The sequence below is a fragment of the Paramisgurnus dabryanus genome, chromosome 13 (genome assembly GCF_030506205.2).
Source record: "Paramisgurnus dabryanus chromosome 13, PD_genome_1.1, whole genome shotgun sequence".
Taxonomy (NCBI): Eukaryota; Metazoa; Chordata; class Actinopteri; order Cypriniformes; family Cobitidae; genus Paramisgurnus; species Paramisgurnus dabryanus.
This window is the reverse complement of record NC_133349.1, coordinates 28,977,745-29,120,519: the sequence shown is the minus strand read 5'-3', so window position 1 is coordinate 29,120,519 and position 142,775 is coordinate 28,977,745. Positions and strand designations below refer to the sequence as shown.

General features: G+C 37.5%; 2 protein-coding genes across 2 annotated transcripts; both read left to right on the top strand.

Moving 5' to 3' along the window:
* The first annotated feature begins 64,176 nt into the window (after window positions 1-64,176).
* On the top strand, window positions 64,177-116,820 carry LOC135728186 (lysophosphatidylcholine acyltransferase 1). Its single transcript, XM_065246326.2, has 14 exons — window positions 64,177-64,495; window positions 84,649-84,788; window positions 87,974-88,188; window positions 97,254-97,366; window positions 97,676-97,736; window positions 102,386-102,444; window positions 102,677-102,711; window positions 103,096-103,150; window positions 104,711-104,793; window positions 104,993-105,118; window positions 105,482-105,635; window positions 107,554-107,652; window positions 107,871-108,012; window positions 110,590-116,820. Exons 1-14 carry the CDS (start codon window positions 64,382-64,384, stop codon window positions 110,763-110,765), a joined length of 1,572 nt encoding a protein of 523 aa, XP_065102398.2. The 5' UTR covers window positions 64,177-64,381; the 3' UTR covers window positions 110,766-116,820.
* A 6,328-nt stretch (window positions 116,821-123,148) lies between these two features.
* Window positions 123,149-142,128, top strand: slc6a3 (solute carrier family 6 member 3). Its single transcript, XM_065246501.2, has 15 exons — window positions 123,149-123,354; window positions 124,346-124,695; window positions 124,996-125,127; window positions 131,666-131,879; window positions 133,030-133,168; window positions 133,353-133,487; window positions 134,387-134,490; window positions 134,711-134,835; window positions 135,257-135,369; window positions 136,026-136,154; window positions 136,369-136,468; window positions 139,579-139,679; window positions 139,772-139,939; window positions 140,182-140,253; window positions 140,559-142,128. Exons 2-15 carry the CDS (start codon window positions 124,407-124,409, stop codon window positions 140,580-140,582), a joined length of 1,845 nt encoding a protein of 614 aa, XP_065102573.2. The 5' UTR covers window positions 123,149-123,354; window positions 124,346-124,406; the 3' UTR covers window positions 140,583-142,128.
* The last annotated feature ends 647 nt before the right edge of the window (window positions 142,129-142,775 follow it).

The following is a 142,775-nucleotide window of genomic DNA, read 5'->3' as shown; positions in this document are numbered from 1 at the left end:
TCTTAATTGCATATTTTTTGCATTGTGGTTATTAATAACGTCACTCTTGAACAAACAACCAACAAGCCTTTTTTAAATTATATTAACAAAAGATATATTCAGGGATTACCTGCATCAAACGCAAGACACATGAGATAACGCATACAACACACGCAGGCCTACTCAAAGAACAAAATACACCATGTTGAACATCAGATTTCACAGCTCTTAACAGAGCAGACGCTTGTTTATCAGACACGTTTGTCCACATTTCCCTAAGGACACAGACAGCAGATCTTTAAATAAGAGTGACACACACACAAACCCAGCAGAGCAAAGGGCATGGAAAATATATTTGCACATCATTAGTAGCTCTCTAACACTGTGCTGGGCCTGTGTGTTTTCTGCATTATCAGTGACGGGGTCTTAATTAATCTGGCAGAAAGCTAATTAATAAAAAGCAATTACTGTAGTTTTACCAGAGGTCTGGAGAGTAAAATGCTGACACAGACTGTAGCCTGACAAGCACCAAACACACACACACAGATCTTAACAGCATTGAATTGGGGTTTGTACAAGCTGAACAAAGCAAAGCACTGCAGATCCAGCTACAAATGTTGCGATGAAAGTTTGAACCAACCATACAAAACATTATGTAGTAGCATATACGGTGTGTATTTGTATGTTGGCACAATAGGTCAAGTGGTAAATACGTGTAGCCGTCGTATCAAGCAGGCATTTCATACAAATGCAAATAATGTGCCTATTCATTTCCCATTTTTAACTTTAGTATTAAACTACATGTGTTTAATATTGCATTCAGCTGACACAACCGTTCCATCAGTCAATATTAATCACATATAAAACAGCAGATGCAAAAACCATTTGTTTTTCCCGCAGCTCTAAAATTGCATTTAAATGTCATTAAAGTTCACTAGATCAGCTGGTGTAATAGGCATCGATGCGGTCACAGGGAGCTTATCGGCGGTTCTCTTCAGTAAGTTACTGAGGGTGAGAGAAGGGGTCTGGATTTGGGGTGGTCTGTGCGTGGGGGGTTTGATAGGCCTGTCGCCACTCACAGGTGTCACATACTTCCCATGAGGCATCGCAGACTGGATCACATTACTAAAGTTACTGCATGGGTCACATGATTCCAATTGTCATATTTCCTAGCTATTTAAAGAGACTGAGTGTTGGTCTGTAGATGTTCAATATGTTTATTCAGTATATTGATGGCTTGTATGATTGCCAAACTTCAGTTTAAAGATTAGATTATGTAAGGGAAAATACAATAAAACCATCACAAGACCATATTTATCTTATCTACTACTGAGGATGCAATTGCTATAATCACGCCCAGCGTGACCCAACAAGAGCACTTCAAACACATCTTTAGATTTGTCAGAGTAACTTTGTAATATTTCTTTACATCGTGCAGCATCAGTGTTCTTATTCCCAGACATACCCGACCTCTTGTTTTTATCGTTCCCTTACAAAAACACACAAGCCTCTCTCATTTGTATGTACTGCTTGTCTTTTGCAACACAATTGGATATGGAGGCAAAGGTCAAGCTTAACTCTCTTATGCCTTTCATTGTGGAATGAAAACAGCATATACTATTGATCCATCCTAAAATGATGTACACAAATCTGGGGGCTTTACACAGTGCCGTCTGACCTTTGTGCAATTACCAAGGTGACAAAAAAGGCCAGAGTGATGTTAACAGAAGTTTTACATGAGGCGTTTATATATTTTTTATCAGTTTGAACGCCTGACTGCCGACAGATCAGACACACAAAGCATTAAACTGGTTCATTCAAAGTTTGAAGAAGTCAATTGTTATTATTGATCTGAAATGAATATTCTCTATCAACATGGAAAGAAAGTTTTAATCAAATAAGACATCCGCAAGCCATATTAGAGACACTATTGAATTCTGGTGAACTAGCAGAAGTCAAAAAACACTTGTATGATTAGTGTAATACTGTACAGTCATTGTCATTTGTTGCGTAATGTTTATTATACCACGGGTCTGTTGAATGCTTTATTCTGATTGGTTGGGATATGTTCCATGGGTGTTGATTATTCTTCTATAAACAGCACACCTAACTTGTCAAATGCCAAAAACATGCACCAGAGCCAAGTTTGTGATAACCGTGGTGTAAGCGGAACATTTTTAAATTAAATTATTCGAAAATAATGCACACCTGTGGTGTATAACCACCTTGGGTAACCATTATTTTTTTATAATTTAACATCCGTCTTCAATTATTCCTTACCTTTTCTAGGATGGTGGATTTATTGCACTGTATAAATCCTACTAAATTGTGCATCTTATTTAAAGTGTACTTTTAACAAGACTGTATGGTACTTACTAAATATATCTATATCTGTACTATTAGAAGACAATTCAGTCACACTATGTGACTTTATCTATGTATGTGTTTACTATTATATGTCTTAAAAGGGACATTCCACTTTTTTTGAAAATATTTTAATTTTCCTGCTCCAGAGAGTTAAATATTTGATTTTTAACATTTTGAAATTCATTCAGTTGATCTTCAGGTCTGGTGCTAGCACTTTTAGCATAGCTTAGCACAATCCATTGAATCTGATTAGACCATTAGCATCGTGCTAAAAATTAACCAAATAGTTTGGATATTTTTCCTATTCAAAACTTAACTCATCTGTAGTTACATCATGTACTAAGACCGAAGGAAAATTAAAAGTTGTGATTTTTTTAGGCAGATATGGCTAGGAACTATACTCTCATTCAAGCGTAATAATCAAGGACTTTGATGCTGTGACATGGCTGCAGCAGGCGTAGTGATATTACGCAGTGCCCGAAAATAGTCCCCTGCTATTGAAAGTAACCAAGGGGACTATTTTCATGCAGTGTGTAATGGATTCTGGCAGTGCTGAATGGATTCCAAAACGGTAAGAATCAAATGTTTGACTTTAGGGGAGGTGGAAAATGAGCATATTTTCAAAAAAAAAAAAAAAAACATAACTACTACAGTATGTACAAAATAACACATGTACAAAATTTAACAAAGGTGTACATACCTTTAGTTACATTTACTTTACCTGCATGTAAGGTTAGAGACTCTTGTCTATCAAGACCGGAGTCTGTTTTTACGTGTATGCGAACATACACGCAAGTTTATTTGATTTGTTTAACGCATGCACATTACGACAGCATGCAATGCATCTCATGGGCTACATACTACATTATCATGTAAGCGCATGTGTGACCTTCTCGTACAATGGGCTTCAAAAATCTGGTGTAAGTAAGTGCGCACTCTTCTGATAAGGAAAATTGCATCATGCACACTGTACGCGGACCTTAACAATGGGCCATACTTCGACCTTAACCCTAAACCCAGCCTTAACCATAAACCAACCCTGAGCAACATGTATACAATATGTATAATGTATCAAATGTTTTTTTTTCTGACATCTAGTGCTTCTTGATGTTATTTGTATTGTAAGTAGATAGTAGTTAAAGACACCTATTGGGACTAACATAATGTAATAATGTAAGGTAGGGAACATTAAATATTGATTTAAAATATTTTATTTGCTCATTTTTAACGAATGCAGACCTTCCGCGAGAAAACCGAGTTTAAGATAAGACAAGACATTCAAATGTTACGAACATACTATTTGGTTTATTTATTTGTAAATATAATGTCAAATATGTTATTAAAAGACATATTTATATTTAAATTTTGTGTAATATTAAACTTTACCTGTCAAAATGATTTGCAGCCGTGTTATTAGTTTTGAGCGGTAGTTTTTTTTTGAAGTTTAGGCAAAACTTATATTTTAAGCAAAATAATGCTTTAGTAAATACCACATTTGGCCCTTCCCCTTAGAAAAATGCCCGTTTCTTGGTCAGACTAGATCATGTTGCCGTGACCGTCGGTTTTAACTAGGCTGGTTCTGTTTCACACTGCATGAACTCAGAAGCAGATGCATGTAGCACACACATACATACTTCAGCTGAACCATCCATGCGAGCGGACCCTGCTTTACATGCCTGGCCTGGTAGATTCGGTGAGGAGAGGAAAGGGGCAAAGAGAGATCGGCCCTGTTTAAGGATGTGGTAAAAGAATGGGGAATTGGTGAAGTCTGGTCCAGGCTGCTTTTTATGCATGAGTCCGGACAGCAGGGGCAACCGGCTGGCTGCCCAGCCTTCATTAAACCGCCCGCGCCTGGGCACTCAAGCCTCCTTTATGATGTCAAGTCCACTGATTTGTGTTATGGCTATCAGAGTGAGTTAACATTCACAATGGGTGGCATGTCAGAGGTCTGAGGTGCCTGGGCCTGACACACAACAGACTCCCAAAAATGATCCAACAGAGACACTATTTCTCATATCGCACAACAAAAAGACTCATGAATTTCAAACACACACACACACATTCACACAATTCCCCTCCTTCACCAACACTCATCTTTAAACAAGCAATCAGCACTTATGCGAAAGGTCACATTTGCAATGCAGGGGACTTTTAAGCAGGTAATTGGAGGCGTGGGCCTGTGATACCTTTGGCGGATTGTGGCGAGATAATGTGATGGATAGGGAACGTTTTGGCGGGCAATTAAATGTTTTGGAGGTCCTGGATGTCTGATTTGGAGGGAGGGGGATGGGAAGTTGACATTGTGCCACCATATAAGCCGATTTCCCAGAAAAAACTGAGTCAAAGTGCTTTTAATCAAAGTCAAGTTTTTTGTGAGTTGTCTGAATAGAGAAAGAATAGAGTGGTGAAATGAAGGGCTAATTAAAGTAGGTCAGAATTGAGCTACATGCATAAGAAAACACTTTAAACCCCTTTCATTATTTACACATTCATTGCCTCTATACTGTAACCCATCTGCTTTAAAGAAGAACCAGTAGGACTCCACCACAAACAGAGATCTGATACCTTTTAGGATATCTCTAAGTAAAGTATTTTGAATTAATCCAAATGTATCTCCTTGTTTCTCTTTTCTTTATACAAAGTTCTGCATTACAAAGTGAAAAAAAACTAGCATTTAGTGCAAAGCAGCCATTATAGAGGAAACTAACAAATACAATCTTCAGATTAATGTGATCCCCATTAAAGGAATACTCCACTTTCATAAAAAATCCCGCTAATTTACTCACCCCATGTCATTCAGGATTTTTATGTCTTTCTCTGTTCAGTCGAGAAAAAATTAAGTTTTTTGAGGAAAACAATCAGGGATTTTTCTCCATATAGCAGTGTTGTTTTCGTCAACGATGACGATAACGAAAATATTTCGTTGACACACCTTTTTTTATGACGATAACGTGACGATGACTAGCTAAAAATGGCTCTAAGGTGACGAAAACATGACGAGATACTTTCGAGTTTTCGTTGAAGAGGTGAGACGGAACAAAGTCTGACGTTCACAATGCATGTAATTTACTATTTTGTGTGAAATCTGTCTGTTTTTAGCTAAAAAGTATCAGCAATGCTACCGCTTCCTATCTTTGTTTTGGGTACTCACACTACCCGGCTGTCGCCATGCCGCGCACCAGATTTCAAACAACAACAACAACACACCTGCAGCTGTGGCGAGTTCGAAGGACCGTGGCGGTGATGCCAATAAACGGAAACGACAAGATGATTTATGGACATACTTTCAGCATAATCCATCAGACAGAAAAACGGAATGCATATTGGGAGACGACGGTAAATGTGGCCACAAACTAGGTGGGAAGAATACCACCAACCTTAAGCGGCAGCTGGAGTTTCATCACGCTAATATTTTTTTAAAGGTAACTAACAAGTCACGCTGTTAACATATCATATAGATTCAATTTTACCCTACAATCGGCTTGTGACACATTTCATGGTAAGCTTAAGGTTTTACATGTATCTACTGGTCAAACCTAAGCCCATTTCCAATACTTTTTAACCTAAATTAATTTGTTAAAGACTACTTTTTTACTAAAATTGACTTAAACTTGACTAAAACCTTTGCGTTTTCATCAACTAAAACTTGACTAAAATCTTTTTGTATTTTCGTCGACTAAAACTTTACTAGTATAAGTATTAGTATAAGTGACTAAAATGTGACTAAAACTAAAAATCATTTTCGTCCAAAAGACTAAGACTAAAAGGGCTGCCAAAAACAACACTGCCATATAGTCGACTTTTGTGGACCTCATTGGTTTGAAGTTTTAATGCAGCTTCAAATTGCTCTAAAGGATCCCAACCAAGGCATAAGGGTCTTATCTAGCAAAATGATCGTCATTTTCGCCAAAAAAAACAAATATTTCTTCACACTTGTAAACACCGGAGCAGTAGTTTCGCATAAGTCATTTTAGGAAGAAAAAAGCTATGATCAAATTTGCCCACATAGGTGCAGAGAGTCAGACAACTTTGGCTTAACTTAGCACTTTACTGTATACGTTACATTATTACTACGCTCGCTTGTACGGTTTATCCTTAGCCGCTATATTCTACTTCTTAAATTATCTATTGATTTTCTGTGTTTTCTACTCATGTAAAGCTGCTTTGAAACAATTAACAATTGTGAAAAGCGCTATATAAATAAAATTGAATTGAATTGAACATTGACATCAGGTTGCCCAGATCATTGTCAAGTTGTTGCTAGGTGTTTTACTGCCTACTAGCCAAAGAAAATAAAAAAATGCATATAGATATTTGGCTCTTGTAACAGTATATGGCTCAGGTAGCTTCTTCCATGTACTGTAAATTGAAAGGTCAATTCTCCCATTTTATTGACCACTATCTAAGGGTGCACTCACATTATATGCTTAATCCGGTTTTGCCCAGTGAGAGTTTTTCTTAGGGTAACATATTGGGGCGTTTTCCCGGACAGAATAAACTTGTCCCAGACTTAAATAAATGTATGATGTACGAGCTGTCCAAACTGAAAACAACTTGCACTGACATATCTTAAAATATATAAGTGCCCTTTGTTTTGCCTTAAAAATGCACACAAGTAATGCTTTTAGTAAGGCATGTTTGTTAAATCTGGTTATATTTCCTAATTAAACTAAGGCCTAGTCCTGGTTTAAGATAATCTGTGTCTGGAAAACCACTCCATTGTGTTTACACGAGAACCAAATTTTTGTAAATAAAGCCTTAACCCAGCCCAAACCCGAACCCTATGGGGCGGTTTCCCGGACCAGGATTAGCTTAATCCAGGACTAGGCCTTAGTTTAATTAGGAAATATAACTAGTTTTAACAAACATGCCTTACTAAAAACATTACCTGTGTGCATTTTGAGGTAAAACAAAGGGCACTGATGTATTTTAAGATATGTCAGTGCAAGTTATTTTCAGTTTGGAGAGCTCTTAAAAGTGTTTAAGTCTAGGACTAGTCTAATCCCTGTCCGGGAAACCGCCCTTATGAATAACTGAACCTTAAAATCAGAGGGACATGAAAACAATGGCCTAGAACAGCTAATCCTGATTGTTAGCTTAAACTTGAAACAAAATGTAAACCTATTTCTGAAATCTGATTGGTTCATTGAAATGTTGTCCCATGCATGGTCAACATAATGTTGCCCTGAAAACATCAACCACTTGGCACAATCAGGAGAGCCCATATTATACCTAACCCAACCAAACTGTGCCCGAGAGTGACTGTTCCTCCACCCTACTCCCCCAGAAGCATGAACTCACACTGTACTTTGACCAATCTGAGCCCGAGCATGATTTCATCATTAGGATGCGATTGTTTTGAATAAAACAGGAAGTGCTCTCTTAACACTGGAGCCCATCGTGATGTTAAGTCTGTGTTTTTTTATTCTGAGTCGTTTGGGACTCAATAGTCCCTTTCACACATACAGTCTTAACTGGTAATTTACTGGTAAATTGCAGTGAACCTGTCATGTGTGAACAGAACCTTTCCGGTAAATCAGTGCTCCCAATTTACCAGTAAGACAGGTTGTAAGATTACCAGTAATTTACCGGTAAGCGCTATGTGTGAACGAAAAATATAGAATTACCGGCATTTAGAACAGACGACGTCAGACCGCGCTGACAGATCAGGCCAATCAGAAGCTTTTTATTCAGGTGACAAGTTAACCCCCGCACTGTTTCGGACGTTTCCACACACATGCTGCTTAAAAGTCTAGCACACCTGAAGTTAACATCCACATTCCTTCAAAGTTGTTTAAAACAGCTTACCATCTATTTGCCAAATTGCCGACATCCTTAGCACACCCTCTGTGAAGCCTAATGTGCAAACACAGGTTCCGTTTTGTATTTACTGGTAAATTCATTTAGGTAAATTCATGGTAATTTACCAGAATTACTGTGTGAAAGAGGCTAATGACACACATCCCTCCACATGCCATCATATTGCTTTGTTTGATCTGTGTGGAGCTCAGACATTCACGTAACCCTGCTGCACGCATTAGAAGGTTTTTACGAAGGTGAGTGGTCGAGCAATTGACGTCTCTCCTTTTAAACCATGCTCTGGCGCGATTTACGATCACACTATGCATTCCGCGCCTGAGCCCAAGTGAACTGCGCCTGAATTCACCTATGCAAGCCAGTATGGATCATTTAGACTAGTCAAACGAACCAGGGGGTCAAACACGCTTGCGCCAAAGCTATCTCACGAGAATTCATACATATTTTACGAGTTGGCTAATTCGTATTAATTCATACGACCACATTCGTAAGTTTTTGCCTCGACCCCTGTGACATTGGGGTTGGGTGTCGGGTTAGGGTTTGGTATCGTTGTTGTTTTTTCATGAGAATTGTATGTTTTTGCACGATCAACTTCGTATGAACTCATATTGGAATTAGCCAACTCGTAAAATATGGCTGCTCGGCTGCAGTTTGTTTTGGGTAATGTGAGTGCGCACTAAGTTAAAAACAGCTCACCTGAATGTAGACTGTAACAACAGTAACTTCACTCAACTGCAAATAATTTAAGTGCAAAGTGATTTATTCAGCGCATGGGTTCTGTATGTGTTGTTGTTGTTTATGTTGTGTACAGTATGTGTAACATTTGTACTGTGTTGTATGGGTTACTCATCTTGTTTGTGTAGTACTGTGGTACATAGTCCCTCTGGGAGGCAATGAATTGTGTACAAACCAAATTAATGAGCTTAACTAGTGTACAGTCATTTATGGTGTGCAGGAACATTTTCCACCTATGCTCATAAAACTCATGAAGAGTCATTGGAGATGAATAAACCTGCATTTAAACTCATGCATAACTCAGGGTTCCCACTCTAAGCCAAATATCAAATTCCTTGGGCCTCATTTATCAAGTGTTCGTACGCACAGAAGTGTGCGTAAAGTGTGCGTAGGAACAGTTTTACGCAAAGTGTGGAATTTATCAAATTGCACTTATACGTAGAAATGTGTGTAAATATACGCACACCTCGGAGTATGCGTACGCAGAGCATCTAGTTGTAGAATAGCGATACTTCACTGGACCGTCCATCCCCAGTGTTAAAAGAAAACTTTGTCTATTTATTATCCACCCCCATGTGTTAAAAATGATTACTGTTAATAAAGTAACTGGAAATCAGTGTTGAAGTTAATTAATGAAATTAGTGTAACCCTATGTAAGAAAGCTCCGTCAAATGCTTCACACAGTGCAATGGTTTATCTTGCATTATTGAAAGACTTGGCAAATAATCCATTCCGCTGGGAGCGCGTTTTCAAAGATCGCGCCGATGATGATGGTTATGCGGCTGTCCAAATTCTGTCGTTGTCTGTCCTCCTACAGTTGCACTGATTTCACGTCGGTGTGCTGTGACACGGTTTTTTTTTGGCTGATAATTTAATGTCAAACCACTTTTTTATTTCTAGAAGTGTTCTCATAACCAATGGAATTAAACTCACTGGTAACATGTTCCCATGCAGATTTGTTTTCTTTTGTTAGTCATTCCTCCCGTACTAAGTGAACCAAACAGATGTGTTATTAACCTCATCCACCAGTAACTCAATGTCTGTGTCTGTAAAGTTCCTCTTTTACACTCTCTTTGCCATTTTTGCGATGAGGGGAAAAAGCACAACCACGTGACTTATAACGGGAAGTGTTGTCACCATATATGGTTCATCGGAGGCGTTTCGGAATGCAAATGACCATGAACGTGCACGAGCATGGTGCTTAAGAACACATGGGATTTATCATCAAGGATTACTTACTGATGTGCGTACGAACCACGTGCGCACGTTTGATAAATCCCGATTTTTTTGTACTTAGGCACATTCTAAATTTCATTCGTAGGTACAAATATAGAACATTTTCTATGCAATGTTGATAAATGAGGCCCCTTGACTTTTTCATTTCCACTTTCACTGACTTAAAAGCAGATTTTTTTCTGACCTATGTCTGAGATCCTATGAGCCTGATAATGTAGTGTACACCGTGAGTTAATACTTTTTTTTGCTTAAATGCATGAAAGAAATAAAAAATGCCAATAAGTGGCAGTTTAGATTGTAGTCTTACTTGAAATCAGTGGAGGCTTGTAGCCGAAAAAAACATTTCTTACTTTAAAACTTAAAGGGGCGGTGAATTTGTCGATTTTATTGTTTTATACTGTTGTCTGATGTCTACTTATGATGTTCGCGTGGTTTTTACATTCAAAAACATCAAAAGCAATAAGTAATAGGCTATTTTGTAACATGGATTTGTGGCTCTCTGGCGAAATGGTTTGTTTGAAGGGATGGGGCCGCATTGACAACCTGGATGTAAACGCCCACTGCTATGATTGGACAGCTTCATTCCCCGTCATTAAATGTGGGGAAATGTTTTAAAAACATTAATGTGTAAAAAATAGCAGCCAAACACATAATGTTTGAGACACAAAAGATTCGGGGTGCTGAAGATGATACACATAAATGACAATACGTAAAGTAAAGTAGAAACAAAACTTTAAACTCGACGTGACTAAATTACCGTATACAACACAGTAAGCGTGCATCAGAATCTAAACTGCGGCTGATAAATCCTTATCAATAACTTTGCATATTTCTATTGTGCTTGTGAGGTTGCTCTTACATACACGTAAAGTTACATACCACAGATATATGATAAAAAAGCTTTGTTGAGTGTTTGACCTTTCAAACGCAACTTGCCCAAATTACCGTATACAACATAGTAAGCGGGCATCTGAATTTAAGTTGCGGCTGATAAGTCCTTCCTTATCAATAACTTTGTATATTTCTACCATTAAATTACAGTCGTATTGTTAAGTGTTGTGCCTTTATTAATCGTTTAATGTTTTTAGTAAATTAAAACAGTAAAACATGCGTGTTTAGGCACGGATGTTACAACAGGATATATCAAGCGATAGTGAAACGAAGTAACTTAAATAAAGGTAAATGCTTTACTTACTGTGTATACTGCTTTGTCATTTTTTTCAAATCCAATATTAGTGGTGCTTTTAATCACAGTCTCTCTGCAAATCCAGCATCGACTTCTTTACAAATGAATCCATGGTACACAAAGTAAACAAACACTCCCCACACGAGCTGGAACTTCTTCAAAAACAAACTTAAACCACGCATTCCTAATGTTATGTTCTTAGCCTCTGTTATCCAGCGTCTGTGTTCTTCCCATAAACGCGGTTCTTCCACAACCGAAAACTTTTTCTTTTTTTTAAAAGTCATTTTGGTTACATTTGGCAATCTTTAAAGACATGTTTCCTGATTGTTGAGACACACGTGTGTCACACGAAGCTGTGGGAGGGGCTACAAAAGTGGTCGTTGTATTTGGGTTTGGGGAGGTGCTTCAATTCTACTCTGACGTCATATTTCTCAGAATTCCTCACTCGGTCGTTATACTGGCTTGGTGCCTAAAACTGTTATATTTCAGTAGCACAGACGTTTTCAGTTCTGACACTTGCAGGATGTTCATTTACTGTAAGTATGCTGCTCCTTTAACAAGCAGATTACATTTTGATAAATGCAAACTAATATTTAAAGCAACAAACAAAATCCCTGATATTCCATGACTTGAACAAAAATTATATAAAACTCCCTGACTTTCAATGTCTGGAATAGACCTTTTAAAATTCCATGATATTCCAGAAATTCCATGACCCGTGGGAACCCTGCTAACTAAAACAATGTTACTGTAAGAATGTTCATTATGTGTAATATAAAAATAAAGATGCTTTAAGATGAAATAGAAGAATCATTTTTGCCTGAATGGTTCCACAAAGAACCTTGAACATCCAAAGAGCCTTTCTGTTTTAAACTTCCGTTTCTGTTTCTTAGATTATAAAAAGGTATAAAAGAAATGTTTTTCTCTAAACCTTTTACTAAAAGGTTATTTGAGGAGCTAAAATGGTTCTTTAATGTCATCATAGTGAATAACCCTTAAAGAACCTTTATTTTTATGCAATCAGTCAGAGTATAGCTATTAATGCACATGCTAAAGACAAACAATCATAGTCATAAACTTAACCTATGTTAGAAACTGTTTAGGCATTGTTGGTTAAACCACTTAACCCATAAATCTGGCTGGTTGATATGCTATTCCACGACCAACTAAAATGTTGATCCACAAACATGCAGTATCCAACTTTGGTTACATATTTAAAAATAATTTGTTTTATTATCAAACTATCTTAATAGATTTGTATCAAATCTATTTTCGACCTCCGCCGTCTTCCTCTTTTCCCTCCAAAGCCCAGTCTTTGCCATTGTTCTACACTGTTTCCATCCTTAAATAATAGAATAGGAGTCTGTTTTATGCATTCATTTTTGTCACGCTCAGTTTCACTGAAAAATGGAGCCACAGACATGGTGTACAGAGGACCCTGTGGCCGGCCCACCTCTGAGCACACAGATATAACACAAACTAACATTCTCCTCTCCAACACAATTAGTTTTCATTGAATGCTATTGATCTTTTTCCCCGTTCAATTACAATCCAACAGCGTCGAGAACATGAATGTTTGTAGTCATTAGAGTGGTTCTTTGTTGTGTCACCAACAGCAATTAAATCAAGCCGATGGGCCTTTTCCCAGAAACTTCCATGTGGAACCTCTGGAATCAGGACATGCACCGCTAGACATCTGCATCACTGCCTGTACATCGCTATTGTGACTGCTATTGCCAGGTCTATGGAGAATTTAATCTATGAAATAAAAATGATGTCACTAGAAAGTGTTTTTTTTTAGTGAGTGCTTCTGAATTTTTTGTTTCTTTAAATCAATACAAACAGTTTTAGTACTAACCATGGCATTAGTCACATGTTGCACTTAATTTTTTTTTTAAGTTGAATCAATTTGAAAATACAATTCATTTCAGATTTCTTGACTAAGTTGTTATATATTATAAAATATAAGCTGAAAAAAATCAGCTTATTCAACTTTATTTTTTAAGTCACAGTAACTCAAAAAATATTAAAATGCAAGTTGATTCAACATTTAAGTGCAAAAAGGACTTTTTGACAGTGTAGATATTTATTTATTACAATTTTAAATGTGATTATTATAGACTGTAGTACACCCTTTATGTGAGGTTTATAGGTGGTTTGCAAAACAGATTTGAAAGTGACTCTGTCTTACAAAATAACCCCATTTATTTATGGTGGATTATGTTTGCATGATCCAGATAATAGACAGAGAGCTGTTTGAGTCTGTGAAACTATTTGCTGAAAACCAAAATAACATTTATATTGACTCACCAGATTTGGACATTCACTCCCAGTTCAAATTTACTCTTCCTGTCTGTCGTTTATGGCAGCAGTGTAGCTTTCCATTGTGCTGGCTGAACTTCAAACCTGCGATACAAATATGTTGTTGGAAAAATAGCCGATATTTAAATATATATTTAATCAGTCTGGAATACCTAAAATCTGAGAATGATCACATTTCCACAAATCAATCTCAGATTTAAACAGTAATAGAAAATAGAGAATATACAGTAGCCTATATTGGCTGTGTGTCTGAAACTGTCACACATTTTACTCCTTTAAGCATTTCTCATGGTAAGTTTATTTTTAAATGTCAGTTTCTTTTAAGAAACATGAATATAATTATCGCCATTGAAAATTCCTTAAGCCCAAACTGAGATAAGTCATTATATGTGCAGATGACTATACTGTATGGGGTAAGTTGTCACGTTCCATTACATTCCATTAAACACACTATGAAATAGGTCCACATAATAAAATATAACAATACACATACAGTATGTTTAATAATATATGATGTAGGTTTAAAAATTCCTCTTTAAAATATGTATAACATCCAAAACAGAATTGCTCACTGCATTACAAATTTCATAGCAAAAAAAAAGAACATCCTTGCTTTACAATTGAAACAAGCTATAAATAAACTTAATCTCCCAAAAAGTTCATAAAACTGACACCTGGGAGAAAAACTAAAGAAAAGTTAGTTTTAGTTGTAGTCAGCAGTCAGTGATGTGAGTGTGCAGGTGTTGAAAGAGAATCAGAGAAAGAAAGTGTGTGCCAAAGCGAAACACGCCGCACTTCACTTTCGCATCTATCAAGCAGCGTTTTTTTGTAATTACACGCCGAAATGACTTAAAACTCGCAGTGAGAGGTGCACAGCACCAACAGCCCTTAATGGTGTGCCACTTCACCTCAAGCTCTACTCATACTCCTGTCCTGAACCAACTAATTACAATCTCTCATAATCCTCCTGTTTTCACACCAGTCAACTTCTCAGTGTTCGGCTTTGGAAAAAAAGGGGAATTGAGGTAAAAATGCAGTGATGGCAGATTGCCACCACAGACGTGCAGATGTGCGGAGGCAGCATTACATGTACTCTGCCATTCACAGAAACACATCATTAACTGTAAAGGTGCATGATGCTTTGGGTGGGCATGACTGTGTTCATCGAATAATGGAAATGAGATTTCAGTGAGCCCTTCCTCAGGAAACCTGCTCGTAAAGATGTGCCAACCCAAAAAACACCCAAGTGCACCTCTGACAACAATGCTTTTGGTTTACTTTATGCTTATAAGGACAGTACAACCCACCACCCTAATATACATACTCATTTAAACCTACCAAACAGCTCAGTACTGTTTTAAATACAGATTTGATTGCTGTTCAAAAGTTCAATTCTCTGAAATGGTCTCATATTCCTGCTTTAAAAACATTGAAGACAGACATTTTGAAGTGTGGGTTACACAAGTTAGTTGAGTTATGGTCAAGAAGGTAATGCGTTGAACGCTCAATAGTGACTCTTTAAGTAAATCAACAGTGACCTCTTTCTTTCAAAACTGGAATAACAAGGCAGATCAGAATATGAAGTTGGTCTTGAAGCACAAGAAGAAACTATTATCTGACCATTGAGCTATTTCCAGTATTTGCCATATAGTTAACTTATTTTTACTGTCAAAATATATATATTTTTTTACATAAAAACAGATAATGAAGCAAATAGTTATAGTTATAATATTTGGTATTTTGATTATTATTTATAAAAAAAATTTACAGTTATTTATTAAAATTAATACAATCATTTATTCATTACAATTAATAAAAATATTTATTTATTAAAATTAAAATTTATTAACATTTCAAATTATACGTTTTAATGGTTAACAGAAATGTATTTGCTGCAAGCAAAGTCGCAAGAAGCTGTGTTTTACTCTGATTTTTGGGGTAGTACATACTATAGTACATGTGTCTTTGATAAATTTGTGACCCTATATGTGAAATCCAGGCCAAAGTCTCATAATCTAATTATCAAATTTTTATTTCACTCATGAATTTCAATCTATGACATAGCCTCATTGAATTATATTTTCACTGAATGTTCTTTACATGTAGGATGATTTTAAGTTAAATCTTAAATTTGTCCGCTCACACTGATATCCATTTACTCTGACTTCTCTCAGACTCGACCACGCTCAAGTGAATGGATGGCACATGTCAGTGACTCCCTAACTGCCAGGTGGTCAATTCTGAGTACTGGGTGCCATTGACTGTGACCGTGCTGGGTGAACGAGTGTGAGACCTCCGGTCGAACATTACAAGACAAGGGCTTGTCGACTTGGGCGAGTGTGAGGGTTTGGTTCCATTGTCCTGGTGCTCAAATTCAGGTGAGTAGATTAGAGCACCTGTGGGACTCTTTAATAAGTGTGGAGTGGGACAGGGCAAGACCTGTCAGAGTTGATCAGTTCGGTGAAGAGGTCTGTGCGAGTTGACGGTAGCTGCGAAGCACATTCAGAGGCAGAGGTTTCCCTCGATGCCCTCGGGCTAGGGGGGAGTGGGGGGATGGTTTCACCCGAAAGCTTCTGACAGCATGTCACGAACTCAAGTTGCACAGCACTCCAATGTACTTCGGCGTGTTTATATTTGTTGCCGAGTTGTTGTGGGCTTTTTCCCCTCTGTTCCCGTGAATGAAAACATCTTGCTGTCACGGACATCAGAGAAAAGTGTTGTGGGGCCGGTCGGCGGTCTGACATGCTTCAAACACCAGCGCAACCTGAGACAAGGTTAGAAAAATGTCTACCTGAACTGAAGAGTCACTTTCGGTTCAATGCTACTGGTGTTTGGATATGATTGTAAGAGGGGTCTCTTGCCACTTTTATTGAAAGGACAGAGGGGTGGACAGAAAATAAGAACCAGATGGGGAATTGACATGAGTTCGCCTCGAACCTGCAGTGTCTAAGCATCTAAGCTCTATGTGTCCAAGCTAAGGGTGCCTCATAAGTCTTGAAAAGTGAAGCCTCTGGCTCTTTGATCGCCCCCTGGTGGCTGGTTGCAGTACACGTCATAAACCCCGCCCTCTCCATTCAACAATGGGACTCTTCCAATATTTACACTTCCAATAAAAGTTTCCGAAAGATGGTTTTGGTCCTTTCAAGTAGTTGTTATCATATGTTCAAGTGTTCATTTGTGTGCTAAGTTTCATTTTAGCTAGTAATTTGATGATATAGAAACGGGGTATGTCGTTAAGATTGGCGTGGTTAAAATTGGTCGCGCAAGCGTTTGGGCGGATTTTTGATCTCGCCTCTGGCTCCACGGACGATTCTTTCTGCGCATGCCTTGGCTCCAAACTGAAGTTTTTACGAAACATGGCGGCGACCATGGGCTGACATTTTTGGCTTCAATTCATTACAATGGAGAGAGGCGACTTGCGTCGTCCATCTTTTTTACAGTCTATGGTCCAAGCATATGTGGTATCCAGAAGTCTGTGGATCTGACTATCCATGAGATTAAAAAATAGCACACTGCTGTCTGAGCTGATGATGTAGTGCGCAGTGCTCCAACATGTGGCGCAGATGTGCTTTCGGCAACCCAATTTGATTCCAGGATCGAGGTCCCATATTGCTCTTTCAACCTATGCTTTCTTGTCTAGTCCTTAACCACTGTCTGTCAAATACAGGCAAAAATGCACAAAACAATCCTTTATGTGAGGATTTTCAAATCTAGGAAAACCAGGTTAGGGATAAGGGAAGTCCAGTTGGATTTGTATTCTTGATAACTCTACTGTACCACTTCAATAAAGAGCGACAAATCCCACCACTGTGACCCATCATGGGAGCTTCGGTCAACACAGCAATCCAACAGATTAAAACAGATCGCATTTATTTGCCCCTTTGTTTGCATCACGTCGCAAAAAGAAGCCCTGTTTTGTGTTTTCGGATTCCGTTGGTGGGAGTTTGTGACAGCACGTATTCCAGGCTGCATTGCATCCGCTCAGAGGTCTGCTTCATCTGATCCCGGACGTTAAGCTGTTTATGTTTCTCATTCAGCGGTTACACAGGCCAGCTAGTGTAAACACAGCAGTAGCTTTTTTAATTGTGCCATTGCTACTGTCGCTTCCCTGTCAAATTAACACTCGCTCCCCGCCAGATTAGAATAGCCCAACGCCACACCGCTTGTCACTGGATCAGCTTAAACTTTGCACAGAGAGCGTGCAGGGGAGCGATAACACGGCCAGCTCTGTTTGCCATGATCGGGCTTTAGGAGTCTTTAGTGCCCCCCGGTCCTCTGCTTTGGTTCTCAGAGCGAGAGAGAAAAAGAGCTTGTTTGTTGTCTGAAAATGAAGGGGCATCTTATCTGTCGCTGGCGACATCAGAGCGGATGGTGCGAAACGAGATGCAAATGAGATAAACGTGTCACAACCAACAGATCTGAGGATGTGTTAAAGGTTTATTGTATTGACTTTATCTTTTGGCGATATCGTGGTCACATCAGTGAGAGTTTTGAAGATCACAATCCAAGCATTAAGAATTAATAGATGATCAACTAAAAACTACATTTTTCATTTGCTGAAAGAAATATGGGTTCATGGGCGTTACGTTGATAGAGTTATAAATGTTTTTCTACGATGCAATTTCTATGGTGTCTATTCCAGTTGGTTGGGCATGAAAGAATCATTGTTCTCATTAAAAAGCTTTTGGGTGAAAATGATCCTAAAGGTACATACAAATATTATGAATTTACAGTATGAACCAATCCTGTTCATCCCTGACGTGATGCGACACACATGGCGTACATTAGGAGCAGTTGTTGACCAGCTGCCCTTGTGTTAGCCTCCATGTTAGTGGCACACGTTTGCTGTGTAAGAGAATGCAGTCAAAACCTCTTCCTGTCTGTACACAAGCCTCTGGCATCAGGTTCAAGCATCGTGACACTTTCCGACATGCCAATCTGCAAAGCCTCTCATTAATATGCAAATCAGATCCGTATTTCCTTCCACAGGAAAAAATAATGGAAACACAAATAAGTTTTGAACAAACGCAATCCATATTTCATGCACCATGGGCTTTCGCAGAACGATCAACTGGAATTTAATTGGTTTGGACGTTGCCGTTTTAAAAATGTAAAGGTGTTGGTGAGAGAGATGAAATGTAAGACACCCCCAATTTCTTACTGTTTCAACAGCACCCGTATTAACCATCACAGGATCAGGGGATCTTGAGACAGACATGCGCCGGGTCGGTGACCTTTCACATTCATACGGTGGGCTGCACGTCAACAGGCGGAGGCGGAGAAGAGCCCGACGTTTTCTGACTGTCCCTTATGAATATTGTAATGACCTGCTCCGCGTCTCAATACATGGCTGAGCTTTAAGGGAGCGGGTGACATGACATAAGCATAAAGAAAATCCCATCACTGCCCGGATCTGCGGGGAAGAGGCTCGTGGTCCCTGAGCCCACTCATTAACCCTTTTCAGTCTCAGCACATCAGCTCGGATGAGGGACAGAGACGACGCTTTAATTGGTCCATGTGATATTTCGAGCGAGCCGCCTCGGGGCTCTGATGGGTGTAGAACAGCTGCTGGCTGTGACATAATGAGGGTAGATCTGACTAAGGGGAGGTGAAGCTGAAGATGATTATTAAATGAATGAGGACGACTTGTTGACTTATGAAAAGAGATGAGAGGTGTGGAATGCGCACCGATAGTTGAATAACTAGATCATTTTCTGTGACTGGTGTTTGCCTGTGAGTGGTTAACAGGTCATCGCTGTGTGCTTGCTAGTGTGGCTGCTGGGTTGTCAAATCATTAATCGGATCTACTCGGAAAATCTATTTATATTCACAAAATATTAGTAACCAAATATTTAACATGTTGAAGTGAAGTGATTCTCAGGCATGGAAACCCATACTCAAAATGTCCCCTTTGCATTTAACCCATCACAGTGAGTAGTGAACACACACACACACACCTGTAGAGTGGGCAGCTATTCTTGCAACACCCGGGGAGCAATTGGGGGATAAGGTGCCTTGCTCAAGAACACCACACTAACCTGCGCACAGTACGAATCGAATCCCGTCAGGTTACAAGTCCGTCTCTCTAACCACGACTGCGCCCATGTTAAAGACTACCTGAAAATCACAGGCAGGTGTTCAAGTAGAGTCGCATAACTCAACCAACTAATTAATCAGGGAAGGAATTGATTATGCTTCTTATTATTTATCATAAATGGGTTACAATTATTTTGATGGTCCCCAATCCCCATTAAACAATCCGTTGACTACAAGTAACACTGCACCTACATGTCAACAAACTCTCATAAGAGTATTAGTTGAGTATTAGTGGACTATTAGGGTAGGTAAAATAAGCTGGCATTCAGATGCAAAGGTATATGGAATATCTGTTTGGGATCATTAGTATAAAGTGTTAGCACTTAGCAGATATCAAGCAGTTGGTCTACTAATACTAAAATCCCAAAATCCAGTGGTTCTCGAGCTGGGGGTGCCAGGGAGGCCCCAGTTTTATGACATTTTATAACATACATAAATTCAGTGTAATCAAACCTCAGAAAAATATAGCTACCAACCAAAAGCACAGCATGTTATAATTTAATATGTTAGGTTTAAGGGTCATTCTACAGAAACGTCCACTTTTGGTATGGCAAGATGTCTTCAAATGTATTTCTTTTTCTAACATTTAGGGCTCTATCTTACACCCGGCGCAATGCAGCGCAATGCGCGACGCAAGTGTCTTTCGCTAGTTTCCACCCTAATTTTCACGTTTAGCGCCGCGTTGTTTAAATAGCAAATGCATTTGCGCCCCCTTTTGCGCCCATGGGCGTTCTGGTCTGAAAACGAGGTGTGTTCAGGCGCATTGTTGGCGCGTTGCTATTTTGAGGCAACTAAAATAGACTACGCCATTGACCAACAAAAACCTGGTCTAAAGTCTAAAGTCAATGGCGCAATAGTGTTTTATGTTATTTAAAGAGCGCATTAGTAAAATGCGCCTATACACGGGAGGACAACGCGGGTTTGCTTATCACAAGGTACATGAATGCGCATAGCACAAAAATGTTTTCAAATATGAAAGATTAAAGGATTGAATGTAAAAGATTATTATTGAGTCTCTTGGACATAATTGAGGACTAATTATGAGACGTTAGAAGGCGCAAAGAGCTGCTTCACCTGCAGCCTGGTAAGTAAATAAATGCTTTGCTTTGAACAAATTCGTCTGTTTTTAAATGTTTTTTTTAATGCTACCTCACAGATTTATTGTATATGATTACTCTGTAGCTGTGGATATGGTGAGATGAGAAACATTTTTAAGTAATGCTTAAAAAAAACGGTGTCCAAAGTGCTGAAACGTGAGGAGAACCGTTTGTAAATTCTTTACCTCCTGTTTGTTACAAATAAAGTATTTTTAGAGTACAAACCTTATCTTACCTACTTGTAAATTATTTTTTGATGATATTGGATAGCCATACATTTAAAGCAATTACAAGCCTGCTTTTTACTTCCATGACTAAAAGAAAACGGGTTTTAAAGGTTTTAATAAAAAAATAACAATTTCAATACAAGTGAAAAACAACACAATTATTTAACATTAATCTTAAACTGGGGATCTTCTTCCTCCGCTTAGTTTTTCAGTTTACAAAGTCCGTCATCTAAATAGGGATTAGACATAGCGCCAGCGCAACTTGCTTTTAAAGGGGATGAGAGCTGTGACTCTCATTGGTTTACTGCACGTTACGCCCAAAATACTCCCATTACAATAGGACCTACCCTTTTCGACCATGCGCTCGGCGCAAAACCCATTTTTCCCGTCGTTAAATTAGCAAAAGTGGATTCGGACACGCCCATTTAGACGTTGCGCTGTGCGCTTTAGACAATGCGCTTAGATCGTTAAAATAGGGCCCTTAAACTTAGACCACATTATTAGATTACTCTTTGTCTTTATAAGTACACATAAATGTCAGCTTAATGATTTTTTATTTTTTGTGTGCATGTACTTCAAGACTGCATAGACCTTTTTTTGTCACTGGTGTTACCTTACTTCTTTAGCAATATTAAAAGGTGTTTATGAAGGCGTTAAAGCTTTATTCTTAAGTGTAGCAGAATTCAATGAATTTCAAATTATCACATGTCACATGTGAAAGATTTTATTTAATGTGAAAGAAAAAAAACACAGTAACACCAGTGACACAACAAATCACCAGTCACTGGTGTTACTGATTTTTACTGGCGTTACCCATATAGATAACACCAGTGACAGTAACACCAGTGACAATTTTCATGAAAACTGCATTTTACAAAAGTTCTGCTGCAAAGTATCAAACCAATAAATAAAGTAGTTTAATCCATTTATATTTTTGTATTCATTTTTTTTACAATTCCCAAACAATAAAGGAGGTCATACTAGTGAATTAAACTAAAAGCTTCATATAAAATCATGAGATAAATGAGAAGATTTCTGATAACTGAAAAGAGACAGTGGACTTATATGGGCTTCTCTTCAAAGATCTCCAGGAAATTGAAAGAAGGAAGTCAAGTGATGTCATCAATGTGATTCTGATTTAAAAATAAGAGCTTTTTTGTTAAACGGTAACACCAGTGACACAACTCCAGGGGACCACTACTTTCATTATATATTTTATAATATTTATTTAGCATTTTGTCTTTTAATGTAATTTACATCATATATTTGATAGTTATGGACACATTATTGTATTTTAAATGGACGAAAACACTGTTTTTGATCTCAAAATAAAGCATTTTCCCTCTGTACATGACTGTGGGGATGTGCACTTCTGTGGTGCTTGGAATTCTAATTAATTAATAAAATCTAATATTGCTACATTGATGGCTCAAAAAGGTGTAATTGTTCAAATAGCATATTGTCTCATTTTTAAATATAAAAAAAATTGTAATCCCAAATGGTGTTTCAAGTGTAATATTTCTGTAAATGCTAGGGACAGAAAAATTGACATTTCCGTAGAATGACCCTTAATTCAAATTCTAAGTTTGAGATTGTTTTATGTCATGAATTTTCTTTTTTGTGGCCATGAAGGGATGTACCCTACAGAAGGAGGGGGGTTACCGAAAAGTTTAAGAATCACTGCTTTAATGAGAGTTAGCTGACATGTAGGTGCAACGCTCCTCCAATAGGGGAGCACCAAAATAAAGTTATACCAATCAATGTTACCGTTTTTAACATTTGTGTCTTTTGGTTGAGGCAGCATGTTATGATGATTTTACCATAAAAGGGTTTTAGACAAAATGCAAAGTGAACACTGCACTGTAAAACATTTCTGTAGAAATTACAGTATAACTGGGTATTACTGGCAACAGTTTGTTCAAAGTTAAATTAACATTTTCAGTCTTTATCTTCTACAGTAAGTTACTGGCAACCAGCTGCATAATTACAGCAATTTTTTACAGTGTGGGGTTATTGCTTTAATGGTAACTCTTGCATGCAACTGCGAATAAATCAAATTAACGCAGGTTTACGGCACAATAACAGTCACAGGCTGGCATCGAGGTGTGTGCTGTTTTTCCTTTCTGCTACTGTGAGTTTACATTCAATAAAGAGGCATTTGAGTTTGCAGACAGTTTTTAAAGAAAACCCCTGCTTCACCGATCTGTAAAAGTAAACTTGAGCGATTTTCTCGGTTGCCGCGGCTTTCTCAACTGTGTCTGGGGCTATGACAATATAAAAGATACGCGTTTGCCCGATATGGAATTCAGAACCGCGTGGAGAAATAAAATAGAGCGCAGACAGGGGAAGGGGCCGCGGAGGGCCCGCTGATGAATCAGAATGCAAATGAAACAGGTGAGGTGAGGAAGGCACGGCGTGAGGACGCTGTAAGAGCGTCTTCTTTCCTCACCATCTGCCTCTCTTCAAACTTCCAGAAACATCCATCCAGAACAGACAACATATTCCCCTCATCAGTGAAGCAGTGACAACCTACTGTCACAGTATAGCTGAGAGACAGCGAGAAAGAGCGAGAGAGAGAGAGAGAGAGAGAGAGAGAGAGAGAGAGAGAGAGAGAGCAAATTAGAGACGCCCACTGAGATGTTGTAAATGGGAAATTGAGGGGAAAGTTTGAGCTCCGGATGTGAAAAATTTACACAGACAGACACACCGCGGCTTTACAGACAGGGGACAAATATTTGATAGCCATCCTGTCACTAGTTTTTAACGGAGCAGATGAAATCAAGTTGACAGCCACAGCACAGACGAAACACACACACACATACAATGAAACAATGGACAGGCACCTACACTTGCAATTTTGGTAGCTTTTTTCTTTTAAAAGAAGTCAGACTGTGTGGTTTGAGTGACATCAGCGCTAACCTTCCAGGTTACACTAACAGACATCAAGGCACCAATCAAGGCTGCCAAAGAGGGCCTGTCTGCCCGAGTTTGGATGGGAGCTTTCCGCTCGGCCGTCTCCCACTGACAAGCACCTTAAAGAGGCCTGTCAGTTCAACATGAATTGCGGTGACCCCCAGGGCCTCATCCAAGAAATTCAAAAATTAATGTAAATGTACTTGAGGGGCGAGCCATTCTTCTGTGAAGCATTGCCAAAAAATGAAATATTCAAAGGTGAGAGTTAATACCTAGAAATCGGGCAGCGGTACATGGTGGACGGATCTCCACGCTTTCTTCTGGGAAATTTTTAGCTGAATATATTTTAGCCTCTTCTGATTTGAGAGACAATTTCTAGTTGTTGAATTATTCAGATGGTGAGCGTTTCAAAATGATATGGTTCTTTATCTGAGCAGGAGTGTAATAGGTCGTCATGTGGCGCTTTGGGACTCTGTGCTACAGTACTGATTCATTTCTGATTCATAATTTTTGTGGGCCTTTTGGTAGGTTTAGTAGGTTTTTCACTTCAGTGACGTACTTATAACCAGTGTGATGCTATAAAGATCCATAATCACTCTAGACCAGTGGTTTTCAACTGGTTTTGCATCAGGATCCAGATAACATTGTGCATTGAGTGTTGACCTTAAATTAAACTTTGAAATTATAATCAGTACCATCTACTGCATGGGTCCATTAATATGCAAAATTATCAACATGGCATAGGCTGAGTTGAAAAATTGAACATTTTGGTTTCACGACTCCTGGCCGGATCCACACCGAATCCACATTATGCTCATGGCCAGCAAAATACAACAAATTTATCTCACAGGAATTTTTACATATTTTACAAGTTGTGTAATTCGCATAAATTTATACAAAGTGAATCATACAAAAATTTATGATTATTATACAAAAAAAAAAAAAAAAAAAATGATACCCTAACCCTGCCCCTACACCTAACATCACAGGGGCGAAAGCAAATCATATAAAAACGTACAAATTTGGTCATACGAATGTTTACAAATTAACCACCTCGAGTACAAATCGCCATGATTGTGTGTTAAAAATACTGCTAACTACACCGTAAAAGATGATTTGTTGGTTCAACTTAAAGTTAATTCAAGTTTTAGTATTAATAAATATTAAAAAAAATATAAAAAATATTAGTTGACACAACAATTTTTACATAACTTTTTGGAGTAAATAATATTTTTAACCCTGGAGAACCCATGGGGTCAAATTTGTTTAATAGAATAAATGGGTTTTTGGATTTTCCTGGGTTCTCCAATGTTAAATTGAATGAACTGAAAATTTAAAAGCCAACCAAGTAACTTACTTTTTTAAGTTAAAGCAACAAATCTTTTTTACAGCACACTTATATGGTTAGATATATTATTTGCATTAACTATTTCCCCACCATTGATGAGTTATCTTGTCAATTAAGGGAAAACATTTGCATAAAAAAACGCAAAAATGTGTTCCTGATGAGGTTTTATGTTAATCTGCGATACCGCGATTATCCACTAGATAGATAGATCCACTTACCCTGATCTCTAACAAAATTCCTTCACAAAAATGTAATTATTTCAGCTTTTTGCAAAAAATAATTTTTAAAGAAAAATACCCATATTTAAGAGTTTATAAGCAGAACAAAATATATAGATAGGATGAAATGTTTTTTTTTTTTTTTCGTTTTGTTTGTTTATTGTTTGTTTGAAAGCAGAGGGTCTGTTTTTTTCCTGGAAGGCATTTTGTAAAACTTTTGTGAAAATGACAGAAAATACTGGCAGGTAACTTTAAAAAAAATGACTGGCGGGGAATGAGTTTATCATCTTTTTTCAGATCAGAACACGGACACATTTACTGAATAATTTACAAATAAAACTCTAATAAGTCTAATTAAACACCAACATCTGGAAAATTAGCTACAGTACATAAAGCTATTGTGCAAAATATGATGAAGTAGGTTCTTATCAGGATGTAGTTTACTACATATATTTGTTTTATTGATTTCACACTGACCCAGTTCCAATTTTCTTTATACAGACTTCACCAACTTTTGTATGAGCAGTGCTGTCTTTTAATCTTGTCAACCGAAGCAGCTCGTACACACGTCTCATCTTCCAGGGTGGGCTGAAGCTGTCCCGTGGTTTTCAACATCTCAGCTCTACGTACGGATGAATAAAACAAGATATTAATGAATTTTGGATGAAAGCTTCACAGAGGGGGCCTGAGTGGCTCATTAGCAACTATATTATTGATCACAGATTCCTCTGTGTTTGGAAACGCGGCACTCTTCAAAAATGCAAATATCCGGTAAATTGAGTAATGCCCTCTAACTGAACATATTATAAACAAATCAGCATCACCAGTCGACACAGAGATCTATGTGATTAATGCTGAGAGGATTGTCACACTTAATTAATGCATCAGAATTACAGGTCATGCAAAATACAACAGCGACAGAGAGGCAGGTTTCCTCTCCCGTGATGTTTTCTGTTGCTTTGCATTGGATCGTGGGATGTCAAACGGAGACTGTTTTAAAGTTTAAAGACATTATTTGTTATCAAAGCAAGTACTTTAAAAGGTACACTGATGACCTTATCCTAGTGTTGATGCCCTTATACACATCTTTGAAAATATGGATTAAAATCTATTTCTTCATTGGAACATGAAGTATACATTTTTGAAGCATATCCTGGCTATATATCAAGCTCATAATTGAAAAGTTTCCAAAACTGTACAATAGATTATCTTTAAAGTTGCATGTACTTTAAATTATTCAAAAAATAATACACACCCAAGCTGGTAATGCGGCATGACGTGAAGCAGTGCATTATTTTCAAATAATTCTAGGGAACGGAATCAATTATTCTGCTTATACCACAGCTACCTACGGAGCCCCTATAATGGGACATGGAGCAAAAATTAAACAAAGTTTAGTTTTGCGTGCGCAGGTCAAACTATTGCATGCTCACGTGAAACTATCGCGTTTAGTTTTGTATGCTCACGTGAAACTAAACGCGATAGTTTCACATGTGCATGCGATAGTTTTACGTGAGCACGCAAAACTAAACTTTAAAAAAAATTCTGCACATGAAAGTTTCACATGAGCACATGAAGCTAAACTTTAGATTTTTTTACTCCAATGTCACCTTAGGGGCTCGGTAGTTACCACAGACATTGCTCTGGTGGTTATTTTAAGACATCTGATAGGTCAGCTGTGCATTTTTCAAAAAAATAATGCAAACCTGAGAAACATTTCTTAACGAATCAGAATAAAGCATTCAACAGTCCCATGGTATAATATGAGATAAGTACTTTCTTATAACTACAGTTTGTAGTCATTTTAGGTGTTTTCACATGAAATCGGAACTCTATGAAAATTCAGATGCCGCATTATTTATTTATAAATATTGTGGGAGTGTGCATGTGGTAATTACCGATAAATACATTTGGTCACAAACAATTTGGAACTGGAATTTGGAAATGATAATGCCAAAATGTTTATTTTTGGGTGAACAGTGTAGTTAAGGTAAACTATATATCACACTGTAAATGACACTAACAGAGTTGGGTCATTTGAATGACCAGTGTAGCAGCAGTTTGTTGGTTTGTGTAAACCTCTTTGTGGATTGTATCATGTGAGTGTATATCACCCCTCACACAATGCCAGCTTGAGACGGTGATGAATACTGTATAAATGGAGGACTTGCATTCACTATAAACACGAATCTCCTGAGAGATTTCCCCCCATCAATAAGTCCCTGTTCTCTACCATTTCTGATGAGTAAAAAGCACATAGCCTCAGGCAAGGCAGAGAAATATCACCATAAGCCCCCAGATACAGAAAAACACATTTACTTTGTCATTTTTTGGGGAGCTTGAGTATTCATGACACACAATGCTTCCCTCATGATGGCTCAAACCAGCAAATCCTTTAGTTTTTGCAAATGTGAATCAGTCTGATGTCTTTATTATAGAAGGGGAACATTGACAGTACTTAATTAATATTACATGACAATGATGAACTAAATACTGAAAATCTTTTACTTTGTGTGTTTTGTTATGAATACATACAAACTGGAAGTTCCCTAAGTTTCAGGCGCGTAAACACAACAATGCGTGTGCCTCAGATGAAACGGTCTATAGACGACAATGTCAAAATTACCCTCATTGTTAACATAGATCCATGAAGGTGACTAAAACGCGATAGTATGCATTTCAGGTTAGTAGTTTCCATTGTTACACAATGTCTAAACAAACTTGTGTTTACATTTAGGCTTCCTGGATGCCATTGCTGTGTAAACGAGTTGCTAAACACATCAAAGGTTTCAGTTTAAAGTTGAAAACAGTTTTTTGTAAACAATCCCTCAGTATGCATCAGGTGTCATAAAGTACTAATATACAATAGTTTTTTTTTGCATCATTTAAAAATACACTGTGTATCTTTAAGCAGGATAGAAATGCATTATAATATGCATTAATTATATGTTTAGTGGTGTATAAAGACCTTAAAAAATGAACTGTTATGTTTTTAATACATTAGAATGAGTCATTTTTAATTTATCTATATGCACCGTGGGTCCCCTTACATGAAAGTCGCCATTTTACACTGCCATGTTTCTACAATAGCCCTGAATGAACAAACTGCTTAACAGAGCGCATTTTGTCACTACATTGTCTCAGAAGACATGTTTGTTCTGTGGTTGCTACTGTAGCTTGTCTGTGCATTTCAAGAGGGAGGGATAAGCTGTGGACTGAGCCGTTGGTTGCAAATCGTGACCACACTGCTAGATGTCGCTAAAATCTGCACGCAGCACCTTTAATGGGGTTAATATTTATACCTGTAAGTCTGCCTTTAAAATGTCCACCTACACTCCATTTATTATCCTAAATTAGATGCACCTGTTTGAGGTCGTTAGCTTCATAAAGACACCTGTCCAACCCATACAATACGTAAGAATCCAACTACTAACATGGCCAAGACCAAAGAGCTGTCCAAAGACACTAGAGACAAAATCGTACACCTCCACAAGGTTGGAAAGGGCTACGGGGAAATTGCCAAGCAGCTTGGTGAAAAAAGGACCAGAGTTGGAGCAATCATTAGAAAGTGGAAGAAGCTAAACATGACTGTCAATCTCCCTCGGACTGGGGCTCCATGCAAGATCTCACCTCGTGGGGTCTCAATGAAAGGTGAGAAATTAGCCCAGAATTACACGGGAGGAGCTGGTCAATGACCTGAAAAGAGCTGGGACCACGGTTTCCAAGGTTAATGTTGGAATACACTAAGACGTCATGGTTTGAAATCATGCATGGCACAGAAGGTTCCCCTGCTTAAACCAGCACATGTCCAGGCCCGTCTAAAGTTTGCTAATGACCATTTGGATGATCCAGAGGAGTCATGGGAGAAAGTCATGTGGTCAGATGAGACCAAAATATAACTTTTGGTAATTTTTCCACTAAACGTGTTTGGAGGAAGAAGATGATGAGTACCATCCCAAGAACACCATCCCTACTGTGAAGCTTGGGGGTGGTAGCATCATGCTTTGGGGGTGTTTTTCTGCACATGGGACAGGGCGACTGCACTGTATTAAGGAGAGGATTTTGGGGAGCAACCTCCTTCCCTGAGTTAGAGCATTGAAGATGGGTCGAGGCTGGGTCTTCCAACATGACAATGACCCAAAGCACACAGCCAGGATTACCAAGGAGTGGTTCTGTAAGAATCAAGGTTCTGGAGTGGCCTAGCCAGTATCCAGACCTAAACCCAATAGAGAATCTTTGGATGGAGCTCAAACTCTGTGTTTCTCAGCAACAGCCAGAAACCTGACTGATCTAGAGAAGATCTGTGTGGAGGAGTGGGCCAAAATCCCTCCTGCAGGGTGTGCAAACCTGGTGAAAAACTACAGAAAACGTTTGACCTCTAATCTAATTGCAAACAGAGGCTACTGTACCAAATATTAACATCTATTTTCTCAGGTGTTCAAATACTTATTTCCAGCATACAAATTAATAGTTAAAAAATCATACATTGTGATTTCTGTATTTAAATTTTTTTTGTTAGATTATGTCTCTCACAGTGGACATGCACCTACGATGACAATTTCAGACCCCTCCAAAAAGGTTTAAAAATACATATTTTTTATTTTTCTTGTCAAAAATGACAATAGTTTTGCTAGATAAGACCCTTATGCCTCGTTTGGGATCGTTTATAGTCCTTTGAAACTCCGTTGAAAAAAACGTTAAGTGTTGAGTTAAGAATTAAATGTTGGGCTCTATTAAAGTCCATTAAAATGAGAAAAATCCTGCAATGTTTTCCTCAAAAAACATCATTTCTTCTCGACTGAACAAAGAAAGACATCAACATTTTGGATGACATGGTGGTGAGTAAATTATCTGGATTTTTCTTTTAAGAAAATGGACTAATCCTTTAATTACAAGATGACTGTTTACATATAAAGTCATTTTGTAAAGTGCTTCTCTTTAAAATGTTGGTAAATATAAGTTTTAAATAGGTCGATACAGTTAATGTTATAGTGTCAGTTAGTTGCTTGATTTTATTACATTACTGAATTGGGACATAGAGATGTATTTGAAAGACAAACAGCAGTTAAAATGGTCTTGTATCACATTCCAATGTTTTATATCCCCTATTAAAGTTGGTTGTTTAAGCATGCCAACTCAACCCTAGTTATGTGTGTTTTGTTTTTTTTTCTAGGTGGCTATTTTGTTTTTCTCAAGAACAGCTTGCCATGAAATATTTAGCGGTTGTTAAGTGACTAATGCATTTTCTCAGTCCCGAATGAGAGCGATAAAAAATTAACAATGGAAATAATTAATTTTGATCGCAGCCTACAGATCTAAAAACTTGTGTTGTGCTGAATTACTTACGTATTTATGCGGATGCGAATTCCTCAGTCGCCGACACCCAAAATAACGTAAGTGCGTGTTCTATAAATTCCTCAAGACTTTTAACTTATGTTCCTACATGTACTGTTGCGGTTACCACATGCTCCCCTGCACACAGCGAAGTTGAAAATTTAATTGTTTTTATTTTCAATTCAGCCTAGACATTTAATATGCATATTACCAGAGGTAAACAAGCATTCCTAGCAGTGTTTCATTTTGTAACTATTAATGTTTACCTTATTTCTGCCATGTCTCAGTGACACACTAACATGCTGCTTGTGTTCTCCTCTGGCTGCTTGAGTTGGCAGTACTCTTTGCTTAATTGTTTTTTTCTATAGCTCAATCCGTGTGATGTCATTTAGGTGAACATTTATGGAATGACTGTATTTACTGTACCTACTGTTTAATTTGGAAAAAAAACTATAACAGACGAAAAAAAGATTTTGTCAATGACACTTTTAAAAATCACTCATCAAGGTATAGTGCTCTGGACAGGCTATACATGTACATACTTTTAGCATTAGCTGAGTAGCTAAGCATCAAGATCATATATCCCAAAACAATGAGACTTCATCTCAGTCTCAATCTGGACCTCATCCAATGCATCTTGACAACAAATGGATATAAGCAAGAGAATATGTTTCTCCTCACCCCACGCGTATTACTAATACATATTCTGTTGGTTGCATCGCATAAATACTTTAATAGACCTCCATTTGTAACTTGCAGCAAACATTTCCAGAGATATGAAATATATATTGTCGTTTGTAATGGCCCTGCGTGTCACGGTCTGCGGGGACGGCATTGTTCAGCGTAAGACAGAGTAAATTGAAATGGTTTCTGTGGGGACTTGTCTGAGTACAAAGAAAATACATTTCATCTGACACTGTCGCTGTAATTATCCTCTCCTATTATCTTTTATAGAACAGCAAATGAGTTCGGACCGCTATGAACGTGTCACTATGTTAACTGAGGCAAGAACTGCATCTGTTCCCCCCGAGATCTGATTTTCTAAAAAGCAGGTGAGGTCTTATGGGGAGGACAGGTGTGTTTTGTGTGCAACTTGTGATGGAAGCCTGTAAAATTCCTGTCCTCATCCAAAAAGCCCTGAGGTAAAAACATGGCATGTCACAGGATGTCTTGAAACCAACAAATGGATTACAACTTTACCACAAGACTGGCTGTTTTAGCAAGCATGTCTTACATTTCTTGTACAACTTGAAACTAGATTCCACGGTTGCTTGTGAAACATCTGCTCGGCTTGTCGCAGCTTTAGAAACAAAGCAAACAGATTAAGGGCGAAGTAAGGTCCATTTTTACACGTACGCGAGGGTCCATGTGCATGAAGCAATTGTCGTCATCCGAAGGGTGCGAGCGTACTGTACACCATCAAAATGTTTAAACCCTGTGTAAGGGTAGGTCGCACATGCGCCTACAGGAAAATGTAGTGCAGGTATGTAGCCTAAAAGATGCATTGCATTTTGTTGCACCGCCCATGTGTCAAACATTTGTGTACACTCAGGAGTCAAATAAACTATACTTTGCAATACGATTGCGTACTCGTAAAACAACAGACTCACTGTAAAAACAATTCTGTAGAAATTACAGTATTATCGACAACAGTTTGTTCAAAGTTAAATTCTGCACCATGGCTCCAACAAGGATTTGAAGGAGGCTGGAAACAGCTTTTTGAATTTGTACAATGTATTAAGAATGCAACTAAAAATCTACAGATTTCATCTAAACATGTTGTTATTCAAAGGATATACAGTAATATAGTTTAGCCACCACAAAGTTGCTAATATCTGGACATCATTTATATGTGTTACCACTAAATCTTCCACTTGGAAAGGACTGACCCTACCCAATCTCTCTCTTAACCCCTGCGGGCTGCTGACAGACTGACATAGGGGTGGGAGGAGGGGATTTGTACACCTGACCCCTATTTTGGAAAGGCCAAGCGATGTGTGTTCTGGGCACAGGCAATAGCACATTGCCAAGGAAGGAAGGAGGTCAGTTCTGTCACTCAGCAAGTTTACCTCCCCCTACGGTGGCCTCCGAACACACATACATGTTCTGGCACACGTGGTCTGTGATACACACACGCACATGTACACAAACCGGCACAAACACACACGGTTTGCCGTGGGCCTCATTACCCCCATAGCTTAAACACACAGTGGCCCTGACCCCGGCAGTTAGGAATGAAAGCAGTTTGACACTGTGTCCAGCTATTATCAGCCTCTTCTAGTCTTCCTGTTGTTGCTATGTTTGTCAGTACTGTCCATCTGTCTAGGGTGATAGGCTCTAGCCCCATGTGACCCTGCAGAAGACAAATGGGTTTGAAGAATCGATGAATGGATATGGGTTTTTATATGTGTTTGATGGAAAGTATCTTCAAATGTCAACCCTGTTACTGTATCTTTGTTTTATAAACAACTGTAAATTGAAGAGTTAATTTTTATAGAAATACCAGCATTAAACTTTCTTTCTTTAAACATATAGTTTAGGGGTGGCAGAGTGGGTAGCACTGTTGCCTTACAGCAGGAGTGGGGAACCCTGGGTCCTGGAGGGCCACTGTGCTGCAGAGTTTAGTTCCAACCCTAGTCAAACACACCTGCATTTCATTTCCAAGTAATCCTGAAGACTTTAATTTGATTTTTTCAGGTGTGTTTAATTAGGGTTGGAACTAAACTCTGCAGGACCGTGGCCCTCCAGGACCAGGGTTCCCCACCCCTGCCTTACAGCAAGAAGGTCCCCGGTTTGAGCCCCGGCTAGGTCAGATGGCCCTTCCAACTCTACCTCATGGCAATTTGTATGTATTTTACGGGATGGCTTATTGGTAGTGATGAGGACGAGACCGCCTATGCTGAGTCCGAGTCAAGACCGAGTCTTTGAAGGGTCGAGACCAAGTCGAGACAGAGTCTGTTGGTTTTCAAATCGAGGTGAGGCCGAGTAAAGACCGAGTCTTTGAGGAAGCAAGTCTGAGTCGAGACCGAGTCCTTTAGGTCTTCAAGACCATAAAACATGTCAGTTTTCATATTCATGATTTAATATCACCCCAGTTAATAATCAACAGTTAGGCCTACAGACTAAGCTAGATTGGGAATTGTTTAGAGGAGCAGTCTTAACATCTTAATATGCACTATGCTTTTACTTTCATTAAAAAAATCCCTACCTATGCATCATCTTCTGCCAATGTTTCTAGAGATAAATAAATGGCACTGATGGCAGTACCTTTGCATTGCACCATGGGATGTCATTTTCAAATAATGCCCGTCAACATTGAATTTTATTATTATTGTTATGTGCTGTGTGTTTTTTTTATATGAACATTAAAAGATTTGTTGGTCTTGAGGACTCATTCTGAAATTACGAGTCCTTCTCCTTCCACTGTGATCCGAGACCGAGTCAAGACAGAGTCTTTGAAGGAACAAGTCCGAGACGAGTCTGAGAAAGCAGAAATCGGGGTTGGGGTTAGGGGTGGGGTTTCGCTATTGTTTTTTTTACGATAATTGTACCTTATACAATTAACTTTGTACAAATTAAAGCTCCCGTTCTTCCTGTGTTTTTGAAGCTTTGATTGTGTTTACAGTGTGCGATATAACATGTGTTCATGTCTCACGTGTAAAAAAGTGGTATTTTTCACACAATTTAATTATCTGTATACCACTGTTTTCACTGGCCTTAAAACAGGCTGATATCTTCCTTGTTCTATGACAGGGGTGGGGAACCCTGGTCCTGGAGGGCCACGGTCGTGCAGAGTTTAGTTATAACCCTAATTAAACACACCTGAAAAATCTAATTGAAGTCTTCAGGATTACTTGGAAAAGAAATGCAGGTGTGTTTGATTAGGGTTGGAAGTAAACTCTGCAGGACAGCGGCCCTCCAGGACCCAGTGTTCCCAACTCCTGTTCTATGAAGTCCCTGATTGTGTAGTTTGTTTAGTGTGTAGTTATTCGACAGCAGCTTAGCTTTAGCCAGAGTCGTTTGAGCCAAAGCTGCCGACTGACGTATTCCTGTGGGCGGAGTTTAGTCAAAAAACTGTTTTATTGACGTCAAAAAACTGGGAAGTAAAGGGCTGTAGTCTAAACCGGCCGTTCGCTGTAGGCTTTGAAAGGCAAATTCTGTTCAAGAAAATATATCACTTATCATTTTACAGGTATTATTATTTATGCTATTATAGCAACATTACACACTAACTAAAGTTTGAAAAATGGCTTCAGAACGTGAACTTTAATATGAATTAGCCAACTCGTAAAATATGTAAGTTTCTTGTAAAATCAGCCTGGTCTTTTTGTGAAGTTTGCATGTTCTCCCGGTGTCAGCTTGGGTTTTCTCCAGGTACTCTGTATGGATTAACCAGTTCTCACCATGAATTTAGCCATCGATGTTGGAATGGCGTTAAGTATAAATAAACAAACAAAAACATATAGTTTCACCACTGAGCATTAGGCATGCGCAATATCTTATCGTTTACGATATACCGCCAAAATGTATCCTTGCGATGAAAATCTGTCGGCTCACGATAACAATGATAAATCTAGTTGATGAGGTAGTTTGTGCGCACCCAATTCACTGTTCACGTGCGGAGTAAAAACAAACATGGCGGAAGGTGGACGTGAGGCTGAAGAGGTGCTTGTTGTTATTACCATGAATTTACCAGAATGTATTTACCAGTAAATACAAAAATGTGCTGTTCACACATGCAGTGACGTTCCGTCTTTTTACCAGTAAGACATCATTCACACATCAGTATCAAAATACCAGTAAACTCTGAGAAAAAGCGGAAGTTACCTGTGGCGCACGGCCGATGAGCTCAGTGTCATATTTGTAAATAATGGCGGGTTATGACTTAATATCCACGGTCCGTATTTTGTTGTTTTCACATCTGTGGCAAATGCTGACGGTCGCGAAGTTGCTCGTGACCAAACAACATTGCGTTAGGCGGCGTCAAACGAAACCTGTGTTTGGCTTCACAGAGGAGCGAGGTAAAGTTAATTTTAGGTTTTATATTCGCTGCATATACGCCTAGGCTGCTTTAGGGGCCGTCTGCAAATCACAGAGGGTGTGCTAAGGACGTCAGCAATTTGGCAAATAGATGGTAAGCTGTTTGAAACAACTTTGGTGAAGAAATGTGGATGTTAACTGGTGTGCTCGACTTTTAAGCAGCACATGTGTGGAAATGTCTGTAAACAGTGCGGGGGTAAACGCGTCATCTATATAAAAAAAAAACGTTCTGATTGGGCCGAAGCTGTCAGCGCTGTCTGATTAATTACTGGTAATCCACCTCTCTTACTGGTAAATTGGGAGTACTGATTTTCCGGAAATGTTTTGTTCACACATGACCTGTTAACTGCAGTTTACCAGTAAATTACCAGTAAAGGCTGTATGTGTAAAAGGGACTATTGACTGTTTCACACTGAACTTCTTTACTTTATCAGGTTACTTTAACATGTTTGTTACTTTATCAGGATTTATTTGCAGTTGTACTCTGTTGTAATTTTGAAACACATCTAAAGACATTGTTACTTTTCCTGTTTGCACTATTTTTGCACCATGGGAGTATAAATAAATACAGAATCTGTGTTTACATTTTAAACTTGTAATTGATTTGAATTATTATTGTGTAATTGTTGTTGTGTGATGTTTTTCATTACAGTCACTGGAACACAACTTAAACATAACCTAATCTGATATTTTACAGAGGAGAATAATTTATCGTCATTTTTATCGCCACCGCAACAAACAACTGAAATTACCGTGATACATTTTTTTAGGCCATATCGCCCATCCCTACTGAGCATATGGTTTGTATTGCCAAAACAATATAGTACTTTCAACCCTGTTACTGTCAGCTCTTTAACCTTTCATCCCACGATTACTTCAGGATGAGGTGGTACAATGTAATTTGTTAACACATAATTTTTCTACTAAAATCCCTAAAATTCTTTCAAAAATGTACTTTCAAAATCACCTTATCGCTTGAAAAAGATGCCCAATTCACAGCATGCATCACAAACACCTGCACAAGTACGCACACACTCTTTCCCTGACAGGACCTCTTACACGCTCTTTCATCATTTGACAAGAATCAGATTGAGCTGGGGCTGGAAAGTATTGCTCTGATCGGACTGGGGCCACTGCGAGGTTATCTTGCACCGTGGCCAGCCCCACCACGCAATCTCCCTTCTGCTCTCTTCACAACCTTTATCTAAAGCCTCTTTGATTGGAGGCCCGAACTCAGTTTATAGGGCCGAGAGAACCAAACCGTCATCCCGGACCCGACAGGCAGCCTGCCGCTGATAAATGAGGCCGGTTACCGTAATTTGCCGTGGCTCAGGGAGTGGTGTCTGTTCTGTTTTCTTCTCCGACACGAGCCTGTTGCATTCCGTCCAGTCGTCTTTCACGTTCTGTCCCAACAAACATTGCCCCTGCAGATCTGCCTTGACCTTGATGACAGGTCTGCAGGACAGGTACAGTATCCGATAAGATGATGAAGGTTCTATCTAGTGTCCGAAGCTCTCCGAGATTAAGACGAGAGAGCATGGCAGGGAAGATAGAAGCGTCACCCTTCGATTCGGCCTGATAATCTCTTTATCCCGCTGTGATAAGTATATATTGGATCGGTATGGTCTGACTGGAGGCTGTCTGGTGAAACACACAGGGGATGGATAACGTTACAGTTAAACACTTAGTGCCAGCTGCCAAGATGAATGCATCTGAAGGCAGAGGGAGCCAGACACATGCACTGTGATGGATATTGCACTAATGGAGGAGATGCGAGGGGGAGGGCGGTGAGGGATGCTGCTGGACCGGTAGCTAAAGGTTAATACGTCTTCGAGGGAATATTGTATGGCAGGGACGGTGATCTCTTCATAACTATCCGGTCTATTTCCATTAAGCCATTTTACCCATCGGCAAAGGGAGGGAGAGAAAGCCAGGGACATCGAGGGACTTAATCGTTTTAAAAACCCTCTGTGGCAGTCAGGTTTATCACACTCCATTGAACTTTCATTTTATTTGATGAGTTAATGGAGTGGTATAATGTTAACAGTGGGAAATATGCAGCACTTTGGATCTGAATGTATTAATAAAATGGGATTAATATTCCTCCAACGGGTAGGATTTCAAATGAAAATGACGTGTGATTTCACTGTTATACAGACAGTTTAAACCCTAATAGGTTATTTGTAAGAATTAATACATTAAACGAGTTCTGTTTATCTTGATTCGATCTAAAAAGTATGATCACATTAGTCCAATTCTGGCATCTTTACACTGGCTACCAGTTAAATATTGCATACAATTTAAAATATTACTAATCACCTACAAAGCATTAAATGGCCGAGCGCCCTCGTATATTACAGAATTACTGTCAGAATACAATCCACCACGTAAACTGCGATCACAAAATTCTGGTTACTTAATTATCCCTAGAATATCAGAAGTGTCTAAAGGTGGTAGATCCTTTTCCTACTTGGCCCCTAAGCTCTGGAATGACTTACCAAAAAATGTTCGAGCATCAGACACAGTCGAGCAATTTAAATCTAAACTTAAGACATTCTTCTTTAACAAAGCATTCACATAGAATGTCCAGTAAATGTACTTTTTCCCGCAGTAGTTATTTTGTCTAGAACAAAGCACTCACATACCTCATATGGGTAATTTACTCTTGCCGCAATAGTTAGCCTGTCTGGAACCGAGCTGAATTAAACCACTATAATCTATGACACTTGCATTACATGCGAACGGCCCCTACGCTAATAGAATTCTGTTTTTGTCTCCCTGTCTCGTCCTCGACCCTGAGGACATTGAGACAAACAGACCCAGCTCCTGTTGCTGTGAAGGTCATCGCACCACTGATCTGTCCTTCAACGTGATGCCCAGCCGATGCGCGACCAACGACCACCGGCTGAACCAGTTTAATCCGCTTACCCGCTTCCTATCCCTACCGTGTCTATATATATATATATATATATATATATATATATATATATATATATATATATATATATATATATATATATATATATATATATATATATATAAATATATAAATATAAATATTAATCTCTCCCTAGGGTTTTTTGTCCTTCTAGGAGTTTTTCCCATCGGGTTTTCTCCTAGGGGGGTTTTTTAGTCCCAGGGAGAGTCACCCAACTTTGGCTTAACTTAGCACTTTACTGTATACGTGACATTATTAATACGCTCGCTTACACGGTTTATCCATAGCCGCTTTATTCTACTTCTTATACTATGTATTGATTTTCAGTGTTCTCCTCTACATCTACTCATGCAAAGCTGCTTTGCAACAATTAACAATTGTGAAAAGCGCTATATAAATAAAATTGAATTGAATTGAAATTGATTCGTGTGTATCCAATATTCTTAAAAATGATCATATTTATCGGGCCCTGCAATAAGGGTGGCCACTAAAGTCCTCTATAGTAAAGTAAACTTGTATATTAATAAGAATTGTAAACATATTAACATAGCACATTGCAAATTTTATGTTAAATTGTTGTAATATGCGATGCTTTTGCATTAGTGATGCGCAGGACTGGTTGGGGCGGGTAAAGTAATTGTCACTTTATTTGCAGGGCAGGTCACTAAAAACAAAATGAAAAACCCATGTACTGTATGTTGCGTGCAATACCCTATAGCTTATATTAAATATTTCAGAATATATATTTTGATGTTTTATTAGGTTCTTTAATAAGGTTACAATACGTAGGCCTACGTAGCAACTTAACTTGCGCAATAGGGATGCTCCGATCGATCGGTGGCAGATCAGTCTCTGTCAATAACAGCATTAAATGACACGATCGGTACTCGCTAATTTTGCCGATCTATTTTCGTTACTTTTAACAGACATCAGCATTTTTAAAGGCATATTAAATTTCTCTTTGCAGAAGAAATATTTGTTGTGGTTATTTATTTGAAAACAATAATATACCTAATTGCTGCAAGTAATATAACACAGGCAACATCTGTGGCATTACTTTATCTAGAAAAATGTTAACAGTTACAGTCATCAGAGCTTGCATATCAGATTGAAGAATCGGTAACTGCATTGGTATCGGCGATCACGAAGGCAACAAACCGGTAATCGGTATAAGCTGCAAAAATCCTGTTCGGAGCATCCCTATTGCACAATGTCCTTAAACCTTTGACCTCACATCATGAAAGCGCCAAACAAGCTCCCTCCGCCAGCCACAACAACAAAACAAATCGAGAAATAAAAGTGAAGATTAAAATCGAGGTGCGAGGAAATTGGGGTCGGTAATTTGCATCATTTATTTATTTATTTTATTAGGATCCCCATTAGCTGATGCAACGACTGCATCCGCTACTCTTCCTGGGGTCCAAACATAACACAAAACTCACATAACAATACACAATCCTTTTATCCAGTCCTACACCACAAACAGCAAATAAATAATACTCATAAAATACAAATATACATATACCCACTCACATATACACATATACATACAGACGCATATACCTCTACATACACATACAATATACTCTATCTACCAATATCAGTTAACATAAAAATTCTTTTATTTGTTTTTTAAAACTCATAATATTTTGAATTTTAGCAATATGACCTGGAAGAGAGTTCCATTCAACCATAGCTCTATACAACACTGTACGTTGTTTTGAATTTGTTCTAGATTTTGGAATAGTATATTTACCAATAACGGCATGCCTCGTGAGATGTACATCAGAGCTCATACGAAGTTGCCCATACAGACAATCTGAAATCTTCATTAAATAAATTTTATTTATAAAGCCAAGAAGTGATACTTTTAATCTCTCATCAACCGGTAACCAGTATAACTTGCTGTGCATTTTTTTAACATTAGCCCTCATTGTACAGCAAAGGGCTAACCGAGCAGCTCTGTTCTGAACCCTCTGTAGTTTCCCTATATTCTTCTTTGTAGTTCCTGACCAAACCACAGAGCAAGAATCTAAGTGTGATAATACTAATGTCTGCAGAACAGATTTAATCAAATATGAATTTAAACCTTTTGACTACAGATATATTTCTCCCCATTTTTTTCACCACTTCCTCTATATGTCTTGACCACGACAAAGTACAATCTAATGTTACCCCAAGAAGCTTTATTTCATGCACCTGCTCAACAGCAACATCATTTAGTACCAAATCCAACCTGGGCCTTGTTTTTTAATGAACATTTAGTTCCAAATAATATACTTTTAGGCTTGCCTATATTTAGGAAAAGTTTATTATCAATTACCCAATTAGATGCCATCTGCAACTCATTGTTGAGAGTTGCAGAAACATTTCCTAAAGCTGAAGCAGGCATATAAAGTGTTACATCATGCGCATCCATAGACACAGAAGCCCCTCCACAGACCATTGGGAGATCATTCGTGAATTTAGAAAAAAGCAAAAAAAAGCTTTTTAATCATTAAAAAGAAAAAGAAGGTAAATCTTCTAAATCTAATGTGGAGGTATTTAACGTTTTAGTTCTTTGATACAAACGCTGCTTTGTAAATGTTTATCATTCCTATCTTGTTATTAATATGACCATGTTGTTTGATCTTTTTAAAGGGACAATAAGTAGGATTTACCTCCATCTAGTGGTGAAATTGTATTTTGCATTCAAACGAACAGTGCTCTCTAGCGCCTCGCTTTTCCAAATGCGTGTTGCAACTACGGAAGCCGTGATGTACTCACTGATCTCCTTGTCCGTTGCAGCTAGTTCAAGTGTTCTGAATTAAAATGCGTTGTGGAAACGCATTGCTTTTTGTCCCTCTCTGCTATTATAGTTTATCAATACGGCGGAACAACATGGAGCTTGGACTTTCCGTTCAATGTAATAAAGAGAAGAAATTCTAGGCTTACAAAGAAAAGTCAGATCATCGGCAGAGGTCATTTGACACCAATAAGGACATATTTATGAATAAAGACATTGATTTTGATTAATAAAACACTTAAAATCTTACTTACTCTCCATTTAATGGTTGCAGGTGCGGGTGGGTTGTAAAAATAAATACAGTGGTGTGGGGCAGGCCACATAATTTCATAAAAGCGGGACCCACAGGTTGAAAAAAAAAACAGACCGGAATAAACGGATTCTGCCTACAAAGTGGTATTTCTGAATGACCTAAGGCCGGGAATAAGCTGATTTAAAGCCTAAGTATTTGATGAACATATAATCCATGCCGAGAGTATTCGGTCAATATCATTATCTCATTTTTGACGGAGGTAGGGTCTATCGAATTTTGCATATTTTAGTTTTATTCTGTAAAGATAAAGACTTAATGTTTAATGTTCATTTAACGCATGTTGCCAGTAAATAACATACATTTAAATAACAGCAAACAGCTGCCAGTAATACTGTATTTTCTACAGAAACGTTTCACAGCGTATAGTACTGTACATCATTTTAACAGTCAGTTCATATTATATAAACCTTTTGAAAAATTATCTAATCGACTTACACTTGCATTATTTGTCAGTATTAGTCTATACGTGTTAAGGATGGCGGTCATCTCTCTGGCTTTTTTACAGGTGCAGTAATGTAATCCGCTCAGCATGCAGTGCACGCGCCGTGTTCGATAAGTTTCCATGGAAGCTGGGCTCCGCTCCCAACCGAATGCAGATGCAGGCAAACATTACAGTCGCTGACAAATGAACTAACAGACAGTCCTCTTTATTTATTGGCTTGTTCCCTCTAATAAGAGATATTATTCACCGAAATGCAAATGTAGTCTCAATCAATTTGCGCTGTGTCTCACATAATAAAAGCTATCCATTTCACCAGACTCCTTGCATGTATCTAACAAGGTCCTCACACTGAAACTACAGTCTTCACGATCTGTTCGAGAGCCAGATAACGCATGCAAAGGAGAGAATTAACCAATAGTCAAATTTAATTAATGACTTTCCCATATGCATCTGCTGGATAATTAAGTATTCACAGGTGAAAAGGAACGATAGTAGCGGCCTTCCTAGACAAATCAAATGAGCCGTGATAGCATCAATGGCTCGGGACGTTTTTTTCCTCCTTTTCCCCTCCGTTTCTTGCTGGTGTCCTTTGGTTATCAAATTATCAACAAAATTTGTCCACCATCCTTCACCGAGAAGTGGAAAAAACTTTAATTATGGTCCTGTCTGATGGCAGGTCATTAATAAAAGCTAGTTATCTTCATTCTGGGACTGGGAAGGCCTTTCTCCGATTTCTTCCTTATCTCGTAAAGAAATTTGGGATTTTCCACAAGAATAATTCAAGATGGTATCCAACCGGATATTCAAAATGTTGTAACACGATAATCATTGTGTAATGGAAAACTACCGTGTGTGTGTTCGGTGGACAAATGTGTTGGAATTACATGGCCAGGCTTCATAAACATTGATGGATCTTACCGACCTGCGAATGCAGATAAGGAGCAAATCACGGCCAGGTTTAGTTCTGGCAAATGTATATTTAAGGGCCTATAGGTTACATATGCATTATTTATTTCTTGGCCATATACGTCAATGCCGTGGCAGAGAAAAATGAATGGGCAATAATAATGTTCTGCCATGGCAAACGCTCCCTGACCGTGCATATGTTACATGCCTGGCTATCACACAGAAATATTTGGTAAAAGTGATTTCATTTCCTTGACTCTGACCTCTGCGGCCTGTGTGCTCAGACTAACCAGAGATAGTCGTGGAAGCAGTGTTGTATATCAACCCGTGGAGCACAGAAACCCTGTTTTACCTGGTCTCATCTATCTCTCGCTACTATTCCATTAGCTGCTACAGTATGCTTTTGTTTCTTTTCTTTGTGAATAGTAGAATCAGTTATTCAAAGTCTGAAGGATGCAATACAATTTTTTTTTTTTTTTTTTGAGCCTGCAGAGACCAAATGTTTGAAATCTTGTAATTTGAAGGCTGCAATTCTCAAAAAAATAAAATTGCAAACACAGATGCAAATAAACCTTAATTTAAGAACAAATATTAAAAGCTACGTTTACATGGACACATTTTGTCTCAATTGGAATTACATAATTCTGATTGATAATTCCTATCAAAGCGTTTGCATGAACACTTGTTCACCAAACTATATTAGAAATGCGTGGTCAAATCAAACACGGTGCACCGTGGTGCACGTGCGTCCCGAACCGTGGAAGGATAACGGGACGATTCGATTCTTTACCGAGAACCGTTACACCCTTAATCTACATCTACATAATTGGACAGAGTGTCCCAGTTTCAGTTATCTATCCGATTGGGTGTTAACATGTGCTTTTGAGCAGATTACCAAAGGCATAAACCACCCCTCTCAAACCGATTTTATTCCGATTGAGGTGTTTACATGGTGCTTCTTTATTCAGATTAAACATTTAAACCAATTACAATTGTCCATGTAAATGCAGCTAATAAATGTACCAATATTACTTTGCTGAAATTTTCTGAAAATATTTTCCTATCCCATAACTCATGCAAGAACCAATGACGTTTGATATCATGACCCTTAATCTGAGACACTTTTTGTAATGTATGAACGCCAATGAATTAAAGCTTCAGGTGGTTTTTCACATAAAGCTATCGCATGACTTTTTAGATCTCTTTACGCATTCACTTTCATGTATGGAGCAAAGTGGATGAAAATTCTTTCTATAGAGCATCTCCTCGTGTGTTTCCCAAGTAAAAAAGAAAACCATACGGCTTTGGAACGACTGCATGACAGAATTTCAATTTTATCTGAACTATTCCTTAAATATATTACATCATAACACCTGCTCATTCAGCTGTGTGGATAAATTCTCCAGATTTCCTTTCTAATCAGCAATTTCAACAAAGTCTTTAAGCTTTCAGCTCAGCGTGCGTAAAAGTAAATTTGCCCCGTTGGAGTTATAAAAGCTTGATTCCTGACACACTGTTTCAGGCCTCACTAACACTCCAAGTGGAATGAGCTTCTGGTTCTTCAAGTGGAAAATTTGTTGGCTGGTGAGGAGAGATTTTGCTTCCTTTTTTATTGTGTGGAGAGAGACTTATGTTATCTCTTCACTAGCAATGCTAATCAAATTTAAATGCACTGGTGCGCACGCACAGAATCACAGATTGAAATCCTTTAGTTTTTATGTTAATATGATAGCTGACTTTTAATACTCAGAGGATCTGTTGTTAGCTGTGTTTTCTAAAGCAGTATTAATGTTCATACTGTACTTGGGTTAGGGGTTTGAACAAAAAAAGGGGTAAGGGAATCTAGTGGGTTCGTGGGATTTTGGCCAATTCAAATAAATTGCCATCGTCCACATAATGGGGCGAAGGGACCGTACAATTTCTGCCAACAGCCTGAGAATGCTGATAGATTGTGCTTTAAAGTCCTCTTGGGTTGTTCATATTTCAACATGATCGACTTATAATATCAACTTGTTGACAGGGCTAATTATTTACGTATTAACATCTTTACAGGCGTAAAGTATGTAAATATTAAAAATGATGGGCATTGCTGTTACTTACATATATTAATGACATCAGGTGCATTATTAAGGTCACTTTCAGTGTACCTTTAAGATGACTATAACCACAGATGTTTTGCAGGATAAACATCAGCACTTTATGCAAACATCAGAGTGTTGGTTTATATTTTCCTCTGTGGGGACAATGTTCACATCATGCTAATGATCTTAACCCTTCTGCCTCCAGTTCTCTGGTCTGATTTATTCCCAGCATCAAAGCTTCATCAAAGAAACCGTATTGTAGAACAAGGATAGGAGCCGTCTGTGACCAGAACGAGCGATCGATGCTGATTAAAGAGTCGATAGTGAGTTCTGTTGAGTCATTGAACAGCCCAGAAATGCATGTTGTTCAAACTTCCTGATCTTTAGCTGGTGTCACTTCTCACGGCTATTGGATGAGGACGGTTTAGTAGGACCTGCTTTGAAGAAGGACCTGAATCAACTACTGTATCTCTAGACAGTCTGACCGGGACTAAAGGGGCGGTCACACTAGACTTTGAGCATGCAAATATTTTTCAGATGTTACTGTGAATATGGGTGGGGAGTGATTCTTCTGATAAATCTGCGATACAAATTTGCAGGTCAGAGTTCACCAGACTTGAACTTTGGTATGCAACAAAAAGCAAAATAGCTTTGCACAAGCTTGGTTTATCAGTCTGACGCATTTGCATGCATATGAATGAAACTGTGGGTTTACACCAGACGCAAGTTCAACGATTTGCGCGAGTAGATTACATACAAAGTCAATGCAAAGATGCAATCAGATATGGGCGGCGCATTAATGCGAAAACATGCGCTATTCGCCCAAGTTGAAAATATTCAACTCTAACGAAAAATTCACATATGCACGACATTAAATCCCGCGAGTAATCTAAAGAGGGTTATGCGATGCCCCGCATTTGGTGTGTACGTAGCATAAGTCAATGGAACGAAAAGTGTAGTGTGACCGTCCCTTAAGGGTACGTTTACAGGACAACAACTGTACTAAAATTATAAAAGTTTTTCCTTTGAATTCTTGAAAACTTTACGTATACAAAACCACTTTGTCAACACGATTCTTCTACAGAGGGTTAAATTAAAACAGTCCAGTCGTTGAAAGCAACTTCGTTCAGACAGATGTTGAGGTAGGTTTACTACTACAAGTGACCCTGGGCTATAAAGCAGTAAAATTTTGTAAACTTGGAAAAGCGTTAATAAACTCAGTATCTTGTTGTTATGAACGTAAAGTGATCATGCATAGCTGTATAATAAGTAATACGAATACGTAATACGCATGCGCATGACCAAGACTTGCACTTTGAAACCCATTTTCAAAAGTTTGCGAACGAAAGTTAAACAAACAGCCAAAACACATAAAAATTTTACTGGTTGAAAGCGTTGATGTGTAAAAAAATTCACAAATACTCTTTCCAACAGAGAAAGATGTCTATTGGAATCAGATGGTGTAGTTATAGCATCTGCCAGCAGGGGCTAAATATGCTAACCAGCCAAACCTTGACCCCTTGTGTCCAACCCTTGCATATTAATTTCCTGTTAAGATGATGGATTGGATGATCTGTGGCTCAGGTTTTGTTAGACCAGTCTTAATCCCCATGTGGGATTGAAGTACTGGGGGAAACACATTCAGGCCTTGATAAGGGATGTGACCGTTCTGTGTCGTTCCAAACAAAGAGACAGAGGGGTCTTTGGAGAGGCCCTATCAGCTTTTAAACAGAGACGTAGTATGCAAGTGAGATTGATGATTAGCATTTGTGGCCCTGGGAAAGTAGACCCTGTGCCCGAGATAAACAGGAACAGAGGAAGAGAGAAATTCACCAGTATTCAATTGTTTTATCCTTCCTCTTTGGCAGTCTGTGTAATCTGTAAAAAGTGGACAACTGGGAAATCCCTTGTGTCACGGCTTTAGACTTGTTAGAGCAAGCAAGATACAAGCTAGCATGACACGCATCACAGTGTTTGTTTACTGTTAAGTTCATTCTTTTGTTTCCTCAGCATGTTTTGATCTGAATAAAATATTTTGTCTTTGCTATATCATTTTAGGTATATTTTATTAGGGGTCATGTAACAGTAAATGATGTCATAGATCAGACATAGATCCCAATCTGTATACAATTGTTCCTGGAGAATCGCTCGACTTGGCGGCCATGTTTGCAATGCCACCGGGCAATTATTTCAGTCATGCAAGACTTATGCCCTGTCTACTTAGTCCTGCCTCACAGGACTGTATATAGCCCCTCCCTTAGAGAATCATCAGTCTTTATCGATTGATTATTGGTTCTCTTAACTAGAAGGCGGGACTTCCGCCGCCAGAGTGACAATATTTGGCATTGTCACCTATTAGTAGTGCTCAATCTTGTTATATCCGATGTCTTATGACTTAAGACTTTGGACGTTTCTCAATTTCAAGAACACAAAGGACGGGCTTGCGTTTTCATGGAGACCGAGCTTGCCAGGCAACCTCCCAAGAATGAACTCGGAAGGACAGAGAACGCATCCTGTAATCTTCCTGTTTGTTACCTGACCTTCTCAACTAAATTAAAAATTCATAATGATAAGCATACCATTATTTACATTTTTTATCGACATTATTTTATTGCATGTTACTGTTTCATTTTGTCATTTTGAAACGCATAAATAAAAATAAAAATATGTAGGCATATAATGTCGCAAATGCCTTAAGATTATTTGTGCTTTGCCAATTTGAATTTTATGAGTTTGTATTAACATGTAACCAAGAGGGTAATGAGATAAAGCATATTTGCCGTGTCCAAGGGAAGGGCTTATTATTAATAATATTAGCCCGAACCCAAAGTACTCCCCCCTCTTTAATTGGGATAGATGTACTAACTGAGAGTTAGCATGTAGGAGGGATGATGCAACAAACTGTCGTGGGACAGAGGTGAGGGACGGCTTTATATAGAACACTTCATGCTGATTGGTTTTATTAAATGACAATGCTCCTCCCAAACTTAGTTAAATAAACTTCTCACTATAAGTTATAAACCTTTTACCTCAGCTAAAATGATAATACCAAAAAAAAATGAACACAGACACAAATAATACATTCATTTATGAGACCAAAGATTGCTTATTAGATTTACCCAAAATAAATCATGTTTTACCATTACAGACGACTACATTTTGTGACAAATTTCTGGGAAACTTGGCTGTCAAAAATTCCACAGAAGTCCCCCCCCCCCCCCCCCCCGATGCATCCTCAATAAAAGGGACGGAGAGAAAAAAAACTTGCTCAAGTTAGCTAAACAATAGCTTGTTGATATTCATCCATTCATCCAATAGTGCTAACATTACTAAGACTTAATTTTGTGTTGTTTTGCAAAGGTTTTTGCAACAGATTAATTACGAAAATGACGGACTAAAGTATGCAAGGATCTTTACTCTATGACACACATATTGTTTCATTCTTCAGGTTAAAACCACCAGCTTTAACTAATCTGAACTAATATGAGCTGCATGTGATGAGTGCTCTCTAATGAATGTCATATATGACAGGTCTTGTATTTCCTCAGAAGCCAAAATTCAGTTTGACCCACGAGAAGAAAATGTTCGACACAAGATGCCAAACCTAGATCTTTTTGGTGTACGCTGTCTCAATCTTCTGGTTCCCTTTCCAACCCACAAAAAAATGAAAATAACATCACACATCACTAGAGCTCCTCCATCTGGTGTCTACCTGCACTGCAGCTTCAAAGTAACCGGTCAATCTAACTACTGTATAACTCCAACGAACATTTGTGACCCTGTCTGTGAAATCCAGGCTAATGTCTTATAATCTATCTATAAGTTTGGAGCATCAAAGTTTGATTACAATCATTGATTTTAGTATTTGACATAATCTTACTCGGTCAATATTTAAAGATTATATTTTCACTGAATGTTTTTTACACTATGTAGGAAGGTTTTATTTAGAAAACACTAAATCATAAAAACAGACTGAGTCATATATTTATTTGCAAAGCAGGTGTTTATAGACCGCTTCATCGGACGCACGTGATACACGTCTGGATCCGAACCTTACTTCCTGTTTCGTTTTTTTAGTTGCTAAACTGATCTCTTGAACAAATGCCTCGTCGAAAATAACAAATGTTTTGGTTTCCTAGGTTATCTATGTGTTGTTGTTTTGCTTGTTACATAAATAAACTACGTTTAAAGGACTTTGTTGTTATTTATTCTTGGCGGAGTTTAACGGAAGTTACGTGCGGACCGCGACAGCCGCTTGTTTATGTTGTTACTGCTGAAACCGTCTATATTCAAATGCATCCATAACAAATATTCTAACATGCATCTTTAAAAAATCAACCCTACCTCAAGCCACTTCGTATAGTAAAATCATGAAATATTTTATTTATTTGTGTTAATAGACAAAATTTTCCACTTTTTTAGTGTCACTCAGCTCAAATTGACTTTCTTTTTCGTGTCATTTAAATGTATTGTTTTTCCTTTTTTTTTCTATTTTTAAATTATTGTTGCTTGGGGTCAGAGTTTGGGTTTGGATTAGGATGTCTGGAATGTAACAAAGTCGTTCTAACCCCAAGCTACAATGGTAAAAAATAGAAAAAAACCTGAGAAAATAATACATAAAATTGCATGAAAGAAAAAAAGTTGTGCTACGGACACAAAAAACTGATTATAGAAATTTGTGCCGAGTGACACTAAAAAGCAGAAAATAAATAATAAATATATAAATATAAATATATAAATAAATTTTGTGACTATACCACGACTTGCCCTGATATTGGGTTGGAAAAATTACATGACTACTTCACAGGTCCTTTTGTTTACATGTTTTTAAGAACAAAGCTAATTTAAGTTTTATTTAAGATTTTAATTGTTAATAAAACAACAATTACAGTTAAAATTTAAAAATGCTAAACTTTCATGCCATTGACCCTTGTCTGTTTACCATTCAGGTATCATTGGCGAATTACAAGGATGTTTGACCGAGCTTTTTCAGTCAGTGATCTGTATCCAAACACACGGGTCTGAGTGGCCGAGAGAAGAAAGTGAGCCACTCGAGAGCCGTATAAAAGAGGCTTTTTGTTTGAGACACTTGAGCCTGCAGGAGGAAACGCAGGAGGAATTTCATCACTTTGATACGGCACTCATCACCACAGATGCTTTCCACATTAGACCAAACAGCATCTGCCTCTCGGCAGCATTCTTTGTGTGAGATCGTTTAGCTGGAGTACACTGTTCCTCAGTTCCACCAGGACACATTTGTCGCCATGTTGACGGACGAAGTGATGGTAAAGGGCACCTTCCTACGCTTCCTGGAAACACAAGAAGGAAGAACTAGGACAGCCGGAGCTGTCGTCCAATCAGAAGCGTGGTCTTGTTGTCGCCGCTGTCTTTTTGATCTCGCTTGTCGAGCAAGAGCTTGCGGTTGTTCTGCCTTGTTTGACATTGGGGTGTCTGTTGACAAACGCGGCGGCCGGCCTTTGATGCGTGGGTTTAATTACGTTAAAACTGACTGATCGCGCTACTTGCGGTGTTGTTAAACGGGCTTGTAGTCGCTGTGGCCGAGCAGATTTGAGCCGTGTTAAATCGGCACCCGACGTTCCGATCAAATCTCCCAGCAGCGAGCAATTGAAACAATTAGCCAAACACCGCGTTAAGATGATAACAGCTTCCACCATAATTGTTTTATTTCAAGAGCTTTGTTCTAATCTTTGAAAGCTAATTAAACGCTATGAAGTCGCTAAGCTACCGTAAGGAGATAAGCCGCCACACAAAACAACCAAACCACGCGTGTGCTATTTTGACCGTTTCAAATGAAGTGCTTGAGAGAAACGTGCATCGGCAGCATCGGCTTTGTGGGTAGATATGGGATGATGTAGATGAACGTGAAAGTCGTGGATGGTGAGAGAAGATGGAGGAGACATGTTCTAGTGCCCCATCAAGGACTAAAACTCCAGATAACCTTAAAATAACAAATGATGCTCGGGTCAATTGCATAGACGCTTATCGGGCTTAAGGCCGAGGTGGAGATCTGTGCTCACTGTCAGCTAACACTCGGCCCTGTCGATACCTCTCGAGTGTTAAACATTCGCACTAGGTCATACATTTGCATTCCAAGTCTGTGAGCCAATGCACTTGAATCAGAGCTGTCTCCTCGGGCCGTATTTAAAATATGATCACATAAAAATTCTTGGAAAGCTAAGAGGAGAAAGTGTGCTGGAAAAAAAGGAATTTGGAATTTTATAGTGGTGAAAGTTGAAGTGTGTCATTTCACGTGTGTTCATTGAAAGGACGTGCAAAAGTTTCTGCAAAGTAGTTGGGATGCTCAAACAAACAGTGATTTTGAAAGACTTCTTTGATTGGCTTAAAATTGTATATAGGAGACATTATAAAGTTTTGAATGTGTTAACAACAACACTGCTGTGTCTGATGGCCTGATCTTTTATTTATTCAAACTAAAATTTGATTTACTTTCTAAGTAAATTTTAAGTGGTGCTTGCCTGTTCACAAGTGGTTTTTTTGGGGGTGATTGTATGTTGCTATGCAGTCTTACAGTTTTGATTTTATTATCTTAAAAGTCTGTGGCTAATATACATCTTCAAATAAAACCAATTTAAAACAGGTTTTCTACTAAAACACTATTCAGCATTGTCATCATTATAATCAACCAACCAAGTAGGCTAATAATATAATATTTTTAAATAAATAAAAATAAACAATTAAATTGTATAAATGTATGTAAAATAATAGTTAAAACAAAATCAAAAGAAAGGCTGTTATCAATATGTCAACATTTATAAGAAGAAAACAAGCCAAAAATAAAAATACTACAATTTAACATAAACCACAAGTGGACAAATATTTACAAACCTTTCCTGACTTGAGAATGATGAAAAAAACATTAATTGTATTATTTAAAATATAAACTTTTATACCATCTTTAGTCTACAGGTCATCAATGTTGAGACAACTATTTCCAGTCTTCCCACTTGATAATTGATATAGAATTGATTTATATACTGTACAAAGTTGGTTCAACTTAATAAAGTAAGTTACCTGGCTGCCTCAAAGTTTTTAGTTAATTCAACTTAAAAATAGTAGTTGACACAACAATTTTAAGTTTTTTTAGTCAACTAATATATTTAAGTTAAATTAAATCAAAATTTTAAAGCAACCAGATATAGCTTACATATTTAAGTTGAACCAACAAATCTTTTTTTTTACAGTGTGCATTATAAATTTGTTTTTGATGCATTTTAATTTTAAACCTATCGTCCAACCCATAAATTAGTGCCTCTGAAACGTAATATATTGGTGTGAAATTATATAATTTTGCAATGATAACATGTACTGGGATATTACTGTACCCATTTATTAATTATATGACATAAATCACAGCATACAAAACAGTCATAACTTTTTCAAAAAAAATTCTTTCAATATTCCAAGTGTAGCTCAAACAATCGATTTCTATGTATAAAAGATGCAAAAGTTATTACGGCAGGGTTTGAACCCTTACGAAAATTAACCATTGTGTTATTGTGGAAAAAGTGTAGTAATAATGTTTTTTTTTTGTGTGTGTGTACAGTATTGATTACTATCAGCAAAACCATGGTTTTACTACACTAACCTTGGTTTAACTATGGTTTTTGAAAATCATGTATGTCAAAACCATGGTTATTAAGTGGTTACCATGGTTCTACTACAGTAACCATGTTTTTCGTAAGGGAAAGCTTAGGCAGCTGACTTGTTGCCTCGCTGCCTCACGGGGAAATGATTTCGGAGGCAGTAAGGCAGCTCCGGGAAATGCTTTCGGACAGACTTCATAGGCAGCAAAATAGAATTCGACTTGACATATAAACTGAGAGAACATAACTAATACCATATTTCGAAAACTACAATACTAATTTCTCACTAGAAATCCAATTAAAAGGAGTAAAAAGTGAAAATATAACTTTATTTACACTTAATTTATGCTCCAGCCGCTTTCTTGGTCTCCATTTTATTTTTTCTAACTCTACCAGGCTCGACCAATTACATTCTCCATGCAATGCATAGAATTGTGGGACCGGACATGAAAGTATCTCAGGAGACCAAATATTTGATTCGGACGTGATTTGATGCCTTCCTGCCTTGGAATGCTGCCCCAGAAGGCAGCATCTAACCCCACACTTAACCATAAATATTCATGAAACCATTTCGTCCTTTATAAATCAGAGTAAGGAGCGTGTCTACTAAACATTGTTAACTGGGTTGCATATGTATGGGGCGGGTCTATCAAAAGATGGTCCAGATTCTATTGGGGTAGTGGCATGTTTGTTTAGGTGATTTCAAATATCAACATTGGCTTTCAGAAATCATGCACCCCACCTTTAAGGCAGCTCGAACATGTATTTTAATCTGGGACTAGTATAAGCCCTGCCCGGGAAACCGCCCCCTAAGGGCCCTTTCAAACACCCGGCGCAATGCAGCACAAGGTGCGATGCAACTGTTTTTTGCTAGCTTCAGCCTGTAGTTATCACTTTCACGTCCTGCGCCACGTTATTTAAATAGCAAATGCATTTGCGCCCATGCTGGTCTGAAAACGAGGTGTGTTCAGGGGCATTATTGGTGTCTTGCTATTTTGAGGCAACTAAAACCTGGCTTGAAAGTCAATGGTGCTATTTTTTCTGTCATTTTATTAATAATATGCACCTATAAACAAGGTGACAATGCGCGTTTGCTTATTACACACACAACATTTTTGAAATATGTTTATTAAATATTAAAATGTAAAGATTATTATTGTGTCTCTTAGACATAAATGAAAACAGAATTACAGGCGTGAAGTCAAAACATACACAGAGTTTTACTGTTTTTATTTGATCAGTGTATGATTTTTTATGTGATTTAAATGTCTCTGTTTTTTTCTCTCTTAGTTTTTTCATCTCCATGTAAAGCACTTTAAATTACCTCTGTGTATGAAATGTGCTATACCGTACAAATAAACCTGCAAGCCTTGTTTTATAAGTTGAGTAAGACCGCCACCTAGTGGATAATAGTGGAAATATGGATTGCCGTAAAAACTTGTCATTGGCAGGAAAGCGTTTCTCTTAATTAATAAGATAACTCCTTTCAAGAATAGGAGTTTTCCCATTTTTCCCATCGTTAAACTAGCAAAAGTGGATTCAGACATGCCTTAAGTGCACTTCCGCCGTGTGTTTTAGACCATGCGCTTACATTATTAAAATAGGGCCCTACGTGTTCATTTGTAGCAGAGATTTGTGTGTTACCTATATGTAAAACTGTGATTAACTCAAACAAAAACCCAAAAGGTGTTGTTGTGTCCCACTCTCCCTTACTAGTTTTATGTTGAAATGTGTGTTTGAAGCCTTTTCAAGATGTAACCGACCATTTCTCAACACTCGTTGTCCTGCCCCCAAATGTCAGACCAAACCCTAGTTTGTCAAACGCTTTTAACAACATCCCCTGTTTCTGCAGTGTCAGAAGCAACCTCAGTATAAAAACTGACAACCACATCAAAAAAAGAAACCGTATGACCCAGAGAGACATGCAGGGTCTGAAACACACATCGTAGCATAGCTTGACCTCAGATGAGTTTTCCTGCTGAGATGTTCCTCTGTGACACCTGTGAGGACTAAGAGAGAGACCCTTTGGCCCTTTAATCTATCCAACTGGTTTTGTCATTTCTAAGCAGTTTAAAATTACACAGCGCAGGTGTTATCGAGGCAGGATTGGGCCGACAGACAGGTATGTCAGAGCACAGCCAAGCACTTGTGTTCACCACAAAGATCTCTCTTGTTTAACATCAACCTTGCCACCGTAACATCATGGCTTTGGTTACTGAACTGCTCCTCAATCACACATAACAGAGCACCACAGGGTGAGTTTCAAAGCGTGCGAGTACTTTTCAAGGTCCTGTTTGAAACGCAGACCACCTGTCGTTGACAGCACCCAACGCTTGGATTTCTGGCCAGCAGCCTTCAGTGTACTGCGCATGAATGTTTAAACAGTGTCATCTTCTGGAATATCTTCGGATGGGTTTTATGAAAATGAGAGGATGACTGCGGTACAAGACCAGGGTTTCCTTTATATGAGCATCAAATCTGGACAATGTTTGATTCTTTGAATTGATAAAGAAAAGATAAAAGTTGCTTGTTTGGAAATTGTCATGATCCTGAGACCCGAAAGCCATTAGCTTTACGGTCTCAACCAGGTTTGATTCGATCAACTTTCTACCGATAAGCAAATGGTCTGATCACACTGAATGCAAAACTGAAGTAAATGCGACACAATCACAGTTTGATGTTTGGAGCTATAGGATTTTACAAAAGGCAGAGTGACCAACACAATCTCATGGCAATTTTTACATACCGTAATTCCTCAAATAAAGACCGGGGCCTTTATTCACCTAAACTGCAGAAGGTAACAGGCTTTTATTTGAAGCAGGCTTTTATTAGAGACAGGCCTTTATTTCAAATTCCATCTGTTTGATAAATAATTGTTAATTGTTAAATTAAAAGTGATAGCGTTCTAGTGGATAGAGATCAATCATTTTTAACCATAATTTTTTTCAAGGTTGTTGAAAAGTCCGTCACTAGCATTAAATGAGAGACCCATCCAATGTAGCAACTGCCATCTATTGGCAGCTGTGCACTATTGGCAGCGTGTGCACCATAGATATTCACTAGCCCTGCTGCGCGCATTAAAAGGTTTTAACGAAGGCAGATGAAGGTGAGTGCTCGCGCAGTTGACGTCTCTCCTTTTGAAACCCGTTCTGGTGCGATTGTGCTCACACTGCGCCTAAAAAGTTTTGAAGTATAAACTAAAGCTTTGTTTATAATCGCGCTTTGGTCCGCAACGCAAGCCTCCGCGGATCACCAAACGGATGAGGCGTTTACAGTGCATTCACAAAGGGCGTAAGTAAGCTTTCACTCATTTCCCCCGGCACTCATCTTTCCCCGGCCTTAATTTGAGGCCGGCCTTTATTTGTCCGCGATGATCACGCCCCCGGCCACTATCAGAGGCCTGGCGTTTATTTGAATACCGGCTTTTATTTGAGGAATTACGGTACTTTATGAGGTGGCTAAAGGCCGAAGTATGGTCCATTTGTTTTGGGTGTCCCCAAGGGTCCGCATAGAGTTTCTTCATCAGATTATTGTGCACGGACTGTATGCGCACCACCATTTTTTTAAAACCCCGCGTACATTGTACACCTCTTTCACGCTTGCGCCTACAGGAGAATGTAGTATGTAGCCCAAGAGATGCATTTGGTTGCAATGCGCAATTGTGCATGCCTCGAATGTCTGTGTACACGTATGAGTCAAATAAACAATAGTTTACAAGGCCATGTGTTCGACTGTGCGCATACGTTTGCGCACACGTAAAAAAACCCTAACAGACTATACTCCGGGCTTAATTCATATTCATTTGTATGACCACATTTGTTTATTTTTGTTTGATTTGCTTTCGCACTGTAACATTGCGATTAGGGGCGGGGTTTCATTATAGTTTTTTTAAAATTGTATTCACTTTGTACAAATTCATAGGAATTAGCCAACTCATAAAACATATACGACTGTGAGATCAGGCCGGAGCAACACTATACGGTATTTTAGTTGTCACTTTTTGCACTTTGGATCTCCTTGAGCCCAGATATAAAACACAAACAAATGTTGTGTACATGATTTTGCTAGTTTATATTGATTTCCTTTATTGTAATTTTCGTAATTTTTTTGCTGGGGTAAAATTAACCCCAGAATAAAAGCATAGCAAAGTCACATTTCTATAATTGTACTTTGTGCCTCCTGGGTTATTATTTTGATCAAACGAATGTATTAAATGGCTATTAAAAGACATACATAATGGAGGTCTCAGAGATCTGATTAAAACAATAAAGACTAAACAGAACATGAGGGTTAATTTAATTACATTTCACATTTAATCATTTTAAATCCACATATTTTCCAGCATCAACATCACTGTGTGAAAACATTATTTATATAACACACATTATGTGTGAAGCTATTGCACAAAAGCAGGAAACACATTCAAACACATTCAAGCCAGCGCCCCAGAGGCGGCATTTCTTGCAGCTAATGCATGTTCATATTTGTGTTTGGATATGTTTGGTACATGGCCACATTTGATTGACACCCAGCTGTGGCTGGTAAAACACAATCGACTGGGAAACAACAACTGTCAGTCTGTCAGCAAGCTTTCGCTGTGGCCCGAGGGTTCAGCATTATGCAGGTATACTGCGGCACAGAAATACATTTAAAGTCCAGCATTTACTTTCAAACATCCAGATGGTGTTGGCCGAAAAAGTGCTTTTCTCTTTTTTTAGGGCATATTTATTGTAGCAGTGGATTACTAGATCAACAAGTGCATCAAATGAACTGGGGTACCAAACAAATATGGTACTGTTATGACTTTTATAAGCTGGTTGACCAAAAATGTATTGCTAGTTAAGCACCAAAGCCTGTTTTAACAACCAGCAGCCAACAGTAGATATTGGGCAAAAGTTTTTTTGTACTCATAACTGTGACTTTATTTGCAGAATAAGGCATTAAAGGGCACAAATTATGCCCATTTTTATCAGATGTAATATAAATCTCAGGTGTGCCTGTGACGTTTCAGCTCAAAATATCCCACACATCATTTATTATAGAATGTCCAAAATGCCCATATTTGGATGGGAGCAAAAAAGCGCTGTTTTCATGTCTGTACCTTTAAATGCAAATGAGCTACTACCCTCACTCCTTTACCAACAAACAATGGGTGCTTTTGGTTAAAAAAATACATCTGATTCCTGTGAATACAGTCTGAGACAATAGCATCTTCAGCTGAATTAGCGCTACAATGAGTCAAATGAAGTGGCTGTGGGCGGGGATTTATCAGTGTGACATCAGATTAACAGTAAAATCAAGACAACATGACTGCTTTGGTTTAATAGGGATTAAAAAGGAGGATGATTTTTTTCATTTTAGGGTTATGTTCACACACTGCCAACACCCATTTATGTCCAATGTGCATAATATGTGCCCTTTAAAGGTTCTTGTTTCACTATTTATACTCAAAATACAGAAAACGACAAATTTTCACCTAAACGTACACTGTAAAAAAATCCGTAGAAATTGCAGCTGGGTTGCCGGTAATTTACCGTAGATTAAAATTTATGTTATTTACTGGCAACATTTTGTTCAAAGTTAAATGAACATTAAACATTTACAAGTCTTTGTCTTTACAGAGTAAAACTAAAAAAACAGCATCAAGCTAAACATTCTGGGAAACAAAATCTGAAGCAAAAAACAGAAAAAAGGTTGATGATGATTTCTGGTTCCCAGAATGCTTTGCATGAGGCTGTTATTGTATAGTTTCATTCTGTAAAGATAAAGACTTGTCAATATTTAAAAATTATTTAACTTTGAATAAACTCTTGCCAGTAAATAACATAAATTTAAATCTACGGTAAATTACCGGCAACCCAGCTGCAATAACATTGTAATTTCTACGGAATTTTTTTACAGTGTAGTTTCATTCGAATTCATGCAAGATCCATGCACACATCGCAGACTACCACAAAAAATCGCATTGCGGTTGTGTTTTACAAGTAGTAATTGTATCTATTCCCTTGTAATATTTTCGTGTTTGACTTGCAAAAAGAGACTTTAGACTCTTTGTGAAAGGAAAAGTGAAGTGCTGCAGTATGTAGAAAACTGATGTTTGGTGCTTTAAAATGTCATAAGGATTGATTCTGTTCCTGCATTACCATTCTAATCAGTGGTGTAGAACCACGTGTAACAAAAACACACCGAGCCCCGGGCTATGACGGAATTGGACAAGGCCTGGGAAATTGTGTTCGTGCTTGAAACAAGTGTTAGGTGATTGTTTACCTCATGTCTTTAAATTGCATTTCTTCCGTTTTAATTCCTACGACGTCGGGAGAGAAGGGGGAACCTTTCTTTTCCCCAGCGCTCCCTTCGATGCATTAACGCAGCCTCTTCCATGCTTACGAAATGCAAATGTCAAGACCCAGCGTGGTCGGCCCAAGGGCAGGTTTGACTGCACTGTCTCCACGGACGTTCAAAGTTAAGGGACACCGAGTGGCAGGCGATCGCTTCTGACATCCGCAATTACAGACGCGGGAAAGAACACGATGGTGGGCCTTCGAGAAAATGAGTTGTGTGCATGTGGGCGAGCACAGTTTTGTTGTATGATATTATAACTCAATATACCGCCGTGTTTTCCAGTTCAGCAAGCGAGAACACGGGTTTAGCAATAGTGCCAGATACGTTTCTCATTTACAAGAGTAAAGAAAAATGTTTTTCTGTAATATTTTCACGGTTCAAAGACATGCCCATCACTACAGTCTCTGAAGCATTGCCGCATATACACACATTTTTTTGCTCATTGTAAAAGTTGTCTGAATGATGTGTCATCAGGTAGGTATAGTTGTTTTTTACTTCCTCTTGAAACAAACCAGCAGTGAGAAAAATAAAGATTTATAGTTCATCCAAAGTCTTGGCACAACACTTAACAGCAGTGACATTGTGGGCAGCTGGTGTTATATAAGGAATCATGACATTATAATGTACATTGAAATTGCAAATACAATGTAAAATCCAATACCTCATGGGTAGTTGCTGTGGCACATTTAATGCTGTATTACTGGTGTGCAACTTCATGCTGAAAGGGGAAAACAAAAACCAAGTTTTTATTTTTTAAGGCATTTAATCTGGACACATTCCATTTTAGAAGATTTTACAAAATTAGTACTTAGTTCCACCAGATCGATCACGGCATATACGGGGCGGTTTCCCAGACAGGGTTTATAGTCCCAGACTAAGGTGCATGTTTAAAACACCATGTACTGACATATCTTAACATATATCCGTGCCATTATTTCGTCTCAAGGTGCACACCAGAATTTTTTTTCTTTAGGGATTGTTTGTAAAAAACTACTTAAATGTCCTAATATAACAACAGCCACAGGGATTAGCTTAAACCAGGAATAGGCCTTAGTTTAATTAGGAAATATAACTAGTTTTAACAAACATGCCTTACTAAAAATATTACTTGTGTGCATTTTGAGGCAAAACAAAGGGCACTGGTGTATTTTAAGATATGTCTCTGCAAGTTGTTTTCAGTTTGGACAGCCCTTACATTTACTTTAGTCCAGGACTAGTCTAATCCCTGCCGAGAAACCGCCCCTACACCTTTATTTCTTTTTTATTATTTTATAAGCATAGCATATACCATCTTAAACTACAAATATACAGTGAGGAAAATAAGTATTTGAACACCCTGCTATTTTGCAAGTTCTACCAGTTAGAAATCATGGAGGGGTCTGAAATTGTCATCGTAGGTGCATGTCCACTGTGAGAGACATAATCTAAAACAAATCCAGAAATCACAATGTATGACTCTTTATTTGTATGATACAGCTGCAAATAAGTATTTGAACACATGTCTATCAGCTAGAATTCTGACCTCCAAAGACCTGTTAGTCTGCCTAAATTAAATGCACCTGTTAGCTGCATAAAGACACCTGTCTTAGCCCAGAACTACACGGGAGGAGCTGGTCAATGACCTGAAAAGAGCTGGGACCACCGTTTGCAAGGTTACTGTTGGTAATACACTAAGACGTCATGGTTTGAAATCATGCATGGCAGAGAAGGTTCCCCTGCTTAAACCAGCACATGTCCAGGCCCGTCTTAAGTTTGCCAATGACCATTTGGATGATCCAGAGGAGTCATGGGAGAAAGTCATGTGGTCAGATGAGACCAAAATAGAACTTTTTGGTCATATTTCCACTAAAGGTGTTTGGAGGAAGAAGAATGGTGAGTACCATCCCAAGAACACCATCCCTACTGTGAAGCACGGGGGTGGTAGCATCATGCTTTGGGGGTGTTTTTCTGCACATGGGACAGGGCGACTGCACTGTATTAAGGAGAGGATGACCGGGGCCATGTATTGCAAGATTTTGGGGAACAACCTCCAGAGCATTGAAGATGGGTCGAGGCTGGGTCTTCCAACATGACAATGACCCAAAGCACACAGCCAGGATAACAAGGAGTGGCTCTGTAAGAAGCATATCAAGGTTCTGGCGTGGCCTAGCGAGTCTCCAGACCTAAACCCAATAAAGAATCTTTCACTGCATGTTGTATGTACTATGTATGATTCTGTATGTCAAATAAAACTGAAACTTGAAATAGTTACAGGGCAAAATAAGATGGGTTGAGTTGGTTAAGTATCTAAAAAAATAGTCCCATCGAGAGGAAGTGCTTTTTCTGACCTTTAATTTTATAACGAAATTGTTTTCCCCTTTTCTTTAAACCAAAAATGGTTGAAAGGGGAAAAATCACTCACAATAGGCTTTGGCGCCCTCTTGAGGTTAATATTAACATACTGTTTTATGGGCAACAACCGTCGCCTGCCACAAGAGGGCGACAGAGCCCATACATTTAAAATCAGCCATTTTCCTCTAGTTACTGTGGCCCAGAGCCCTCTCGTTTTGCAGATTCATCCATTATTTTGAAATTATAGATACAGGCGATGGCAGTACATAGTGCATAGGAGTGTTTTTGGCACTGTCATTTTTCTGGTAAATTAAATTAAATTAAATGCAATAAATTAATTTATTAATAACTTTTATTATTAAAATGCATATATTAATAATAATTGAAAGTGATGAATATAGCATCTCCCATCAAATGAAAACATTAGATTACCAACACTGACTCAGTGGTATTATTATAATTTATAATAAATTAAATGGAGAAGTGCCTCAGCCTTTTTATAGTCTTATTCTTTGTATATTTATAAATCAAACCTGTTTTAGATATATAACACAGCACGCAATTAATTGTACATTATAAACATGCATAAACATTATACGTTTACATACTACACAGTGTGATGCATTTTAAAGCTTTAAAATTGCAGTGTAAAACGTTAACAGGGCACTTACCAGCATACTAATCTTGTCATATTAGTGAATTTTATTTGTCAAAAAACATTGTTGATAGAACTACATTAAAATACTACCTACACATATTGGTGTGATATATAAATACTGTAAATCAATGCATTTCTTGGCTATTTATTAAGAAAAATTACAGTCTCAAACTGTATTTTAATATGCTTCCAGGAACTAACTGAAGTCTCCATGAATAATGTGACGGCCAAGCTTTTTGGACTTCCGGTGGCAATCCTCTCGTTCTAAAGGGCTCTGCTGTGGTCGTTTCCTAACGCAAAGTTTGCAGTGTATGCAGGTTGCATACAACATCAAGCCTGGTTTACATTTACAAGTCATAAGCATATTACAACAATTTACGATTAACTAAGTATAAAAGTAAACTTTATAATTGTTAACATTCTAAAATTAAGACGATCTTGATAGCGTAAGCAGCCTGCATATGCGACCTCCGGAGGCTGCAGCCTTCAGATTGAGAAACGGCCTGTTAAGGCCAATTCACACTGATTCAACAGATGCGTCTGTTGGGTCAGTGTTAAACCCCTGTTGGCAGTTGTTGGATCAAAGTAAATGAGACTTAACTGTGGGTTCACACCAGACGCGAGTAAACGATTTGCGCGAGCAGATTACATACAAAGTCAATCAGATGCGTCCTCGCATAGGGCGATGCGAATGACGCGATATGGGTGGCGTGTTTGCCGCGAAAACACGCGCTATTCGCCTCAAACGCATCTTCGCCCAAGTTAAAAATATTCACCTCGAACGAAAATTCACATGACACCAAGTTAAATCCTGCGAGTAATATACAGTGAGTAACGCGATGCCCCGCATTTGGTGTGTATGAAGCATTAGAATGTGAGTTTCTGTTGGTGTCTGTTGTAGTTGTCTGACCAGTGTGAATTGGCCTTAACTCACAGACGACCAAATTTAATTGATCATCATGTCCAAACTTGTTCATCTTCTGATGGATTAATAACTAATTATTTTCTTTTTTTTTACCAACCAACCAACACCCATGGACAGAGAGAAAGAGGACCAAAGTTTGGCAAGCACTGTAGGATGCCGTTTGTAACTAATAACATTTATTTAAAAGTGCCTTTAACATTGCATAGTTAAAGGATACAACCCATAAATTAACTATGAAGGATTTATTGACAATTATTTTTCGGGATCGCAAATAATTTCATTACTGTATGCTACACTGTATCTGCAATACGTTTATTATGGTAAATGTAATTAAAACCTGTCTTGTTTGCTGTTGTTATTACCACAAATTGTAATTATAATGTATCAAACAGCATTTAAAATATAACATATCACATTTTAACACATGGTCGTTTAGCGCCCCTAGCGGTTATTTTATTGAATTACAAGCAGAATGGCTGTAGCTTCGTGGCCTTAGTTTTCTAAAAATAAAAAAATAAACATTTTAAAACGATGTGTTTACAAGTTCACAGTGTTATAAATCATGTGCATTATCATAAAAACTTGAAACAAAAGAAGAGGGTGTTGTCATGTGCTACCTGTAACTTTTCTCAGCGCTGGTCAGATGGACAAATCACAGTCGTTTCTGATATAAACTAAGGATTTTTTTTTTTTCAAAATAAATATATATGAACGTTCTGCGCACAAATGTCTTAAATTATACAAAATAATCATCTTACTGCGCTCAATACGCTCATTTGCCAACTACATCTCTTATTTGCTGTTCGCTAATTGCCGCCCAAGAAACGGATGGGTATATCCGCGCATGCGTACTATGCCGTGGCCTGAGCGGATGGGGACCGGATGCGCATGCGCATTGTGTGCCGGATTCAGCCCCTTCATGACATCCAACGGGACTGCTGCTGTTGCGCACACGGAAAGAGTCGCGATCGTCAAATACATGATCCGCCTAATCCCCCAGCCCTCCTCAACCCACAGGACTGTCAGATAATAACGCGTTAAAGTGGAATCGACAGGCCTAACGGACGCGAACAGGAATATAACCTTACTTTTGTGAGTAATTGATTGGGATTTGTCGAGGATGAGGTTCATCAAGAGCCCGCACGCGGATGGAGAAAAGAAGCACGAGCTGGCTCCTCCTTTCAAAAACCCGTTCGTGCATGACTTAAGATTCACAACACTTCAAAAGCTGCAGGTATGTGTCGCGATCATATCTCGTGTGTGATGTGGATGAGTGATGTATAGGCCATAATCGGTGAGAGGAGTCACCAGTTCCTCTCTGGCCTGCTCAAATGAGAGTTTGTGTCCTGTGCTACATGTTGCACACAGTTTTTAAAGCCCCGTGTGTTTAGCCATTGCGCTTTTATTGCAAACGTTTTATCAATACGCGTGTATATGTGAAACGATAGTGTGGCTTTAACGCATCTGTTTTACATCCTACAAAAACGTGCCTGTCTGTATGGATGTCTGTCCATTCATATGTATATCCATCCGTCTCTCTATCTATCATTGTATTAATAGGTAGTCAGATAAAGCTAGGTTTAATGGATGGTCGGATGCTTTCTATACAGATAATAAGCTTTGCAATGAGGTGAGCACATGCCATACGATCCAACCAACCATCAACATGACAAAATACCAAGTTGTTTTGTATTTATTGTTTAAAGAAAGTATGCATTCGAGCTGTCGTGAATAAATGCATGGGAAAGTTTGTGCCAACCCTGATTGCCCATTAATGGCTAAGAATAATATAATACAAATACGCTAACTTGTAACCTTATAGATTGTATATCTTTAGATTTCAAAGGGACTATTAATAACTTCAGGTTTGCTACATAGTTTAGCACAGATAATCGTAAACTTTACAGTTTCACAGTCCGATCAGGAGTTCCCTATTTCATCTTATTGCAATAAATGCATTCCTTTACATTCAAAAGATGAAAGTTGCATTTATGAATGAACCCCATGCTGAGCATCATATTCTCATGTTAATCTGTAAGTTAAATGGTCCCTTATGCAATATTTCTGTGCATCAGCACATGTAAAGGTGTGTGACCTGCAGTCTTTTTAAGGACTGCCAAGCAATTAACATAAACTGAATTGACCTCTTCAAGACTCAGCATCTCAATGTTAAATCCTTTGGTTCTCAGATCCATGAAATCCTTTAAGTCCCCTGCTCTCCAATTAAAAGAGATCTTGATTTCTCAGGCAACGGGCAATTGACAAAAGGTGCTTGCATGAGACATCTGATCACGGCTTTGCCATTCGGATGGAGTCATAACGTGACTGTCATTCATTCATTCATTTTGCCTTGTTTGTCATGCTTTATTACCACAGAGTCACATGTTTTCAGACACATTTTCCCCTGAGAGTGTGTTTTGTATGATAGCAGCAAGTTACACGGTTGCTATTGTGTTTATGCATAAACATTAGCCTAATGAAATAGATCTTTAGCTATTGCTTATGTAATAATAATGTGTTGTTATACAGTCTAAGAGGTATAGTCTTTTTTGAAAGGGTTGTAAATTGTGCTAATAATGGTCATTTAAAAGTTTAAAATGCAGCACTTTTGTCCAAGCTGAGTTCAACTCTGTATTAGTTGTATCACTTGTTCAGCTTTTTTGAATGTTTGCATTAAAACGAAAAACGAATAATTGTTATTTAAAATGTTTATGGTGTCATAAATTTAACAACTTTAGGCTAATGACTTGAGATAAGTGCCTTTAGAAGCACTTCAGGTTGTACCCTATTTTATTTTACCTATATCTGCATTCCTCTATAAATATAAAGCAAAACTTTAATTTTCATGGTTTTCTCAGAACATCTGCAGTTGTGCATTTATTAAAAGAATACTTGACACAAAAATAAACAGCTAAATGAAAAGCTGACTTTTTTCATGTTTAAGTGCTATAATTGGGTCCCCAGTGCTTGTATCAGCCTAGGAAATATGAATAAGATCAACCCAGTAACTTCATTTTGGTAAACCATTCTCCTCAAGCATGTGAAAAAATAGGTCTGCACTATCCAACAACAGCGCTGCCAGTTAGTGCAGAGATCAGCTCATTTGCATTTAAAGGGATACACCCAAAAACAGCACATTTTTGCTCACACCTACAAAGTGGCAATATAAACATGCTATAATAAATTATATAGTACTTTGAGCTAGAACTTCACATACATACTAGGGACACCAAAGATTTATTTCACATTTTTAAAAAGTCTTGTGAAATGTCCCCTTTAAAGGGACAGTCCACTGTTTTTCAAAATATGTTAATTTTCCAGCTCCCCTAGAGTTAAACATTTCATTCTTACCGTTTTGGAATCCATTCAGCCGATCTCCAGGTCTGGCGGTACCACTTTATCTAGGGGTGGGCGGTATGAGCAAAAATTCATATCAAGGTATTTTCCACTCTTCAGCCGATATAGCGGTATTACTGTATGTTGCCATATGAGGTAAAACATTTTGGAGTCACACTGTAGTAAACCTTAGTTACCGCTGTGACAGAATTTTCGCACCGGTTAATCGGCGCGTCACAAACCCGGTGATCCCGGTTTCACCGGGTGGGAGGGGCTTATAAATGCGCATGCAGACGTGCACATTTTACTTTCACTTTTGAATTACACAACTGTTTAAATGCAGTGCTTGCAGGGTCCGAAATTAACTTTTTGACTCACCTGCCACAGGGACTGGTAGATGAAAAAATCCACCAGCCAAAAATATTTTTTACCGGCCAGAATAATAAACAGTTTAAACAATTTAAAGTGCCATCTCACTTTAAATTATTATTAATCCCTGAACGCATTAATAAATGCAGTTTATTAATACAAGTTAGTTATATTAATAAATGTATTTATTGCATTTAATTTAATTAACCAGCAGATTCACAGTGCCAAATGCACTCCACTCATACGTTTTATGCTTAAATGTGCACTATGTATTGTTTAATAGCCTCTCTAATTAATAAATCTGCATTAAGAAAACGAAATTTACCATTAAAGGCTGTTTTAATGTGTTTGGTATGTTGCTTACGTTATCCGCTAAAGCACTCTGAAAGCGTTATTCATTTAACCGTAACTCCTCAACCATTTGCGCTATCAAAAAACGAATGGTTCCTCAAAGAAGATAAATTGCACTTTTTGGCAAATTATGGTTTATTACGGTAATTTCTTGCTTTCCATCCTCCAATCGCTGCTGTTATCTGTAGAGCGCGTGCAGGGCGCAGTAGAGAGCAGATCTGAGTGAAAAGGGAGTAACAACGTTAAACACCTTTGAAGCAGTGAGGTCAAAAAGCCTCCTAAATGTATAACACTGTTGACGCGCTGTTGGTGCCTTGGGACTCGACAGCCCAACTGTTTAAGTTGATTTTCAATAAAGCAGTGTTGATTTTGTTCACTTCTGGGTCCTCTTATGTTCAGAACCTTGCAATGCTTAGGTAAGCCACGGGCTTGTTTCTCACCAAACTCACTGTATACAGATCACAACACCTGAAATATAGACTTTGGCAGGATTTGCGTGCACTATGATGTGCATCGTCTTAAAAAAATGATGATTAAAAATGGATTGAAGTGCGATCGGAGCTTTTCGTTTTGTGTTTCTTTGGACAGCGCATCTCAGGAACGGAGGTATGACACTTAAATTGGGTAAACTCCCGCGGGGTCTTAAAAAAATAACATTCATAATGTTAAATTTAAGTCCTAGGATGAAGATCTTGGCGTTTTAAGGCCTTAAGTATAACTTTCTGAAGGTTCGTTTTTTTAACACCCCTCGGGAACCCTGATAAGTGCAAAAATAGAATTTAAAATATGTAACACCGGTATCAACGGTTTTGCAAAATCCATATCATGGCGTGACTAGGGTTGTAACGGTATGACGGTATACCATGATATTAACATGCACGGTTATCATACCGTAAACATTTGCTTAATACCGGTTTTGGAAAAAAATATAATAAAGGAAATCTCATCTGTGCTTCTGCGCATATATACTTCATTTCACATGACTGCTAGACACCACTCCTATAGCTTTTCTCTGTACAGCAGAGAAAATTTCATGGCCAAAGAACACAAAATCTAACCTCTATCCCCTGCTGAGAAAAAGTTAAAATCTGCATTATGGGAATACTTTGGGTATCCCAAAAATGAGCATGTGTTGTCCTTAAAGATGGATATCCAGTTTGCAAGAAATGTGGACGAAGAGTGGCTGCAAAAGGAGAAAGTACGTCGAACATGTGCTACCATATTCGCAAACACATCCCTCTTTACAGATAAAGGTGTGTTTTGTTTGTAATTTAAAGCAGTATTATTTCCGTGATGCAGAAGGAATCCCAAAATCCAGTCATGAAAATCGGCCATAAATCGGAAACGGATGTGTGTTTAATTTTCGGCCGATCTTTTTTCGGACACAAAGCTGTTATATAAATGCACCTCTGAAGTGAACTGTCTTCAGAAAAGTCTTGATGGCATTTTCTTGTCGTTTAATCTCAGTATAATGCCTGATAAAGTGTTGTTTATAAGCGCACATGTCTGTTTTGTTTACAGGTGAACGCTGGGAACCTCTCGCTCTCAGTCTCGTTCTCTTAAAACACTAAAGCACATTTAAGTGATTTATATTACAAGTAAATTTTAAGTTGATTATACATAGGCAATATCTAAAGAGAAATAACTTATTTCTTATTTTGTTCAAATGAGTGATGCAGCTTTATTTTCCTTTTTTTTTTTTTATATATCTGTTTTCATTCATTTAAGGGTCATTATAGCTGATGATTATAATACAAATAATAATTTTATAACATATACCGTGAAACTACGAACACCGTGATAGTTTCCGAGACGATTATCATACCGTGAAAATTTCATACCGTTACAACCCTAGGCGTGACACAATATCGGTAATTACTATCATACCAGTGTATCGCCCACCCCTACTTTTAGCATAGCTTAGCATAATCCATTGAATCTGATTAGACAATTAGGATCGCGCAAAAAAAATAACCAAAGAGTTTCAATATTTTTCCTATTTAAAATGTGGCTCTTCTGTAATCACATCGTTTACTAAAACCAACGAAAAATACTGGGCTTTTTGACGGGGTTCGGGTTCGGCCGAATCTTAGATTTTTTTTCCACCGAACCCTAAGCTTGCGCTACGCTGGTCGACGTCACGCGGCCGTTGATTACACACATCAGGTGCTGACGTGGAGATAAGTGTATTTTTTTTTCGGTGAGCCTTAGGGGCGTTTCACATTTTGTGGACGCACCTGGAAAAACTAACGCATCGCACCGCATCGCTTTCATTGTGCTTTGCAGTCAGGCTATCAAAATGCATCCCCGCTCTGCCCGTCGGGCTATCTTGATCTTGATATATTTAAATGCTTATGTATCCTCTCACAAATTTGGATGGGTAATTGTGGTGCATGAAATTCAGGCATTGGGTATTTAAATTGCGTTTGAGCGAGCGCTCGAGTTTTACTTTCACTTTCACGATCGGGCGAAGCCGCAGTACAGGATGCAATCCGTACTGATTTGTCATGGATTTTTGTGCAAATCCTCCAACTTCGTCCTGTCAGTCATTACTATCCTCACGTAAGAAAATTAAATCTCTTGCAGCAAGCTTTAAAGTGATATAGATTGTACGGGCAGTGAAGAGAGTGATTCTGTGCAGAATCGCTCTTAAAGCGACAGTAGCCCCTGTTTTTCTGATCGAAAAAATGATCCAATCTCTAACTGAATGATCCAAACTGTGAGTTTTGTGACCCACTGAACCACTTTTAAATGGTGGGTATATCTGGTGTGGGGATGAGCAGGAACAGTTGGTTTACATAGAAATCCAGTTTTTTTGTTTGTTAAAAAACCAACAGTATCAAAACAACAACAAGAATAGCTGATTAAACATAGTGGTTAGAGGCCCTATTGGCTTTGTATTGGCAAAATTTCGGGCTAAAAAAATCTGGATTCGGTGCATCCCTAGTATCGATTCAGATGTTCCAGATCGATTCGATTTCGATTCACAAGCTATCGATTCAATTTCGATTCTATTCAATTTTCGATTCCTGTTCTCAGGTACGTTTTTTTTTTTTTCAAGAACAGTGAACAGCAGTTTACAAGTGGGTAATTAATAAAAAGAAATTAAAAGCCACAACACTATTGTCGTCGTCTTGCTTGCGAAATCTAAAATGCTTCCATACCTCTGACTTGATGGTGACATCTAGTGAAGAAGACTAGTAATTAGATTAACATTAATCTTACGTTCAATGTTTAAGGAAATAAATCTGAAAGAAAAAAAATTGATTCTGCTCTTTGAGAATCGATTTTGAATCGACCACGTTTAAAAAAAAACGATTAATCGAATTTTTTTTCCCAGCCCTAGGAACATGGCTACAGCAGGCGTAGTGATATTAGATATAGTTAATCGCTATATCCATAGGATAGTTCATCCATTGATGTGCAACATGATTAACTGAATAGTTTTACTATATATGCAATGATAAAGTCATCAGAAAGTAATTAATATTTAATTCAATACATTTTTTAATAGTTTTAATAGTAAAACATATATGTATACATTTGTTGCCATACCAGACCGTTTCGATACAGGGCTTTTTGCACATGTGCACTGAATGGCTGAATGCAATCTTTTGTTTGCGGAACATAGGTGGAACATAATATGTTGTGTGTGTTTCCACACAAACATATTAAGTGGCGGAAGTCTCCGCGTTCAGCGCAAGTCTTCTGTCAAACATAAAACATAATTTGGCCTGCAGAAAGATTTGTATTTACTTAGTTAAATATTTTTTTGATTATTGATATAAACGTTTATGGGGCCGCTTATGTGTCGTGTCTAAAAGCGTGTGTTAAACGCGTATCAACGTTCCGTTTGTTCTTTCAAAAATGCGTTAGAGGTTGCGCTTCTTTCGTTGCTACGCAATCATGAGACACGCTTTCTGTGACAGGGAGAACAAGGAATGCGTGTTCAGGTTTTTTATCTGCACCTCACTTCAATCATATCATTGTCACAATGCGATCGGTTAATCTGGTCGGGACAGAGAAGAGCTGTAACCTGGGTTTACTCGGCTGTTACTCAGCTGCGGAGGGGTTCGTTAGTTTAAGTCACAGCTTACATTGGCAACACAAGCAAAGATTAGGAGAAACGTGCAAAAAATAAAAGATGGCTATGTATGCAACTCTCTAATCTCAATATGTATATCATAAGTATATCATCATGTTGCTCGCTATGCAGTTACACATAGAGCAGTAATAATATTTTTATACAGAGATGGTACATAACCAATTCAATACTGTGACTTAAAACAATCCAAAATAAATCAAAACAGAAATTTTTTTGGTGTCAAAAACGTAGGCTAATAGTTCATAAATGTATTCAGGAACTTAATTTGTTAGTTTATTGCAAGGTTTTAGTTGAAAAAGTTTAAGAGAAGGTTAAGAAAAGATTTACCTACTGTTATAAAATTATATAAAAAAGTATGTTATTTAGTGGAGAACTTTGCAGCAGTATTTTATTTATTATTCCTTTTTATTGTATATATATTTTATTACCGTGGCTTCAAAACCGAGGTACCCAGCGAACCGTGAATTTTTTTTTGCACCCTTACACCCCTAATTATTATTTATTATTATTAGTCATCGGTCTACTCGATCTGTAATAATCGGTATCGACATCGGCCCTGAAAAACACATATTGGTTGACCTTTATAACAAGCTTTTTCTTACCCGTCTACCGCTCACAAAAAGATAAAGGGAAATTCAAATCGAAATTGATCATCCCTATGCCCTATTCCCTTCAAAGATCACAACTCTTGATGTAATAACTTGCGCAATAGTGTTTCATAGTGTGGCCAATTAAAATACACTTGGCGGACTAAGCAATAAAATACAGCGTCTTTTTCCCTTTTTTTGGATCGACTGTTTATGCAACATTCCCTTTGCGAAGTTCCCTTTAAGGCCACAAAAACACCATTTGGAATTCACGCCCATGTTTTCCCACTTTCCGCATGTCTCCGATTAAATGAACATGTTCGTACAAAGATGTGTTGGATTTGCATTATTAAGGAAGTGCAGTTTAGGATTTTTTTCACCTTTTAAACTTATAAATAGGGGTGTGACTATTTGATCTTGAACTTTTTTGAATTAACATTTTTCCACGATCCACTTTTTCAGAAATATTGTTGCCTACATCAAGTATGTGACAAGTGCAAGTAAGCACTACATGAGGGTCGAGTTTTATTTTAAAAGCCAGGTATACCTTTTTTCCGCGTTCACCTCTCGCACACACGCTTCCGCGGAGCTTTCAAAGTATTCTCACCGCGGCTATGCAAGGATGGCCATGTTCGACACAAATTATTTCTTATTCAAATTGTTACTCGAATAGTCCAAAAATTGCCTTCACAAATTTGAAAACGAGTGATGGTGTAAAAAAACATTAATGTGGAATTATAAAAGATTGAAATTAGTAAACAAAGTCAGACCCATCATTTAACTATGATTCTTTATTTATACTGGTCCTCCTTTAATTAAAGGACAAATTTGGTATTTTACACTTAAAGCCCTGTTTTCAGATTGTTTATGATGAAATAGAAAGTTTTTGACTGAAATTTGGACATATGATGCTGGCCCAAGAATTTTCGGTTTCTGTGGTATTAACCCCTACCCCCACAATGGCTGCATAGGTGCACTGGATCAATCCTTCCTAACGTGCATTAAACTTTCGTTTATAAAGACGTGAAACTCACCGAGTGGTCCAGTAGCGCCTCACTGCAGAACACGACATCCAGGGGGCGGGGTTGCATTTAGATCCAGGGGCGGAGCTGGATCCCGATCCAGAGATCTCATTGGTCGGAAGTTTTACCACAAGACACGTCATACACGTGTTGCTGCGTTACCATTTCCGCATTAAGTTGTAACTAAATTAAGTTATTATTTTGACATAAAAAAATAACTTTACTTATGACTACAATAAAAGTAGTGCCTTTATGGTGAAATGTAAGTTTTTTTTTCTATAATGTTTTGGAGTAAAACATTTTGTGTAAGCCTACTAGGAGTAATCTTACCACATGCAGTTTAAGACCTATGAATGAATACAGTATAAATATGCGTAATTATTAAAATATATAGGCTATGGCATGTTATTTAGAAATTAATTATTTGAATGTTTATCTTGTATGGACTTTGAACTTGTTTTAACGCGTCTTTGCTTACAGCCATTAGGGAACAGTTTTCCCTCGTAGATGGTTTACTTTTTTTTAAATTTGCTAATAAAAGATATAAAATAAATTTGTTTTTATATTTACTCGTATAGGAATTGCTGTGTAATAAGTGGGATAATGCACAAATAAATCCCTTCAGTGATATCAAACTGTCGCGAACGTGTCCTTACCTCCCCTTACACCTAACTGTGATACTTTCTAAATTATGAATCTTTCTCAACTATATTATTAATCAAACGTACACTTAAATTGATAAGAGCAAACGTTGGTGACCACTGGTTGCAACTAATTGCGGGCTGCAACAACGCAAATATACTGGTTCATTTGGCGGAACAAAGTATATAAAGTGGGAGGAGTTGGATCTAGATCCAACCCCGCCCTCTGGATGTTGTGTTCCGCAGTGAGGACCATCTCGAGTGGTCAGGGGTGTTCACTGATATGCTCACACAAAAATTGCTGCAAAAAGTTTGCAATGTATCTCAACATGCAACGTATTGTATTGTACCGTATCGCGATGCATTGCATCGTAACCCATGTACCGTGATATGTATCGTATTTTGACGCCCTTGCCAATACCCAGCTCTATTTCCCACACAGTGAAGTGAAAGAAAAAAAGTCCCTAAATCATAGATTCTTCTCTGTTGAAGTTGGTTAAACAATACAACATGTGATTTTAGGATTTTATGTTCATGCTCAGCCGTGATGTAAATCTTACTTTCTTGGCAAATCATTGATATGTGTGGGATAACATGTCAAAAATATGATTTGTTGTAGAATGTTGATTATTGCAAATATTTACAGCCAGAATCGCTTGTGATAGTGAAGATAGAGCAGTGTTCAACAAGTCTGACTCATATGTGACTGCTTAATGTTGCTGGATTACTTGTAGTTGACCTTATAGTTGACATTCTCCTGTGTAACAGGCAATATATTTCTTGGTCTTCAGGCTATATAGCTTCCTACTTGATAAATTAGACCTTTTTTTTTTACCTAACTTTTCTACTGAATTAAAAAATATAATGAAATAAACCTTTCAATAACAAAAAGCACCATGGCATTACCATGGTTGTTGGGCAAAGGACTGGGCAGTAAATTGAATTTTGGTGATACATCAGGGTTTTCTAATACAAGATAAGACAATACTGTCTACATCTGACTAGGGGTGGGCAGTATGATCAACCAGAATGAGTCATTTAATTTCACGGTAGCAGTATATTTCACGATATACATGTTTTTTTAGTTTATATTAGGGATGCACCGATAGGATTTTTTTAGGCCGATACCGATTTAAACAGACAACTTCTGGCCGATACCGATGCCGATATTAAACACTTGTATACAATACTATACAGTTGGTCTATTAGCTAGTTTATTTCTGCATCAAATTATTTTTACTGAACATGGATTGGATCTAATTAACATTCAACTGACCAACATAATAAGAGAGGCACAAATTAAGCAAAAAAAATATAATAAGACAGCATGACAACCTTCAAAGGTGGTTTTTGCTATTCAGCATTTATTTTATTAACAACATTAACTCATTTTTTTTACATATAATGGATTTCTTTATGCAGTTAATTAATAAACAATCGGTATCGGCCTTTCTCGTGCTATTGCCGATATGCCGATGGTTTCAAATTCGTCAAAAATCGGCCGATAAATATCAGCGGCCGATACATCGGTGCATCACTAGTTTATATTGTTTTGGAATATAAAAAATTGTCGACATTTGCCACTCACTATAGCTTTTAACTAAATGCTCACTACAGTTTTAAAAATATGGGAGAGAGAAGTTAATGTTAAAGTAAAAATGCCAAGAAGATAACAACAGATAAGTCTTGATAACATTATCTTGTTTTTAATTGAGTTATTAATTTTATAGACTATTGAAGCTATAGTATGCATTCATTGTATTTTGTATTTATGCGTACTGTACATTCAAAATAGGCAATATGTAAAATGAACAGGTATTAATATATCCACATACCTACAGGCAGGGTAAGTACTTGTGAGAGACAGAGCTCTAGATAGATATTATAAATATGACAGGTGCATGAGGTGATGACCATATAGTCTGTTTTAAGGTCTTGATGCACTTTACCTTCTATAAGACCTTAACCACATCTCTTTCTCGTCTTTCTGATTAGAGCCCGACCGATTTATCGTTTTGCCGATTTTATCGGCCGATATGAGCCTGTCGCAGATATATCTGTATCGGCGTATAAGCCGCAGATATGAAGCCGATATGAACGTTCCTTCAGAAGACATTAAATGCTTTTGAAAGATGTAAGTACTTGTTTGTCCAGCAGAGTGCGCCCTACTGGTTGCTAATGGTGACCCAGGTCACTCACTGTAGTGACACCAGCCAACCCCCCTTCACTTCAGTCAGTCTCTCAGTTCAGGTGGAGGCAGCCACGCGGTTTCTTCACAGCATTTTACACCTGGTATTAAGACGCGCTTTGGTCGATTGGATTAAAAGTGGGCGAGAAAGACACATTCCGGTTTACATTTGGTGTTTTTAATCCGTCTCTTTTGTCCACTTTCGAGTTGTTTAAAACGCAAGCGGAAGAAATGACGCGAGGTGGAGAAAGTACGCCCTTTAACTGATGCGAAGTCTGTGGGAGTACAGCTGCTTGTGTTGTTACTGAACATGCTCATTTCAAAGCAATTGATTAAATAAGCTTGCGCAACTTTACACCCTCGCTAAATTAAAGAGGCGGAGAGAAGACGCTTTAGTTTTATAAAAGTTTAAAGTACCGGCAGAACACTGTGGGTTCGTGTTATAAAAACGTTGTGCATTACATTAAACATAAGCCTACATCAGTATGTTGTCAGTAAAGCATTGTCGTCTTAACAGTAAGTTTCTAATTAATTTGAAGTACATAACTTACTGTAAAGCTAATAAACAATGACTTTATAAGTTTCCATTTTCAAAATAAGCCCAATATAACATTATTCTCGTCAAAACTGACAATCATTTAAGTTATATGTATTTTGTTTTGTTTGTGTTTTAAAGTTATTTATAATTAGTCAAGTTAACTGTTTTGTGCACTTATATTAGAATCATTTTGGATAATAAAGTTTATTGTTAACTTGTAAAACACACCTGCCTATATTACATATCTTTGTCACGTCATTTTAAGTGTTTGATCACCACATTTGTGAGTGATCATTGCAAAAAAAGTATTTATATATAGTATACTCTGTTAATGTATATAGTGTATTATATGTACAGTAGCCTGCTGTAGTATAATATACTGTAGTATATGTGTACTGTACTATAATATACACATAAAGAATATCGGCCGATATATCGTTATCGGTCTTTTTTAACTCCCTAATATCTGTATCGGCATCGGCCCCAAAAAATGAATATCGGTCGGGCTCTATTTCTGATCAAAGATGTTTGTGCTATAAGCAATTGGCGGGTCAAACACAGACATCACGTGAGAAACCGGCTGCTGCATGAGCACAGAGAGACACAGACCACTATTTACATTCCACAGTATAGACAGAATAGAAAAATCTGTTGCGTGCGTCAGGCGTCTGACATTTTATTTCGCAGTAATGGAATATACTGTGTATATAATACTAATTTAGTTTTAATTATGATATGTAGAGCAATTTATTTTAGGGCTGCAACTAAAGATTATTTTAATAATCGATAAATCTCTGTAAAGCCGTTTGTCCATTTAGGACTACTGTAGAAACATGGTGGCACATAATGGTGACTTCCTGTAAGGGAACCCCCGGTGTATGCAGATAAAACGGCTCATTCTAAGGTAATAAAAACTATACAGTTGATTTTGTAAGGTCTTTATTCAACACTGATAACATAGTTTTGTATATTATATTGCGTTTTTGTCAAGAAATCCCCCTAATATTCATGCACTGCCCCTTATTTTTATTATACCACTGCCCATTATGAAACTACTTGTACCAACATACAGTGCACTTCAAAATGAACATAAAATAGCTTAGAACACTGGGTTACTTATATTTTATGCCACCATCTTTTATGTTTCTATCCACTAAGTTTTTTTTTGCAAGAAGATCAGTTTGTTAACATTTAAACACAGAAAGCAGTGCGTGCTGTTTTGTTTTCACCTTTGTTTGCTGGATAAACCGCTTGCCTCTCACTCTACGCAGGTTGCTATTTAATCGCATCATCAAAAAGTTATAGTTTCTGCTAAATTTATTCAGCCTTTTTACTTCGTCAGCTGAACACCGAAAGTGTTTTTTTCCGGCAGAATAATTTCAGTTACCTCTTAATGTGGCCGAAAGTAAACAGGCTCAAAATGTTTCATATCCTGTTTACACCTGTATTTAGCTTTGTCTACTTCATGTTGACCAAAATGCATATTAATAGCAAGTTTAAACAGCCTCTAAGTGGTGGATAGTGTCTATTAAAAGAAAGCAAGATAACCATCGCTTTGGAATGTCAGCATTCCCAACAATGTCCTAGCATGTCTGTATGTGCCTGTAGTGTCTAACCATTATCATTCACTTAGAAAAATGTTTCTTATTTACTCATTCTAACGTGCAAAAACTTATTTTCAACATTGAGATTTGACAAGTATTGATGTTAACATAACAAACATTGTGAAATATTCCCTTCACCTCACGGCTGGCAAAATTAATGTAGGACAGGATTGTTGCTTGAAGTGTTTCCTGCACGAACCAGCAGAATGATTCTTCAATCGTTTGATTCATTCCTGTGCTCTTTCATGGACAGCAGTGTATTTTTAGAAGTGCTCATCCCACGCCTCTGCTTGCTGATATGGGATTTGGCAGCATGTTGGTCTGTGATCAACTGTATTAAATCGGCTCGGTGGAAACTATCAAGGCATTCTGAACCTCTTCCAAACCACGTAGTGCCAGTTTTGTTAATTGGTCACTTTAAAAGCTATCAGTGTGCAAATACAGCCTAGTGCTGATAGGAACAGCGCAAATATTGACACAAGATATCCTCTGGACCCATTACGGTAGTCTATAGATAAGATATTCTATTATATAGTGATATAGTATTTTTTCAAGATCCCAGTGTAAGGTTACTGAATTCCAATATCCCCCTTTTCTAGACTTCATATTAAGTGAACTAGCAATAGGATTATATATTTGACTGGCCTGTTAATCAAATATTTGGGCATCTTACAGTTATTGACACAGCCAATGAAGTGTTTGTAACAAAAATTTGTTTCATTTCCTTGTGTCAGTTAAAACACTACTAAAAGGTAGTGTTTTATTAACTAGAAATTAAAGTTGCAATCTGTAACTGAGCGTGAACTTGAATGACCAGTATTCAAAAATGTATCCTTACTTTACCAAGATTTACAACTAGGAATGCACCGGAATTTTACCCGCCGAAAATGGAGTTATCGACTTTACATTATTTAAATAAAAAGCTGTTAAAATGTAATTTGTTGCATATAACAACATGACATTATTTCGTTTAGTTTTATTTCTATCCAATTTTGTCCGTGTTGCTTTCAAAAAAGTTTTTGTTGATTATTTTATTAAAAAGTTGATTATTTTGTTAAAAAGTTGATTATTTTATTGATTTGTAGCAATTGGTTTGTAGTCATATTAAAGGTGCCATTTGTAATAATTGAGGTAAAAGATTTTTAAAAATTTGTTACACGCATCAAAAGAATGAGAAGAAATAAGGGCAAAGATGTCATTAAAAAAATGACAAGGTATAGGGCTGCAGAAATATCAATCTGAATTAGCATGCTAAATTACTAGCTACAGCCCGACTGGTGTTGTAATACCAGTTTCGACCATGGGAGGCGGTATGCGGGCCACGCACATAACCGCCAGCCAAACTGCAATACACGAATAAGTGGGAGTACAGCCCTACCGCTGCGTCCGAAAACTAAGGCAGCTGACTTGTTGATTTAAGATTTATGAATGCAGCTCAGAGAAATGCAATTCGGACAGCCATGGATTCGGACATGCCTTGATGCCTTCCTGCCTTGCAATAGGGGTTTCGGACGTATTTCAGTTCAGGGAAGAGAGCGGAAGAATGGCTAAAGCAAGAGACATTTACCACTACCACAAACATTTGCTGCAGGGAACAACGCGCTCGGAATCACAAATAAAATATGATAAATAAAGTAACCGAACCAGAGTAAATACTGGCACTGCTTTTCATCGCTGGAGACAACTAATGAACATGAAAGAAATGAGGTTCGACTCCGAAATGACAACTTTTCTTTTCGATTGGTAAGTAAGATGCTGTTAGTATTTCGCTAGAAGTTCACTTATAATAGGCATTGCCATAACCTATGCTCAGCTTGTACATGAACTACGGCTTTGTGCAGTAAATGTGGCTCCATCTGAAAGCAGCTGATGGCGATTCACTTTTAATCAATAAACCGGCTTCACTGACGAGAAGCGCAATGACTATCGCATGCGAATTATTGCGCATCCTTAGCTGTTAACGTTTAATAGTTAGCTCTACCCACGGATCCGATCCGGTTTTCACCCGTTATCTACCAAGCTGATGCTAAAATGTAACATTAGCTTAGAAGCTTGAAATGTCTTCGATTATAATGAACACCAAATGGACGCACGAAACGTAGCGGAAAACATTGCAATTTTAATGAGACCGAATGTTTTTTTTGTGACTAATGATAACTTAGTTGCTAATGTAAATCAAACTTGATATATGCTGCTGAATTTGCAGCTGCTAAATTAAAATAGACCAACTCACTTTTCTGGAGGTATACTGCCCCCGTCTGTTTGGCGTGTGGAGTATGAATTGATTTTTTTTGGGGCGGACATGTTAAATGGTCCCTTTAATACATTTATAAAAAAAAATAATAATAATAATTGTATTATTTTTTCAAGTCTTTTTAGTTTGAATCCAGAATTTTCTGTATCAGATTTGGCCTAGGCTAGAATTTTCATTTCGGTGCATCACATGAGCTTATAATAATGATCTGTAAATTGAACTGTCGCCTTGGATAAGGGATGTTAAAAATTAATCGATCTTTGATTAATTGTCGATAAAAATTTTATCTATTAAACTTATAGGAATAATCTACCCATTTGCCATATTAAACTATGTTATTACTAGGGATGCACCGAATATTCGGCCACCGAAAATTTTCGGCCCAAAATAGCCCAAAAGAGCATTTTCGGCTTTCGGCCGAAAGACTTTTATCACCGAAACAATACCGCCGAAATGTTGTGATGACGCAAACAGAAACCGCGACCTGCACGTGCTTGTCTGAAGCAACATGTATGCGGCGTGGACGTATTTAACCGCAAAAAGGCGCTGAAGGACGCACAGAGGCACATGCGGTTGTGTCCGGTCCAGACGTGATCATCACAGTGAGTACTCTCTTCAAAGATCAGAACTCTTGATGTGTAAACTTTAGAGAGAGTCGCGCAAATGTGTCTCATACTGTATAGTCCATTAACATACATGTGCCGAATAAAGTAATGAAAAACAACGTAACGTTTTTATGCTGTGCTGTTTGGGATTCGCCTTCGTTCTCTGTGTGCGCACGCGTTTAAGTGCCCTCAATAGTGCACGCACGAGTGAGATGCAAACAAGCGAACGTAAAATCTTTCTGTTATTGACAGGGCACATATAAACAAAATTATCTCCAAAGTATTCTTTTTCTAATAAAAACATTTGTTTATGTCTTAAAGGAACAGTATGTAGGATTGTGGCCAAAACTGGTATTGCAATAACAAAACTTGTGGCTAAAGCTGGTACTGCAATCACCCAACTAGTGGCCAATACACAAAATGACAACATAAACATCAGTTGAGGGCTGCAACTCCACTTTTTAAATGACAATATCCTGGCCAGACCACTGTTGTCAGTGATATAAGTATTTGAAATGAAAATGATTTCTAAATGTCTAGTGACATATCAGGGCCATTTTATGATTAATTGATATAAATTTCTTACATACTGTTCCTTTAAGTGTATGTATAGATTAGAGTCATAAACCAGTCTCTGCTTACAGTAACCTCAAATAACCTACTGAAGTCTAACAAAGAGACAAATAGCTCTAAAAATAATAATATATTTAATTTATACAATAAAGACAGTGTTTTGACTCATTTAATTTGATTTCTGTACCAAATGCTAATGTTAGCCCTTATTAATGTGCAGCTTTGTTCTTTTTTATAAATGTTTGTAATTTCTTTATTTGTTATTAGATTTTCCCCACCCCCTTTTTGCTGATCTGAAAAATAATCCGATTCATGCCTCAAAAACTGTAATGTGATCTGAACCGTGAGTTTTGTGATCTGTCACACACCCCTAGTAAAGTTAATACACAGTGATAGCCATAAATGCATTTGTACTAATAATTGGCATAATAATTTATTTCGGTGTTTCGGTTTCGGTTTTTCGGCCTTGGTTTCCTCATTTTCGGTTTCGGCCAAGAATTTTCATTTCGGTGCATCCCTAGTTATTACCTCAACCTAGACGAATTAATACATACCTATCTTTTTTCAATGCGTGCACTGTACAGCGCGTTGTGAATGTGTTAGCATTTACCCTAGCCCCACTCATTCCTATGGTACCAAAAAAAGGTTTTATTTTGTGGCACCATACTTGCTGGTATAACTTCTCATGTGACAGTCTTTAAATAGGGAAAACACGGAAGTGTTTGATGGCTTCTAGTGATGCAACAATACACTTAGTTCACGGTTCAATACATATTTCGGTTCTTGTTCACGGTTTACGGTTCGGTCTCGGTTCTGATGCCTTGGCCTATTAAAGTGTTTTTAATTATTCTATGCTTAGGTAACAGGAACATTGAGATGTTAAGAAGAAAAAAATACTGGTTTTAATTGCATTTCTCTTTATTTTATGTAAATGCAAAAATCATCTTACATATTTCTAGTGTACTGATACAATAATATAAGATATAATTAAATAAAGACATATAAAAATAATATCCTATTTAAACTGGGGAACATGTGAATTCATTACATTACATAAATTGGCCATTTTATATACCTGTACTTAGTAAATTAAACTTTATTGTAAATGAAGGCTATACCTTACTGCACTACTGTTAAATCCAACACCATGCTGTCTGTGTAGAAACCAAAAATGCGTTCCTCAATCAACATTACTGGTGGGAATTATTTTAGCATCAGGCGCATTCTCTTCTTGAGTTAAACTTTTTCAACTTGCGCAGAAGACGTGTTTGAGGCAAATAACGCGCGTTTGCATCAATAACAAGCCCAATTTGCGTCATTCGCATTGCCCGACGCGAATTTGCATCTTTACATTGATGTTGTATGTAATCTACACGCGCAAATAATTAATCCACACCTCAGATTTAAAAGACAGTCGTGCTGCTTCTTTTTGTTGTTGTACTTCTGTTGGGTGTGTGTGCACGTGAATGAAATCTGACACCAGCATTGCAAGCAGAGTTCAAGCAGAGTTTAACGCAGCTAGCGCACAGTGACTGGATATCAACTTGCTGTGGCGTTTATAAGCGTGCAGATCACGCGCATGCGCACATTAACAAAAGTGCAGGGAATATAAAACTGACAGATTTGGATGGATAAACCGAAAAACCGCAATTCACCTGCGCGTATTGGACCGTGGGGGTCGAACCGAACGGTTCAATAATGTATTGAGAATTGTGGCATCCCTAATGGCTTCCCTGTTTGGTACCATAGGAATGAATGGGGCTAGGCTAAATGCTAACACATTCACGACGCGCTGTACAGTGCACGCATTGAAAAAATATAGATATATATGAATTCGTCTAAGTTGAGGTAATAACATAGTTTAATATGGCAAAAGGGTAGACTATTCCTTTAACGATTGTTGAAAAAGCAAGCACATATACCGCCGGGGTAAACATGCGAGCAGAAGTTAAACTAGCCATGATCACAATGATGCTCGATGCCAAACACACACCTGGGCTTTTTAACGTCATTCGAGACGAGGCTGGCTGCAAACGCAACAAAATATTATCCGCAGTGGATCTGAGAGGGTCTGATGCTGAAAATGCAAATACGGTTAGGATACTGAAAGCAAAGACCCTCTTCAGGCCAGGGAAGCCTGCAAGATTAGCATAGCAACGCTGCTATACATAGGGAAGGAGTTTTTATAGGACAGATTGAAATGTAAAATTTAAATTCTGGCAAGAAACTTAAATGTAAACTGTAACTGACTGTCGTTACACTCTGAACGCCTGCAACATATATCATTGATCATCATTATTGACTGGCTGAAGCGCTACATGCTAAACACTGTTGCGGGTTTTCTAATGGAAGGTTGCCATCTACATTATATAAGCATCTTTGCTAATACGCTGCTGGTCTAAGCTGACTTGACAACGGTAAAAGTGCCCTTCGTGTGCTTCTTGGATATAATTACAACAAGTTGGTGTATCAACGACTCGGAAAGCGAGGTGAACAACTAGAAAAATAACACTTGATGATAATGAAACTTTTATTTTGTCATGGACGCACTGACTTGCATGCGAGGCGGAGTTATACTGTGTCTATTAGTCATTATATTTCATTACAAGATTAAATTGATGATTTTTATCAAAATACCAACTACTTTGACTCTTTCTACAATCCCACTAGCATGTTATTTCAACAAAATAACATTTTTTTAATTTGCGTGAGGAAGCTGGCATTTTTACCCACACTTTTATGTCATTGGCTATAGCTATGCCACTGCTGTAAAGGCTTATTGCACTATTACAGTAAACGAATATTCGATTGATTGATTGTTAATTTAAACGATCATCAAATATGGAAATTGCATAAATTGACATCCCTAGCTTGGATTTAGCAAGAATCGCAGTTTTCAACAATGTAAAGTAATGTTCTAATAACACATGACAGTAGAATGTCAAAATGTACAAACTGCCACTTTAATTTATGATTTATTAAATTGAATTGTTTATTTTATTATAAAAAACAACCATGCATAATGTGTAAATACAATATTTCCAACATGACTTATGTATCTGTCTTGTGTCAGTAGGTCAAAACAAGTTATTTATTATTATTATTTTTTAAATGTTATTTTGTCATGGTACAATTTCTTTGTATCACCCTTTAAAAAGCCTTTTGATTTTTGGAAACAATATTTAATCAGTTAAATCTTGTAATTTTTTTGCAGATTGGTTTGATGACTGTTACGCTATGTCCCATCCGGCTCTTGCTAGCTGCATTCATGATGCTATTGGCCTGGCCGTTCGCCTTCATCGCTACCGTGGGTCGCTCCGAGTCTGCGGTGGAGCCTCAATGCTTATGGAGAAAGTGAGATCTTCTCTTCCTCTATTTAAACACACATTAATATTAATCCCCTGGAGGAATTCGTTCAGCAGAAAACCGAAAACTGGGACATGAACACAGCTCTAAATGCCAATAAAAATATACCGCACTAAACAAATAGTTTAGGAATAGGAAAACATAATAGATAAACTACGCAAAATGCCAGCCTTACATATTTACTTATTGAAGACAAACTTTACTCTTTACCATCTTGTGTTGCTACAGGGGTTTTTGGTGCGATGTCTTTGAGTTTACGTTGATCCACTGATACATTAATCAGGAATGTGATGGGTGTATCAATCTTATGGGCGTATTGAACTAAAATCAATACGCCTAACTGCACTGTTGGAAATTTGTATAGGTTCTTAAACAAAACCGGTTTAATTAGTGAAAAGAAACAAAAGTGGATAATTGTTAACATCTTTCTTTGCACTACTACTTAGTTGTGTTGTACTTCAATTAAGTCTACACCTTTAAACATACAACACAGTTTAGTCGAACTTAAAAAAAAATGTTGTGAATAAGATACATTTAATTGCCAAATAAGCTAGAAGATTATGACATTTTAATATACAATTTGTTAGTGTTAAAGGAAGTAAATTGAGATATTTTTTAATGAACTTTTCCTATAAGTGGAATCCAGAACCATTATGACTTTTATGCCTAATTGACACAGTACTTTCATTTTCATGGCTATCAACCTACAAATGACTTGCTTTCAGCTAAGCAAAGCGCATTCATCAGGGACAAATGTTTTCCATCAATTATATTAACAACTAGTCTTACATGAAATGACTCATAGGTATAGTGATTCAGCTGGATGTCATTGATTGTATAATGCAGTAAGTGTGATGTGACTTTCACTAGATAGATGATGGTCACATTAATCTAATGACATACACTCATAATACGCACATGCTGCCATCTTTCCAATGGCTTATTCAAGATCCCCTTTGGGAAACATACCCTGTTTATAGGCAGCCTCTAATTAAACACTTTTTAATAGCAATGCAGATTAAGTCCGGTAATGTTAGTAACTAATAATAACCTCATATGAACCCGAATTAATGAAGCAGTTGTTTATTTCGATTTAAAATGGGCACTCTTGCCTGAAACTTGATCACTAATGGACCGATTACAATTCCACAGACACTTGCTTGTTCAGTTAGTATCACTTATCTTATGAAAAATATAATACACATACTTGAGTAACTGTGAATGCAAACGTTAGATTGTAGGCTTACAGACAGTTAATTTCAAAGTTAGTATTTGCAGTAATTGCAATAAAACCATATCCTGTATAACAAGCTCTTGTACAGTACAAGTTCAGGTGCAAGAAGTCGTCCATGCAGCGTCACAAGCTCTCTCGCGCAAAGTAAAGCCCACAAACCCTCTCATGCAGGGAAAAAGCAATGCGCATGTTTTTTTTTTAATTATTATTTAACCTTTATTTAACCAGGTTAAGGTCCCATTGAGATTATAAACATCTTTTACAACAGAGACCTGGTCAAGACAGGCAGCAGCCAGAATAAAAAAACACATAGTTCAACCACATCCAACATAAAACACAAATAAATTATCATTTCAGTGTTAGAGACAAGTTAAAGCAACACTATGTAGTTTCCATGTAAAAATGACTTACAGCTCCCCCATGTGGTTGAAAAGCGCAACAGTGTCTGGTATCAGACACTCTTCTGCAGGCAGGGGGAGGGGCGGGGCTGTGTGCTCTACCCTCCACCGCCACTTTCAGAGTGTGCTTGTAGCAGCTAGGAGGCTGCTCAGGTTGCAGCAACAGTACAATTTTTCCAGTTAAAAGTTGTTCTATCACTGAAATAATTTTAGAGACATTATTTAAAGGTAAAAAAAACTACATAGTGTTGCTTTAAGTTAAAAGCATCTGCATCTTGTTTATGTGAAACTATGATGAGGATGATGATGATGATGATGATAATGATAATAACTATCCCCAACTATCGTCATGAAAGCCTACTATTGGCCATATGTCTGACTATTGTCGATACACAACAGTGTCGTCGCACAACCCTAGTGGGCAAGCAATTAACTGCATACAAAATAAGTGTTTGCATAGTGTGTGTGTGTTGTGTGTGATTATTATGTACACACATAAATGCAAACACACATTCATGTATGTATTTAAGAAACATTGTTTCATTTACAATAAATGTATATGTACATATATTTATATATTTTATATTATTTCTAAATTAAATAAATTGATATATAAATATTTTTTTCTTAAATTTATACCTGTATGTGTGTGTATTTAAATATACATAATAATTACACACAGTACACACACGCATATTATGCAAACACAAACTTTTTGTATGCGATGTATCAATATTTATTGTTTGCCCACCACTAATTAAAACGCAAACATTGTTTTTGGGCAGGGTTTCCCAAATTGCAGGTGGTTTATGAGGTGATGAAAAAATGAATCAGTTACAAATAAATGATATAGGACAGGGCTTATCCTAGTCCCAGACTAAAATGCATGTTTCAGCTGCTTAAAATCTTGTGATTAAAATCTGTACTTCAAATCTCAGGGGGTACTTCCAGTAAATTATTTAGGTCAAGGGGGAGGTTGGCTGACAAAAAAGTTTGAAAACCCCTGCTTTAGGGCATCGTGTACCATTAATGCCACATCAATTCTACCTAACACTGTGCACAATCCATTATGAAGGCATTGTGTAGTTTGAAGGACCCAAGTCACACACAAAAAAAACGCTTAACACAGTGCAAAGAGCACATGAATGCATAGTAAGGAGAGCTTTGCTAAAAAATAATAATAATTTGGACTACATTGCCGAATATCATTGCTTTTATTTTGAAATTGCAATTCGGTGTCTATGGGTTGATGTCTGTTTACAAAATTAGGCGTTACATCATCTGTACAAGAATTTGCTGATTCGTCTTGCGATTAAAAGCAAGACATTACATATTTTGTACAGATTTCTGTAATTGCTGAATCAATGACATCGCCATTGCAGCCCTAGTTTAGTGTTTGCTACAGGCATAACCTGGTTCCAGTTAAATAGACTTAACTAGCAGCTTAACTAAGCTCAGAGGACTTCTTTCACACACAAAAAATGTGTTGTACAAACAACAGGAGAACATTAACTGATCTCTAACCCGCCTTTCTTCTGCAGGGTAGTGGACGTGGTGTTGAGGACCATCATGCGGGTCATGTGGTTTGCAGGTGGATTTCACTGGATCAGCATTAAAGGCAGACAGGCTCTGCCAGCAGAGGCTCCCATTCTCACCCTCGCCCCACATTCATCATATTTCGACGCCATGCCCGTCACCATGACAATGGCATCCATAGTAATGAAAGCTGAAAGCAAAGACATTCCTGTGTGGGGAAGTAAGTATTCTTTTATTTGTTCCATTGGTTATTATTCAATGTATTCTTTTATCAAGTCTCATTTCATTTTTTTTTGTGTCTGTTATCATGATAACCATTATAAACTGAATCTCACAGTAATTCAATTTAGTATGATCTGCTTTGGCCCGAGAGATGTTGGGTTTAGTAGGACAGGGGCGATACATCGCTATATACACTTATAATGCCTGTCTGATATTGATTCTGAATCACAAAGGTAATATTAAACACAGCTCTTTAATGTACTACAGCTCTTTGATCAGTAGGAAGTCCTTATCAATCTAAAATTAATGTAAGTTTAGTCGTTTATAACATGCATTTGAAAATAAACAACACTTGTTAAACATACAAATAAATCATTATAAATATTCTTTATTATCATGAAATTAAATGAAAAGGTTTGAAGAACAGCGATGTAAATATGCATTTCCAGTGTAAATGGTACTACTGCTGCTGCGCACATTGAGTTTTTGCATGAGAGCGCCCTCTGGCTTTTGGATGTAGTGATACTTCACCGTAGTTCATAAGTTATGAATACATGCAACCAAATAATCCATTTGTAATTGTGTTGATGGCTCAATCAGATTGAAAAGTCTTCATGTAAACACCTTAATCAATTTGGGTGCTAATTTCTTGCTGAGGAGTTGTGCGCTGCGTTGCCAAGTCCTGCTTTTTTGAGTTCAGATTTAGGCTACTTTTAAACTGTTTCCGCAAGTTTATATTTTTCAGTCAAAGATTTAAGTATTTTGTTCATTAGTTATTGCTATTTGGGCTGCAAATAGTCATTGGGGTGTTTTGGGGATAGTTTTGAATGTTTAATTTGATGTTTTTTTATATTTGAATCTGGCAACCCTGGCTGTGCACTTTGCATACGTTTGGTTCGGATTTTATAGAATTTACATGTAAAACATTTTATTGAGATTGTAATGTTTAGGGTTCATGTAAACTGTACTGTCGTATTGACAAAATTTTGTGCGTATAAACATAGTCAATGAGAAGCATAGCCAGCATAATTGCACAATTTATTGTTTAGGGATACAGATTCATTTTTCCGTTTTCAAAAAAATCATACTTTTTGTATGTTTACATTCTACGAATACTAAATTCCCACCGTGTTACATTTTCTCATGAGGTCAGGTTGTCATTATCGTGGTTAACTAAATTGAATTTACAGCATAAAAGTTTGTTTGTTCTACCAAATATTTGATTAAAATGTTTAAAAGCAGAAAATATGTACACAATTAATAACAGTTTGGTTTCAGATTTAACCATGAAACTGTAGAGTTTATTGACTTGTTTGTCGAAAGCTGAATTTAAGACTATAAACAGTAACGTGTGCATGAATCATTTCAGTAGTGTTATCCTCTTATCTGTACGAGTTGTAAATCGATAGTTAGTCAGCAGGCCGGTTCTCTAATGACATTAGGGGCCGGTGCTGAAGTCCCAGAAGACAAATAAAGAAAGAACTGAGCTGTCACTGATGGATTGCATCTGGGTTGCACCAGTGTGAACGGCGTAATCCCTACTGAACGGGTGTCTTTACTCTTCTAAAATTCATCCAATTATGCCACAAATGCTTGCGAATGTACTCGCTCACTGCAGGGTTCCCTGGGAAGAAGACATTTAGAAATAATTCTAGGTTTTTTTTCTTTGTTGTATTTAAGCAGCTGTGCTAAATACAGTTTATTAGCTAGCTGACGGGCAGTAGGAAGTGTGCTTTCCTGACAGCACAAAACTTGAAGAACAAGAAGTAAAACAATGCTTGTAATTCTTGTCGGTTGCAGCTATTTGAGTCTCACTAGAAGTTGCTGACCATGTGCTATATCTCTTAACAGTGTGCAGTTTGACACACTGACCCACTTGATGCTCATGGCGCACAAAAATGGCAAGAGCAATCATTTAATTGGCTGGTCATTAGACCGCTTCCTGGATTCAGGGTGCACCGGTTATTATCTGTCTGCTGAGATGCTGTTTACAAAGGCCATGTGCATAGCATAACCTTTCGCTCATGACAACCACAATTACTTTAGTTCCTGTCTATGTGTGAATTTAACAGGAGTTGCACCCAAAACATGTGACGGTTGATAAAGTAACAGTTACTCTTTCTAGCATGACTATCAGCAAGGAACGTGTATTCCAGCCGTTGCAAATGACTCTTTTGGCTAAACAAACAATAACACGGCTCAAGCACTCAGGATATTTTATGCTGGCCCGGAAGTACTGGCATAAAGTAATAATTATATAAATAATATTTCGTTACATTTATATAGCGCTTTTCCAGTGCTCAAAGCGCTTTACATATGAATGGGGGAATCTCCTCAACCACCACCAATGTGCAGAATCCACCTGGATGATGCGACGGCAGCCATATTGCGCCAGAACGCCCACCACACACCAGCTTATTAGTGGAGAGGAGACCGAGTGATATAGCCAATTAGTATGAGGGATGATTAGTAGGGCAATGGGCAAGTTTGGCCAGGATGCCGGGGCACACCCCTACTCTTTTTCGAAGGACATCCTGGGATTTTTAATGACCACAGAGAGTCAGGACCTCGGTTTAACGTCTCATCCGAAAGACGGTGCTTTTTTGACAGTATAGTGTCCCCGTCACTATACTGGGGCATTAGGACCCACACAGACCACAGGGTGAGCACCCCCTGCTGGTCTCACTAACACCTCTACCAGCAGCAACCTGGTTTTCCCAGGTGGTCTCCCATCCAAGTACTGACCAGGCTCAGCCCTGCTTAGCTTCAGTGGGCAAGCTGTCTTGGGCTACAGGGTGATATGGCTGCTAAAAATAAAATATATAGTTTTTTTTTTATTTCATAAAATAAGAACAAAGAATCAAATTTTGAGCAATAAGAACAGAGAGCATCCGGTTTATTTGGGCTGCTGTCACTTTAAAACACGTTTTTTTTTACTGTTCACTTATGTTCACATTTAAGACATAACTGACTATAACTAGGCCAGATTTTGAAAAAAAACCCTTTATTTTGCAAAAGTTTTTATGCTTGCTTGAGGTGGTTTTTGACTTGTGCGAAATAGAGTAAATGTGAATAATGGGGGTTGGAAATGCATTTCCTGAATAAATTGTGGTCTAGCGAACATTAAACCGAAGTGACTGATCTTTAGATGTATAAGTTGATTTTGTGTTTCTCATATATGGGGCTCTGCGTCGTAGCAATGTCCTTGCATCAAAATTCTGCATTTTTTTTTCAGTGCACAGCATTCAGTTTGGCAAATACAAACGGCACTGCTTATAAATTAATAACCTGCCAAATTCTAACTAATTTCAGTCCTGTCTCCATTTTGTAAGCGTGCCTTGTTTTATTTACTGTTGGTTACCACTGTCATTAACTCTAACAACTTGAGGGAAACTCACTTTATTCGCATTTGTTTGTTTTTCTTTTTTTGCGAATTTTGAAAAGATTCGCTTCACGTTTCGATGGAATCCCAGCTTAAAATGTCCATTCAAGCACAACAAATTTTTTATTCACTCTGTATAAACTCTGTTTTTCAAGGCCAATGCTTCAGATAGTTGGAAACACAAAACTTTTTAAACATCTTATGAGAAGCGCATTAAGATGTTTTTCACATCTTTTTGAACTTAAATGCTTAAATCGGCAAAGCCTAAAAACATTTGCAAACGACAGACTCGGGCCATTGGGCACTTCCGGTCAAACCCTGATTGACAACTTTACCGCCCTGCAATTGATAGTAAACCACAGTCATTTGTAGTTGCAGTTGCCACATAAATACTAAACAAAACATGTCGGTCACTTTATATTTTGATAAGTGTATATTTCCTGTGTAAGTAAGCAGTTTCCTTAAAGGTGACATAGAATGATTGAACGGGGTATTTATCCTTGTTCTGTGATGTGACATGTAGACCAAATTTTTTTTGTTTTGGTCTGTAATGCCTTAGAAGCTTCCTAAAAACCTCTCTCAGATAGCTCTATTAGGGCTACTGGCTTAACTAGCAATCTCATTACTGATTGGCTGACTTGGCTGCCACTCAAAAAATGTAGCCAATTATTTTAAAGTGGAGGAGCAGTGAGATGCCTTTGATGTCATAAGCATCAGTTTTTCAGGCTGACATTTCTAAAAGAGGAATTTCTATGAGACTGAGATGTTTAGCATGTCTAGCACTTTTTTGTATGTTCGTGAATGCGGGTAGACTACCATCATTCAACAAAGACGAGGTAAAAATGTTTTTTCATTCTCTGTCCCCTTTAAGAGAATGTGACACAAGACTCGCTTAATGTCTTATGCAGTTTGTTTGCACTGGCGATTTGAATTAAATGAAATACAGAACAAAGTGCATGTTAATTTTCAACTTGTCACATAGCCTTTTCTTCCTGAACGTGAGAGGAGATAATTTAAGGCTCACGTTACACATGCTGTTTCTGCTTATCTCATGTTAATCTTTAGTATCTATAAAGTATTTTTACATCCTGCATATATCCAAAGAGCCTTTAGTTTGATCAGATTAATAAAAGACAAATCAGCTCTACCAATAGTTTCCAGAAAAACACAAGATACTTGAGACGACCATGGATGGAGTGAGTCACATGCAACATTAACCTACTATATCTGGATAACTTATAATGTAAACGATACAAATATGTAGTGAATCATATGCACTTACGCAACGGTTGCCAACAAAACACAGACATTTGATGCAGTTTTACTTAGCGCCTGTGACTTATGACCCGGATGGGACTGACCCATTTCAACGAAATCCAACGTTAAACACATACGCACAACTCCGCTACTACCCTGGATATTGTCATCATAGATATGTATATAAAGGCTAGATGGCTCGTCCGCGCTGATGGCCAATTGAGTGGAACGTCCGCATTTTGGCGGCCATCTTAGGACAGGGCGCTCGCTCACTCGTAGCATTGAGTTTTAATGATGCAGGTACTTTTAAATGACCATAACTTGCTTAATTTTTTACCGATTTTCAAACGGATTGGTTTGTTATAAACGTCAAAGATGTACCTATGACACTGAATACGTATACTAAAAATAAATAAAAAATTCATGAAACATGTTAAAGCATCCAGAATTATAGCCACGTTAATAACGTTTGTAAAAAACCAAACCGTTTGTAAATCCGTCAAGAATTCAGCAAGTTACGAGCATTTTAGTTGGTGTATGTCACTCACCTTCCGTCCACAGCAGCAGGGAGCAGCACTATGGCAGCACTGACCTAAGATGGCCGCCAAGTGACAACACAGCTGACTCCGCCTTGAGCCATCTAGCCTTTATATACATATCTATGATTGTCATAATGCTGATTTTTTTTTGAAGCTGAACAAGCTTAAATTTCCCTCACAAACAACAGGTTTTTTGTTTATGTTGATTTTGTGTCAGCGCTTGGGTAATGCATATCCAGTTGTTTGGTTTCAGAACAACAGCACATTCATTTTATTTATTTGTTAAGCTTTAAAATGAGGAGTTGTATTGATTTTACCCAACTGGATATTTATTAATTCCAGTTAAAGGGCCATTCCACTTATTTTTTTAAATATATTCATTTTCCATCTCCCCTAGAGTTAAACATTTTATTTTTATCGTTTTGGAATCCATTCAGCTGATCGCCGGGTCTGGCGGTTCCATGGTTGCCAGCGGCACAATGATATTACGCAGTGTCCAGAAATAGTCCTCTGCTATTTAAATTAACCAAGAGGACCATTTTCAGGGGCTGCGTAATATCACTATGCCTGCTGCAGCCATGTTACAGCAGCTAAGTCCTTGATTATTACACCAGAATGAGAGTATAGTTCCTAGCCATATCTGCCTAGAAAATCACAACTTTGAATTTTCTGTCAGTCTTAGTACACGATGTAACTACAGAAGAGTCAAGTTTTAAATAGGAAAAAAAAAAAAAATATATATATATATATATATATATATATATATATATATATATATATTAGGGGTGGCACGGTCCATGAAAAAAATCCCAACCGTTCGGTTCGCTTGTCTCGGTTCGGAGCGCGTGTGTACCGCACGGTTCAACGGTTCATGGCATGCGCAATGTAGTCTCGTGCCCTGTATGTGACCTCAGATAGCGTGTTTCCCTTTCGCGCGAAAGAAGAGGTGACTGGTTTGGAGTATAAGTACTGCGGGTTATGTTACGTGTAGAAATGGCAAGTGGGAGAGAAAAGGAAGTCTGCCCGCAGTTGGAGGATGCGCCAGCGTCGTATAAGTTTGGTGTGTGGAAACATATTTTTATTTCATGTTACTTATGATGACAGCGGAAATAAAACAATAGATAGAACTGCAGTCTATGGGTTGAATATGCTCCAACAGCCACAGGAGATCGCCTTCTCTCCGACCATTTATCTAATCTGAGGTACTGACAACAATGTTTTACGTCTTTTCATATTCAGCGCTATTTTTAGCCTTTCATTGATAAAATTAAAGCGGCTGATTTCCGCGTAGTTTCATTTTGCTAGCGTGTGAAAGTTGCGCGATCTTATTTCAGAAATTGCCCCTCAAAGTAATCAGAAGTGGTCAAAAGTGGACAAAAGAGACTTAAAGAAATTTTAATATTACAGGTGCAAAGGTTATGTTTCTCTCTCGTCCACATAAACTCTCAGTATTAAAGCAGCCTCTCAGTGATAAATCTAAGAGCTACACTGAAGTTGGCATTTTAATAAATGCAAGTTATCTTTGTGTGCTAAAAATGCACATAAAGTTTATGAAGATGGCAATACACATTCTCTTTTTTGCCAATTAAATGAAAAGCATGTTGAAATCATCAATGTCTTCCCTCTTGCTCTATCAAAATCTCACCTGGCTTTCCTCAGAGATGGTCCAATGTGCTTAAAGTCAAATTCAGTTTGTGCATGATTACATGATATAACTTTTTTAATACTGTATCCTTAATTATGGATAATTAATACATTAATAAGATAATACATTTCTGGAGAGTTAAAAATTTAAAGAAAAAATAACAACAAGAACCGTACTGAACCGTGAACCGTGACCATAGAACCGTGATACGAACCGAACCGAGGGTTTTGTGAACCGTGCCACCCCTAATATATATATATATATATATATATATATATATATATTTTTTTTTTACAGCGTTAATGCAGAGCGTTTGCCAAGCAGGAAGTGCGCTTCACGCTCCTGTTCTATAGGTGGTGCATAGAGACCAACATCCATAGCCAACAGCCACCAAAGGTCACCAGTAGAAGAGATCGCCTCAAACGGAATGCGCGTTTCCTGCTTTGGCATTCACGCTAATAGTGTTGAAAAAACATTGTTTCTTCAGATTGATTTGTTTATTTGTTTCATTCATACTGATGAAAAAAACATATTGGATGGTGTAAGTGTTATAAATAAACTTGATTTTGAAAGTATGCTACCGTTTTATTACAGTTTGTTGAACTTCGTTCATTTATTTTCTTTGTTTTATTTAAATAGCCTACCCTTTACGTTGTCAGTAATTACTGTGCTGCGAATTTCTGATACGGGAATGTTTGTTTGTTAGAAAAATGTTAGGCTACCTTATTAAAAGTATTGCTCTTGTGTTTTGTTTCACTAATGATGTTCTTGCAGGACGCGTGAGGCACAACGCTCCGGCTTGCGCTGTTCTGTAGTTTATTAAAAGTTTATTAATTCTAAACGTGTCACATGTCCGTATTGCAAGAAAAAATGCACTACACTGTCTTGGGTCCGCAGCAACACATCCGCCACATAATAAAACTGTAGACAGACACACACACACACACACACACATACATACACACACACACAGAGATTCCTGCCTTTATTAAAGAGAAACATATGTTCAGCCCTTCCTTCCAAAGCTTTGAATATTCGATTTGATTTCTACTAGAGCTTCGAAGCTCAAAAAATGGTATTCGGAACAGCCCTAAATGCTAATGGTCTAATAAGATTCAATGGATTATGCTAAGCTATGCTAAAAGTGGTACCGCCAGACCCAGAGATCATCTGAATTGATTCCAAAACGGTAAAGATCTAAATGTTTTACTTTTTTAAATGGGCATACTTTCAACAAAAAAAAGTGTAGTGACCCTTTAATTTAGATTTTTTTAGGGGAACTTCTGATCAGCAGGGAGGTGATGAGCTGCACCTTCAATCTTTGTGGTATTGAACTAATGGCAGTAATCTGTACCGCACTTCATCTAAATCATCAGTCGTTCCTCCAAACACCTCCAGAGCTCTAAAGGGTGTGTTGATGGATTCAACCCCAGGGATAGTGAGCTCATCCCAGCGTGCAGCTCTACTGCAAACTGATTTGATGTTGAGTATGGCAGGGTTTAAAGGACAGGCAGTATTCAGCAGGGTAACAAGGCTTGACAGTGAATGTAGGGAAGTGAAAGAGGAAGCATTATTAGCTCGACATCAGGATGTCTCAAACTAAGCAAATAAAAAAACATAGATTCTCATAGTAGTTAGAGAAATAGTGCTGGTGCTCTGCGATTTGTGAACCATTGTGGTGTGTTTCTGTATAATTTATTTCATCGTCATAATATTGCAATGTTTTTGTCAGTTAGGTAAGATTTGGACACTAAGCAAATATTCAGTGGTGTTTGACTTTAAAGGTTGGGTTTAAGTGTCAAATTGCAAAGTGTCAAAAAGCAGTTGAGCTTGTGATGTAGTATTTCTGGGCCAAACTTACACCTCCTCTTTCCTACAAGTTTTGAAAGTTTTTTTTTCCAAATGGTTAGCCCTTATGACCGTTACATGGGTAGCCGTTACATGTCATATTTCTTTTATGAGCATAGGTACTCAATATTAACATGAAATGAGCAAAACAGCGCATCTTATTGTAGCTAAAAGTCGCTAACATTTGTTTTCTTTAATAGCTTTGTGTTGTGCACTGTCCTCTATGTATCATTAAATCAGCTCCTGCAATCAAGAAGCTCATTAAGTTCTTGAGAAATAAGAAAAACTCCACACCTTGCGAGAACCTTTTTGTATGCACACAACAGATGTTGGTGATATTTGTCCTCCTACAACATAGCCTGTGATGGTAATCATATGGTTATTTTCTCCAGCTCTGATCAAATACATCCGACCAGTGTTTGTGTCCCGATCGGACCAGGACTCCCGAAGGAAGACTGTGGAGGAGATCAAGAGAAGGGCTCATTCGGGAGGAGAGTGGCCTCAGGTACCATCACACCTTACACGCGCTGAGGATCAAGGCTTTTTGAGGCGTGCAACATGTGCAATATTTTCCATAGAGTCAGCGGTCTTTGAAACTGTAAAGCAAGCAAATTTCAAATAAGTGAAGAAGAGTATATGCTCATTCTTTTCGCATGAGTTCCTCCTATGAACCCCTGTGTTAGCATGTCAGTGCCTTTTATAACAGCATCAGTTAAGGATTTTACACTCAGTGATGTGGTACATTAGATCGGGTAATAATTAACAACTGTGAACAGATTGGAAACTCATTAGCCTTGTAATTCTCTGCTTCTAGATAATGATATTCCCAGAGGGGACATGCACCAATAGATCCTGCCTGATCACATTTAAACCAGGTCTGTATGTCTTCATTCACTTACTGCCTAATGCACAATGTTTCAAATTCAACTATTTGGCCTCAAGTTGCAGAAACAGTGCTTAAGTTAATGTATTTTTTATGTAAAATAACCCGGACATTGTGTTTTGACTTGATGTTTGAATTGCTGAATGGTGATATTGTAGATAAACTGGTATTACATTTTGTGTGCAGCACAATGATAATGAGTTCGATTCTCTGGGAACACATTTTATTCAGTGGTCCTGAAGGCAAATTAGCCCCCAATTTAATCACCTTAAAGCCATCCTAGATCCTCAGCCAAACACATTTAGGCCCGGTTTCACAGATGAGGCTTGGCTTAAGCCAAAAATATGCCTTATAAATTAGGATATTCAAGTCGCTTTTATAAAAAGCTTCGCAATGAACCCAGCATTATGAAATCAATGGATATAGTTTGTTTATCCAGGTTAGCAGTAGGGCTGGGTATCGATTCCGATTTTCCAGATCGATTCAATTTCGATTCACAAGCTGTCAAATCGATTCGATTCTCGATTCAATTTTCGATTCCGGTTCTAAAAAGAACAGTGAACAACAGGTTTCAAGTGGGTAATTAATTATTACAATGGATGAAGCACCTGAAACCGGCATTTTAAGCACTGAATTAATGAATGACAGGCTTGCCTCTCGCTCCTTGGTAACCTTGCGCAAAGCAAAAAATAGGGTGACATCAATGTTTGCAGAAATAAATATGAAAGAAAAAAAATCGATTCTGCTCTTTGAGAATCGATTCTGAATCGACCACATTTTAAAAAACGATTAATCGAAAAATCGATTTTTTTTTGCCCAGCCCTAGTTAGCAGCGGAGATGCTATAAGTTATGCGATAAGTTAAACTGCATCAAATGTCTGTGTTTTGTTGACAGTTGGTAGCCTGGCTCCGCCCTCCTACGTGCTTCCGCGTAATTTTCATTTCGCTTCAGTAGTACGTCTTGGACCGCTGTGTACTGTTGAGTTTCGTTTTCTCCTGCAAAAATCTGCAGGTCCAATCAGTGAACAGAGGGGTGTGGCTAAGAACGATGACGTTGAGGTCGTGCGTCAGTTTGAGTTGTAGTTCAGTAATGGCAGCGGAGAAAGACGTGAGAAAAGCTATTCGGTCCGTTGTTGCAAAACTTCCGAATATACAGAAGTTAAAGCCGGAGCAAGAACCAGGTTTGCTAAGTTTTGTTGGTCTGAGTATTCGGACTTGTTGTTTCTGGCCGGTTTTGGCGCATGATATACGTCACGACCACACGTTAGCGATCGCCTATGGCAGATCCTAAGTGACTCTGGGAAGATCCAATAGTTTTAAACTTCAACAGAGGACCCTCCTTAACGGAAGTAACGCTTTGCAATGGAGCGTGGCCAGACTCTCTGTACAAATGAAATGAATGTTCGAGAGTCTGGTTGGTCCAGGCTAGGCAGTTGGGGTGTAAGTAAATATAATGGAAACGCCACGAACGTAGTGAATCATAAGTTATCCAGAGATAGTGGGATACTCTTTTGTGTGTGTTCCTTGCTCGTGACTCGCCCCGCCCGCAGTACGCCTCTAAGGGGGGCCGGGTTTTTTGGAAAGAATCGGTATAGCTGATCTGTCTTTTATTAATCTGATAAAGCTAAAGACTCTTTGGCTGTTTGAGAGATGTAATACTACTCTTTAGGTACTCAAGATTAACATGAGATAACAGAAACTGTTTGTGTTATGTGAGCTTTAAGACACCTCAAACATTTATTTTAGGCCGGGACTTGCCTTAAGGCTTTTCTGTGAACCCGGTCATTAGAGGTATATTTAAAAATGGCATGGCTCCACGTCGGTACATTGATTCCTGCATGTCTTGTGACTGCATGTTTCATCACGATGCATATGACAACAAATCATATGAATTAGAATGAACAGTCATGTTTCAAGTGATTTTTAGCAGTTTGAAGTATCACAACAAAAACGAGTGATGGAAACCAAGGCCGAAACACCGAAATACTGAAATAAATTATAATGCCAATTATTAGTACAAATGCATTTATGGCTATCACTGTGTACTAACTTTACTAGGGGTGTGTGACGGATCACAAAACTCACGGTTCGGATTACATTACAGTTTTTGAGGCACGGATTGGATTATTTTTCAGATCAGCAAAAAGGGAGTGGGGAAAATCTAATAACAAATAAAGAAATTTCAAACTTTTATAAAAAAGAACAAAGTTGCACATTAATAAGGGCTAACATTAGCATTAAATACAGAAATCAAATTAAATGAGTTATAACACTGTCTTTATTGTATAAATTAAATATATTATTATTTTTAGAGCTACGGAAGGGATTTTCTCTTTGTCTTGGGTTGTTTGATTAACATTAATGACACAAACTTATTGAGGTTACTGTCTCTTTAAGACCAAATAAGCACAGCCTGGTTTCTGACTGTAATCTATACATACACTTAAGACATAAACAAGTACTGTGGAGATAATTTTGTTTATATGTGTCCTGTCAATAATAGAAAGATTTTATGTTCGCTTGTTTGCGTCTCTCTCGTGTGTGCACTATTGAGGGCACTTAAACGTGCGCGCACACAGAGACTGAGGGCAAATCCCAAACAGCGCAGCATAAAAACATTACGTTGTTTTTCATTGCTTTGTTCGTCAAATGTATGTTAATGGACTACAGTATGAGACACATTTGCGCGAATGTCTCATAAGTTTACACACCAAGAGTTCTGATCTTTGAAGGGCATACTGTGTGAGATCACATCTGGACCGGACACATTCAACCGTATGTGCCTCTGCGCGTACAGACAACTGCTCACTTTAGCGCCTTTTTGCGGTTAAATACATCCACACTGCATACATGTTGCTTCAGACAAGCACGTGCAGGTCGTGGTTTCTGTTTGCGTCATCACAACATTTCGGTCGTATTGTTTACGTGATAAATGTCTTTCGGACGAAAACCGAAAATGCTCTTTTGGAAATTTTCTATTTAAAATCCCTTAATTTGCAAAAAAGTTTTACGGTCGCTTGAGGTGGTTTTTAATTAAGAGTTAATGCAAATAATGGGAGATGGAAACTAGGGATGCACCGAATTTTCGGCTGCCGAAAATTTTCAGCCGAAAATGGCCCAAAAGAGAGAAAGATTTTATCACCGAAACAATACGGCCAAAATGTTGTGATGACGCAAACCGCGACCTGCACGTGCTTGTCTGAAGCAACATGTCTGTGGTGTGGACTTCCCTGTGTCTCAATTCGTTCCCTAGCTCCAGAGGTCGTAAATCTGTAGGCTACAGTTCACGTATCGGCTCGCATGCAATTCGCGGATTAATACGCAAATTTAAGTAGGGAAAGTTTATCATTTGTACATGTTTCAAAGGCTTGCAAATGTTAAAATTCAAGTAATTTAAAAAAATCACAAAAAGCGCTAAAGTGAGCAGCTTTCTATTCACAGACGCACATGCTGCTGAATGTGTCTGGTCCAGCTTCAGTCAGATATGATCATGCCCTTCAAAGATCAGAACTCTTGATGTGTAAACTCTAGAGCGATTGCGCTATTGTGTCTCAAAATGTAGTCCATTAACATACATTTGGCGAATAGAGCAATAAAAAACAACATAATGTTTTTATGTGGAGCAACTGTTTGCTACGCTGTTTGGAATTCGCCCTCCGTCTGTGTGCATGTGCATTTAAGTGCCCTCAGTAGTGCATACATGGAGTTTCAAAAAGCAAACAAACATAAAATCTTTCTGTTCTTGACAGCGCACAAACAAACCTGAATGATGTCCACAGTATTATTTTTCTAATAAAAACATTTGTTTATGTCTTAAGTGTATGTATAGATTACAGTCAGAAACCAGTCTGTGCTTAATCTTGTCTTAAAGAGACAGTAACCTCAATTAACCTACTTAAGTTTGTGTCATTAATGTTAATCAAACAACCCAAGACAAAGAGAAAATCACTTCTGTGGGGTGTGACGGTTATAGTTGAACACCGTCATTAGAACTCTATAACCGCCCAAACCGTGTTATTCAAATATATGTTTAAAAACATTTATTATCATTGGCAAAGACTCGACCCCCTTAAATACTGTCGCTATGTCCGACAAGATGCGCCGCTCTCACGCCCCACTATGTTCTCACGCAGTGAAAAAAACATCGGCGAGCAGAGAGGACACTGACAACGCGCTGATACACAGGACAGACCAGATAACTGTTTGAGGTGATACTAATATAATTGTCCTATCAGCAGGAACCTAAGTTTGTCATCAAACTTCGGCTAATGTCAAAAAATCCATGCCGATAGTTTACATGTAGTCCTTGCTACAGTTGCCTTCAAAAGACTGCACTCCTTCTTCTGTGCACAGCATTCAGTTTAGCAATTTCAAGCTGCACTGTTAATAAATAAATGTCTTGCCCCATCATGACTACCTGTCTCTATTTTCCAAGGGTCCCTTATTTTGTGGGTTACTAGGTTACTAATACCACCATCATTCGCTCAAACAACTTGATGGAAATGCACCTAATTCTTTTTCGTTTGTTTGTTTGCAAATAAAAAAATCACTTCACGTTTGGATAGAGAAACCAAGCTAATCATTGTTTGCTAAATACGCTAAATATGGCATTATTATTTTTATTTTTTTAATCTGATGTAGGCGCATTCATTCCAGCAGTACCAGTACAACCTGTAGTGATCCGCTACCCTAACCAGCTGGTGAGACTTTTTGCCTGTTGTTGTGTTTTCTATGTATTTTTTTGCTTAGTGTGGTTATTTGTGTATTTATGTAGGTAATTTTATTTCTTCTATGGAAAGGGCGTGTAAAGCAAACATGTTTGTTTTTGCTAGATTTAAGGTCTTGAGTTTGTCTTGGCAATGTGTCACATTATACAATTGAGCTGTTTTTGTGTGAGTTTTCATAGATTAATTTAGTGTTTTCTTCATGCAGGACACTATCACTTGGACATGGCAAGGGCCTGGCGCGTAAGTACCACATTTAACGTGGGAAACCTTTAAGGAGCATGCAAAACAAAAGCCTTTACTTTACAGTTGCACTACCTAAAAAGAGACATTTTACTTCTAAAGACATGCTGACAATTCATCAGCCGAAAAGATGTGAACAATGTGTTACTTGTAGCTTGTGTTTGCTGGCTTGCTTCCATTTATAATTGACTTTGACTATTAGAAAACACTGTGTCAGCTAGTTGTAAATGCTTGCATGCATTATTCATTAAGGAATCTTAATTAATGATTCATTCAGGACAGAGCAAAAAACGAAAGGACACACCTCAACGCAAAGTTTAATATATATATATATATATATATATATATATATATATTTTTTTTTTTTTTTTTTTTTTTTTGCAGATTTAAGATCCTCTGGTTGACACTGTGCCAACTTCATAATGAGTTTGAGATAGAGGTAAGTCTTTTATTTTCTTTCACTCTCCTTTACTTATGGTTGCGGTGCACCATGGGATTAAATTAGATGATTATTTTCATAATTGATTAATCGGGGGATTATTTTTTAACTAATCGGATAATAATATTTATTCAATTGAAATGTTTACTTATTATAGCTAAATTAGGCACTAAATTATGGTATTCACATGTAGAAGTGTACTTTTAAAATTGCAAAAAGCCACACATATCTAGAGTTTTACTAATATAATCCTTTTGATTCTTATATTTTAATCCTTAAATAAAAACTTTATTGTTATTGTAAATTGTAAAACATCTTTAAATGTCAAAATATTAATAAACAAAACGTATTGAGTGCTGGTGGTACAGGGATGTGCAGGTGAATATATTTAGCCACAGATTAATACATTTATCTTAGACCTCGATGAGTATTAACATTATTGGTTATTTACAAAATAAATAAGCCATGTGTTTTAACAGTGATATTACGTTTTTACAGTAATAAAAAAAACTTGATTTACCCCTTACTTTACAAAAGATGCTTAGTTTGTGATTCATTACTATTCTTATGAAAACCCATCGACAAATAAAAAATACAAACTCTCTTTTATTAAAGAACGAAATGAATCCTTTATAAACTAGGGTTCTTTTGCGCTTTTGCTTACGTCATTGTCCTTCAGGGTTGCCAGATCTGCGTAACAAAACCACCCCAATGGCCTTTTAAAGGAAGTCCAAAAGCATCCCAATGATTATTCACATATAATAAACCAATTAATTTCATCTCTAATCCACAGGAAAACAAATAATTCAAAACTTTGCAAAAAGGCCACGGATCTGGCAATGAAGGGTATCAACGCACACTGATAATACAGTAAATACTTCACATTTGAACTTTGCCCACTATTACCAGAATGTTCATGCTAAAATTAAATAGGGGGTTTTGATGCTGTCAAGTTCCCAAAATGACAAATCTAGTCTGTGTGCTGAGTTTGATTGGGTCGTATCCCAGACAGATTGCTTATTGCTGGATCCTATCGTGTCACGTCTGGTGTGGACTCACACATCTCTGTTTTGTGCTATTTATTCATCTAGTTTCATTGGCTTATTCGTTGCGTTCGTATATAGTTATGTTTGTATTCTGGAAGAGGTTTCCGAGCAGATGGCTTTGGCTTTCTTAAACCAACAGGCCTGCAAATTCTCCAGACTCGTTCTTTTCATTAAGAAGCCATTAGCAGAGTTTAATTATGAGCGGTGAAGAGGGACGAGGTGCTTGTATAAATCCTGCGCGCTCATTATTGGACGTGGAGTGAACCGAATGCTGGCCGGAGCGTCAGACGGTGACCTCATTTAGCCGCTCACTGAAGATGAGTTTGGTGGTTTCGGGAAGTTTCGGTTGGCCTACTTTGTACCGAATGTGATGTGTGTAGAGACACATTACATATGTGTGGGCCGCATTAGAGCGTCAGAACACGATTTGACCTTGATTCAAAGGCTTTCTTGGTGTCGCAGAATCGAAGAAAGTGTAAAGAAAGATCTGACTGGTTTTGTCTGTTTCTTTCAGTATCTGCCCATCTACACACCCTCAGAGGAGGAGAAGAAGAATCCTGCGCTTTTCGCTCACAATGTGCGACGCCTAATGGCCAAGTAAGTTTATGTAGATACTCAATTTGTAAAAATATTTGTACATTTGTATTTTTTTTTTTTGGTACAATGTAGTTCTCTTTTAACTCAGCAGTGAAACTCACCGACACAGAAATTAAAATATTTTTAAAACACACACATTCCTGTTTGGCATCCGATTTCTGTATGGGGACATACGATAAAACATTATTGTTTTATTAAGGGCTCTGAAGGTTCCTGTGACAGACTACTCATTTGAAGACTGTCAGTTAACCATGGCTGAGGGTCAGATCAGGCTACCTGTTGACACGTGTTTACTTGAGTTTGCCAAGCTGGTCCGGAGTCTCGGGTGAGTCTCATTACATAACACAACAGTGATCGGGAAGGATGAGGTATTTGGGTTTGTGGTTTTCTGAAACCTTATTAAACAGACTCATTAAACCTCTTGTAAACATTGTCTGGTATTGTGGTACACCCGTATCTACCACTTGTTGGACAAAACAGGAAATCCTGCCCCCATTTCAAGTAGTTTTCAGGGTTTTTTGATGGCCCATGCCAATGTGAAGAAAACTATTTTTAAGTGTGAAAAGGCCTACATGGTATTTCAATTTAGATCTGAGTATATTATTAGTCATTAAAATGAAATTGAAAGATGGTAATAATATAATAAGGTTTCCTCTTGCATTCGTGTGAATGTGTGTTAATATTTCAGATTGAAACGTCAGAACTCGGAGAAGCTCCTGCAGGAATACGGGACGAGAGCTCGTAAACTTCAAGGCGAAAGGTTGAGTCTGGATGAGTTTGCCCAATTCCTGGACCTACCTGTGTCAGATGTGGTCCGAGATATGTTCACTCTCTTTGATGAGGTAAATCCGGTTTTCACGTACGTTTTGAAGTTTTAATACAGATGTCGTGCTGAATTAGGATGACTTTGATAAAGTATCAAGTAGGGCTGCAACAAACTATTATTTTCTTAATCGATTAATCGAGCGATTATTTTTTCGATTAATCGACTAATCGGTTAAAAACCTAAATATTTACTTATTTAGAATTTTCACTTATTATAGCTAAATAAAGCACTAAATTATTAGGGGTGTCACGATTCTCCAAATCCTCGATTCGGTTACATTTTCGATTCTAAGGTCACAATGCGATTCGATTCTCGGTTTCCCCCCCTTTTTTTGAGAAATAATTTATTTTTATTATCATTATTACAGTTTCACATTAACATGCACATTGCGTGCTTTTCCTCGCATGGGGGTTTGTGGACTTCACTTTACGCAAGAAAGCTTGTAGGATTCCTTCTTGCACGCACATGGACTTAATGCGGGCGTCTTGGACTCCTAACATCTAAAAAATCCAGCGCGTCATAAGCAGCTGCGCTTCTCTTTGTCTCACGTGCACGCGCTCTCGCATCTGTCCGAAGTCTAAACATAAACTAAAGTAGTAATCCTTATGTATTTATTCAGTTTTATGGGTTTCATGCAAGCTGATGCAAACTATCCCTTTTGTTTAAAATATAACCCTCTGCATCTTGGCGCCACTCACGCGCACGTGCAGGGAGTTGCGCTCTGTCTGAAGTCAGATCAGTAGGTAGTAATCCTGTTTAAGATATGCATTTCAAGGAGTTGTAGCAATACATCCCTCGTGTTTAAAATATAAATCTTTAAAAAAAAGGTTTATAAAAGTTTTTTTCCCCCGCTTGTGGCAGCATCGACGATCCCATTTTTTAATTCGAAGTTCGAGGTTGTGACTTAATTTCAAACGATTTCGATTTAAATTTGAAATCGGGAAACCTTATAAATTATGGTATTCATGTGTAGAGGTGTACTTTTAAAAGTGCAAAAGCCACACACTACTACAACGTTTTACTAATGTAATCTTTTTGAATTTTTTGCTTTAAAATAAAAAAAACTTTGTGACCACCTTGATGAGAATTAACAGTATTTGTTATTAACAAAATAAATAATCCATTATAATATAATAGTGATATACATGGGTTCTTTCAGCAATAAAAACCTTGATTTCACCCTAACTTTTGCATAACTATTTTTATATAAACCCAACTACAAGTAAACAAATACAAACTAACTTATATTAAAAGACAAAATAAAAAAAAATATTAACCAGAGTTTATATTAGTCCAAAAGCATCCTAAATACCAACAACTAATGAAACAAATTTTCCCATCTCTAACCAACAGAAAAACATCAACCTGCAGAAACAGTTAAAAATTTGCCCAAATCAGAACTCGGACAAAAGGTAGAGGACCTAGCAACGCTGCCTTGCTTTTAAAAAGAGAAGCGCATGAGAAACATGCAGCTAGCGTTGTATTAAAAGTACCTGACTTTGAGCATGCGGCTCGTGCTGTATGAAGAAATCCTGGCAATGTTGCCAACCTGGCAACGCTGCATTGATTTTAAACAAGCTGGTCGCAGGGCGAGAAGAAGTGCCGGATAAATGTGCAGCTCGGATTGCATGAAGAAAAGTGCCTGACTTTAATTAGAAATGCACAGCTTACCCTGTACAGTATGAAGCGGACACATGTCCACGCTGTCCAATAGTGGTGCGGGAGCATGTGATGTCACAAACCAGATAATTGATAATGAAATTAATTGACAACAAATTTCATAATAGATTATTATTATTGATTTTATCGATTAGTTGTTGCAGCCCTAGTATCAAGTTCATAAGATGTTCCTCAACATGATCAGATGTTAACTGCTTGATTTACTTTTTTACGATGTTCATACCTCGTATTTATTTTGTTCTCTTGCTGAGCAGAATGAAGATGGCTCGGTGGACATCAGAGAATTTGTGATTGCTTTCTCTGTGGTGTGTAGGCCTGCAAAAACACTGGAAACCATGAAGCTGGCCTTCAAGGTGTGTGACATTTAATAAAAAATAAAGTTTTTTCTAGGGATGCAATAATATATCAGAGTTGCCGTTTGTACAATAAATTTGCCCTTTAAATAACCACATCCCTTGTTAATGAAAACACTATTGTCAATGATGCTAGATGTTTGCAATCAGACGATTATGATAAATAACAAGTTTTTAAATGGTAAGAGGTTTATTTGTTGGATGTTTGTTGCTTTCAGATGTTTGAGGCAGAAGAGGACGGGGCGATCACAGAGAATGAGCTGATGTGTATCTTGAGGACGGCTCTGGGGGTTGGAGAACTCAAAGTCGGACGACTGTTTAGAGCCATTGATGAAGAGGATTCTGGCAAACTCACCTTTGGTAAGAATAAAGTTTATTTAATGTATAATCAGAGGCGGACTGATCATCTGGAGCACCGGGAGTTTTCCCAATGGGCAATGTGTCTCGCTGTTATGCACATATAAAGGTGCAGCTGTCTTTCACATTATAACAATAACTATAAAAATAAAAATTTTATAATCGTTTTCTATTAAAGCGAATAACAGAGTTCACGCCACAACTATAACAATAAAGATACAATGAATGATATTGTTGGCATCACATCAGTGCACGCGCACTTAAAATGACACTAGAGAAGCTCATTGCTATGGTCTATAACATAAAACTAGATTTAGATTTAGGTGTTGAGGACATCTGCTGGTTACCCGCTGTGTAAATGCAACAAGAAACGGCATATTTACATATTCAGTGACATGTAAACAATTGCAAAAGTTTCTTATTACAAGAAATATAAAAAAAAAGGTAATGTCATTAAAGGCAAGTGATTTGCGCAAGTGAATGAGCATAAATTTAACGTTATTTTCCGATGATGTGGACGCTAATATAGTTATCGTTATAATGTGAACGACCCTTCACAAATAAAAAAGGCAGGAGTTTCTGTTCACGGAAGCCAAGCATGATTGTTATCCAATCAAATTACTGAGCTGAGCAGTAATTCATCCAAGCAAATTAAAGAAGGCGTGAGTTTCTAGTGTGTGTTTGACTTCATGTTGCACTGCAGGAACCGAATTCTCTGCATGATTCCTTTAATTATTTATTTCCAGTCCCAGTCCGCCCCTGTGTATATAAAAATATGCTCTCTAAATAATATAGCATCCTGTTTTGGGATCATTTTCACTAAAACATTTATTAGAGCTGTCACAATGATTAAATAATAATCGTCTCATTGCGATTGTTTGACCTCACCGCAATGATTTCAGATCACCGCAATGATTGCACATCTCTCTAAAAAACACAAGGGGGAGCTGCAGCGCCTGTATTAATTAGACAGTATTTCATTGACAGTGTATCAGGATTATGCAATACAGTGGAAAAACGGCATTTAAAGAAATACTGCAAAACTTTGATAAGCAGTATGAACTGCCAGATAAAACATACATATCCAAAACCGCAATTGCGAATTTAGGGAAGTAAAGGATCCTATTCTTGAGGATCTGTAAGGAATTGATTTATTGCAGCCACTACAGACATGTGGTCCTGTACTACAGTTTTTTTTTTACAGATCCTAGTACACATTTCTCAATACTTAGGTCACTTTTGCGAAACTCTTCACACAGTTCTCCTAACAAACTTTCAGCTTGGCAAAGCAGTTCATTTCACACTCAAAATGCACTACAACTACCAAAACACTTTATTCAGGTGTCAAATCAACTCATTTTTCCAGAACACTAGCAAAGGTTGACATCCGACAAACAGACTTTGTCACCCACAAAACAATGACCTTAATAATTGGGAATAATTGACGACGGACCATTGAGTTATAAGAAAATAATGCACACCTAAGGTGCAATGTCGCGGGTGTGCATTATTTTCAAATAATTCAAAGGACCGGAGTCAATTATTCCTCTTATACCACGGTTACCACAAACATTGCTCTGGTGCCAATTTTTAAGACATTTGACAAGTAAGGTGCGCGGTTATCAGAAATTAATGCATACCCACGGATCATTTCTCAGCCAATCAGAATACAGCATTCAACAGACCCGTGGTAAAACTGTTTATAATTCACTGCAATATAAGTTACTGGAATGAATCAGACATGATGCAAATTTCTTCCAATATTTTATGTAGTTTATTTATTTATTTATAAGTAATTCCAAAATACAAGAATTTGTATACACACCATGCACGGATACAGATACAATAGTATAGTATGCTAATCTACTCAGTCTTCTCCTTTTGGCCAATTGTTTTTACAGCATTTATTTTTAAGATTTAAAATATATTTCATTAAAATATTACTTTTGCTGTTTTATTCAGTTTTGTATTATGTTATTGTTTTGAACATAAGTTTAACAGTTTTGAAAACAATATGTAGGCATATGCAAATTGACCTAAGAATTGAGAAATGTGTCCTAGCGTCTGTAAAAAAAACTGTAATATGACCTTAGTAGGATTGGCTACTATTTAAGGCCTGTTCTGGTTTAGTCAAGTTTATTTGAATTGCATTTTTATTTTCAGTTATTTTTCAGACACTTTATTTTGTTTATTTAGTTTTTGAAAGATATATTCATTAAATAATTACTTTTAAATATGTGTTATGTGTATTAATATTTACTGCCAGGTAAACCTGGCAAAAGATTTAATTTAAATAATCACAGTAACATGTGAAAATTATTTCATGAACAAACCAAAAAATGTATGAGAATGAAATGTCAAAGCAATAAAACAGACAATTAATCGTCATAATGTCAAAGCCCTAAAACAGGCAAATAATCGTCACAATTGTCGTAATTTATTAGACAATTAACCGTCAAATTTCATAATTGTGACAGCTCTTAACATTTATCAACACCATCAGTATTAGTTTATCTGTGTGAGTTGGTTACTGTGTTCACTCTCTGACTGTCATTGTTCTTTGACGCCATCTTGTGGCAGAGAGCTTTAGGAACTTTGCGGAGCAGCATCCAGACTTCGCTGAGAATTACCTCTACTCGGACAACACCGGATTCTGGGGCGTCTTTTCTTCCCACGTCTCCACTCCCGTGTCCAACGGTTTCTGTGCTGATTTCACCCCGAGCGTCCACCACGCGTCTCAAAAGAAACTCGACTGAGCTCCTTCCTCGATCTTCAAGTCACTCTCCAGAGGAAAAGAGGAGGTTCAGGCAGTCACGTTATTGCAAAGTTTACTTCCGGGTATCCGTAACATTTTTGTCATTATTTTACACTTGCTGTTTTTTCTTCTCAGCGTTTCAGCTCTGTCGTTTTGGGATCAGGAATGTTTATTTTTTAAGAACGGATTGAAGGGATTTTTTTACGTAAATCCTTAAAGGCCAAGCACTTATTTCGTTTTTCATTTTCTCATTACTTCGAGTGATACTGACTGTGCATGTTTTTAAAATATGGGGTGAAAGTGATACAAACAAATGAAAGGTTTTGATTGGTAAGGAACTCGTTTGGTGCTTTCTCGCCCTCTTTTTCTCTCTCTCTCTCCCCATCACTGCCCACATTTTCTCAATGCTTTGTGACTGTAGATGCCTTTATAACAATATGAAAGTGTTTGCATGGGCTCGATGCTAGACATCAGTATTACTCAGTATTTGACTAAATGATCTTTGAGCACCAGTGACAAATATCTGACTCTGCTTGCTTCTGTATAAGAGTATCAGATTTGAGGTGCAAGGGTCCCACTAAGTGCTGGTCTGAATCAAAATGAGCCAGTTTAATGTCTCTCTATTCTGTTTTCTTTAGCTCAGGGGTGCGGGAAAGTGGCTATGTTGTTTTCATTTCTTTTTCTTATGTGAGGTTTATCGTACCACAACCAGTTTAATTCACAATCGAGTGTCAGTCGGCTGTCCCCCTTTTTTATTTTATTATCATTTTCTTCAGGTACCAAAATGAACAGATCAAGTTGCTAAAAAACGACATTAACCAAATCCATAATGACTGTGGTAGTTAGTTTTAAGAATCAGGTATCAGAGTTTTAATACGTAATAAAATGTGCTTTTTATAAATATTCCATTTTTATGTATTTTCCTTTTATTTCACTTACAATGGCCGATTGAACATTCAAAACGAGTAGAATAATTTTGCTTTGAATCATGTAATTTTTATTGTGTGCTTAACAATTTCCCCTGCATTTTAAGTAATGCAATTTATAAGTTTTATGTTTATTTTAAGTTTTGAGTCCTTTACACGAACAATAAAGTGCCGCAGAGATGTCGTATTTTGTAAGCCGACCCGGGAGTTAGCGGGACACTGGTTCCCCTGCCAAAAAGCCCATTAATTTTTCCTTTTTTTTTTTCAATTTTGGATTTTCCCAAAAAAGGTTTATAACACATACATATTTTGTCCAACCAGATAATCTGCACAGATGAACACAACTTTTATGAATTTTAAGTGTTTATTAATAAAAAGCTAACCGTAGGCTATTATTTTTATTATTATTATTTGTGTGTGTGGTAAAAGTTAATTTTGGTGTATTGATTACTATTAGCAAAACCATGGTTTTACTACAGGAACCATTTTTTTTTTTACTATAGTAAAACCATGGTAAATTTTTGTAAGGGGTGATCTACACCAGTGGTTCTCAAACTTTTTCCGCATGCGGCCCCCCTGCATTCTTTCGCGGCCCCCCAAAGAAAATTTATGACAAAAACTGTTCTAAAATGTAACATTTTAATTAAACAAAACATATTAAGTTATACAAAGTAGTGCTGTTGGTTAGTAGCCTTAATTTTTTTAGGTTTAATTACACAGAGTTCATGAATGTATTTTATAAAATGTCATAAAACTGGGGCCCCCCTGGCACCATCTCGCGGCTCCCCTGGGGGCCCCGGACCCCAGTTTGAGAACCACTGATCTACACCATGGTCTCTCCACATTAGCGTCATCACCACCTAGTTTTTGACAGCTTTTTCAAACTTCATTAAACACATTTAATAAATGTATGTTGGGATTTGTGCACATGTTGCTTTGTATTTCGGATCTTCACACGGGATGACGTTTAAAGCCTCCCGACAACGTCTGTAGTCCTATAAATCATCATGTTTTAGCCATTTTAAACACACGTTAAAGCTTTAAAAAGTTACAAGTGAGGGTATTACTGGTGTGTGTGTATTGTCGTAGAATAAAACGTTGAAATCTTATGTTAACCCAAAATCTTATTTACATTCAGTCATTTAGATTTAGTCATATTTAAGGGGTTTAACCAAAACCCATTACAGAAATCTCATTGACTTTGTGATGATGGAACCAGAAGTGCTAAATGCTTACTCGCTCTTGGGTTTTGCTTACAAAATGAAGACATCCTGTGGCACTCTATAAAAGTCCAATTTGATTTGTTTTTGACCTAGCCTAAGGAATGTTGTTTTGTGTTTAATGAACAATTTATTATGTGGTTGCATAAAAAAGCTGTAAGACTTGACATCAGTCAAAGAATCTGTGTATGTATGTATGTAAGTTAAGCAGCCCTTGGGTTCAATTTTTTTAAAGCATGATAGCTGTTTTTTTATTATTATGTGAAGAAGCCGAATTGACAATTTTAGTGCTGTTATTATCATACATTAGGTTTACCACAATTTTGCAAAAGTTGTCAGTTCGTTTTGCTAAAAGAAGAAGTTTTGTTTCAACCCAATGTATGGTTGTATAAGATTAGCCCTTTTATAGTAGAGATTTTTTGTTTTGTTTTTGGAGAACATCTTACATTCCAATCTCAAGCATCGGGAGAAAATCAAATATGGGCTGTCAAATATCTGAGAGCGAAAAGTATTGATCTGTAAAAATGTCACTATCATTTAAACTGATCCTGGATCTGAATATATAATCTGCACAATCTGATACAACCTCTACACTGTACAACCTGTAGAGAAAAAGTATAAAACTGTACCTTAATGGTTCCTTTATGTACCTTTACATGCATACTAAACATACAGTACACTGTTGGACCATTTTGGGTACATTAATGCAGTGGTTCTCAAACTTTCTTAGCATGCGCCCCCCCTTGTGTACGGCGCATTCCTTCGCGGCCCCCCAAAGAAAGTTTATGACAACTTGACTCAACTTTTAGGTAAACAAAACATATTTCATTATCATATATTAAATGATAGAAAGTAGTGCTGTTGGTTAGTAGCCTTATTTCTTTAGGTTTAATTGCACAGAATTCATGATAAATTAATTTATTTTATAAAATGTCATAAAACTTGGGCCCCCCTGGCACCATCTCGCGGCCCCCAGTTTGAGAACCATTGCATTAAGCATTAAGTATGACCTATTGTGTACCCTTTGCATTTATCTGGTACACAACAGGTCCTTAAAGGGATAGTTGACCCAAAAATGTACCACCTCATGTTGTTTCAAACCAGTATAAAGATACTGTGAGCAGTTTTTGTAACCAAATCGTTTTCAGGCACCATTGACCTCCTTAGTATTTTTCTTTCCTACTATTGAAGTAAAGACAATTTGGTTACAAATTACTTACAGTATCTTTATACAGGTTAGAAACAACATGAGGGATTCCTGTTTAATTACAAATATCTTCGTTTGTGTTCATCAAAACAAAGAAATTGACACCGGTTTATAACAACTTGAGGGTGAGTAAATAATGACAGAATTTTCATTTTTGGCTGAAAAGAACACAATGGGTCTTTAGGATATAATATTGTACCCAAAAAGGTAAAACATTTGTTTTATACTCATAAAGGTACAAAAAGGAACCTTAAGGGTACAACCCCAGAGTCCAAAAAGGTCCAGTTTTGTACTTTCTTTCTCACAATGTGTTTTCTATTCATAAAGTTATGAAATTAGTCAGACACAGTTTAGTACTAAAATCCCCCTTACGTTTTCAGTAAAGCAATGATTTATCTATGTCACCATCTTTGACTTGAAATAATTTATATTTCTGATATGTATTTTGAATGTTCCGAATGCAGGGCATTTTGTGAATTTTTATATACATATAAGAATTGTTTTCACTGCCATGAAATGATCTGTGATCCGAAGTGTTATTTACATATAACAATGACTGAATTGATAGACTTGTATCTTTAGCTTCACTTTGGAATATTATATTTTGTTATTTTATGCTGTTTTCCTTAAATCATTACTGTTACAATCTCTTTTCTATTCCCCTCACTTTCATGAATGTTATTGTTGGCCTTGAATTAGTCCTTCTTTTTTTTTAGATAAAGAGAATGTATTGACAATCCATCACAATCAATAGTACAAATATAAATGCCGTGTCATACTAAAGTAACAATATACTCGACTATCTGCATTTATTTATATGACAGACCTTAAGGACACGGCTCAAACAGTGAGTTGTGAGTTGAAGGACACTTGAACCCGACGTACACTCTTTGTACAGATGACGGTTCGAGTCGCTAACTCGCCACACTGTTTTCAATCCAGATCTCATGGGTTCCCCCACTTTTATCCCAATTTGATGTTTATGTATTTGTGCTGGCACTTTAGATTTGTAAGCTTTTTTCTGAATAATGTGATACAGTATGCTGGTTTGCATGTTAAAGTGATTGGTTATGATGTCAATGTGGTCGATACCCATATAGACCGCATGGAGGTTTTATTGTAATGATCAGGACAGCTGAAGGGGATTGTAAGTTTGCTCAGTGCTATTTTAATCCCTGACTGCTAGATCGTTCTCTGATGTTTAGTATGCACTAAACGTGTTAAACACTGAGAGCGTATATGTGGTGCTAGGGAAGTTTTTTGTTGTTGACCAGGTGCTTTTTGAGTGTTTGGAGTACTAAGCTGTTTTGCTGTTAAACAGAGAAGTGAAATGTGACTGAGATATGTTTTTATCACATTTATTTAGCAAACATTTCATCTTATGCTGAAGGTTTAGATTAAATGAGGCCGGCAGGAACCCTGAGCAGACCCCAGTCAACTTAGCTTACTACATATTTGGAGAAACAGTAATTTATGATTTGTATTTGAATCAAATTTCTAAATGGAATAAGGGTCCAGCTGTCTCTCCATTGTAAACCCTTTTTTTACGTATAGTTAATTTTAAATACCTCACAGGAAGACTTGTTCTACTCTGTTTTGTAAAGCTTTCCTAAACTTGAAAATCTAATTTATTTTACTTTTTCCGCCTGTGACGATGTTTCAAACTGAGCTGAAGATGAAAGACCGAGCTGCTTTTTCATGCGATGAGTCTTTCTGATGGCTCTTCTGTTACCCGTTTCGGCTAATGTAGATGTTGTAGGTTTGTTTTCTATTTTATCCCGAGTTTTATTTTGTATGTATCCAAAGAGTCATTTTTACAAGATACCTGGACTTGTCTGTTTCGACTGCTATGAAATGTCTTGTCATTCTGACTCTAATAAAAAGGGACTCTTGACTACATTCTTCTGGATCTGATTATTTTTTTAACTCTGTCTCCCCCTAGAGGTTAAGAAATGTGGTGAGCACGTTCAAGGTCAAATCATGTCAATTTATAAGATCATTAAAAAAATTATTTTAGATCGTTGAAGGTGACATTTTTTTATTAAACTATTAAATGATATATCCGGCTCTTAAGCATTATGTTACATATTAAAACATTTAAATGTATATTTCAGTAAATGTTCAAGTTAATACTTAAAGGGATAGTTTACCCAAAAAATTTAATTCTGTCATTTTCTCATCTGTATGAATTTCTTTTTCTGATGAACACAAAAGAAGATATTTTGATAAATGATGGTACTGTAAGGTGCCGGAACCATTGACTTTCATAGTAGGGAAAACAAATATTGTGATAAATGTTAATGTAGATATTTTGATAAATGATGGTAAGCACAGAGTTGATAGTGTCTATTGAATTTCATCATATTTGTTTTTCCTACCATGAAAGTCATTGGTTACAATCAGCTGTGTGTTTACCATCATTTATCAAAATATCTTATTTTGTGTTTATCAAAAAAAAAAAAAACATTCATACAGATTTAAAACAACATTAGGGTGAGAAATGATGTCAGAATATTCATTTTTGGGTGAACTATCCCTTTAATAATCCAGAAATATATGCTTAGTTTTGGTATACACAAAGTCTGTTATACAAGTAGTATATGCCTAATTACTGTTTGTATCAATTTGTCTTTTTTGTACTAAAGTCTATATACAATGTGTCTCATTCAATAAACAAATATCTGTGTAAAATCTGAATGAAAAGTTTTTTCATGTTTCACCAACAAGTTTGCATTAAAATAAATTTACACTAACATTTAAAACCAGATAAACCAATATTACGTGTATGCAAAGAGTACATTCCAATTGTGGTATTATAAGCATGTGTTTTGGATAAAATGTTTTCATAATCAACATGCACCTAGGGGGCGATTACACCGCACGTAAAAAACGGCAGGCGGACGCCAACTGTAGGTGCTTGCCAGCTTTTTTCACCTGAGAGCTTTGGATGCTATGATACTTCTGCTTTGTTTATTAGTCGTTGACCAATGCGCTGGTTGGTTTTTGTGATGTTTGTCTCCCCAATGTGATTGGACGGCCAAGTGAGAAGTGACATTGATAAGCTGAGCGTTTCACCCAAAGTTGAACATTTTTCGCTCAACCCACCAGCTGCTGCCGTTTTTGAGACCTGCCACACTTTCATTGGAAACAATTAAAAACATACACCAGCCGCCGATGTGCATGCTACCTTACGGCAACGGTCAGAGAGATGGAAGCTATGGATGGCAGAGTTTAGAGGAAAGTCCTTATCTCTTCTAAGTTTTGGTGTCTTTATGCAAACCATCATCCAACCTTGAATTCACTTGCTTATATAAATCTGGCAGTCTTTTCATGCATATTTATAAGCTGTGTTCGACTTTATGTGGTGCTGCATTGTAGACCATTCGTCTTAATGACGATATAAAACAAAAAGTATTTTAAAGCATACAGAGCAGTCATACACCAATCAATGTGCACTGCACCACATGAAGTCAAACATACTCATATGAAACATTTTGACATGACATCACAACCTTACAGGAACATTCACCTGAAAGCATACTGGTGCTGCGTTCCATAAATCCACCTCCAAAAAGGTGACAACATTCTGAGGAGTCGTTTCAAACTGAGGTACAGAAAATTTGGAGTGAAGGATTTAAAAGTGTACAACTGATAGACATTTCACTCGTATGATTGTCTGCACAGATTTTTTTTGTGTGAAAACTACTTACTTGCCTCGAGTTACACAAAGTGCATTCTAAGAAGCAGTTTTGCTGTAAGTTTTGGGTGGGAACAGTCCCTGGCCTACACCATTCAGTAATTGGGTAAGGAATATTTGACGACGGGCCATTGAATTATAAGAAAATAATGCACACCCAAGGTGCAACGGGAGTGTGCATTATTTTCAAATAATTCAAAGGACCGGAGTCAATTATTCCTCTTATACCACGGTTACCACAAGCATTGCTCTGGTGCCTATTTTTAAGACATTTGACAAGTTAGATGTGCGGTTATAAGAAATTAATGCATACCCACGGAACATTTCTCAGCCAATCAGAATACAGCATTCAACAGACTCACGCTTAACTAATAATTATTAAAGCGATAGTTCACCCAAAAATTTTAATTCTGTCGTGATTTACTCACTCTCATGTTCATACGAACCCAATTAAATTACATTTCTTTGTTCTAATGAACACGAAGGAAGATATTTTGAGAAATATGTAAGGGATAATCCACAGCTAGCCATGGATTAAAGGGTTTTAATGCACGTAGAGGCGAAGAACCACCCGACGCGTAGGGGAGGGTGGTTGCCTCTGCGAAGTGCATTAAAACCCTTTAATGCATGGCTAGCCGTGGATTATCCCGCTTATACCTTTGTTATTTGCCAAATTAAAGCTTTAATTAAGGTTTACAGTGTAATTTTTAACAGACAGGTAAAAATGACGCTAATCTTCTTAAGTTAAGGCTCGCACTCCGTCCGCTTTAAATAAAGTAGTGCCATTGTATTGCTTTTATTTAAATGAATTATTACATTTATTTAAATGTATTATTAAAAGAGAGAGACAGAGAACTGAAAGAGAAGAACCCGAGGGAGAGAGAGAGAGAGAGAGAGATGCGTGTGCGAGTTACCTGTGGCTGTGTGCGTCTCTTCTTTAAAGTCTATCCTCTCCTTGCTTAAGCATATAGCTAACTTAATGATTCTTTAATTGATTTATTAAAATAATTTATGAATGACAGCCAACACTGACAGTGACAAGGCAATCTTTATTTGAACTAATCATTTATTTAAATGAATTATGTAAAGTGTGAAATAAAACCGACGTCTCTAACCACGACTAGGACACATTACATTTATTGAAATGGATTAAATTAAATAAAAACAAAAATCAAACAGTTGGAAATTTCGAAGCAATGTTTTAAAAGAGATAGACAGGGAACTGAAAGAGAAGGACGAGAGAGAGACTCACTGTAAAGAGAGACGCTCTCACTCTCTCTCTCTCTCTCTCTCTCTCTCTCTCTCTCTCTCTCTCTCTCGCTCTCTCTCTCTCTCTCTCTCTCTCTCTCTCTCTCTCCTCTCTCTCTCTCTCTCTCTCTCTCTCTCTCTCTCTCTCTCTCTCTCTCTCGCTCTCTCTCTCTCTCTCGCTCTCTCTGCAAGTGTAACTGTGTTACTATGGTTACTAATGTTTATAGTAGCGGATTAATTTCTAACTGTAATCAAACTGACTGGAACTACCTGTGCGTTAAACGGTTTTAATGCACACCTTCCAGCCAATCAGAATCGAGTATTTAAACGGACCATGGTATAATTGTAACCAAACCGTCTGTGGACCCCATTCACTTCCATAGTAGGAAAAAAGAATACTATAGATGTAAATGGGGTCCAAGAGTGGTTTGGTTACAAACATTTATCAAAATATCTTCCTTCGTGTTCATCAGAACAGAGACATTTATACTTTTTTATACAATGAATTTATACAATTCATTTTTTGGGTGAACTATCCCTTTAACTCAAGCGTGAGTTTTCACAATTACTTGAAAAATGTTTTAAAATGACAAACTTTCCATGTCTTTTAACTATCAATGTTATGAGTAACTGGAAACAATGGTTTTTGTACTCCCTTTAAAGAGTAACTAAACCCTAAACCAACTTTTTTTAGTTAATGATCTGTAAGAATGGGGCTTTATTAGTGCTGTTCATTGATTTTAGTATCTTTTTTGACATTTGGATATAAAGTGTTTCAATACTACAATATATGGTGTAAAAACGTCTGAGTGCTGCCCTCTTCAGGTTAAACGGTGGCTACTGCAGTTGAATTTTCCTATTGGATGTTGGGTCCAAAAAATGACTCGTGACGTAAGCAGGTTCAAGCTCACCACGCCCTTGTTACGATGATCTCACCACACACTTAGGCTGCGTCCGAAACCGCATACTTTATAGTAGGTACTGAATAAGATGAAGTACCTTACTTGGCGTTAAAACAGTAGGTACTGTATAGTATGAATCCGGGTAGTATGAATGAGATTCGGACGTACTAATTCCACCATGTTGCTACATCACGTGACATACGTCATCAACACGTCATGTCATTTCAGCGCGAAAACAGCCACGTGCCTCTTCTTCTTCGTTGGATAACTCCTCGTCCGGGGCATCATGGGATAGTGAAGCGTCCATCGTATGCACACTGCAAAATCTAACCGGAAGTAGTAGGTCATCCGGGTACTTTTCGCATACTGTTTTTCGAATACTATGTATTCGGACATACTACTCGCCTCGCCTACTGCTTTTCGCGTACTATATAGTAAGTAGTAGGCGGTTTCGGACGCAGCATTAGTTCGTCCCCTCTATCTTCGTTGGGATCTGCACACTTTTCCTGCATTTTTCAAATATTGCCAGTGGGCGGAGTCAGGCTCTGACCAGGGGTTTAGTTACTCTTTAAACCTTCGACAAATGCTTTTTTTCGCCCAGTCACTTGACTAAAAAACTAAGTATGCAAAAGCACAATTGTTAATAAATGAGAACTCAGTAATAGCAGCATCCACAGACAGTCAATATGAGTGCTGTTATAATAAATGTCAGCACTTTGGGTAGACCACATCTAACTTATGTACTTTTTATATGGTAATATGATGTTTTTCATATTTTCTGCTCCCCTTTACTATACTGTCCTCTCTTGCCATGAATATGTTTGATTATGATAGTTTTATTAAGAAATGCAATCTTAATTATCATAAATGAAGTTGCTTACTGCAATGGACAAAACTATATATACTGTATAAAATTATGATACACCCTACTGTTCTCTATCACTTTATTTCCTTAAGAGTGCTCCTAACAGGTAAAACAATACAATGTTTTAAAACAAAGAGCTTTAATCTAATGCGGCCATTCCCAAACTGTGGTCCGCGGACCACTAGTGGTCCGTGATGGTACTGCAGGTGGTCCGTGTAAAGGCATAATAAAATATAAAAGAATATATTTTATTAAGAAAAATATATTTTTTAAGAATATGTTTTAAGAATTTGATGTACTGATGTGATGACCAGTTATAGTTTTAGTGCTAGTAAGCCTATTTAGAAGTGCAGATAAATTCAGGATTTGTGTAGACATATTTTATTATGAGTATTATGAGGTGGTCCGCGAAAATTCTTGATTACAAATAGTGGTCCACACACACAAAAAGTTTGAAAACCCCTGATCTAATGCGTCCTTGTGTTCATAGTCATTCATTGAGATTAGCGGCTAACTGGATAAAAAAAAGGTCTATTAGTCATCCAGGTATGCACAGGAAAAAAGCTTCTTGATGGATTGTTGAAAATCAGTGAGCCTTACAATGACTTTATTTCTGTGGAATTTCCCAGTTGTTTGCCTCAATGACAGCATGAAGTTTATGAATGGCATCTGGGCCATGACTGTTCTCTTCTGTCCCATAAACTTGACAAATACTCATACAGGCTATAATAAATGGCCCGACATAAATAGTTATAAAAAAATAGCTATAGTAAAAGTTGGATCAACTTAAATTTTCTCACTTTAGATTGTAAGGTGAAAAAACATTAAAAAATTACTTCAATTGGTAACGCCTAAAATTATAATTTTTTATAAGTGAAAAATGTAAGTTGAAAAATATTTTAGGTGTTACCAATTGAAGTCATTTTTAAATGTTTTTTCACCTTACAATTTAAAGTGAGAAATTTTAAGTTGTAGCAATTGAAGTGTAATAATAATGTAATAACAGTGTAATAAATGTGCAATAAATGTGAAAGCAGACACATCAGAACATTTGTTTTATTGTGTTAGCTGAAAATGAAAATCTAATAGGTGTCCGTTATTGAATTAGGCCTGATGCCCACTAACCAAAACAATATTTGTTCAAAGGCCATGTTGGCATCTGTATTACCACATCCATGTGTCATTTACATGTTATTGCTGCTACAGACGTTTGTGACCCTTGATCACAAAACCAGTAATAAGTCGCACAGGTGTTTAAAATTATACATATATATTTAATGCTAAAGATAATTAGGATAAGACCCAGACAGCAGACGACACCAAGCTGGTGCCGCACCAAGGCCGCACTGACTTCGGACCAGATCCATTGCAGATTTGGCCTGGAGTCGTCTGCTGTCTGGGGATAATGATCCATGAAGATATTTGTACATTTCTTCCTGTAAATATATAAAAATGTATTTATCATTAGTAATATGTGTTGCTAAGGACTAAGAACTGTATGCAATTTTCATATTTCAAGTTTTTGCTTCCTCAGATTATAGATCTTCAAATAGTTGCATATTGGCCAATTATTTTCCAATCCTATCAAATAAGCTTTCCATCAATGGAAACCTTATTTATTGAAAATCTCACTATCAAAAAATGTACCCTTAAGACTGGTTTTGTGGTCCAGGGTCACATTTTATAAGTGTTTTTCTTTTTCTTCTTTTTTTTAAATCTGCTTGGCAGTTTAACATATTTGAGGTGAATATTTTGCTGTTTAACTGTAAGTTTCTTTACTTGTATTAGGTAATATAATTATATAACATAATATAGACTTATATACAAGCACGTCTTAAGATTTATCCTTTTTTGGGGTGCCTATCGGGTGGTGAATTTGTCATATCTGTGTAAAGGGTAAGTTGATAACCCTCTCTTTGATCTGTTACGCTGTGCTTGCCAAACAATTGTCTCAGTTTAACAGATGCCGACTTATTAATTTCCAGCCTTAGGCCAGGATTAATGCTCTGAATGACTAAATCCCCACAAACAATTAAAAAAGAAATAAACAAGTATTTAAAATCAATGCATGCTAATTTATACAAAAATTTGATAGGACGTGTCCATTATGTGTAAGTCATCTATACACTACATGTGTAACACCCACAATATAAAAAATGTCATAAATGATCTGATTATGCATTAAAGAGAGAGAGAGAGACAAATAAAGGAAAATTAAGAGGTGAGAGAGATAGGGCGGTGGGAGGAGATATGGGAAGGTACTTGCATTTCTTATTTCTGGAAATCCCACAGACATCTCCAGACCCCCCTTTGGTTAGTGGACTGTGTCTGCTTCTGCCCAGCGTAGGAGAAAGACCGTCCACATTTACAGCTGTCCATCAACTGTTTACCATCATTTATTTAAATCTAGATTTTTTTTATTCAGTTAACAAGAATGTACAAAATTGTCTCACAAATTAATAATCATCATCGGTGCCTGGAGTGGTAAGAGGATTTTTCGAGAAGTGTTTAACATTATCCTTAAGGTAAGATTTTTGTGTTTGTTATTTTTTGTGTTTGGCTAAAATTTAGAATTGTAAAAGCTCAAAAGATGCTGGTTTTATGACTTTCTAATTGTGATTTGCAACCTGGTAATAGAGTCAAAAATTATTTTTCACCTGCGCAGAATCTGTTTTTTTAGATTTTGCTTTGTTGCAGAATTTGTCACAGAAGTATTTTTAAGTAATATGCTGTATTTTCTATTTGTTTCTTCTTTTTAATTAAATTATTTGCATTTTCAATAAATAAAATAATTTGCATGATATTGTTTACTTTATTCTATTCAATTGAAATAATCCAGATAAATAAATTATTTATTTATAATAACAATAATAATATATTTTTTTTAATCAGGCGCATGCTATGCACTGTATAGTTAAAATGTGCATTTGTAACATTAAAGATTTGACTTAAAAATTACATTTGTAAATGGATCGAATGTAGTCAAGTTTATTTTTTATACGGTTTCAACTTGAATAAATCTGATTAAACCTGAAACAATTTTTTAAGGTTATCTGAGAATTTTAAATGTTACTGGCTGTGGCATGAGCTTTGAATCATATGGATATTTATGGATATAGCATAATTTAAACTAAGTATTTATAATGATTTATACATGTGAATTTATTTATTTTTTCCAAAAGAAATCTGAATACATTTCCTTTGTCACTTTGATCTATGGGTTTTCCATCTTTACAGAACCAGAGACCTTAAATTTGATTAAATTTGGGCCCCTTATATTTACTATCAGCTTGTATATATTAGTTAAAAAAAAAAAACGTTATATTACATCTAGTAAGACCGTTGGTTAAAAACCCTGGGTGTCGTACTCTTCTAGGCTTGTTTGATTTCAGGTGTCCGTTCTATGATGATGCCAGTTTTAGTAGCTCAATTATCAACATGGCTGAATTGCTCCTCCCTCCCTCTCTCTTTATCCCCCTCTCCTCTCCATCCATCATTCCTCTCTCATCCCGTCAGAGAGGCTTCTGTATCTACAAACGGAGGTCCTCTCTCCATCCTCTGCCTTGCCCGGCGACCCATGCTAAAAGGTAAACTACCGGTCACACACATGTCCTCGGCCATCGCCCCCGTCAAACCCTCCAGTACCACCGGCCTGAAGGAGGTGGAGCTGATCCTAGTGAAGGAGCAGAATGGGGTGCAGTTCACCACCTCCACCCTGATCAGCCCTACGGGTCAAACCCACCCCTCAGGGGAGGAGAGGGAGACATGGGGTAAAAAGATCGACTTTTTGCTCTCTGTGATTGGGTTTGCTGTGGATCTTGCCAACGTTTGGAGGTTCCCCTACCTGTGTTACAAAAATGGAGGAGGTGAGAAATAGGAAACATATTTGTGATACTACAAAGCAATATGTGTGATTTTGTATAGATCTCAGCTGCAGGTATTGAATTCTTAAAAGGGTCAGTTGAAAAAAAATTGTGGTTTGTATAGGTTTTTCTGTGGAAGGCTGCCATTTACAGTTTCATTTGACTGTCTGGTAATACGTTATACAATATGCATTTTTATATGGCAATAAAGAATATGTAGCTGAATCCAGGTGTTGAATATCTAAATATCTGTTTGAATACCTGTTGAATATCTGTTACTGTGTTGTGGTTTTGTACTATCAGGTGCCTTCCTGGTCCCATATATGTTCTTCATGGTGATTGCTGGAATGCCGCTGTTTTATATGGAGTTAGCACTGGGTCAGTATAACCGTGAAGGTGCAGCAGGAGTCTGGAAGATCTGCCCTATCTTTAAAGGTAATTCAAGACTTTTCAGAAGCTCTATTAGTTTTTGTTTATTGTGCATAATTATTCATTTTTGTTAATCGTGTATAATATGCATAGCCTATACTGTACATGCATGCCAGCTCTTGAGGCTGAAGGTGTTTTTGTCCCCTAAAAGAGCTCATCCGTACAAACATTCGGACAGGTACTGTTTATCTCCAGCTAAAATCATATGCAGTCAAATGGAAGACAGAAAAATTGGCTTTCAGTATGAATTTTGTCTGCCAGAGCTCAGGCTGTTGGTGGCAAGTACATTTTGTCATTTTGTTGGTAACACATCATGATGATGGACTGATGCCAGTATATAAGAGATAAAGGGAGTTCTCTACCTACTCCATGGGATCTTTGTTAGATTTTGTTTTGATATGTTGCCTCTAAAGATTACAGCTCGTGGCACGACAAAGATTTTGCCAAATAGTATGGTTTACCTATGGTGCTGTTCAAAAGTTTTACCATATAACAAGCAGGTATCCACCAGTAGCGGCTCTGACTGCACTTCCGAGGATGCGCTAATTCAAAATAAGTGTCCAGATTGTCACGTGTGTGGTTCCCTTTTCCAAAATATGTGTCATGCGTGTGGAGAGATCCTTTGTGCATCACGTGTTTTGTCAAAATAAGTGCCTGCTGGAGACGCGTAAAAAACGTTTATGATAAAAGAGACGCTCACGTTCACAAAATACACGCAACACACTCCCTTAAGAGTAAACTCTGATTACGCATGAGATTATGCGAGAATCTGGTACACGCGAGCGTCTCCTTTCAAGTTCAAGGCAGCAGGCACTTATTTTGGCATGACACGTGATGCACACATGATCTCTCAAAGCGCAGAACACATATTTTGAAATGACGAACCACACACATGACAAGCTACATACATGTTGTGACGAACTTCGCATCCTGCGCTTAAAAAAAAAGAAGTGACCAGCCGCCACTGGTATCCACCTAATTTTTGACGTAAATGTGGGTGGCGCCATCTTTGAGCTCCTTTTAGTAAGACTTCCGGTGAGGCACTAAAGCTAATGGTAGTCGTATTGCGAGGGACCCGAGTGTGCAGTTTTGACTGGCTTTTTAATCTTTATTTTGAAATCCAGGAAGACCGGCACAATTTGTACAGTTATGGGTTGCCATAATAGCTGGTACAAACACAGTACATTTCTACAAAACATTTGTTTTAATCATAATCCACGCACAAGAGCTGAATGTGTATGTGGCACATGTCCATCCTGTAAAACCTTTCATAAAAAACTGCCAGTAAACAATAAATACAGTAATTGTTCAAAAACATTTATTATGCTGATCAAATATGCTGCTTTAGCTGGTTTATTTATATATAATTACGAAAATGCGATTAGGGTACAGAATATATACGTTTATAACAGTTCTTAATGTGCTCGTGCTCACTTTTGTTATGTTTTAAATGAAAAAGCTAATAATTTCAAAATAAACAATAATCAAAGATAATCATTTTATAATCTCAGGTCTAGTGGGTAAGAAGTGATTATATTTTTCATAAAATGAAAACAATACAGAATACATGTAATAGTTTAATATGTTCATTATGGTTTGTTCAAATAACTTACAATGTGTTAAAGGTCCCGTTCTTTCCATGTTTTTGAAGCTTTGATTGTGTTTACAGTGTGCAATATAACGTGTTCATGTTTCCTGTGTAAAAATATCTGTTAAGCGCTGTTTTCACTGTCCTCAAAACGGGCTGATGTCTTCCTTGTCCTGTGAAGTCCCTCAATCAGAAATACTTAACGCGTTATGATTGTGTAGTTTGTTTAGTGTGTTGTGATTCGACAGCAGCTTAGCTTGCCGTTAGCTTAGCTGCCGACTGACATATAGAGACAGAGCGCAGCGCGTCATAACCTGAAAACCACGCCCACGGGGGGGGGGGGGACAATCCAACCGTCTCCATTGACTTTGTATTGTGAGAGGCCGCCTCCTTGTGATTTCTGGCTTATAACAAAAACCGAATAATGCCTAAAAGCTGCTGTGTGCCAATATGTACATCTAACGAGCCAAAAGCTGTCGAGCCATAAAACTCAGCCTTTAAGGAGAAAAAAGTGGATCGCCGACTACGTTGCCCCCTAGTGGACGCAGTTCTACTAATATGAGTACTATGAAAAGTTGCCTGTTTCCACTTTTATGTCTTTAAACGCTCGTTTTTTGGGGTCGACAGCTTATAAAAACAGATTAAACCTAAAAACAGAATAATACATAAAAGCTGCTGTGTGACAAGGTGTACAGCTAACAAGCCAAAAAATCCAGAAATAAGATTTTATAAGCTGTCGACCTCAAAAAAACGAGCGTTTAAAGACACAAAAGTGGAAACAGGCAACTTTTCATAGTACTCCTATTAGTAGAACTGCGCCCACTAGGGGGAAACGTAGTCAGTGATCCACTTTTTTCTCCTTAAAGGCTGAGTTTTACGGCTCGATGAAATGGGGGAAGTGTCCCTTTAAAGCAAGAAGTAAAGGACTGTAGTCCAAACCGGCCGCTCGCTATAGGCTTTCAAACGGAATTCTGTTAAAGAAAATATATCGCCTGGCAGTGAACTTTGAGATTTAACATATTACATGTATTATTTATGCTATAATAGCAACATTACACACTAACTAGAGTTAAAAAAAAATGGGATCAGAAAGAAAGTGACCTTTGAAAAGAGAAAGATGCGGTTGACTGTCTGACCGCATTAAGCTTGATGTGTTGCCATAAAAACTTAAGTCAATAAAAAATTGTCATAAAAAAAACTCACACCAGAGGGACAGTTATGACATTTTAAACCATCACCTGAAAAGGTTAAACGAAATTCTTGGTCTATTCCATGTACAAACACTTGACTGACATTGTAAAGATACTGGTATGCCTTTGTGCTTTTAAAGTTGCGCATTGAACACCCGTCACCCCAGAGCAACAACACGCAATGATTGAATATATCTTCATATATCAGGCCACTTCTTCATTTCATCCTCACACTGGTTCGTTCATACATGGCAGGTGTAGTAAATATTTACCATAACTCTTTAAATCATGTTTTAGACATGCTCCCACGACACAGCTGGCTATTGAAACTGACGCCTTGTGACGTATTTCCCCTTTTTGTGCATCACGTACTTCTGAGTTAAAAAAAAATAAGGTAGATACAGTATACAAAAACTGGTAGGTGAACTTGTGGGCGAGGTGGTTCCGGGAGGGGGGCATAGCAAAAAGTTTGAGAACCACTGGGCTATGGTCTGGTACACTGACAAAGCCATCATCTGCTTCCCTCCATGTGGTAAAGATGTCTGTTTTCCATGTCCAATACGAGCTGTCAAGCACGTAGCAGAGGAAGAGAGAAGGAGACGGACATTTTAATCACAAGCCTGGCTCTCCGTAAGCCTGGCACTCAACGAGAGATTACTGTAATTATCACTGATCAACATGTTTGCTTCCTCAGGATCGATGCCCTGAGAGGGGCTGGGAATCACACATGTGCTGATAATATATGATAGGAGAATCCTGCTGTTTGCTTTGAGACAAAGAACTCAGTTTCCAAAACCGCAGGGGTTTGTTGGCACGTGGTGCTGATAGGCAGACTTTAACTTAATCTTCTTAAGTTCCTGCACAGAGACCTGGCCGGAAACACCTCTGTTGAGTTTGTGATAATGTTTAGTGACTATACATGTACTTTTTTACTCAAACATGGGGTTACATTTATAAATCTATAATATAAATTTAATTAAACTTTTGCAAAGTTTTAAAAACATAACAGTGCAACTAATTCTAGACATTTATATGAAATAGATTCTGTATGCAAATGTTTTTTTTTTACATTACATCTGTGTCTGAAATGCATTATGTCGTGTTTTTGTGTGAAACACTAAAGTCGAATTTTCTATTCAGTTCATTTTTTACAGTATATTAATATATATATGTGCGCACATTAGTCAATCTCCTTGAGAAGTGCTTTCCTGAACAGGGCTTAAGCTAGTCCTTAATGCTTTGTCCTAAACAAAGCTAGTCTTAAATAAGACTAAAATGCTTATTTGAGGTGTCAATTTAAAACAGCTTGCGCTAACATATCTTAAAATATTTCTGTGCCATTGTTTTGTCTCAAGATTCATAGAAAACAATAATGTTTTTGTAAGTTATTGTTTAGGGAAAACCATCAAATGTTTTTTCCATTCAGCATATTCAGGAGGTGTGACACATGCGATATGATGCTACATAAGCCCTAATGGTATTTTGGTGCTTTAAACCTGTGTTAATATAAATTGGGTGATTTAGGGGCAGTTTCCCAAACAGGGATTATCTTAAACCAGGACTAGGACTTAGTTTAATTTGGAAATATGTTTGAACAAACACGCCTTACAAAAACATTACTTTCTGTGCATTTTGAGACAAAGCAAAGGCCTCTGATGTATAAGATATGTCAGTGCAAGTTGTTTTCAGTTTGGAGATCTCTTAACATTTTCTTTTTAGTCTAGGACTAGTCTAATCCCCCGAAACCGCCGTAGTCCGGTATTAAGGGCCCTATCTTGCACCCAGCGCAATTGACTTTGTCAGTGACGCATGTATCATTCGTATTTTGCACCGGTGCACAGCGGGTTTTTCCCTCCACAGACGCACGTCGGCAAACTAGGGAATGAACTTGCGCTCCCTGGGCGGTTCAGCGCAAAAAAGGAGGCATGTTCTGGCGCAAACCATCCCTGATGCTATTTTGCAGTTTCAAAAAACAATTGCGCCACTGACCAGAAAAAACTAGTCTAAAGTCAGTGGGGTGTTGAGCGTGGTTCATTATGCTATTTTAAGGGCGCATGCTTGACCATAATGTATAGCGTGCACAACGCGCACACACTTTGCTTATCTAATCTACACAGATGCAACAGTTATTTTTGCAAATCATAAATTGTTACAATAAAAAATATTAACACATGAGATAAGGGGAATAATAGTGGTGAGCATTGTGGTGATAGTTTTTATTTATTGTGTGGCTGCGTTAAAAAAATTCTCATGCAAATAACGATTAAAATATTTTCATAAGTTTGTTGTGTGGCTGTATTACGTTTATTTTATATAAATAATAATTAAAATGTTTTCATAAGAAACCTTAATGTATGTGAACTTGATTTGTAAGTGTACTTTGGGGTTGGACTGCTTGCGTTTCTTGGCTTTCAGCGGTGAGGGTGGACACAGCGATGTCCTCTGCTGGCGTCAGGTCCTGTGTAGAGGCAGATCCACCTCCCGTTACACGGCGTGCCCGATTTATGCTGGCAAGCTTGGGATTCCCCCATCTCCTGACATCATTGTAGCGCTTGCGGCGCAACGTCCTGGGGATGCCAGCTGATGAGACAATTGTGGCTATTTCCTCCCATGCCTGTTTAACCGACGCTGATTTGGGCAGATTTCTCCCATCCCCATACAAAACTATGAACCGCTCCTGGCGTGCACCTGGTAAATCCATCATAATAATAGCAACCCGCCATGGAACTTGCGCCCTTGCGTTTAAAGGGAATGTTGGATGATGTTCTGATTGGTTTATTTAACGTTACGCCCAAACCACACCTATGAATAATGATTGCGCCTGGCGCAAGAGTTATTTCTCCCGCCGGGAAAATAGCAACAGTGCCAAAGATCTGCCCACAAAGTCACTTGCGCTTTGCGCTTCGCACTTGCGTTTCAGATCGTTAAAATAGGGCCCCATATGTGTTATAACTTTGTGAAACCACAGAAAAATTTGATATTAACCCACCTGGCCAAATTTAAATAATTAAAAACATAAAATAAGTTATCAAAATCTTGGAAAAATAGGCAGAATTGTCTGCTATGAAAAGCTGCACCGTGTCTGCTTTCAGCACTGAAACCACACCCACTCCATTGAAAGCTGCCGTGTATCTCAACTTACCGCTACAACCTGAATGGATGCTAGTGATTGTGTTAGGGGTGGGGCCATCATCGAGCCACCGTTTTAGCCCTGCCCAAATAATCCTAAACACAGAAATGTGGAAAAACTGTTTAACTAGACTGTTTTACATTGTTCACAGACATTTTTCAGCAAAACATTTCTAACATTTAGGAACAATTCTCTGAAATTACTTTACACATATCTTATAGACCCTTTTACAGCCCACGTGATCAAATAGCCTGCGCGCACATTTTGGCAACAGAAGTAGTGTTGTTCCCCAGTGCTTTTAACTTTCCCAGCAACAAAATGTCTGGTTGTTGCATTTGGTTGCACTAATATAATATACTAATATATATCGGCTATATATGTATCTGGCCACTTTATATTTGGCCATCTGAAACGTCTTCTATCCACTCCACTATAGTACACGGATCTGGTAGCTGTGTTAAAAAAGTCGATAAGTCAACTTTTTAAAATAACTTTCTGTGTCTGTGTTGCTTCACTGCTGATTCTTACCATACTTCAGTTGCCAAACTGCGTACACTGCCACGTCATCATTGTGTTAAAACAGTAAAAGTGTCTATTGACAACATTATTTTTTTCTGCTCTTAAACCTTTTCTCAGGTGTGGGCTTCACGGTGATCCTGATTTCATTGTATGTGGGATTTTACTACAACGTCATCATCGCCTGGGCTCTGTTTTATCTGTTCTCCTCATTCTCGTCTGAACTCCCCTGGATCAACTGTAATAACACCTGGAACAGTCCCAACTGTTCAGATCTCAATGCCACCCTGTTCAATGACACGCACAAGGCCACGCCCGCCCTGGAGTATTTTGAGTACGTCTTTGATATAGACGAGATAGATCATTTCTAAATAAACCATGGACATTGCAATGAAAATGCCTTCGCTAAGAAATACAGTTTTACAAATAGCATTTTGGTTTGATCAATATTCTTATTCAAAGGGGACATTTCATGAAAATCTGACTTTTTCCATGTTTAAGTGCTATAATTGGGTCCACGGTACTTCTATCAACCTAGAAATCTTAATCAACCTAATTTTGGTAAACCATTCTCTGCAAACTTGAAAAAATAGGTAATTGAAATTTGGCTTCCCTTTTGATGTCAAAAGGGGATCTTATTATAATAATACCGCCTCTTCATCTGCACTATCCAACCACAGCACTGCCATTTAGTGCAGAGAGAGAAAAAATATTTGACGGTACAATTAAGTTTTAATTTGAACAAACCACCATTATGGCGATCTGTGTTTGCATCATCAGCTCATTTGCATTTAAAGGGACACACCCAAAAACGGCACATTGTTGCTCACACCTACAAAGTGGCAATTTTAACATGCTATAATAAATTATCTATATGGTATTTTCAGCTAAAAGTTCACATATGCACTCAAAGGAAACCAAAGATTTTTTTTATACATCTTGAAAAAGTCTTTTGAAAATGTCCCCTTTAACAATACGTATAATTTATGCAGTCCAGATGTGATTTTTTATTAATCATAACACAATTTTACAGCAGTTCCTTAGTATGTTGCGAAGTAACCCCAAGTGCTTCTATCAACCTAGAAAACGTGAACAAGATCAACCCAGTAACTTAGTTTTGGTAAACCATTCTCTGCAAGCGTGTGAAAGAATAGCTCATTGAAATTTGGCTCCCCTTGTGATGTCAGAAGGGGATAATACCGCCCCTTAATCTGCACTATCAAACCACAGCACTGCCATTTAGCACAGAGATCAGCTCATTTGCATTTTAAAGGACACACCCAAAAACGGCACATTTTTGCTCACACCTACAAAATGGCAATTTTAACATGCTGTAATAAATTATATGTGGGCTATTTTAAGATAGAACTTCACTTATGTACTCTGGGGACACCAAAGATTTATTTGACATCTTATGAAATGTCTTCTTTAATTAATGCTTATTTCTAATATCATAATAAAGTTTGTATTTCTTGTGGTCTAAGGCGAGGGGTCCTTCACCTTCATGAAAGTGAAGGGATAAATGATCTGGGTCTGCCCCGCTGGCAGCTCACTGCGTGCCTGGCAGTAGTCATCGTGGTCCTATACTTCAGTCTGTGGAAGGGAGTGAAGACATCAGGGAAGGTTGGACATCTCAACAGTCCATAGATAGCGATAGATGATCAGTGATGAATACAGATCATCCACCACTAACAATGGACTGTTGTCCTGCTTGCTTACCTTCAATTAAATTCATTTATTTATAATATAAGAAATGCATTATGTTTATATGCTCATGTTATGTTCGTGTGTCTGTGTGTGTGCACAGGTGGTGTGGATCACAGCCACGATGCCCTATGTGGTTTTAACTGTTCTGCTCCTGCGTGGTGTCACTCTGCCTGGAGCCATCGATGGCATTAAAGCTTACCTGAGTGTAGACTTCCTCCGTCTGTGTGATGCTCAGGTACACATTGATCTTCTACATTTATGTAATTGGCAGATCCGAAGCGACTTACAGTGCATTCAAGCTATACATTAACATCAGTGTGTCTTCTGGGTATCGATCGTCGCTAACATCATGCTTTACCAACTGAGATACAGTAACAAAGATACAGACATATGTTTTCAACACTATAAATAAACACGAAGATAAACTACTGAAATAATAATAATAATAATAAACAATTAGAATTGTCATGGACATGGATGGTTTTGTCAGATTTAGCAAAGTTATGGAGACAATAAACCCACACTCACATATACGTACAGTCTTACTAGCCCAAAGCTTCTTATTTTCCAAGCACCCACACACTCGCACCTGTTTACATCTGTAAACACACAGACACACACCTGCTGAAAACCATACAGGTCCCAGTTCAGCAATTGTTGAATATGATCCAGTAAAAGAGCAGCCTGAAGAACAGATGAACAGAAGACTCTGCGTTTGATCATCTGGTTTCGTTCACATGTTGCTCTGCTCTTTGAGAACCAGCAGTGTTAACCCGGGTTTCGATGCCAATTGCCTCAGAGATTGATACGGTGTTTGTATTTATGTGTATCAATCTCTTAAAGAACTCATAAGAATCGCTCATCATCACAAATGCCAGGTGAAGTTACTATTAGGCTTAAGTAAGTTTTTCTAGGATCTACTATCCTTTCCCAGAGGGCCACTTGGCAAAGAGACCTCAAAGCAGCAGTTTCAGAATTAGATTAGACACATGTGTGCAGCAGCAATTTGCAAAATTACCCTGTATTCACAAGTGTCTTTCATCTTTCTGTTGAATGAGTTTCCTGCAATTATCTCTAATGATAGCTGTTGTGCGGCCCCTTTTGTGCGGCTGGCCGGGGCCGTTTGTGTCGCAGGTCTGGATCGAGGCAGCCACGCAGATCTGTTTTTCTCTGGGAGTGGGGTTTGGTGTGCTAATCGCCTTCTCCAGCTACAACAAATTCAGCAACAACTGTTATAGGTGAGCAATCCCGAACCTTGAGTTAGGAGTCACGCCGAAGGGATAAGACAAACAGACAGAGCACGATTCACGGGTTGGCACGCATATAAAAACATCGTATTGCCGAATAAAAATTCCTTTGATGCTTTGATCCTTTGATGACATTAACTGTTACATCGGTTCCATAGCAGATTGAAGAGAATGAAGCAGTGCTTGTTTAAAGTGTGCCTTTTTCTTATAGAGATGCCATCATAACCAGCTCCATAAACTCTCTGACCAGCTTCTTCTCTGGATTTGTCATATTTTCCTTTTTGGGTTATATGTCACAAAAACACAACGTTGCCCTGGATAAAGTTGCCACTGACGGTGAGTGACTGTTCTTTGGATTCAACGTTATACAATGAACAGCTAAAATAAAACCGTAAACAGTACTTAACTGTAGTAAAACCATGGTTAATTTTCGTAAGGTTTCGTTGACGTGCTGTATTTATGTTGGTATTATGTTTGCATTCACTGTTTTCTAAAACTACATTTTATTTGCATTAAAAACTGAATTCAAAATGTATAGTTTATACTTCTGATTGCATTTATTGTAAAATATGTAAAAATGTAGGGTAGTATGCTGTTTAAAGCAGTACCATTTGTTTGGTCAACCATTGAAAATAGCACGATTTGTGCAAGATTTGGTGACACAAGACACTTTCAGACTTGATTTTTAATTTAGTCATGATTGCAATTCATTGTGTTTTTATGGACTTAACAAATTATGATCTCTGCTTCTCTGCAGGTCCTGGTCTGGTGTTTATAATTTACCCAGAAGCCATTGCTACACTCCCAGGCTCCTCAGTGTGGGCTGTTATCTTCTTCATCATGTTGCTCACTTTAGGAATCGACAGTGCCGTGAGTTCCTGTAATAACATTGACTAATCAAACTTGTTTTTAGTCTTGGAAACTAAACAGCTACGACATGTCCTGATACCTAAATATAAATATATCCTATGGAAGACATTTCTTTGCATGTACATCTGCCAGTACATTGCAGTAGTGTAACAACCTGTTACTGGAGGATCCTCAACACTACACTTTTGAATATCCCCTTTATCGACCACCCATCAGAACACTCTGTGTTGAATTAGGTGTATTTGATTAGGCAGAAGCCAAATTGTGTATTGTTGGGGATAAAGAGTGAAGAGTGTATTCTTATTCACAAAGTAAAGCTGATCTTTCAGGAGCAGTTCTGTAGTGTTTTAAATAACACTTGATTAATAGAGAGCTTTTGGTTACTTTGAGTAAGCAGGATCCATAAAACATCCAGTATTTCTTGTGGTGTTCAACATGGTTCTGTTTTAGGACCTTTCCTGTTTTTATTTCATGTGTTACCTGAAGGCAATGTAAACAGAATCAATGGAATATATTTTCATTTTCACTGATATAATACATAACTATAAATCCCTAATTGATCAGTTGTTTGTTATCTATTTAATTGTTGATGTTATAAGGTCTTCCTGCATGAAAAATCCATAGTAGTGTAACCAGAATGAAACACTGTTTTTCAGATGGGAGGGATGGAATCTGTCATCACAGGACTCATAGATGAATTCAAGTTCTTGCACAAACATCGAGAGCTCTTCACACTCTTCATCGTAGTTTCCACGTTCCTCATCTCACTGCTCTGTGTCACAAATGTAGGTTGGAGACAAACACTCGTTTGCTTAAATAGCACACCTGATCTAGTTACACAACTACATACTATCAAAGACTCTGTGGCAAGATTCTGAGATAACAACGTAGTAAAGATACTATATATTGTATACTATAGATACGTGTCAATTCTCTGTTCATCTTGATTGCTTTCTCTGTCTGTATGTCCGTCTGTCATGTCACCCCCTTCCCCTCCAGGGTGGCATCTACGTGTTTACCTTGTTGGACCATTTTGCAGCAGGAACATCGATTCTCTTTGGTGTGTTGATTGAGGCCATCGGTATTGCCTGGTTCTATGGTGAGGGTGATTCCTGTTCTTACATGTCCAGTGAAGCTAATGTGACATTAGGGTTGTGATAGGCTATCAGTCAGCACACCAGCAGCTGTGCTCACAGTTGACAATGTTTCATTATTCTGCTGTTCCGCTGTTCTGATATGTTCATTAAAGTCTTGAAATATCTGTGAAACATTGAATTACAGCCTGAAATACTAAAATTGCTAATAGAGCTGTAGACAAGATATTCTTTATATTCAAATATTTAACTTAAGTTTTAGTCTTTGCTATGTTAGAAGAAAGCATTTTAATTAGCAATAATGTTACCTTTGAGATATTTTTGAGGACTGTGAATTTGAGTATTGTGATAACCCCCCCCCCCCAAAAAAAGATGTAGAAATAATTTTCAAAAGTCATTTTCTCTGCCTTTTGTAAACCTGCCAATGCTTACATGAATGTGAACTTTTCAAATATACCCGAGGCAATGAGCAATACTTGAGTTCAGCCGAACCCCTGAACTTCAGAGTAACTCCATAAGCTCAGGACAGTCAGAGCAACCTGCTAACAGAGAGTTCATTACTGGGAGAGCAATGTTCGTACCCCCGCCCCAAAGGTACCAGGTCACAGGCTGCAGGCTCTCAGCCAGGGCAAGACAGTCTAGCCTGAGGCTTCAGTGGCCTTTTTGGAAGCCTCAGTAACTGACAACACCTGCATCTTTTTGCCCTCAGCTTGTGACACAGCTTTGCTCTCTCTGTTGAACAATCACATTGCATTTATACATCTTGATCCAAGCCCTGCGGGTAGGAAGACTCAGGATATTTGCTTTATACTGACGCCATTGTGGAGGTTTACCGTACTTCCAGTCAGCATTTACAATTGTTTTTGTTTGTGGAGCATAGCTTAATTTCAGCGGGGGTTTGGTTAAAAATATGGGCAACAACATATGAGGGCATCTGTTTTTTATTAAAGACATTATAGACGGTTTCAGCAGGAACAAGAAAAAAACGAATGGCTTTTGTGGACTAAACGCAACTTTTGGTAGACTTCCGCATAGAATCAATAACAGCAGTAGTTTATTTCCGATAACAAGGGAAATAAATGAGAATTCAGAAATCATATCCAATGCTTATCAAATATTACACTGAGCTAATGTTACTGGGTAAAAATAATGTATACAATGTTAGCTACAGGTCCTTGAATTCTTGCCTGGCTGCCAAACATCTCGGCACAGTTGTGATCCACACTCGTCGTCTCCCCTCATCTTAGCAAACCAAAACAATTTATTTTCGAGAAAAAATTTGTTTCATCCAGATCAGTTTAGCCATAGCCAGACGATAAATAAAAACAGACCGGAAGTTCAATTTGATTTAAGGCAGACGCATAACCGCAAAAACATAGGTGCTAGTGTTGTAGTCAAGACCACCTAAACCGAGACCAAGTCATGACCAAGACCAAGACAGGCAGAGACCGAGACAAGACCAAGACTTTAAAGGGTCGAGACCAAGTCAAGACCAAAACCAAGACAGGCAAAGACCAAGTCAAGACCAAGACCAGTGCAAGTCACTGCATTAAAACACTTATAAAATTGTAATTGGAAGAAACTTAAGCAATGCTTGAACAATGCCAACATCATATGCCAAACCTGAGTAAACTGCATAAAATTAATGATAAAAAATAAATTTGTGATGTGCCATCAGTTGTGATCTTGACCGGCCTCGAAAGAAAATTCCGAGTCCTCTTTGTCTGAGATCGAGACGAGACCAAATAAAATTGCTGTCGATTCCAAGACGAGACCAAGACCTTTAAAAAGTGGTCTTGAGACCGAGACCTGTCTCGAGAACTACAACAATAGTGTGTGCATCCGATGAAACAGTCTACGCTGAATAAAAACAATAAGTAGAATTAACTTAGTTTTTGTTTTTCAAGTTTTTGCATTAATATTTTTCAAGTAAATTTCACACATATGGAAATTAACTATGTTAAGTAAAATTATACCGTAAAATATGTGATATTTAATAATATTATACATACAATTTTAAGTACTTTTAAAGCCTTACTTACTTCTTTAATGGAATCTTCCTAAATCCTTTTATTTACATATTTATTATTTTATACCACATTATGATGAGCAAGTAAAAAAAGACTGGCATTAGCACAGTTATTGCTCATTGAGTAAATGAACATACATCTTGATTATCATTGTGTCACCTTTAAACAAGTAAACTCTTCTGAATGATTGTTACTTCAAAAGTCAAAGAAATAGAAACTCTTCTGAATCTTAAAGATAAATGGACATTAAACACTAACAAGTCTTTGTTTTTAGTTAAAAACCCATAATATTACTTTAATTACAAATTTTACTCTTCAAACGCAGTCCAATGCAAAGCATGCTGGGAACTACTTATGTATACCAAAACCATTTTTAAAATTCAAGTAGTTTCAACACAAAATGATTAAGTTCATTTCCTTCTTACAATTGAATTGGATTATACATGGTCAAATTAAGTTAAATTTACTCAATTGTGTGTTCATTTGGAGTTACTCACATTTTATTTTAAACATTTTGGTTAAACAACAATATTTTGGTTACACTTTATTTTGATATTCCACTTTAGACATTCTACTAACTATAAATAACTTTGCAACTACATGTCAACTAACTGTCATTAGTGTATTAGTAGACTGTAAGGGTTTGGGTTAGTGGAATAAGTTGACATGCACCTGCAAAGACACTAATAGACAGTTGAATGTCTGTTGAGATATTATCACAATAAAGTGTTAGTAGATATTAAGCAGACAGTCTACTAATTCACTAAGGATTGGTAGTTGATAAGTAGTTGCAAAGTTACTTATAATTAGTAAAATGTCTAAAGTGGACTATCGAAATAAAGTGTTACCAATATTTTTGTTCAATCTAAAGCACCTATAATATTATAAGTAAATATACCTTCTGCTCTAGCTTCCAAAATTGGTAATTGTGGTGTTGAGCCACGTCAGACTATGTGGTTATGATCCTCTATTGGTCAAGCACCTTTCCACCCAAAAAGTGTACTGTGACATTCATTTTTGATCATCTTGAGAAATGTGGGCTTTGATGCAGTTTACCAGTTTATCATACGTGTGCGTTTTTATAGGTGTGGATCGCTTTAGTGATGATATCCAGGAGATGATCGGACAGAGACCTGGTCTGTACTGGAGACTGTGCTGGAAGTTTGTTAGCCCTTGTTTTCTCCTGGTAAATTTACAGTAACACTACCTCTCTCAATAAGATGATGCTATTTCTATACCATTCATATTAACCCTATATTGCTTTTCTTTCTTTTACAGTTCATGGTTGTTGTCAGTTTTGCAACTTTCAACCCGCCTAAATACGGCTCGTATTATTTTCCCACGTGGGCTAACGTTATTGGCTGGGGTCTGTCTCTATCATCAATGATCATGGTGCCTCTCTACGCCATCTACAAGTTCTGCTCTCTGCCTGGAAGCTTTTGTGATGTAAGTCATTTTTAGCAAAGATGCTAAATTAACCACAAAGCAGATTAATCGTGAATACATTTGTTTACAGTCTCCAGGGAACAATTCTAACCATTCATCACTAGATCAAATTATAATTCATTACTAAAGGTGTTTGTTTTTAGTAATGTAATAACATTAATCTTGTTCCTCATGTGCATATAATTCTTACCAAACAAAAACTCTAAAACTTTATAACATTTTATAAAATGTTATCTTTGTAGAAAGTAGCATATGCCATAACCCCAGAGACTGATCATCATTTGGTTGAGCGTGGAGAGGTTCGGCAGTTCACGGTAAGATGTTACCGCTGATAATCATGGATGATAAAACGCAGAAAGCTGTTTCATGTGCACAGTCAAACTGGGCAGATTACATAAATTTTATGGGTGAACTTTCAATTATGCTAAACATGACATTTTACTGAAACGTTATCACAAATAAATGAATTTTTTTGGTGAGTCCGATCATCAGCATAGATTTGGTGTGATTTTCTAGCCTGACCAATATCTCTTTATAAGGGCAGAACTTAGTTTTTTAAACTCTGTAAACATGCTCAGCATGTTCAATAAGTGTGACTGATTTCTGTCTGATTTAACAGCTTCATCATTGGCTGGTGGTGTGAGCGGCCCTTTGAATTGAGACTGAGACGGCAAGAGACAAACTGAACTCCGTAAGGACGACGAGCGTCAGCACCAAAAGAACCGTGTTACTAGTTGTTTCTTTCTCGCGTAATCGGACGTGTGGCTGTATCGTGACTTTGATCACAATGTGGTTGACATTTGTCAATATCAGTTTTACTCTTTATATACGATGACTGTTATGATGGCCGATGTTGTCCTCGATGACTGTTTGCTAGTTAAACCTTTTTTGTGATCAGAGTACAACTGAGCTTTATTGATAAATGTTATTGAAGTGTCAAATGCTGTATAAAATTAATATTTAGAAATCATTTAAAATTTAGAGATGTGTAAATAGTGCTAATACAAAAATAAATCTATCCTATTTGTGTGTGACCAGTGCAAATACCTTACAAATGAACCGACCTGATCTCACGGATTTCTGTGGCATAGTCATGGAATTTTTTGCTAGTTTTTCCGTGGCATTCTCACAGATCTCAGCATTTTTCCGTGGCCCTGGCATGGACTTTCTTTTCCGTGGCATTCTCACGGATTGGTTACTCAACTGTTTTGTCCTATTTTCTTACCATTGTCGCTTCGGTTTAGGGTTAGATTTTACATAAAATGACATCCCTACCCAAACCCAACTCTAACCCTAACGGCAGGCGACAATTGATTAAAGTAAAAAAAAATATAAAAGAATAAATCAGAATTTTTTTTTTTATAAACCAATAGTTAAAGTGACATACTAAAGCAAAGACCAAATCTAATCCTAAACCGAAGCGACAATGGTTTGAAAATAGGAAAAAGCAGCTGAGTAACCAATCTGTGAGAATGCCACAGAAAAGAAATCCACGGAAAAATGCGAACATCCGTGAGAATGCCACGGAAAAATTAGCAAAAAATACCAGTGACATCCGATTGATCTCAAAAAAATCTGTTTTAGTTAATGCTTACTTATATTTTATATATGCACATCTAAAGAGTTAACTATCTTTACCTCTCGTTGCTTTGATTGTAATAAGGTTATTTAAATCAGTATTTAGGAGCAGTTGCTCTGTTTTTATAGGGACACTTCGAGATAAAACATAAACATAACTTTTGTCAGGTATAGTATTTGCATTATTTGTTTTTAATCCATGCATTGGAAATCTTCCATGAATGAACAAGATATAGCCCCATTTATGAATGTTGTCATCCACAGCTGTATTACTAAAATCCTGCATTTTTTTTTCATTAAAAGTTTATCAAAGGCGGAGTGCACAATGTTTGAAAGCCAGTGTTGATATTTGAAATCATCTAAACAAACATGCCCCTATACCCAACATAATCTGGACCTTCTTTTGATAGATCCGCCCTACACATATGCATGTCGGTTAGAAGACACGCCCCTTACTGCTGATTGGCTACAAGTGTGAATTGGTAGTCGGCCGACTCCCTTTTCCAAAGCTTTTTAGAAACCGTGCACTCCACCTTTAAGATTATTTTAATGGTAGAGTCCCTAAATGAAATGTTTTGAATGCCTGCTGGAATTTGTCACCTACTGAAATATATCAATAAAGAGTGTTTATGTAAAAAATATGTTTAGTCATTTATTGTAAATAACAATATTTGCATGTCAATTTAAAATTCCCGGATGTGTGAATTATTTCAGGCTGTCAATATAAATTTGTATTAGCATTTGAAATGTATAAAATGGCAAAACAATATGCAGTGATAGATATAAAAAAGTTTTAAATTTTTTTTAAAAAAGATACAGAAACTAAGTGGAGCACAAAATGAAAATGTGTGTGTGTGTGTGTGTGTGTGTGTGTGTATGTGTGTGTGTGTGTGTGTGTGTGTGCGTGCACACACACAGAATGATCATTATTAATTTATTAATGTCTTGCTAAGGACTTGATTTGGACAAATGTAAAGGTGATTCGATCAATATTGAGGTTTTTTTTGCACCCTCAGATAGTTGTATCTCTACAAATAGTGTACTAACAACATCAGTGGAAAGCTTATTAGCTTAATTAAGCATGCCACATCATGAAAAAATTAACCTTAATTCAATAATTTCAGCAGTCTGGAGCTCTGTTTAACATCTATACATCTACAACATTTACAGCATTTACTACTATACAAATAACATGTTCACTGTAAAAAAATTGCTGTGATTATAAGGGGTGTGACGATTCTTCAAATCCTCAATTTGA

Excerpts from the sequence above, each read along its gene's own strand:
- LOC135728186 (XM_065246326.2), top strand. The coding sequence starts at position 64,382 with ATGAGGTTCATCAAGAGCCCGCACGCGGATGGAGAAAAGAAGCACGAG. Across the intron at positions 64,496-84,648 it reads CAACACTTCAAAAGCTGCAG|ATTGGTTTGATGACTGTTAC; the intron begins GTATGTGTCGCG and ends ATTTTTTTGCAG. Across the intron at positions 84,789-87,973 it reads CCTCAATGCTTATGGAGAAA|GGTAGTGGACGTGGTGTTGA; the intron begins GTGAGATCTTCT and ends TTTCTTCTGCAG.
- slc6a3 (XM_065246501.2), top strand. The coding sequence starts at position 124,407 with ATGCTAAAAGGTAAACTACCGGTCACACACATGTCCTCGGCCATCGCC. Across the intron at positions 134,491-134,710 it reads TTCAGCAACAACTGTTATAG|AGATGCCATCATAACCAGCT; the intron begins GTGAGCAATCCC and ends TTTTTCTTATAG. Across the intron at positions 135,370-136,025 it reads CTTTAGGAATCGACAGTGCC|ATGGGAGGGATGGAATCTGT; the intron begins GTGAGTTCCTGT and ends ACTGTTTTTCAG.